The sequence below is a fragment of the Pteropus medius genome, unplaced genomic scaffold (assembly GCF_902729225.1).
Source record: "Pteropus medius unplaced genomic scaffold, Ma_sr-lr_union100, whole genome shotgun sequence".
NCBI lineage: Eukaryota > Metazoa > Chordata > Mammalia > Chiroptera > Pteropodidae > Pteropus > Pteropus medius.
This window is the reverse complement of record NW_024354500.1, coordinates 18,499,703-18,638,929: the sequence shown is the minus strand read 5'-3', so window position 1 is coordinate 18,638,929 and position 139,227 is coordinate 18,499,703. Positions and strand designations below refer to the sequence as shown.

At 36.2% G+C, this 139,227-nt stretch overlaps 1 protein-coding gene and 2 pseudogenes across 2 annotated transcripts; 1 reads left to right on the top strand and 2 right to left on the bottom strand.

The window, feature by feature from the left end:
* Window positions 1–18,155: 18,155 nt before the first annotated feature.
* LOC120595007 (metallothionein-2A-like) lies at window positions 18,156–18,604 on the bottom strand (annotated as a pseudogene).
* Window positions 18,605–23,031: 4,427 nt separating this feature from the next.
* On the top strand, window positions 23,032–125,385 carry CD109 (CD109 molecule). 2 transcript variants are annotated; one of them, XM_039853291.1, is made up of 34 exons: window positions 23,032–23,121; window positions 23,330–23,536; window positions 24,625–24,797; window positions 41,839–41,867; window positions 45,377–45,607; window positions 50,125–50,250; window positions 70,239–70,278; window positions 72,857–72,941; window positions 78,532–78,628; window positions 78,897–79,038; window positions 79,739–79,848; window positions 81,963–82,187; window positions 83,031–83,132; window positions 83,210–83,272; window positions 84,501–84,677; window positions 85,712–85,864; window positions 91,490–91,564; window positions 92,096–92,156; window positions 93,713–93,851; window positions 94,813–94,930; window positions 96,724–96,837; window positions 98,239–98,457; window positions 99,230–99,374; window positions 101,329–101,505; window positions 109,157–109,238; window positions 111,144–111,372; window positions 112,381–112,546; window positions 114,283–114,473; window positions 115,086–115,241; window positions 116,241–116,306; window positions 119,182–119,324; window positions 121,070–121,217; window positions 122,790–122,892; window positions 124,902–125,385. In XM_039853291.1, exons 2-34 carry the CDS (start codon window positions 23,463–23,465, stop codon window positions 125,075–125,077), a joined length of 4,335 nt encoding a protein of 1,444 aa, XP_039709225.1. In that variant the 5' UTR covers window positions 23,032–23,121; window positions 23,330–23,462; the 3' UTR covers window positions 125,078–125,385. The 2 variants fall into 2 exon arrangements, with proteins under 2 accessions (XP_039709225.1, XP_039709226.1); XM_039853292.1 differs by lacking the exon at window positions 23,032–23,121 and having other exon boundaries at window positions 23,229–23,536.
* Window positions 62,997–63,104, bottom strand: LOC120595233 (uncharacterized; annotated as a pseudogene).
* Window positions 125,386–139,227: the final 13,842 nt, after the last annotated feature.

Below are 139,227 nucleotides of genomic sequence, written 5' to 3'. Positions count from 1 at the left end.
GGAGGTGGACAGTGAGCACTTGAATCGTGCATAATTAAGGGGAGGGCTTGGATCGAACTTGGGAAGTGGTTGGTGTGTATTTGACGTTCAGTTTTCAGTTGTAAATTGCCATGAATATTAGTAGCCGTGGTACTATCTATCTGTGATAGCATATTGTCTCTAAAATAGCTTTTGAGAAGGGAAAATAAATAGAAACATTGTCGAGTCCTATGAAATTGACGATTTTGTAGGTCAAAATAACCCAGTCTCGACGGTTTCATGTGATTCAACCTGTAGAATCTTCTGATACATGTGTGTTATGTCTCCACAGGGCTGAAGTTCAAAACAGATTGTCCTGGTATTTGCTGACAGGAAGAGGAACTAGGAAAATGGGCCGGCCTGCCTTGGGGTGCAGGCGGGGATGGATATGGGGCCTCTGTCCTGGACTTAGGCTTTAGTTCCTCAGTTATCGTGGGTAATAAAAATCTGGAGATAAAAGGAAAAATGTGGTAGATGTCCTCGGGGAGTTCATTGTAGCCAGAGAAGACTCATAAGCCAGTAATTGAATTAATCAGATCAGAGGCTTGGTGAAATCTGGGAACAAGTGGAAAGGTCGCCCTTGCACTGCAAGGATGGGAATTGCTGAAGATATCCTCAACCTTCTGATCAGTAAATGCTAGGAAACTTAACAACAATGAATCAAACCTTGTTTCTGAGTTACTGAAATTATCATGTAAATTTTAAATTCTTTAAGGAAAGATTCAAACTTTTTAGATTTGTAGAGCAATGCCACTCAACTTGAATATGCATTAAATCACTTGGCAGTTCCTTTTGAAATGCAGATTAAAATTGATCAGATCTGCTGTGACAGTCAATTTTGTGTGTCATCTTAGAGGGTGTTTTTGGATGAGTTTACCATTTAAATTGGTGAATTCTGGATAAAGCAGGTTGCTCTCCATAACGGGAGTAGACCTATTCAATCAAAGGCCCGAATAGAGCAAAAAGGCGAACTCCCTGAGCAAGGAGGCATCCTTTAGCAGACTACTTTCAGGCTTTATTTGCACCACAGGCTCTCCTGGGTCTCCAAGCTGCTGGCCCACATTTCGACTTGCCAGCCTTCATATTTACATGAGCTAATTCCTTATAATGATTCTTTTTATACACCTATGTTATATTGTTTCTGTTTCTCTGGAAACTCTGACTAGTACATTGGGGATGGGCCTGAGATTCTGTATTACTAAAAAGCTCACAGGCGACCACACTTAGAATAGCTGAGTTATAGAGGACTTGGACCAGGGAATAAAGCTTCCAACAGATTTGAAAGATTTCAAACTAGACTTAGGGAAGAAGACTGCAGAGGTAAAGTGTCATTCTCATTATATAATTACAGGGCAATGTGAAGTCAGTGTAACTCATTACTGATAATTATCACTTGTGACATGAAACTTCATCACATGCCTGAGTTAGTGTCAGGTTTACCCTCCTGTACAGTTATTCGTTTTTTTCCTTTCACATTATCCATACTTTTCTCTTTGGAAGGAAGTCAACATGTGCAGCCTGTATTTAAGGGGTAGGAAGTTATGCTTCACCTGTTTGAGGGGCAGAATTCTTTTGAAAGGGAGATTTGTCTGTTCTCCCCTATTTATTTATTTATTTAATCATGTATTAATATTCTTATGGACTCATGGTTATTTATTTTATACTTTAGGTTATAATTCCACACTATGTTATTTATTTGCTTGCTGAAATTGTTCCATGGTTGGTGATTGGGAGCTCTTTCAGTTGGCTCCTGTGTCTCTTTTATGTGTCCCTATTGTGTTTTTTTTAGTACTACCTTACTTTATGGTATAATAAGATGTTCCAGGTTCATCCTATATATTATCTGCTTCTGCCAGTTTTTCAAGGTAAATAATGTTAGAAACCAAGGTGGGAGATGGGTGTACTTCTTGCTACTGTATTGTCATTGATTCTAAGCCCACAGGAAGTACTTTTTTGTTTTGTTTTATAATCTTCCCAAGAAGATTTTTTAAAAAAAGTGTAAGATGACATCATTTTCTTCCTTATGTCTGCCATTTACTTCCTGACTGTTGATTACCATAGAAGATCGTTGTTGATGTTATTTATGTTTTGGTTGCAATTCCTTCTTTATCCACATTCTAAACCAGTGCTGTTCAATAGAAATATAATGCAAGCCACATAAGTAATTTAAAATTTTCTAGTACCACATCACAAAAACTTAAAAATAACCCCCAAAATAATGATATACATTATTTAACTAAATATATTGAACATTTTATTAATTCAATACCGAATGGATATAAAACTCTTAATGAGATATGTTACATTTTTTTTCGGTACTAAATCTTTGAAAACTGGTATATATTTTACACTTAGAGAACATTTTCATTAGGACCAGCGACATCTCAAGTGCTTGTGGGCTACCATATTGGAAAACACAGTTCTAGACTAACTGAGGGCTTATTTCTCTCCCCAAATCTTGTTTTTGGATGGGAAGTGAACATCATCTGAGCTGAATGCCTAGTTCAAAAGGCTCCAGCTATTTTCTTCCTCTGTAAAATGAATAATAGAAACAACCTCATAGGGTTGTCTTAAGGATTGACTAAGACAATGCATGTAAACCACAGTACATGCTGGAAGTAAGTCTCCACATATGTTAACCATTATAATTTTTATTATTTGTTTTGCAAAATGAGCTTACCCATCTTAGAAACTCCCTTTTGATTTTTACTATACCTTTTTAAAAACATTCTATCTGAAATTATGTAGTTGGCCGTGTAACTGTTTTAGGTCCCTTTTGTGACTGTAGGTTTCCTGGGAATTGGTACTGTCTTATTTTTGCAAGCTGAGCAGTTTCTAACGTTGGCTCTTTCACCGTGTTTATCATGTTTCACAGTGCCTTATCCTTTTGGCCTTGGTGAGATGACTAAGATGAGAATTTCAAGTAGATGAGAATAGATAGGGAATAAAAAATTGAATGGAGGGACAATTATTTGAACCACAAAAATTAAAAATAGTAAAACTGGTAAAGGAATTTTTGGATGAACGATGTGGCCCTATAAAGTAATCCTGTCTTTATCTCAGCTTTTCCTCTAAAATAATGATAATCACAAATTATAATGATTATTGAGATATAATGGTTATTGAGATATTTTATTCAATGTTTTAATTTATTTTTGCCAACATGACAGTTATCTGAGAGTTGATTTCTTCAGGTCAATTTCTAAATTCTTTGCCATTTTATGATTTTGAATCTCTAGGATTTTGTAACTATTTTCTTTAAGAAACATTTCATCTTTGGATACTTTTTCCTCATAGAGTTCTGTGAGTTGAATTCCACTGATCCTTTTTTTTCTCATAATATCTTTGTAACTTACACAGAGTATTAAAATATTTGCTCAGAAATTAGCTTTATGCAAAGGATCTGTACCACACATATCAGCCTAACTAAAACAATGACCTGATGTAATTATATAGGGAGTATTAAAGTATTTTAAAAAGATGTGATTGATAAGAAAATTTTCATTAACTCTAAGGTTTCTCTCTACTGCAGTCTTCTAGCAATACTTTTCCTTTTCAGGCATCACAATTCCTGATTTCGAACTTTGTTACAAAGTTTTCATAATAAAAATAGTGTGGTAATTATTTTGCAATATATATGTGTATCAAATCATCATGTGTACCTTAAATTTACATATGTTATATGTCAGTGATATCTCAATGAAGCTGGAAAAAAGATTTCTCCTTTTCCGTTAAAATACCATCTACATGTACCTCATTGTTATTTCTCTATAATACAGGTCTGATACTATTACCCCTTTAAAAAAATTCTTCACTGTTAGCTTATTGTTTAAGTCTTCATATTTTTCGATTGTGTATAACATCAATAAAAATTTTGTAGCAGAGGAAGCATGAAAAAGGTGAAGGGAAATAGGAGATACAAACTTCTAATTATAAAATAAGTCACAGGGATGTAATATGCAGTGTAGAGAATATAGTCAATAATATTGTAATAACTTTGTATGGTGACAGTTACTAGACATTGTGTTGAACCACTTTTTTAGGTATATAAATGTTGAATAACTATGTTTACATCTGAAACTAATATAATATTGTATATTAACTATATTTTAATAAAAATTTTTTGAATTTGCACCCAACATGTATATTTTCTTTGTATATTAAACACACACACACACACACACACACACACACACACACACACATTGCACTAAACAAACACTCAAAATTTAAGAGAAAAGATAAATACAAATAGATTTTCTGATTTTTCCCTGGATCATGTGCACAGTTTACTGTCATGTTTATGTGATAGCATGCACTCAATTTTTATAGCAGAATTTGAATTTCCTCAGAGCTTTACAGTTTAACAATTGGATAATTCTTGTAACATACCCACAGAGACATGGGTATTATTATAAATATTTTAAAGAGGAGAACTAATAGATGGCGCTCGAATGAAGTGATTTGTCCATGATCAGCAAATGCCACTATTAAAATTCAGATTTATTGCTTTTTCTAGTATTCGAATCCTAGGATGGTGGTTCTTTGTAATTCCCCTTATTTTCTACACTTCTTTGTTACCTTCTTAAAACTTTTGAGTACAATTTCGTTTAGTCTTGGAAGTCATTTCAATGATAAGTATATAATATGTGAAATCACTTGCCAATTACAAATTATATGTCATTTTCTTTGTCAACCTTTTTTTTTTTTTTTCATTTACTTGCTATCGGGTGCTGAAAAAACAGCCACAATAAAAAAAAAAGATATAAGTAATGTTGCCCTGTGAAAAGTCTGGAAGAGACTGATGTGTAAAAGTTAAGTACACTGAAAAATTTAAGAAAATAAGTCATTGTTTTATCTCTTTAACTTCAGGGAGTTTAAGATAAAACAGTTTTTGCTAATGTTGTGAAATATCGGTGGAACAGATAGTAACTCAGATAGGAAAATCACATAAGAGGCACAAGAAACAGAATGACCTTTAGAAATGAAGCTAAAAGTGCATGCAAAGCAACTAAAAATTGAATGACTCAGGCAGATTAGAAGATTAAAGTTCACATCTGTTCTTCTAACTAATATGTGATTCTATGGTGTTGTTAGTCAGCTCTTCCTGATAGTCCTTTTTGGTCAGAATTTTCTCTACATATACTTACATATTTTCTGTCTAATGAAAGCATATACTGGCTTAGAAACCAGTTGTTATTTTTATAACAGACAAGACAATGAAATCAATGGAATCTTGATATTAGGAAGTGTACAGAATCATGATAACCTGCCAATTTATACAGTAATACCTTATTTTTCCAATGCATGTATTATTAAAGTTATACATAAATTCAACCATACTTAAGATGACACCTGAGAGTGTGCTATTTTTTTTCGAAAAGGTATGATTAATCCTTTCGTAGAGGGATAGCTGAATTTTCATTTTTTAGATGTTCTTTTAATAGGGCAAATTTATTCTGGTGTTCTCACCAGTAATTTAAATAAAAAGAAAAATTGAGTAGAAATTGTAGACAGTTCCTATATTTGCTGCCTGCCTCCACCCCAATTTTTCCAGTTATTAACATCATGCATTGCAGTTTAGTCATTCTAATAGGTATGTAGTGGTATATCATTGTTTTTAAAATTTTCAGTTCCCTTATGATATATGATGTTGAGCTTCTAATTCTTTTAAATCTGTAGCAGTTTTAGACATTTCTTCCCTTGCCGTGCCATTTATTTGTTAAAGAAACCAGGCCATTTATTTTGTAGAATTTTCCACATTCTGACAGAATCATGATGTATAAAGTACATGCTTTTTTGATGGAGGTTTAGTATCATCATATTTTAAAGAGAACACACCAAAAAGATCCTATTTGGTGGAAAGACCTTAAGATTCTACTGTAGTTTACATATTAACACTTAAATTTAATATTTTAAGATATTTTGCTTACGTAGAATAGACAGGCATCCCTCACACATTTCGGCTAACAGATTTCTTTTTATATAATTTGTCTGATTTTGTGTTAACTGACAGAACAAAAAAACCCCCTGACCAATGCCGAGTTAAGGTTCTTCAATTCTATTCAATGGTGTCTATTTCTAGGACTTTTAGTGCACACTAAAAAACATTTTGAAAATGTAATTTTCTAAAAATGCTTTAGGTTAAGTATGCATTTTGGAGAAGCCACATTCTAGCTCTCTTCAGGAACAACGAGAACTCAAGAGAAACGTGGTTTAAAAGAGATTCAATATATGCACCCTTATGTTCATTGCAGCATTATTTACAATAGCTAAGATATGGAAGCAACCTAGATGTCCATCAATAGAGGAATCGATGTGATATATGCATTTACACAACGGAGTATTACACAGCAATAAAAAAGAAGGAAAGCTTGCCATTTGTGATGACATGGATGAATCTAGAGGGTGTTGTGCTAAGTGAAATAAGTCAGGCAGAGAAAGACAAATATATGGTTTCACTTATGTGTGGAATCTAAAAATAAAACAAAACAGTTATTGAAAGGAATGGTTACTGGAAAGGAGAGGGCAGGGGATGGATGAGAAGGGGAGGGGAATATAGTTAATATTGTATAAAGTTTACATGGTGACATGATTATGAGATTTAGTGGGGTGATCACATTATAAGTTATAAAAATGTCACATCACTGTATGGTACACCTGAAATAATATAACCAATGTAAGATTGTTCACCAATTATATTTAAATAAAATAAATAAATAAATGAAAAAAATTGGGTTGCTATAATTGTGGCATTAGAAAACATAAAACATTGATTTATTTTAAATGTAAGAATATTAAAGTGCTGCCTCTTCACTGAATGAATTGTAGTTGCTTTGACCATTTTCTCATTAAAAAAAAGTGGATTACTTCATTTAATTATTTTAATAATGTTCTTAACAGAATGTTTGCTATGGGAATACATAGTTACTTTATAGTCAAAATGGTTACATAATAAATTCTTCTTGACATAATTTTAAAAAGTAAAATAAATTCAAGGGTGCTCTAGCTGAGCATTTTACTTTCTGGTTTATAATTGATGTCTTGGTAATAATGTTCTCGTTCGTTGAGGGAACGATTTCTCTTGACAGAAATTTTTATTTTTTAGTGAAGGATCTACTACTCTATGGCCTATTACTCTTTTAATTCTTGTGTTTTAAATGGTAATGTAGAAAGTATTGTTGGTGTCGTTGGTGATCTGTGGATCAAGTACATAAGAGATTTAATATTTAGTTATTAAGTAAACGTTCTGTTTAAAAAAATAGATATTTTATTTGTTTGAAAGGAACAAATTACTTTAAAAAAGTCAAGATTTCATTTAATGAAAACCATAAACTATAATGTACATTGTTATCCCTAAACTTCTTATGTCATATATATTTTGAGGGATTGACAAATTTTTATCAAGATGTCTTATATTTCTATGGAAACTGTCCTTCAGTGTAGGCAAAACCGCTGGTACTGCTCAGACCCATTTCTGCACATAATGGGTCTCTTAAATTCTTTACCCCATTGCAAATGAGGGAATCATTTCACTACTATCTCCTGACCGGGGTTGATGTACATTAGTTAATTTACTAACAATTTAACAATGTGGATCCTGTGTAAGTTCAAAAAGGATATAAAGAGATGGGACCAACGCAGCTTACAGAAATATACTTGGGACTTCAGTGTTATCTAAAGAAACCCTGCGTTTTTATAATTGAATCCTTACGGGAATGAATGAAATTGCTGGAGATAGTTATAGCTATCTCGGAATAAGATCATACTAGCAATTATTTCCTCAAATTTTAAGAATCTTTAAAATTTTCTGATAGTAGAAGGGAAAAGGTAGAGAATAGCTCATTATAAACCCAGTATGTGTAAAAAAACCCAGACAAACCTGGGTCACCTGAAAGTAGATTTTAGAAATGTACTATCATTTCATTTATTTTCTTTAGAAATCAATGGAATGATAGCTGTTATGGTTTCCAGATATGGCTCTAATTGTAGATTTTTAATACAGTATTTTTTTTAAAGTTGTAGTGAGTTTAAAACAATTTAAAACATTTTTTATTATCCATAAAATGGAATTAATACCTGGCTTCAGTTTAATAGCTTTTACGGTTTATTGTGTGATTGTTTTGTGGCAGGCCCTTTATCTCATTTAATCCTCCTGGCTCCCTCCAAGGTATTATCTTCATTTGACAGACAAGCACTTTGAAGCTTGGAGGTGGTAAGCAGTTTGCTCATAGATACAGATGGTAAATGGTAGAGGAAAGAACCTAGGTACTAGCTTCTCAAGTTCAAAAGTTTGTCTGAAGGGTTAAACAATATACAAGAAGGCAAAATGCGTGGAGCACGATAGTGTTCTGTGAATGTTGATTTGCTTCCTTTCCTTTCCACTTAGACCACAGGGAAGAGAGATGCCCACTTCATGTGCATTTTCCTCTCCCCACAATTTTATACCTAAACATATAAGATCACTTTGTTACTGAGCAGTAGTCAACAGTGGGCTTATTTTAAAATATATTTTCAGTCAATGAAAGTAAAACATTTTCTGGCCTAAAACCTAAACAAATAAAAATTTAAAGCAAACAAATATATCAAAAGGTAGCACCCAAATCAGAGATTACCATCATCATGGAGCTTTGGGTTGTTGATGGCTTGTGAGTGCATATAAATTAGAGGTCAAGGTACAAAGGGCCCATGAATGGTCCCTACCATGGATGACTTTGCATGTACAGGATCCCAGATTTAAAACCTGGGCCTGATACTGAGCACTTCTTTAGAGTCTGCCAGGTGATTTGCTGTCCTCCACAGCTGCCACTTCCAGAGATACCTGAAGTTGGGAGATCATTCAAGTCTACCTTGAGAATCCTTGGTGTTGGCCCAGAGTAAACTCTTCATCACAAATGTCTAAAATATACCTGTTCTCCAGGAATACAAGTGAAAGGTATTTTTAGGATGGGTGGCATTTTTACTAAGGTTTAGGTTGGCATTAAATTGAGGTCGTCTTTAATTTTTATTGAGGGAAATTGAAATTCTTTTGTCCACAGTGATGAATTCAAGTCTATTCAGGATCAAGGTGGTAATTCTGAGATCCCTATGGTCTCATGTTCATGTTCTTCCTAGCATTCTATATGGCTGAACCAATCATGTAACTGTGGTATAAGCTGAGGTAATAGATGGTCCATTTCACTGATGTTTAAGCAAGTGACATGGAAACAATTATCTTTGCTAGACTCCTAATTATATAACAAGTATAAGAATTACATTTCTTTATAATTGGAAACATTTTTTCATAAGAATTTTATCAGTAACTCTTTAGCTATTGTCACATTCTAACAGAAATGTTTACTTTCCTCTCCCCGTTTTTTTGACCCAGAAGCATCCACTCTGAGGCACAGAAAAGAATGAGGTTATGCAGTCATGCTCCACCTAATGATCGATCGTATGGTGAAAAAAAGACCTCATATACAATGGTGGTCCCATAAGATTATAATGGAGTTGAAAAATTCCTATTTCCTAGTGATGTCATAGCCTATCATCGGGGTGCAATGCATTCCTCATGGATTCGTGGTGATGCTGATGTAAACAAACCTACTGTACTGCAATCATATAAAAGTACAACACATACAATTATGTACAGTACATAATAGTTGATAATAAACAACTATGTTACTGGTTTATGTATTTACTACAGTATACTTTTAATTTATATTTTAGAGTGTACTTTTTACTTATATAAAACAGTTTGCTGTAAAACAGTACACCATGTTAGGGGCCAGCAGCTTCATATATCTCCTATTTATTATATCCCTTGATTACATCATTTTCTTTTGTGCTTGATTTAATATCATGTTGTTTTGTACAGTAACATCCTATATAGGCTTATAGTTAAGAGCAATAGGATATATCATACGGCCAAGGTATGTGCAAGGCTATACCATCTAGGTTTGTGTAAGTACATTCTGTGATGTTCATACAAGGACAAAATCACCCAACCATGCATTTCTCAGAATATTTCTTTTTTTATTATTAGTTTAGGTATACAGTACATCGGTTAGATATTTATGTAGTTTATGAAATGATCCCCTGATTATCACCCATCTGACTCTACATATACCTATTACATTACTACTGACTATATTCCTATGCTGTACTCCCTATCCCCGTGACCATCTTTCAACCACTAATTTGTTCCTCTTTAACCCTTTATCTTTTTCTCCCACCCCCGCAACCCCCCTACCCTCTGCCAATCACCAGATTGTCCTCTGTATTTGTGAGTCTGCTTTTGTTTGTTCTTTTTGTTCCTTCTATTCCTCATATAAGTGAAATCATATGGTATTTATCTTTCTGTTTGACATATTTCACTCAGCATAATAACCTCTAGGTCCATCCATGTCATTGCAAATGGTAGGATTTCATTTTTTTTATAGTTGAGTAATATTCCATTGTATGTATGAACCATAACTTTTTTATCCAATCATCTATTGATGGGCATTTAGGTTGTTTCCATATTTTGGCTATTGTGAATAGCGCTGTTGTGAACATAGAGGTGCACAGATCTTTATGAATTACTGTTTTGGTCCTCTAGTGGCACACAACTCCATAGGGATCATATGGTCACTCCAGTAACATGTTGCATCAATTGCTGTGACCACTAGGTGGCATGCTGGTGCAGAATGGCAGCACCCTAGGTAACTACAGAGTTCTATGGCTTCTCATGCACAAGCATGATGATCAGAGCATTTACAGCAGGCTTTTCCTGGGTTCAGAATGCAGCTAGATGAATCAAGCATCTGTCTGTCACATTATGGACTTAAAGTTCCAATGGCCATTCCTCTTCATTTCTTTTAGACCTTCAAACACAAAAGACTAAGGGTCCTATCTCAGATAGTAGAGCTGTTTCCTAACTATCTTAATGTTATTCCAGAGCTCCCTAGAGACATCTAGAACTCAGAGGGGTCACAGTTTAAAATTTTGAGTCCGTTCTGATAACTCAATAGCTCTGTAATAAAAATTTAAAAACACCCAAAGTGGTGATGGGAATTGTAAAGGAGGGTTTATCAACTACAGTCTCTGGAGATACTACAGCCCAACAAAATTATGTCCCTTTTCAGTGTTTATGAGAAGTTAAGAGGTTTCAGTCTAAACTGGCTTCCAGTGGTTCATCCTTAGTTAGGAGCCAGCTATTTTCTCTTTCACCATACTCTTTTTCCGTTTTACAGTGATATTGACTTCAATAGTGGCAATGAGTCTCTCAACTATGATAAAACAACTTTTGTTCCTATGTGTCCTGAGATTGGAAGAAGTCTGTTTTTGGCTCAGACTGATGTGCCTTAAATGATCTCTCAGGGAGTGATGTTGCCGTCTGGTTTGGTTACTGTCTCCGATGCTTGAACCTTCCCAGACCCTATATTACCCTCCCTGCGTCTACCCAGCTCTTGTGTCATGGTACTACCCCTGGCTCCAGTGAGTGCTAGCATATCTCTCTGAGGTGTGCTAGCTTGTGTCCTTGTTCAGAATTTAAACTCTGCCTTGTTAGTCCGGTCACCATGTTGCTAATTAGGCTCTCCTATTAGCACCTGAACTTCTTGCCTATACTATTCTTCTGTTTTAAGGCTCTTGATGCTGTCACCATTGGTCAATTCAGCTATACATTTTTTCATGTCTGTTTAGTTGCTTGAAGGAAACTAATTAATAGAAAATTCAAGAGACTCTACAGAAAAACTCTTAGAACTAATAAGAGTTCAGCAGAGTTGCTGAGTACAAGATCAACATACAAAAGTTAATGATATCTTTTATACCATTAATGATATCTTTTATACCATTAGTAACTCATTAGGTAATGCAATAAAAAATACCACTTATAATAACATCAAGGACTGAAATCTGACAAAGGATGTACAGATCTTTGTGGAGAAAAAGTATGAAATGTTATTGTAGAACATAAAAACGTAAATATAGAACTACACCATGCCCATGTATGGGAACATTCAATTTCATAAAGGTATTGATGCTCCCTATACTAATCTATAAGTTAAATGAAATTCAGATAAAAATGCCATCATGCTTTTCCCCATGGAACTGGACAGATTCTAAAGTTCATATGGAAGAATAATAGTCAAAGAACATCCAAAAACAATTCTGAAAAGAAACTAGGAGAGGAAATTTACCTATTAGACATCAAAACCTGATACAAAACTTAAAGCATGCGATGTCTGGCCTAAGGTAGACAAATAAATCAATAGAAGAGAAACTAAAGCTCAGAAGTAGACTGAAGCATTTGTAGCAAATTGATATAAATGCGATATATTAGTTAGAATTTCTTTCTGTGAGTGACAGGAGACTCAGAATAGCAATGGCTCAAACAAGATAGATATTTATTTCTCTCTCACCTATTAGTCCAAAGGACATTAGGGACCCAGACTTCTATTTTCTTATACAATTGTGCATGGGCTAATTTTCTAAACTCAACTAATGGCTCAAGATGGATTCTCCAGCTCCAGCCAACATGTCTGTATTCCAGCATAAGAAAAGAAGTTAAGAATGGGAAAAGGCATGTCTCCTCTCTTTCAGGACATTTTTTGAAGGTTGCATACACTACTTCCGCTAGCAACTTATTGGCCAGAACATGGCCACAACCAGCTGCAAGTAAGGCTGAAAAATGTAGCTAATTCCGGATGCCCATGTTTCCCACTAAAAATTCTGTTATTATAGAAGGAAATGGAGAAAGGATATTGAAGAAGTAGAAGATTCTACTCAGGTGGCAATACAAATTAGTAGAAGAAAGATTTATTTTTTAATGCATGTCTTGAGGCAGCGAATTCATATGGAAAAGTAAAATTAGATGCATTCCTCACACTATACATAAAGAAAAAATTTAAATAAATTAAAACCTAAATGTGAAAAGTAAAACTTTAGGACCACTTGGAGAAAATATAGGAGAATATCTTTATGATTTTGCAGTAGGAAGAGATGATTTTTTTTTTTTAACAGAAGACACATAAAGCACAACTTATTAAGCAAAGGTGTTATAAATTTGTCCTCAAAATAATTAAAACCCTCTGTGTCACAAAGGACAGAATAAACAAAAACAAGAAACTGAGGAAAATATTTGTAACTTATATGTTAAGATAATGTTTTGGAATCCAGAACATATAAAGCTCCCATAAATCTATTAGAAAAAAATTAATCTAGTACAAACTGGACAGAAAATCTCGTGAGGCAATTTATAGAAGATGAAAATAGAATGACAATTAATACATAAAAAATTATTCAACCTTATTAGTAAAAGTATTGAATGGAAGGATGCATTCTAAATTATAATGATGGTTGCTTCTGGACAGACAATATCAAATATCTAGAGAGAGAGAGGAATTGGGTTGGAGGAGAGAACGAAGGGGAGTTTAATAACTTGTTACATGGCTCCCAGTCGTTAAGTTAAAAAAAAATGAAGAAAGGAAAAAACCAAACCACAAAGCCCTCTCCGTTAACAATTTTCTCAACTTCATTTGCACAATCTTAGACAGGGCTCCCTGAGGTCTGCCTATCCATTAGTCCTTGTCTGCACCAGCAGAGAGTAGGAGGTCAATTGGAATGTCACAGCACTTTCCCTCCTTAATGACTGCATTCATCCTGGCCCTTCACAAGGCCATGCTGAGGAGGGTGACCTATCATTCATGCAGAAGCCCTGTGGCTCTTATTCTCTTTGATGCTATATCTCTACGAAGGGAAACACAGGGATTCTATGTTGTTTTTGATAAGGATCCATTCTCATTTCTTAATCTTGCAAAAGGGGAGCATGACCTTTCTCTCGGTAAGCTCTGTTATTCTCTGACTCCTAGGGATAAACAGGATACCTGAGTTAATTTGTTCTCTTTCTTGGCAGGCTGTTCTCCCAGCTAAACCCAGGAATTTTTGATAAAATTGGCCATCAGATAAAATTCTAATGGTCCCTGATCCATGAGTCCTGCCCAGGTAATTTAAAAAAATAAAAGAGAAAAAATTAAAAAGAAAAAAGGAAGTCTGTAATAATAAATTATTTCAGTGATTGAAAGAAGCCTCTGAAATGGAGTCCTCATTAATATCTGACTTTTTATCATATCTAAAATGAAAATGTCATCTTTCTGTGAGAGACCACACACAAGACTCGTCTGGTAGTGGTCGTGTTGAGGTGACAGGCCCTCTGTGAGTTGAAGTGTGTATCTGGTGCTTGTGAAATCATGGAGCTGAGAACAGCAACTGTGTGGCTTTAGGGTGAGCTCATGGTGGGAGAGGAGCAGAAGCCAAAATGAGCTAAATGTGCATGTATGAATACAGGATCAGGATGAGTCTAGGGGAGACTGCATGGCAAAGCAAACAAGCCAGCTTGGATGAGACATCAGAATTAAGTCTAAGGTTGGGAGGAGGCAGGTGACCAAGCAGAGTAAAACTGGGGACCACAAACCAAGGGATATAGGTATAACTATGATTAATTTCTATTTTGTTTATTTCTGCTCCAAGTCCTTTTTATTACTGCACATTGTTTTGGTTTATATTCTAAATACATTAGGTACAGATTTATGTAATTACATGTGTATTGCTTCTATTCTTTTTGTTTTATACAATTCCTTTTTGCAAAGATCTGCAATTTGATAGAAGTTCAAGAAGCAAACACATTTTAGTACATGGAGGTAAATATACTTTTATAATAGCCCCTGAAGCTTGATTGGATGATTCTTATTAAAATACAACAGTGGAAGGGTATGCCATATTCAAAAGACAAAATACTGAAGAATGGGTGGAGAAATTGCTCTTCGTGCCAAAAGGGCTTAGCCATGGTGGAAATGACTGACCTCAAGGATATGTTGTGATTTGTGGGGGCATACAGGATGTGAAAGATCAGCTTTCATGTTCTGGGTAGGCAGAGAAAGGGAAGTGGCAGTGGGGAGCTTTGAGGGAATCATAGGCTCACCCACACAGCTTGCCAAGCTTGCTTGAGGAGACAGTCCCAGGTGGGAAAGGCCTGAAACTCTGACATTGACTTAGGAGTTCTCTCTCACAAGGAGATAGATCTATTGGGAGGGGGCACTTAGGGAAGTCCAAGGCTGCTACAGCCTCATTCTTGTGCACTCAGGGATCCAGATGCTCTCTACCTTTCTTTCCATTCTGCCCTCCTTGGTGGCTTTCATCCTCTGAGTTGCAAGGTCTGATGCCTGTGTTCTGGGCAAGATGAAGTGAAAGAGCCACAGACCTGCTTTCTTGAGGTGTTGCCTTTTTATTCAGGGGGAGAATGCTTTCCCTACAGTGTTATTTTCATGTCTCATTGTGCAGAATAATATCACAAAGTCATGTCTTGTTGGATTGAGCCTGGAAAGGCATATTTTAGCTCTCCAGCTCTTCTGACAAAGGAATATATAGCAGAGGGAGGCAGTAGATAGCTTTTCAGAAGACAGTCTACAGTGTTCATTTCTAAAGCAAGTAGGTGGTTCCACAGGTTCCTCGCAACCAAAAGTGAACAATGAAAATGTAAAGCAAGGAGAAGCTAAGAAGTTAAAATGTGGATAACAGAGCAAAGAAAAAGTATTACGTCAATGTGACAATTAACTTTTGGTGTGTGTATTATATTGACCAGGTTTTAAAACCTTGACACAGGGTCTTAGCTCTGTCTTCTTTAAAAAGTAACATTTTAAATCCAGTATTTAAAAGTTAAACATAGTTTAAAGACTCAAATAATTCTACAAGACAGTAGAAAACAAAAAAGAAACCCAGCAGTCCCCTTCACCTTCAACTGCCTATTTCCACAGGAAGCCATTATAAACTGAGAATTTTCTTTCTTGGTATTTCTAGCTCAAGTTTCATTTTTTCCATCGTCTCTCCATTTCTTCATGGAGGCCTGAACTAGATATCTTTCTTAGACTGTGATAATTTCAGACAAAATTTTGGGACATAATTTTCATCTTCTCTGTGATAATATTTTTCTGGTGAGTATGATTAGCCATTTTTTTCTGTTTTAGTTTTTTTCTTTTAAATTGAATTTTCTTGTATTTTTGTATAACTTGTTTTGGAACAAAAATATTTTCATTATGGAGCATTTCAAATATATACAGAAGTAGAGAGAAGAATACAATGAATCCCTGTGTTCCCAACACCCAGTTTCAACAATCATCAACTCACAGCCACATTATTCTCCCTCTGACCCACCTGCTTGTCCCTTCCTATATTATTATTCTTTGTAGTAAAAGATACACAACATAAAATTTACCATCTTAACCATTTTTAAGTGCACAGTTCTCTGGCATGAAATATATTCTCATTGTTGTGCAACAATTAACCATCATCCATTTCTAGAACTTCTTCATCTTCCCAGACTGAAACTCCCTTCTCATTAAACAATAACTCTATTCAGTAGAATGTATTTTCTACCACTATAAATTTGACTACTCTAGGAACCTCATATAAATGGAATCATACAACATTTGTCCTTTTGTGACTTGCTTATTTTACTTAGCATAATGTCTTCAAGGTTCAAAAATGTTATAGCATGTGTCAGAATTTCCTTCCTTTTTAAGGCTGAATAATATCTTATTGTGTGTATATGCCACACTTTGATTATCCATTCATCTGTCAAGGAACAATTGGGTTGCTTTCATCTTTTGACTATTGCGAATAATTATTCTATGAACACAGGTGTACAAATAACCATTTGAGTCCCTGCTTTCAATTCTTTTGAGTATATACCCAGGAGTAAAATTACTGGATCATATGATAATTCAATGTTTAATTTTTTGAGGAACTGCCATACTGTTTTCCACAGTGGCTGTACCATTAAACACTTCTACTAGCAATGCACAAGTGTTTCAATTCTTCCATACCCTCTCCAACACTTATTTTTTTGTGTGTGTTTTTTTCTTTTGTTCGTTTCTTTGGTTGTTTTGTGTGTGAGTGTGTGTGTGTGTGTGTCTGTGTGTGTAATAGCCATCCTAATGGTTCTAAATTGGTTCCTGTATTATTTTTGAAGCAAATCCTAGACATTTTAACATATTACCCACAAATATTTAGTATGTATTTCTAAAAGATAAAGACCTTTTCCAAAAATGTAACTCCAACTAAACAATTAATAAAAATTCTTTAATATCAAATATTAAGTCACTATTCACAATTTTAACTATTTCAGATGTGTAATAATTCTTTTTTTCAGTTTTGTTTGGATCTGGAGCCATATAATATTCACACATTGCTATTAGTTGTTATTTGTCTCTTTAAATCTATAGTTTCTTTCAATTCTCTTTATTTTTCCTTGAAATTTATTTATTTGAAGAAATTGTATTGTTTAATAAAGTATCCTACAGTCTGGATTTCGCTAACACGTTTGCATGATATTTAGTATGTTCCCCTACATTTCCTTGCAAGTTGGTAGTTGAATCTAGAGGCTTGATCAAATTCAGGTTCAATATCTTGACAAGACCGCTTAGGCGATGCTGTATTCTTCTACTGGGAGACGTATAGTATCTGGCGATCTCCTTTTGTGATACTAGCAGTCATTTATGATCATTGTTTAGATCTGTATGATGATCCCATATGGCAGCTATTAGTCACATGTCATTATTTAAATATAAATTAAAATTAAATAAAATTAAAAATTCAGTTCTTAGTTGCACTAGCTACATGTCATATGCTCAGTAAGTTCATGTTTCTCATGGCTACTGTGTTTGTTAAATATGTCCAGATATAGATTATTTCCATCATCACAGAAAATTCTATGGGATAATACTGATCTAGATCTATTATTTCATTAAGGGTTGTGATATGGGGCTATTCTACTTCTAACATTGATTTTACATTTACTAGCTGGAAAACTTCTATAAATGGCAATTTCCCTATATGTACTATTTGGTTCCCAGCGATATAGTTCATGATGGAAGTCAGGATGGAGCTTAGTTCTCTTCTTTTAAAGAGACTGATTCCATAACTTATAACTCAATAAACCATGCTTACATCAACATAATTATATAACCATTGTTTTTTAAGAATCTAGATAAGTTTATTGTCCTTCAAATATTTCATACAAAAAGGAATACAGCAATCAGATCAGGGTTTATGAAAAAATTAAAAAATGCAGGTTTGAACATGTTGCTCTATTTACATTGAGGAGCAGGCTCCCCCTAACATCAGGCCCAGCAGCTGCACTTGTTCAATGCTCCTTTGCAGATACAGCCCTGGGATCACTGGACACAGCCCACAGGGCAGCAGGAGCAGCAGCTCCTCTTGCAGGAGGTGCATCTGCAGTCTGCATTTGCAGAATCCAGTGCAGGAGCCACCAATGTAGTGGAGCAGGTGTAATTGGGATCCATTTCGAGCAGAGATGAGACAGGAGGTCTAAAGCAAGAGGCAAAGAGGCACTTGTGCTCATGCAATGCGTGGTGTATAATTACTGTTTACTGCAGAACCAATGAATGAATTATGGTTATGCTCTCTTTTTTCCCCCAGCTTTTTCTTTTCCATAGAATTTCTCAATTCCCTTCTCTTTTGTTGCAGTATTTTACATTATTATAGTCTCAGTTTTTCATCCCCAGTTCTACATCACATTTATCTATTCTATTAAGATTCTTTTTTTACCCCTCGAGCCTTATTCCTTGAATTCTTCTTCCTGTTGGAACTTCTCACTTCATTGTTCTTGTGATTATATATATATTTTTCCTGAATCTTATATCTTGTTTTTTTCTTGGCTTATTTCACTGGTTTGTTAAATATGTCCTTCTAAAGTAACTTTCTAAAAGGAGTTTGTGGAAAGTAAAATATCTTAGCCATTCCATTCCTAAAAATGTTTTTATTCAATATTCACTCTTGTTTGATAGTTTCTTTGGACAGAGAATGCTTTTTTCTTTCTTTCTTTCTTTTTTTTAGTGCTATATCTAATTCATCAAGCATTTTATTTTATTTAATTTTTAATTAATCAATTAATTAATTAATTTTAATGGTGACATTGGTTAACAAAATCCAATAAGTTTCAGCTGTACATTTTAACAGTAAGGCATATATGTATTTACACTGTGTGTTCACCTCCCATAGTGGACAGATAATTCTAATTTTAAACTCTGGACTATCATATAGAGAGTTAAGGACAAGCCTCATTTTTCTTATTCCTTGTTAATTTCAATATCGTTCCCTGTCTTCCACGGGACAGGGATTGCCTCCTTTTTCCTCGGGTAAAAAATATTCTCGAGGAATATTCTGGTGTTCTGTGCAGGATTCTATCTAAATAGCTCTCAAACAGATGATGGGTGTAAGTAGACATTCTTTTCGTACATAATACTTCTGAAATGTTACAAAATCTGAACGTGTAAAAATCAAACAACAGATGCTAGAATGTGGTATATGCTTGACATCAGTAACTGATGTTTCTCTCAAAGCCAGCTTCACTGGTCTGAGAATTAGGCAGTACAAATTAGAGTGGTTCCTTTACTACCTCTAGTGATCCACTACTGAAAATTGTTTCCCATTCCCACAACATTGGGCTCTGCTGGGTTAGCAGTCTTAGCTGCCAAGAAAGGAACTCTTTCACTAGAGAATACTGCAATGGTTCAGTTAAACTGGCAGATGAGATTGCTAGCTGGTTACTTGAGCTCCTCCTGCCAAATCAGCAGCCGAAGAAGGGGTTGCTCCACTGGCTGGAGTCATTGAATGATCCTGATTGTGGATGTGTTGCCACTAAACAAAGGGAAGTAAGGAGTATTTCTGCAATGCATAAGATATATCTGGATGTCTCTTACTCCTCTCAGGTCCTGTGATTAAAATCAATAGAAAACAACAATATAATACCAGAAAGACTGCTAATGGCTCAGACTCTTCAGGAATGAAGATTTGGGTCACCCCACCATGTGTAAATTATGACCAGCCTAGGTACATACTGAGGGCAGAGGACTAGGTGGAAGAAGGTGGTTATAAATACCATCTACAGCTATGTGACCAGTAGCAGGAATAGGGAGAGTAATAGCTATTTGCATTTCCTGTTTGTTTTGATATGAATATATTAACCAATATTTTTCCTTCTCCCTCTTATTCTTCTACCTTCTAACCTGTGTTAATAGTAGTTAATCTTAGATCTCAGCATTAAAGTCACCAGATATCAAAAGAAAATGCGATTCAGCTAGAAGAGACACGAACAATGTCCAAAGATGGTTAAAGGGACTTTGTATCCTCTTGGAGAGAGCCTTAGGTTGCTTTTGGTTGTAAGAGGGATTGTTGCATCATGTTAAGTGAAAGCATAATTTTCCTATTGTCTTTTATTGAAGTTAAGTATGGTTTAAAACATGGACTTTGGTAGCTTTGTACTGTGCCAACTTATCTAAGATGGAGCTAAATTTCTCAGAATCACCCTTCTATATGGTTCTGAATTGGAGTCTGAAAGAGACATTTTATGTGAATTTGGAAGTCAGCAGTGAAGCTGCTGTATCTTTTACTCTCTGAGGGTCAGTGCAGGGTTTGAGGCAGGTGGGCTGCTTGCCTGCATTGTTAGTGATCCACTAGCTGACTTGGTGCATGTGCATTGGCAACGGGCCGTGGCTCTTCCAGTTCTGAGAGGTGTCCTTCTTGAGCTTTTCTGAATTCTGAGCCCAGTGCGTATGCAGCTCTGGGTGAAAGATACCGGTTTCTTCTGCAGGTTACCCATGACAACAAAGCTGGAGGTGGTAATAGAGACATGGGTTCAGTTCTTCCTCATGCTTCCTTGCTCTCTTTCACAATTAGCTTTTCTCCCCCCGCTGACTTCGAGTGACTTTATGCTCAACACTAGATGCAGAGGCAACGGCTGCTCCTCCAGCTCCCATAATTGCATAGAATCACTCTCATAATGGTTCTGCTTTTCTCTGAACCACACTCTAAAGACAGGTCAGGAGGGACATGGAAACAGAGTGGGCTTCTTATGCTGAAAGCCATTCAATTTTCATGGGAAGAATATACACATTTTTTTTAGTATCAAAATTCATGAATTTTATTTCCAAGAGTTTCTAAGATGCTCTTTTAAAGATTATTTACTAATACAATACCATTTTTGTTGTTTCCTTCTTAAAGGAAATAATATATATGTATTTATTGTAGAAAACTTGGCAGGTACGAGTAATCACCAGGATACTCATAACATTTTGGTAAATATCCTCCAAGTCTTTCTTCAGTGACTATATCTATAATGTATGTGTACACATAAACATACTTTATTTTGATAAAAATGCAATCACATTTAAAATGTTGTATGAAACAGACTCCCCCCAACAGCATATCATGAATATTTATCTCTAAATAATTTAATCGTCTCCAATTCAAGAACAAATTTTAATCACCTCACAACGTTTTGTTGCATAAATATATTATATTTAACCCAATCTCTTACTGTTACTCTCAGACTATTTTCAGTTTTTCTTAATTAATTAAAAAAACTCTGAAATGAATATTTTTTATTAGTCCTTTTGATACATTTTTTATTGAGCAGCTACTCTCTGCCAGGCATCTAACAGCTTCAACTTTGTGCAAATCCACATGGCTAAATTTCCGCATGGTTAAGCTTTTCAAGTGTATATTGTGAAAAAAAGGGGGGGCATAAACAGGGAGGCTGCATCAATTTAAAATCTGTACAGATTTAATTTTATAAAACAACTAGGTGGTTCTAAGACTTTCTAGAAGTCTTCTTGGAATGCAATATTATTAACAAATCTTTTAGAGTCCCTGTTACATTTGCTAGCCTCTAAAATCAACCTGAATTTATTGATCCATCTTATGAAGTGAAGCTTGAAAAGCATTTTCTCCATGTTCTCAACTTCCCTTTCTCATCAAAGTGCCCTAAAATTGCCTGTCTGTAGATACCCTGTGGCTCGCTGTAAGCTTCAGTAAAACAGAATCTCAGTCCCCATCTCAGACCTGCTGAATCAGTGTCTGCATTTTAATGTGATTCTCATATACATTAGAGTGTGATATACACTGATTTAGACCTTGATACTTGGCTCACACTTGACCCTAGTCCTCCTCTCTGAACAACAGAGGTAAGGAGACCAGACTAGCATAACAGCTGTGTTAGGGACAAGATCCGTACCCTAGGATCTACTTAGATATTTTCACCATTCCCAAACCCTGCCTGCACAGGAAGTGGGCCACTAAAGATAGGCTGCCTGTAGGAGAAACAAGGACATAAGGAACCTCTGCAAGTTGTTCAGCAGGGTGAAAAGGGGTGGAACAGGAAAGGGAGGAAAGTAAGTTCCTGGATTTCAAAAACCACAGTTTGTCTAGGTGCTACTTTCTCCCTTTTTAGCACATAGCTTTGTCACAAGACACTCCTTTGCTAACCTCTTTTCCTTTTGCATTTGCCGGGTATTAAAAAGTCACCATCTAAAACTTTTCTCCATGAATTAGAAAGTTTAAGTTCTCAGGGATTGAATGTGCTTGTTTTTCAACAGTTTCTGGCCGTTCTTTGCTTTTATGGTGTAGTCATGGTGAAACCTGAGTCATCTGAAGATGCTGGCGGTGCCAAAGAGCTGGAGAAGGAGCTGCCGACAGGATAGTGAGAAGCTAGAGATTTGTAAGGTTGGGTGCCAGGGCCACTGTCCTTGGTTAGGACAGGAAAGCTACACCGGTCTCAGTCGTGTTTATAAAAATTGCACCAAACTTTACAGTTCTAATGGACACTTTCTGTAGCAAGTATGTTTCGACATAGCCAGAAGTATAAAGCATCTCCTCATTTGTTTCTCAGAGTTCCAAGTAGCAACACCTAGCTCTTGTATGTGCCAGAATTCTTCTTCTTTCTTTTCAAGATGAGAAATCACATTTTCCTGGCGAGGCAAACAATATACCTCGGTTTTTGTATTAAGGTAATAAAGTTTTCTCCGGTGCCCATTCGTATACATTAAACAACCACCCAGTAAATACACCCTTTTGGCGCGTGTGCGTGCGTGTGTGTGTATGTGTGTGTGTGTGTGTGTGTGTGTTTGCCATTTCTCTAAAATTCTGACTCATAATCTGGCGGACAATGATTAATTTTTTTCCACTTCGCATAGCTGCTATGAATTTCTCCTCACAAGGATGGGCCTGTTTACTCACTCTGGGCATCGTTGGTAAAGCGCTCGGGTAAACAGCCCATAGAGGAACCCGGTAGGCTGAAAAAGTGGCGCCCTGTGTTCTCAGCAGGGAGCAGGGATGGTTGGGCCAGGTTGGGCTAACCGCATTTAGAGACCGCTTTTTGAACCCCCCTGGATTTGCGATGTCTGCCAGAGCAACCAGAAGCGCCATTGTGATGCGGGTGGGAGGGGTGGAGCCACCCAGTCCTGTCTCAATTTAGATCTCTCACTCCGCTTTTTAGGCGCGCCCATTTCAGACTGCTAAACCCCAGAGTCAGGGGGGAAAAAAAATCAGGGAGGAGGTGGAAAGCCACACCCCGTGGTGCTCGCGAATTTCCCCAGGAGCCGACGTTCGCCCAGGCAGACACCGCGGAGATGCGGGGCCCACGGCTCCTAACCGCCGCCCACCTTGTCTGCATGTGGACCGCCGCGCTGGCCGCAACCCCCGGGTAGGAGCGCAGGAGCGCGGGCGCGCAGTGAGGGCGCGCGGGGCCGCGCTGTCCTTCTGGGCCCGGGCTGCGGGAGGCGGCAGCGGCTGTGCAGCAGCGGGTGGGAAACGGCCGCGCGGCGGCAGCCCCCAGCCAGGCGCTGGCCTGGAGGGTTTGCCTGTGTGTCGCTTCAGCTTGGTTCTCCATGAGACAGTTATATTCTCCACCCATGAAGTTGTTTAAGCGACTCTCTGGCCGTAACTACTTTCTAAAGAGAGTCATTTTATTTTTAGTCCGCGTTGCCTCTGTATTTTTCTCAACTATTTGCTCCCAAATAATGTGCCTTCTTCTCTCAAAAACATATACTATTTTTTTTAAAACAAGGTGTCTCAACTTTGGCATGGAAAAATGTGGCTGAGGTGACTGAAGTGTGGGTTCAGGTGCAGATTTTGTAGGCAGGTAACTACCGAGACACCCAAATAATGGTCAGTTCTCCATTCCTAAAGGTTTTTGCTGTTGAGCCCTAACCTGTAGCTCAGGCAGAGGAAAGTGCTGTTTTAGCGACTCTGCTACACCTGAAAGTTTCACCATTGATAGTTTAATTTCTGATGGTATATTGCAATCAATTAGTTAGATGATATTTTCTTGGGCAAATGCCCTGACATAAAGGTTTGAATAAGAAACAGGCAAAATCGTGTGTGTGTGTGTGTGTGTGTGTGTGTGTGTGTGTTTGCCAAGAAAAAAATCACACTGGGATGAGGTCATCTGTAAAGGAGAAGTTTAGAGGCTTGTACATTGCCAATAACTTTTGCTTGCCCCAGCATAAGCCATTTATACTGAGGCTCATCCTGTTCGTCGTTTATAAAATAGAAGGACACAGGCCCTACTCTACTGGTACATGAATTACATTTAAAGTTGATTTATGGGAATTATTTCAATAGCATTTCAGTGCATTTGCTAAATGGAGCAGCGGGGCAATATTAACTGGAACAACTGCAATTGGCACGATATATGGAGTATGTCTCACTATCAACACAATTTGAAGATCACAAAAGAATGGAGGTGTGAAGATAAGAAACTTTGTTTTTCCCTTATTGGAAACTCTTTAGGCCCAGGTTTCTGGTGACAGCCCCAGAGATCATCAGGCCTGGAGGAAATGTGACTATTGGGGTGCAGCTGCTGGAACACAGCCCCTCACAGGTCACTGTGAAGGCTGAAGTAATCAAGTTGGCAGGAAACCTCACGGTCTCTGTCCTGGAAGCAGAAGGAGTCTTTGAAAAAGGTAAGATAGATAGCACAGAGTTTTACCCTTCTGTTGTAGTAACTGGCATATGTTAATAAAACTGTGGTTTTCGGTAGATAAGGTAACAGAGAAACCCCAAATTTGCAATGTCTTATGTAATAATTGAAAACACTTTTACATAAAAATTAGAAGCACTTTTAATTCTTACCCGCATGAAGTCCAAAATGGTGTTCTTGGCTGTTCTTCCAAGTGGTGATTCAGAGACCCAGGATCCTTCTACTTTGTGGCTCCATCATCATCAACATGTAGTTTCCAAGTCAGAAGAAGAGCATGGAATTTCTCATGTGGTTCATATTGCTTCTGTTCCTCCTCTAATGACCACATTTAGCTGCAAAGGAGGCCGGGAATGTAGACCAAGGTATACTAACAAGAGGAAATGGATATAGTTAACAGTCTTACACAAAACCTTATTTATTGGCTATAGGAGATTTTCCTAAATAAGCCTATGGGAAGGAAAAGAAGAGCTGCACAATAATTAAAATTCAGTTTTATAGAATATTTCTTAAGATTTTAAGTAACAGAAAAAAATAATGTAAAAGTGGGAGACATTTGTAAAAGAATCCCCAAATCTTGTTTAAAGTTTGGGTTCTAACCTCTCTCAGCATTAAATTGGATCAACGAATGTCTTCTTTTTCAATACTAAGAGAAGAAATAATTTTTTGGGGGTAAATATTTAAACTTTTTTCCATTAAAATGAACATTTATTGTAATTTTTTCTAGTTGAAAGAGTATTATATACTTAATGTTTACAACCTGATAAACACTAAAAGTAAAGGAAATAAACCCAAATCACCCATAATCCTACTACTCAACTATAAACACTGTTAACTAGAATCATGTTTAGATGTTTAATCAGGGGCCAGAAATTGAAGAATAAATTCCTATAATGTTAAGAGTTATCTTTTAAAAAAATCATTTAAGGGCACATAATGAAAGATGGATGGGATTCCACAGTGGTTCTTTATATAAATGTTTATACTCTACGCATAGAAAAATTAGCACCATCATGAAATGAGATAAAATCAAAGTTGGTTTACAACCATGGTTGTAAAGTCAGGAGGAGGCCTGCAGGGATCTTTCATAGATATAATATCAGGGAAAAAAGAGGCCTTGTTTCACTGCAGAGGAAATCTATGTTAGTGCTTAAGATCTGAGATTGAGGCTTAGCACTCATTTATGTGATTTTGGGCAGGTTACTTAAGAGCTCTGAGCTTCAATTTCCTCATCTGGAACCTGGGGATAATGAAACTTAAATCTCAGTTATCAAGTTAAAATCAGTATTTCTACTCTTTTAGGTACTCAGTAAACAACAGCTGTTAATATTACAAGTAATAATACTGAAAAAAGATTCTGGAAGCATAATTTATTTCCTTTGTACCTGGAGGCAGACCTCTCCTTTCATTATTAAACCATTATTCTGAAAATGAATGAATTCTGGTCTTAAAATAATGGCTAAAGAAAATATTGAAATACGAAATCACAGCAGACAATACTTAAGGTACTTCCACATTCATTATTGTTTATTAAGAAATATCGTTTTGGCTCTACATGTGTGGCCGTTTTACTACAATGCAGAGGTCCAGAATAACATGGACGATTTTGATAAATATCTGGGCCTTGCTTGGACTTTTGCATACTCTTATTCTAGAATTTCCCCTGCAGTGTCTTTTCTGCAATTTCCTTTATTAGTCTCTTTTTTTTTCCCCCTGCAAATAATACCAATAATGGTGATAGATGTTATTGTCGCTTGGTTTTTAATTTTATTATTAGATTTTTCTTTTGGAAGGAGAGTCTGTCACATGCCTCTGGGAAGGCTAAAGTGCTCATGACTGGGTGGGACAACACTATCCTGGGAACAGAATGAATCTTTGAAAAAGAAAATGAGAAAGTGTGCTTCTTTCAGGGGCCGTTTTTGGCTCTGTTGACATAATAGTTTCATTGAGTACACCATTGCTGGAAGCAAGCTCTCTCTTTCAAAGTAGAATGTTACTCTGCGTATTGGAGGCTGTGAATCATTGTTCTCAGAGCAGATGCTTCCTGGAATGCAAGGACTTAAGGATCAAGACATTCTCCTTCCTTGTCTTCACATCCTTTTTTTTTATCTGACGTCTCCAGTTGTAACTATATGTAGATAAAAGAGGACTTCTAAATCATTGGGATCTGGACCTTCTGAGGATTCATTTTTATTCCTAGCCAAATGATTACATTTGAGATCTGATTATTTTGTCACTTTCTTCTGAGGGCCTTCAAGAAAAGGTTGATTTTAATAAAGATTTATCTTCTAGCAGAACTAGGTAAGGAGGGGGACTGGGTCTGAGTGGCCGTTTCTAGCAGTCCTGGTCTTCTTAGAAATTCCTGGGACAGAATGCATTTCTAGCTTAATTTGTGTCAGAAATAGTAATAGCTAAAAGATTTGAAATGTAGAATATACTTTAATAAAGGCAGAAAAGTATAGGTTGTCCACAAGGAAGAGTTCATTTATTTGTTTGACAGACATGGGGAAAATTTTGTTTGCATCTTTATCCTCAAGGCTGGCAGCACTGCTTACATTATAGTTTATTCATTTTCTTAGGTATTCATTCTACATTTATTTGGGACTAATTACATTTTTTTTGAACAACTTTTTAGAAAAAGTGTTTCTCCTAAATTTTGTGGAGTTCTTTAAAAATGTATAAATGCCTCTTTAGTGGCAAGATTCAGACATTTAGGCGTACTTGTCATTATCACTACCACTGTCATCATCACCATCATCACCATCATTATCACCATTATCATCTCTATAGTGACTAGAACTAGGTTCATAATCTCATCCTCCATTGTATATTAGAGTAGAGCATCTCCTGGTGAGTGTCTGATGATCTGGAGGCACGGTTTATTTATGGTGCCAAGCATACTTACATCTTCCCATTGAGGTATTGGGGTGAGACGTATTCTATGAAAGTGTCTATATCCTTTAACAACTTGCTTTTTCTTTTTGCCCTAAAATCTGGACGAGTTAATGGGATGTTTACCTTCTATTTTTTAAGATTTAAAAATTCTTCTTTGTCCTTTATTGTCTTTCTATCCTTCTCACATCTACTAAGGGTGGGAAATCAATATTTCAATTTGAGATATTAGCTGAAAAACTTAAAAAAATCATCCAGTTCAGTTTGGATGGCTTTCTGGTGGAAGAAAAGCTTATGAACACATGTTTCATGGCTTGCAGATTAAAATTAGTCCCATGGTTTTCATGAGAGGAGATTAATGAGTGTAGTATGTGGGCAGATCTTCCAGGGCAAGTTTTCACAGGCAGCTTTGCCAGAAGAGCTCAGTTCGAACTTGTAGTTACATGAGAATTATTTTTAAAGGGTGTGGGTTCTTCATTCACATGCCTTTGCTATTGTGTGTGACATGTATAAATAGGTAGGTGGTACCTGAGGATAAAGGACCATAGTGTAATCATGATGTGCTGGGCTCTGAAGCCAGGCTACCTGAATGCTCCTCAGTGATTGTGTGGCTGTGGGCAGTCATGATCTCACCAGGCTTCAGTTTTATCATCTGAGTGGTGGCTTCTGCCTTATACAATTACACAGTTATTGTGAGGATTAAATGAGGTAACATGTTTAAAGCACTTAACACATATGAATTATTCAAGAAAATGGTAGCTATTGATATTAGAAGAGGATTGCAACAATCATGTCAGAGGCAATTACTAATCACCTATTGGGACAGTCTTGATCTAGGAACTTTATAAAAGGCAAATCAGTAGGAACGGATGGGAAGGAATTTAATATATTAAATATTGGTTTTCCATAGTGCCAGGGCCTTTCTGCACAATATTTAACTTAAAAAACTGTGAAGAAGGCACTACCATTTTAGAGATGAGGCAACCGAGGCTAAGAGAGAACAATTATTTTTCCTGAGTTAACACAGTAAATGAGAAAGCCTGAATTTGAAGTTGGTTCTGTTGGTTCTTTTGGTTCTAAATTGAAAAGTTTTTTACTGCCTGGAAAAGCATGAAATATTTTTTGTTTGCTTTATTTTGGGATATCAATGCAATGTTGTATCAGTCATCTTTCTTTAAAATAATTTTCATGTTTACTGGTGGTAGTTTAGTTCTGTATCTAATGAAATCTAATCTGGACCTAAAGAATCACAAAATGCAATGCTAGCTCTCCTCCAAATTTACTTTAAGCTTCATAGAATTTCGGAGCAGGATGGGACCTCAGAGATAAGACTGAGATGTGGTGTTTGGTGACTTGCACAAGGTGAAATTGCTCCTTGGTGAGAAAGCTAGAAACAGATTGCAGGTCCCCAAATTTGTAGTCAAATGCTATTTTCATTATACACTAGGAAACTTTCCTAACATATGGAGAACTGTGTGTAAGAACAAGGATATATCTGCAAATGTTGATTTTTTGTTTTTGTTTTTTTTTGATACGGAAGAAATAAGGCTAACTAAGGAGTTTAAAAATGCTTACCTGCATTTTTGTGCAAGTTTCTTTTTTTGGCTCAAGGTGTACTTGCTCTTTATGGACTAATGGTTCTACATCGGGGTGGAGGCGGGGCTAGGAGCCTCACAAATCTTTCTAAAACTGAATTTTAGCTGTGTTTCTCAAAGTGCAAGTCGTACTAACTAAAAATGAAGATTCTGTGAAAAAGAAAAAAATGAAAAAGAAAAAAGAAAAGAAAAAGATAAAAATGAAGATTCATGGCCACCCCTTGAGGACATGGAATAGGTCTAGGAATCTAAACTTAATTTAGGCAATCACCACAAGTGATTCTTAGACACTTTAAATTGAGAACAACTGCCCTTCAGTATCTCAAAGACTGTTCTTGACCTAGTACCGGAAAGCCTGAGAGTGAGAGGCATGCCTTTGCAAGTCTGTGATGATTCATGGCAGCTGAGAAAAGGCATAGACTCCCAGACTTCTGTATTTGCCTTTCAAGCAGCCCCTTCCCCTAAGCACTGGTGTTAATGTTGAGCAGTGGAGAAACGTGTATTGGGGTTTGATTACGAATTAGTGATTGAGTGGAGTTGAAAGTGAACATTCTGATTCTTTAAACTCTAAACATTTGTAGCTCCTCTTCTAACATGGAATGAGTCACTGTCCCAGTGACTCAGTGAAGGGTTGCGGTGGAAGTAGAAATTAGGTTCTAAGAATTTGGGCGGGGTTAAAGTTTGATCCTTATGTTGTTAAGAGGGCTTTGCAATGCTGAAACTCGTTTCCTCAGTGACATTCCTCCCATTAATTTATTACTTTTTGATTATTTGCTATATGTGAAACATGAATGAATGGGGAGTGGGTGAGGTATAAGAGGAAGGAAGGCATTAGAAGTTCAGAGGTTTCAAAAGGATAACATAATATTAAAAGTGCAGAATGCGGGAGAGTTTTTATTTCTTGTTTGTATAAAAAATTCAATGTGGTTTGTAAATAGTGCTTCTTATGTGTGACCTGTATCTGGTACTGTTACCTTTTATATCCAGAGCTATACAAATGCCTATTCATAAATGTTCCACCTCTGCTGACATATTTGGCATTTAGTGGGAACAGTTATTTCACATAGTAGAGAAGAGAGAGGTGTGCTAGCGGAGAGAACCAATGGCTGGGAGTGGCAGTTATAAGGAAATAGAGGTTTGTGTGTGTGCTTTCTGAAAAGGTGCTACCCTCTGCTTAGATGTAAGTTTGGGAGAGGCATCCAGGTGGAGATACCCAGCAGATAGTTTTGAAATTGTAGCTAGGGAGAGAGTTTAGGCATTTTTTTTGTAGAGGCAGACAATGTTCGAAGTCTTGGTGGGAATGCATAAGAGGCACAAAAAAAGACAGTGCTTATGGAAAGAACAGACTGATGACAAAAGCTTGGGAGGAGGAAAATAAATCAATGAAATGGACAGAAAGTGAGCAGCCAGAGGAAGGAATAGATTGAATATGGTGAGATATCTCAGAAGCCAAGGGAAGAGAGTTATAGGAAGGTTTTAATAGTACCAAGTGTCCCGGAAAGTTAGAGAAGAGGAGGACAAAGAAAAGGGCATTGGTGATCCTCAGGCATGATTTTAAGTGTTGGGGAGCAAAAGCCAAATTTTAAGTAATAAATGAGTGGTGAGAAAATATATTCAGAAAGTAGAGACCACTCTTTGCAAAAATTTGATGATTGAGAGGAGAGAGGTCAATGGTCTCTCAAAAGGCACAGCAGAGAGGTAAAAGCGGTTGATGCAAAAGTGAGGGGTGGACAATTCTTGGGTAAGAAGTTATGGGATCAGGATCAGGAGCCCAAATGAGTGGATTATCCTTTAAAAAAACGCTTGTATTTTTTTCTTTCATGTAAGAAAAAATTGAAGATAATTAGTAAGCAAAGAACTAATTAAGACATGAACTTGAGATGAAGAATAAAATTAAAATATGGTTTTAGGAAAACTTTGCCATAGTTAATCTACCTGCCTATAAATTGTACAGATTGGTTATCTCTTTATAGAAAGTGGGGATAAATATTAAAAGTGTCCTATTAGAGAGAGAAGCACAGATTGGAGATATGCCCTGGTGATGCCCTAACCTGGGTCCCAGCTGGATTGTGGGTTATTGGAATGCAAATATTGATACTTGTATTGGTATGGGGGAGGGAGCACAGGAGAAGAGAGAAGAGAAAAGGGCTGTTTATGGTGGCAGAGTGGGTGAGGAAAAATAATTTTCCCTCCTACCTTTTTAATTCTTCTGGCTGGACTAATAATCTAATTGACATGAGACAGATTAACATGAGAAAATAATCAAATTTATTACATATGTACGTATAGGGATTCCAAAAGAATATGAGACTTGGGGACAGATCGGGCAGTTAGGCTTATGTACCATCTTGAGCTAAGGAGAAGTGGGGTGGGTGTTGGTGGTTCGGGACTTCAAAGGGGAAGAAGACAATTCACATTGAGATAGAAAAGCAAATGTTTAGTAAAAAAATGTTTGCTGGGCCATCTTTAACAATGGGACAGAGAGGACTTTGATCAAATGGGCCTTGCTAGTTTCCTCCCTACCACACCTAGTTCACATTAAAATATAGATATCTATGTTCATAGCTCCCTTCCTGGAGCAGGTCCTCTATCTAAACTTTTTTTTTTCTATCTAAATTTTTTTTAGGCAGTTGGGAGAAGATTAAAGTTTTTGAGTTCTTTGTTTCTTAAAAACAAGAGCTTAAAATAATCAATATCCCAAAAGGCGTATTTTGGGTGGCAAATTATCCTTTCACTCAGTAGTATGCCTCACTTGAAGCTTGAGGGGATAGGGTAGAAGTATTTTATTATTGCTATGGTTGTTAGTCTGATGAGAAGTGTGAGTGAGAAGTAACTCATTATCTCTTGATCTGGGCTAAGATGACTATCACACCAAAGGTGCAGTGACAAAACTTGAGAAGGAAGTAATTATCATGGGTCCTAGTCTCTCTCTGTCTCTTCTACTCTTCACTTCCTTAGGAAAATTCCATGAATTGACTTTTTCTTGCAAGGGTGAGGGTGAAATTGGTCAAAGAAGGTTAAATGGAGGGAGTTGCATAGGGAGGTAGTGGGCAGGTCTGTGGATCTTTAGTTCTCAAGAAAGGATTCATGAACTAAAATCTGAAAAGCAGAGTGGTAAAGAACTTGGAAATAAATAAGAGAGAAGATATGGAAGAGCGAGTGTGTCTAAATACCAACATACGAGTACACTAAACTACAGAGGAGGAACAGGGAAAGATTAGGAGATTTTGTATGGACTAATATTTTGGAGGAATAGCTAGGATGTCCTGTACAGTTTGGGAGACACAGTGGATCAGATTAGGGGCCCTGGAATTGAACCCTTAGTTTTACCTCTTAACACCTATGTGGCCTTGCAGCAGGTCATTTCATCTCATCTAGTCTCAGTTTCCTCATTTGTATAATGGCAATAATAATAGTACTTACTTCAGAATATTGTTGTGAAGATTAAATGAGACACTGCTTTAGAGCTACACTGTCCAGTATGGTGGCCACTAGCCATATATGGTTTTTGAGCACTTGAAATGTGGTTCGTACAAATTGAGATGGGCTGTGAGCATCACATTGGATTTTGAGTACTCAGTACCAAAAAATGCAGCAAAACTCAATAATTTTTATATTGATACATGTTCAGTGGCAATATTTTGGATATAATGGGTTAAATAAAATATGTTATTAAAATTAATTTCACCCATTTCTTTCTTCTTTTTTTAAGTGTGCTGCCTTAGAACATTTATCATAGTGCCTAGCACACAGTAAACACTCAGGAATGTCAGCTATGTTATACCTAGTATTTCTCAGTATTAGATATGAGTATTGATGCCTCCCTCCTGAGCAGAAAGAAGCCTGTGGCATGAGGCCAGGTCTCTGTTGATGGCTGTTTCATTCTCACTCAAGTGAGCCTTCAACCATATTCTGTATCACTTGAGGAAGGAGGAAATCTCCCTAAAAAGATAACCGTATTATAAGAGTTTTAAAAAGGAAGATGGCAAACATCATGGGTTTGCTGGCCTTATGGTCTTTGTGGCAGTTGGTCAACTTTGCCTTTGTGGCATGAAAGCAGCCATAGACAGCGCTCAACAAATGCGTGTGCTCGTGGACCATCAGAACTTTGTTTTTGGACTCTGAATTTGGACTTCATATAATTTCCATATGTCACAAAATATTGTTCTTTTTATGTTTTCCAGCTATTTAAAAATGCAAAATCATTTTTAGTTCATAAACTATACAAAAACAGGCATGGCCTGTTTTGCTACTCCTCCCATAATAAATGCCCTGTACATTTAGCAGCCCAGAACCTTTGCTTGACTCTTGGTTTTGCATTTATATTGAACCTGACATCTAGTTTCTACTGTACCAGTTTTATTTATTATTTATTTTACTTTTAGTGGGCTTTTGTTTGACCTAATTTACACTCAGCAATCTAAATGGAACAAAATGTTATTTATGAAACTCGTATTTATTGAGATATTTGTAAGCAAAGGGAAGCAGGAGAGAAAAAAAATTAAAGAGATATATAAGGAACCAAAGGAGATTGTTCTGTTTTGTTTTGTTTTGTTTGAAATACTCGTGTAACTGAAGAGTTACTTAGCTTTAAAGTGACATTAAAATGTGGACCAGAAACATTATAAAGTTTTGTCTTCCATTGATTTTGGTGAAAAACCTGTTTTTCACTTTGTCCATCTGCAATGAGAAGATATTGCTGAATAATGAGAAAATATTTAATAGTTTGGTAAAGAAGTCAAAATTTTCAGCAAAAAATATGGTATACCTAAGTTTTTTACTGTATAGTATGTTACTGAATAGCAGAAAGCTGCCAAAAATAATTCTGCAGTAAATACTAAGTTAGGCATATATATCGTGGAAAATCCTTTTTTTTTTTTTTTCATAGAGAATATTTCTGGACCTAGTGGATTTCCAATTATACACCACTCCTTCCCTTCAACGATTCTCTACAGAGCTATTTGGTGAACACAGATGTCAGAAGAGGCAGCATATGGTGTTATAGAGTATGTTTAAAAAGTTAAGGAAAGGTTAGTTTTTGTGTATGCTTATTACACAATTTAAAAATAGCTTTGACTCTATTTGTAAATCAAAAAGCCAGCTCTCATGCCTGCGCCAAGCATGAAGCCTTAAAACAAGGTTCCTTTTGAGTGGCTTAGCGGCATGGGAAGGAGAAAGCATCTGAGAGGGTTTTAAGATTGACTTTCTCTGATTATATACAAAAATGACTTGAGTTTTACAAAGTTCTCTACAACAGGGATAAGAAGGACTTTACATACAGAGTGTATGTTTACTCAGTGATCTAAAAGAGTATCATGCAGTGTTTCATGAGGTGGTGGCTATATTCCATGTCTGAATGGAGCCTTGCCAGAAGAGAGGAAAAAAGTTCACAACTTGTAAATACTATCTCATCCTCAATATAGCAACAGCAGAGAAAGAGATTACCATTCCTCATTTACACTCACCTCCTGCCCCCACCCCAATTTTATGTTTTGGTGGTATAAATCATCGTTAGAATGTTAGGACTTTCAAACGAGACTTAATAAGTGCCTAGGAAATTCCAGGCTTCATTTGTAAATTTAAAGGGATGACAACAAATCAAAAAAATGTAAGTACTTAAAGTTGACCTTTTAATAAGGACACATGAGATCAGTGAGTGGGGCTTTAACTTGGATCTCTCTACACATCCTTGAGTCACTTCCTGAATCCAGCAAGAATTAGGGGTCGGTGGGGCGTCTATACCCTCCACTCTAGCTTTTGGGTGTAACTTCTATTTCTGGCTGTGTCTTTCCTGGGTTTGTGAACGGGCATGGTCACATGTCAAAGCAGTGGCAGCCAGGCATGTAGTCAACCCCCTCTTCCAATTTCTCTCTAATGAGAAAATCCCTTAAAGGAATGACTCTATTAAGAGCTACATTAAAAAAAAAAAGTTCTATGAAATGAGATCTCCTGTACTTCAAATCTGGGCAGCTGATTTTGAATTGCTAAAATGCTCACCCTCCAATTAATCAACCCACTAGATTTATTTGGACTGTAGACTCACAGCTGTTTTTTACTTTCTCCTTGCTTGGTGTCATTTAGATATATATAAATTATAGCCCCTTCGGTCCCCCCTACTTAGTATTTGTAAATTTGCCAGTGATGGGAGGTAGACTGTGTGTTGGGCCACGATAGAAAGGAAGCACATTGTTTCCTCCAGTCATCAGGCCGACAAAACAGTCAGCCTAGATGATTTATCCTAAAGTAATGAAAAATAAGTAACTATCAATAATTGAGGCTGCTGGTTTGTTGGGGCTCAACTATTGCAATTTAATTTTTCGGTTTTGTTCCAATGTGGGACATAGTGGTGGGTGCCCTGCCATAATGCTTAGATACAGCCCTACAGGGATGAAGGACTCATTCCCTCAAGCTCTGGGCGTGTTGCGGAAGACTGCCCTTAGAGCCAGCTCCCTTTGGGGATTGAATCAGCTAAAGAGAGTCATCTTGCCCGAGGGGCACCCCTCATTGGGTGGAGTTCCAACCAACTCAGGACAACTTTCAAGGGGCATCGCTGCTTCTGAGTGCCCCTTGTGGATGCCTCCTGAGTCTGCATTGCAGTTCTTCCTCCTCCCTCCCCTCCACCTTCTCCCCTCTCCTCTCTCTTTCTTCCCCTCTCCTCCCCCTGTCCCAGTCCCTAGTCCTGTCTCCTTCCCTTCCCATCTCCAGGTGCTGATCCCAAGAGCACTCTCTACAAAACCTCTTGCACTTCAATCGCCATCTTAGATTTGGAACCCAACCTTAGACAGATGTGGTTATTATTTTACTTTACTTTGAAGAGGGACTTTTCAGATCTTGAAATTAACTTCAAACATATTAGAACTGTTGTAGTATGAAGAACTGATATAAAACTTGGGAAATTTTCTGGTTTTTATATCCTTTTCAGAAGTTGTTGTATAACATGAATTATTTTAAAACCATCTCTGCTAATGCAGTGCTTATACTATAAGGGTTGGGAGAAACATTATGGAAGAAGAATCCATATGTTCTGGTGATGACTGACATAGAGTTGGGGAGAGAAAGGAGTCTGAGATTTTGAGCTTCTGTGGCTGAGGGAGAAGTGATAGCAACATATACCAAAGGCTCTCCAGGCTGTGGAATTTTCACAATAATCGAAGGTAGGCGAATAAAAACGAAAGTACAACTGCTGTTCTCGTACTGAAAGGCAGTACATAGATAGTAGTGGTTTAGAGGTCAGACCCAAGGGTCAGGCTGCCTGTGTTAGAATCTTGGCTCCATTACTTCTTTTCTGTGTGGCCCTGGACAAGTCATTTACTATCTCTGTGACTCGGATAATACTTAAGAAGATCATGGTGAGGATTATACCAGTTAATATATGTAATTGTTGTAGAACACTCTAAATAGTATTTATTATTATTATTACATTCACAAAATTAAAAAGATTATACACAATATAATTATAAGCAAAAACTTGTCCTTCATCCTCTAGACCAGCACTGTCCAATAGAAGTATTATGTATTAATAACATTTTCTAATAACCACATTAAAAAGGTAAAAAGAAACAAGAAATTAATGATATATTTTATTTAAACCAACAATTCATAAATAATATCAATTCGACATCTAATCACTATAAAATTACTAGTGAGATAGTTTACATTCTTTCTTTTGTTTTAGTCTTTGAAATATGGAGTGTATTTTACATTTGCGGCATATTTCAGTTGTTCAATAGCCACTTCTGGCTAGATGTTACTGTATTGGACTGTGCAGCTTTAGAGGTTTGCTAGTTAATCTTTTTAAAAAGTGTTTCAGTTATCTGTTGCTGTGATTGAACCAACCCTAAAACTTAGTGGCTTAAAAGGACAATGGTTTATAATTTCTCACGAGTCTCATTCACCCACTTTGTACATACAAGTTTGATGATTATTGGCTGAATCATTTATTACCACGCTATTGTGAAAATTTCTAATTCCATGATTCCTTCTACTTTTATTAGTTAGAATTCTGTGGTAAAGAAGAACTTTTTTTCCTCTTTCACTTTGTCATCTAATCATATAGCAGTACAGACTTATAGATTTGATTTTTTAGTAGGTTATAATTCATTGTTTACTTGAATGCTCAAGTTGTCTGACCATTTTATCTATCTATCTATCTATCTATCTATCTATCTATCTATCTATCTATCTATCTATCATCTATCTATGGTTATAATCATGTATATATGACTTTATTTCTTTTTCAGGTTTCTTGTATTACCCCTGCCCCCCACATGCATAGCTTTCCTCATCATCAACGTCATTCACCAGAATGGTACCTTTTTTTTTTAACCAAGGATGAACCTGCACTGACACATCGTAATCACCCAAAGTCAATAATTTACCTTAGGATTCACTCCTGGTGTTGTACATTTTGTGGATCGGAGTAAATGTATAATGATGTATTCATCATTATAATATCATACTGACTATTTTCACTGCCATAAAAATCCTCTGTGCTCGCCTGTTCATCTCACCCTGCCAACCACTGATCTTTTTATTGTCTTCATAGTTTTGCCTTTTCCACAATGTCATGTAGTTGGAATCATACAGTATGTAGGCTTTTCAGATTGGCTTCTTTCACTTAGTAATATGCATTTAAGTTTCCTCCATATCTTTTAATGACTTAGTAGCTCATTTCTTTTTAATGTTGAATAACATTCTATTGTCTGGAGGTACCACAGTTTATTCATCCATTCACCTACTGAAGGACATCTTGGTTGTTTCCAAGTTTTGGCAGTTATCAGTAAAGCTGCTATAAATATCCGTGTGCAGATTTTTGCATGCACATAAGTTTTCAGTTCCATTGATTAAATACCAAGTAGTGCAGTTGCTGGATTGTATGGTAAGAGCATGTTTAGTTTTGTAAGAAACTGACAAACTGTCTTCCACAGTGGCTGTAGCAGTTTGCATTCCCATCAGCGATGAATGAGAGTTCCTGTTGCTCCATATCCCAGTTAGCATTTTGCATCATCAGTGTTTCAGACCTTGGTCGTTCGAATACTTATGAAGTGGTACCTTATTGTTGTTGTAATTTTCATTTCACTGTGATGTGGAGTATCTCTTATAATGTTTATTTGCCATCTGTATATCTTCTGTGGTGAGGTGTCTGTTAAGGTCTTTGGCCTATTTTTTCAGTTTTTTTTATTGTTGAGTTTTAAGAATTTTTTGTATATTTTGAATAATAATCCTTTATCAGATATGTCTTTTGTAAATATTTTCTCCAAGTCAGTGTCTCTTCTTCTTATTCTCTTGATGTTGTCTTTTGTACAGCAGTTTTTTAAAAAAAAATTATTTATTTTTTTTGTTAATTGAAGAAATGATTTAAATTCCCCGCCCTCCACTTCCCTGTCTACCTCCCCCTCTCCCTACCCTCTGGTCAGAGCAGTTTTTAATTGTAACAAAGTCTAGCTTATCAATTATTTCTTTTGTGGGTCGTGTCTTTGGTGTTGTATTTAAAAAGGCTTCACCAAGGTCATCTAGGTTTTCTCCCTATGTTGTCTTGTAGGAATTTTATAGTATTGCATTTTACACTTAAGTCTATGATCCATTTTGAATTAATTTTTGTGAGGAAAGTAATGTCTGTGTCTAGGTTCTTTTTTCTTTTTTTCTTTTTGCATGTGGATGTTCAGTTATTGTAGCACCGTTTGTTGAAGAGACTGTCTTTGCTCCATTGTATTGCCTTTGTTCTTTTATCGAAGATCAATCAATTGACTGTATTTGTGGAAGTCTATTTCTGGGCTCTCTGTTCTCCTCCATTGATCTATTTGTCTGTTTGCTCCCCAATACCACACTCTCTTGATTACTGTGGCTTTGTAGCAAGTCTTTACATCAGGTAGCATCATTCTTCCAACTTTATTTTTTTCCTTCAATGTCGAGTTGGCTATTCTGGGTCTTTTGTCTCTTCATATAAACTTTAGAATCAGTTTGTTGAAATCTATAACTTTCTGGGATTTTGACTGGGATTTCATTGAATCTATAAGTCAAACTGGGAAGAACTGACAGCCTGACAATATTGAGTCTTCCTATCTGGGAACATGGAATATATTCTTTATTTAGTTCTTCTTTGATTTATCAGAGTTTTATAGTTTTTCTCATACAGATTTGTACATATTTTGTTAGACTCGTACTTAAGTATTTCATTTTTTGTTGGCAATGATGTAAATGGAATTGTTTTTAAATTCGAATTCCACTTGTTTATTGTTGGCATATAGTGACCATAATATTTTTAATTGAGGAAACACTTTCTCCACATGTGCTGAGGTATTAGTAAGATAGCAAAGTTTGCTATGGGGAGAATATTCTGATTTCCAACTGTATCCCATATTGAAATGTTTAAATGTTGTAGCCTAAATATTTCATAGGATCTGTCTTTTTGCTTGCACATTACCATGCCTCTTTTGATAAATATTTTTATAAGACAAAATGTGTCAAGTAAATTGTCTCTGTGGTTCTTTTGAATTTTCACTAAGTTTAGTTGCTGGAATATCATAGGGCTTCTTGATTTCACTTCACTTCAGTATAGAATATGTTTATTCCATTAAAAATAAGAAGTGATAAGTAGAAGTTTCTTCCCACAAGATGAAATATTTCCAAAGCACAATTACAAAATTTCAAAGTTAAATCTTGTGCAAATGAAACCCATCTCCTATTAATATTTTGCTAAACGAATAAAGATCCAGTACAAATGCTGAATCAGGGTGCTAGGATAACAATGTAACTTGGTACAATCCTGGAGTTGGCTCACCATATCTAAGAAGCCTCTCATGATCTGGTCCTCATTTCTGCTGCCCTCTCCCTCAATGTGGTCTGGTCTCACCCAGCTCTTTGCTTTGGTAGGCTCATGTTGACTTCCATTTCTTTGCATTTGCTGTTGCTCTGCCTGCATACTCGTCCTCTCCTTCATCGGGCTAATTTCTCCTTATCCTGCAACTCTAGACTCTGGCATCATTTTCTCTAGGCACTTTCCCTGATCCCTCTGATGTGCTCCCTGTCCTACCTCTATTGCAGTTTTTGTTTATTCGTTCCTCCTTCTTAACCTTTTCAAAAACACTTTTGGTCTAATGTCCTATTATTGAAGAATCCCGCTCTTTGCTTTCTATAGTTGACAGTTATTGGGTAGACTGATCTGTGCTAGGTAGGATAAATGATTTTGATGAATTGTGTATCTGCTCTTGAAAACATATTTGTATTTCATTGAGGCACTTTTGGGCAGTCATCTTTAAAGTGGATGTGCACACATCTGGGAGTGCATAAGCCCATTTGTAAGAGTATAAGTAGAAAACATATGACTTTTATTTCTATAATTTTATTGGGCAAAATTAGTAAATTAAAGTTTTCGAATACTTAATATTTTGTTTGCAAAAGTGCATGTGTATATAACTTTGTAAATCTAAGTTGACTTGGAATGTGTATTAAATATTTTATTGATTGAATGCTCCATCACAAAAATTTGAAGACTATTGCTATAGAGGCACACTAACATCCCCAGGGGATCACTTTTCAAACTTCCTGGCTATGTGTCAGGCACTGTTCTACACACTTTACAGGCATCGATCGACATACTTGTTCCTTACAACCACCTTATGAGATGGGTATGATTATTAGCATCCTTATTTTATGAATGAAAAAATTTAACCCGGAGAATCAGGTAACTTGATCAATGGCAGAGTTAGTATGTGGCTGATTCAGGATAGAACTGATGAGGCCACTCGCTTAACCCTTGCTTCTTATTAGGTTATGTGTTATTTATTCCCATGGGATAGCCATATGTGTCCTCCAAGAAGAGAAGTACCATGTGGTACCCTTAATAAATATTTCTTAAATGAGTGAAGAGGGCCCATAGCTATCTCCGAATTCATGTCACTTAAATGGGAACTTTGGATAAGGAGTCTTTTATTTTTAACATGAAACATTTTTTCCTTTGAAATAAATGGATCTGATGAGAAATTGGCACGAGTTAAATGAGCAGTTCTATGTTTAGAAACCTTACATGAAAAAAAAATCTGCATCACTCTACTACTAATGAGTCAGTAATGAGTCCCAGCTCTCTACTGACTGACTAATGCCTTCCTTTTCTTCCTTTATCATGAGGGTATGAGAACATAAGAAATAAACTTCAGATTCCTTCTGTACACTTTCTGAAGTGTCGCCCAAATGAATATAACCTTAAAACAGCAACAAGATCAGCAGCAATAATGATAATAAAGATTATAATGCAAAAGAAAAGCAGAACTTACTAATTTTTTGGGGGGGCGGTTTCACCAACCAATTGATAGCCTTTTAAGTCTGGCCCAGTTTTCCTTAATTCTTTGTTGCGAGGATATGAAATAATCTCTCAGGTGTTCTGGGCATTAATAAAAAGTTTTGATTTGACCAAATAAATTTATGATTCCATAAGTTTATGATTTACTCTACATCTAAGAGTATTAGGAGAATCTTGCAAGTTCTGGATTGTATCATCAGATTCAAATTATGACTGTATTTTTTTCCTCGTTTTCCTTTTAGGCTCTTTCAAGACACTTACTCTTCCATCAGTAAGTATCCATTTAAAAAAGTTTGGCTTCAGAAATATATATTGCATCAGTGAACTAAATAAATTAATATTTTATTGGCTTTTATATCTATTTAATTTCTTGTGAGTTTGGCTCAACACGTAAGAGTCCAAAATTTCTGTGGGTAAATAATCAGTTCTTGTATAATTGGATCTTGTGTAAGATGTGGAAGTCTCTTATGAAAGAACCTCTTTATTACCAATTCTGGGAACTTTTTAAAATAATTTTGGCCCCAAGGAGGCAGAAGACATCTGATCACAGAGATTCAGAAGGTGTACAATTTATCAGTAAGGCATATATATGTATATATATGCCATGTATATATGTATATATGTATATACACATATACATACATATATACATACACATATATGTATATATACATATACATAAATATATACATACATATATATGTGTATGTGTGTGTGTGTGTGTGTGTGTGTATCTCCTTCTGGTATTCTCTCCAGTGTGAGAAGCAGGTTACAACTCATTCCAGGTTTGGTACAGCAGAAAACTTTCATAAAGATTGCTCAAAATCCACCATATTTTTTTAATCTCCTTCTCATATGTTTCTTCTACTGTTAACAATGGGAGGGGCAGGTCAAGGTCTGTACTGACATCTCAGAATCTGTAGTGCCACCCAAGCCATGTGCTGATGCCCCATAGAGACACCCCAGGTTTACTCAATATGCCAAATTCATTTTGCCATCTTTGACTTTCCAGTACTAGGATTAGCAGCTAGGCCTTGAGGATCTCAAATTACCTGAATTTTACATATGAGGAGGCAAGATTTCTGATAGGAGAGTTGAAAAAGCAAATTAGGGTAACCGAAAGGAACAGAAAGATAGTCAATACCATCCCCTGTGGAGGCCGTGTCAGCTTCCTGAAGAAGGGTGGAGTAGGGGACAGAGTAAATGTTTTTGGGCATATTTTGGGTTAATTCTAATTCTCTAACTCTTTGGCCTCCTTGCGGTTAATAAATCTCTTTAATTTTAGGCATCTGCATCATTAATTTGACATAAGTTTTCAATCTACTCTCTATTCTGGAGCTTCTGTGCCACTAAAAATGATCAAACTATATCCAAGTCGTAAAGAGCAATCTCATCAAATACCATATTTTAAATATGAAATATTTATAAACCTTTGCCATATATAAGCATATGATATGCTGGTTCCTGGAATATAGATTTTTCTGCTTATGGTATTAAGGAATCTGTATAAAAGAATCTGAGAACTGAATTATCATTTGAAAAAATAGAATACAAGAATGCAAGTTTCAGGCTAGACTCTCGGCCCCACTAGGGTGCACATCTTCGGCTCACCATGTTGTATCCCAAGCAGTTAGAACAACCTGGAGCTAGAAGTTACTCAATAAGTATTTATTTATTAAAGAAAAGCAAATATTGACACCGGAGGTCATTTGAAGGTGATGTTATGATTGCTTTTCCTAATATTTTATTATGAAAATTTTAAATATACAGAAAACTTGAAAGAATTTCACAGTGAATACTCTTAAAAACACCACTTAGAATCTATTATTCACATTTTACCATACTCGCTCTATCACATATTTATCCATCTCCCTATCTTTCTATCCACTCATTCATCTTATTTTTAAAATGTATTTCTAAATAAATTGTAGACATTAGAATTTTTTTTCTCTAAATATTTCCTGCTGACCATTTTATTGGTGGTTTGTTACATTTCCTTCATATTCTTATCCATACTGTGAACTTTATGGTGGCTTCTCTTACCAAAAATCTTGTGGACAAAACATTTGCAAAAATGTCAGAATGTAGTTTTAGAACCTCAGGTTTATTAATCTGAAAATGAACTAAAAGTCAGGTGTGCTAGTTATCTATTGTCATGTAACCTATTATTCCCAAACTTTGGCATAATATAACAATAAACTTGTATCACTTCTCACAGTTTCTGTGGATTGGGAATTTGGGAACCACATAGTCAGGCAATTCTGATTTAGGGTCTCATGAGGATGCACTCAGGATGTCAACCAGAGCTGCAGTCATCTACTGGCTTCACTAGGGCTAAGATCCCCTGTAAGGTGGTTCATTCACACAGCAGGCAAGTTGGTAGTAGGCGTTGGCAGGAGGCCTCCGTTCCTCCCCATGTCGGCTATTCCACGGGCTTCTTGTGTGTTCTGAGCACATGGCAGCTGGCTCCTGTCAGAGTGAGGAATCTACAAAAAAGAGAACTAGGCCGAAACCATCCTTTCTATGACACAGACTCATTCTATTCTTGAGAAACAAATCACTGAGTGTGGGAAATTAGGTTCTATCTTTTCAAGGGATAGGGTCAGAGAATTTTTGGACATATTTAAAAACTACCACATGTAAGTGAAATAAACCAGACAGAAAAAGTTGAAAACCACATGATATCACTTTTATGTGGGATATAAACCTAAAAGCAACAAACGAACAGGACAAACAAACAGAGACTCATGGACATGGACTACAGACTAGTGGTTACCAAAGAGAAGAGGGAGAGGACGGAAAAGAGAGATATGGGATAAAAGGGATCAAATATGTGGTAACAGAAAGAAATCTAACTATGTGAGGTGAACACACAATGCAATATATATATGCCTTACTGTTAAATTGTACACCTGAAACTTACTAGATTTCATTAACCAATGTCACACACACAAAAAATTAAAATAAAGCTGAAATTGTGAAAACAAAAAACAAAACAAAACAACCAAAAAACCCGCTGCATGAAGTGTCTTAGGAGTAGTATAGTTCATCTTGGGTTTGAATCTCAGCTAGTGACCTGGAACAACTTCCTTAACCCCTCCAAGCCCCAGTTTCCTTGTTTGTAAAATGGTGTTAGTAAGAGCACTCACCTGAAGGATTGTCATGAGGTAAGATGACACAGCGCACGTAAACTGCTGAATATGGCTTCTGGTCTGTTAATGCTGGAAGGTGGGATATCTATTAATAATAGAATAGTAAATAGTAAAAAGAGCAGCTTCATCATCCTTACCAGGATTATGACACCTAATGCACAGGGTGCTGGAAGACAGTGCATTGTAGAACAGAGCTTGAGAGAGTATAGCAAAAAAACAGTTCCTGTGCAGATCCTGTGCCTTTCGCTGATTGGGTCAGATAGGGTGAGGCGTGGAGAAGAACGTTAAAGGATATTAGCTTTTCTGATCCACAATGACTGTTAGTGAGGAAGAATTTGCACTTGGAATATGAAATGGCAAAGTGACTGCCATTGAGAGAGAGAGAGCTTGGTGGGATGTGTATTCTGCATTCCAGAAACCCTGTGATTTAATCGGAGAGCAAACTGCAGGATTTTAAAATAAGGAAAACAAATTGTTTAACTTTGCTGCCTAGCAGGGGCAAATTTTCCAACACTGCAATTACTTTTGATAATACTCTATATTTCCATTTTCTATTGTACTTACAATTAAAAACATTTTTGAGGTAATATAATGAGACCTTGATGTGTGTGATCTCTTTTTTTTCTAGCTACCTCTGAACAGTGCAAATGAGATTTATGAGCTACATATAACTGGACATGCCCAGGATGAGATTTTATTCTCTAATAGTACACGCTTATCATTTGAGACCAAGAGAATGACTGTCTTCATTCAAACAGACAAGACCTTGTACAAGCCAAAGCAAGAAGTGAAGTTTCGTGTTATTACACTCTTTGCAAATTTTAAGCCTTACAAAACCTCTTTAAACATTCTAATTAAGGTAAGTGTCAGACAGAAATGAAACTAGGAGTTTAAGCTATCTCACTGAAGCTCTCTTGTAAATTCTGCTCATATTATCTTAGAATTCACCATGAATATGCCTCCCTCCCAACATGTGAGTTCTTTCTCTAGGAAGGGAGGCAGTAGAGCATTGAGTTAAGGGCTCATGCTCCAAAGTCAGCCTTTTTGGGTTCCAGTCCTGGCTTCTTCATGGATTTATTCATTTGTTAAACATTTATTGAACCTCTGTGTTCCAGACAGTGAGATAAGACAGTGAACAAAATATATTAGGTCTCTGTTCATATTGAGCTTATATTTTAGTGGGTAGTGGAGAGACAGACAATAAACACACATACATGCGCACACATATAAAGGGATAGGGGTGTGTGTGTGTGTGTGTGTGTGTGTGCGTGTGAGAGAGAGAGAGAGAGAGAGAGAGAGAAAAGAGAGAATGGGAGGTAAATTCAGGTTTTTTAGTTTAGTATCTTCCTATTTTTAGTTTGTTGTTATAAATTAAAAAAAAAATCAAGCAAACAAACATGTACATATAACTTCCAGTCAATTTGTGTTTGTAGCAAATACCATATTGGTTAGCATGGTGCTCAATATGTATATTTATTGAATTGAGCTAGGATTGATTAGAGTTTGTGGCTCTGTGAATTTCTGCCTCTACTGTATATTGGAATGTCTATAAAGCAGGCTGACATAGTGAATAGCATTTCTAAATTCATATAACTCTGAGCAGGGCTTTATGGACTCCATTCATACCATCATTTATCATTTGTCCACATATACTGAGAACTTACTATATGCTAGAAACTGGGTAAAATGGAGGATTTTAGAAGTACATGTCTGTATATCTCTGGCTTTTTACATCCAATTTGCATTCTTCTACCTTAGGTGGATACAAGTCAGCACGGAATAAATTTCCCATGTGAGGCATTAACCCAGAACTAACCCTGCTAATACTGGTCAGCTCTGTGCATTTTTATAATTTTACCTCTCTATTCTGCTCTAGTATATGCATTTTTAACCTTTGATGTGTAGAATCTTTGGATTCTTCTTTCCAATTTTGTACTTACCCTGCCGCATTTGGCTTTCCCAGAAGCACTCAGATAGACCTTCCTCTTGCTTAACTCTTGCTGGGGAATCCTGCTGGCTTGGCCAACATTTGGCGGTCCTTGCCAGGGGAGGGGAGTTTAGACTAAAATTCCACCTGGACTGCAAAGTGTTGGGGTGTGGCCATACTCTGCTCTCTGCATCCGGTCAGTGAGGCTGGGGTATGAACTCAAGTCTGGCTGCCTCCTTCCTTGGAACTTTCAGAGGTCAGGTCATAGCATTGATGTGAATGCTCACATCACTGTACTCCTCCATCTGAAACAGTCATTTGGGCCGGTCTTCACCAGACTGTAATGTTTTCTACATCTTTCAGTGTGGAATAGTTGGGTTTCTTGGCAAAACTTCCCAGAAAAAAGCGGGACTTAGTTTTAACAAGAGCCCGACTTGGACAAAGTTGTATTCCCCAACACAGCACCACCTACAGGCTAATGTGGAGAAGTGCATCTGATGGCTATGAAGCTAACTTTTTGGGACCTTTCTTGCCCAGCCAAGAATGACTGTAGTAAGCAACCAACCATACTGACCACCACCACACATTCAGGGATGTCTAGTTTTTTTTTTTTTTTTAAATCATTGGGTATTATTAATTTTGCCTGCTCCATTGCCTGACCTTTTCAGGAAGGAAAGGGGCTTCAGAGGCCTTTCAAGCAGTGGGAAAAACATGCCCAACTCTGCCCTAAATGTGGCCTCCTCAAGCCAGTCTGGCCTAACACAATAGAAATAAGTGCCTCCAACACCGTGGTGGCAGCTGGCATGGCTGGCTACTACCTTGACCTCCGTTCTTGAAGAAGTTATTGCTCCTGGCACAGATGAATGACTTTATGTGGAAATAGGTGTTGGAGTGGGGCCTGACATTCTGGCCTGAGCAGCAGTGGTTAAACCAGAACCTCATCCCTGGCCAGGTGAGGGCATCATTTTGTTTAAGTGATTAGACTTCTCTAATTCCACATGCTGGACAGACACTGTGGGCATAATCCAGGACTCCAGGGAGTGACAGAAATACTCCTTGCAGACAAATTCTCTAGCCAGGGAATTTACTGCTCAAGACAGTCTGGCACAGGCAGCTGGCACTGTGCTGTGCTGAGGCAGCTGACTGAGATCCAGAGCATCTAGAGGTGACTCAAAGGGCATGAGGGGCTGCTTTTCCAGCATCTCCATCATGCAGCTGTTTTGGCTGTGACAGGGGCACTGTTTATATTGTACATGGCTCTCCTGTGTGTGCCCCAGCAGGGGATGACTGTTTGCAAATGCCGAGTTTTCTTGTGATGCCACCATGAATGGTCCGTTAAATTCTGATGGGCTCTGTAAAGACTTCTGGAGTTTCTACATTCTCTCCATCTTCCTGTTGGTGATAGGCTTAGGTCCAAGACTGTCTTGGGAAATTAGAGGGATTATCTCATTCACTCCCAGTTCTCCAGGTTCTCTAGGTGCAAAGTCATCAAAGACTTCAGTTTGGACTTCCTTTGTTTGTAGGGTCATGGCATCACTTGGGAGACATGTGCACCCTCACCAAAATAATACATCAGCGAAGTGCAAACATTCTTTTCCCTACACTTTAAATAACACTGGGAATTATTATTTTTCATCTTTGTCAATTTGACAGAAGAAAAATGATATTTCATTGCTTTCATTTGCATTCTTTTAATTATGAGACAGCATATATTTTATTAGCTATTTGTATTTCTTTCTTTGTTTTTGAGCTTTTAAACCCTGCAGGCTTCCCATGCATCATGCTGTGGCAGGCACAGTAAAGCCAACTGCTGATTACAATGCCTGTCCTGGAAGTTTGCCAAGAATGGTGACCTGCTTATTCCTGACTTGCTTTTGGTCTTTGGTTTTACAATTAGTTTCTGACTACTCCATTCTCAGAGTTGTACTTACCCCTGACTTTCACATTCTCCCCGACTCAGGGAGAGAAATTTTTTCTGGCTTCTCATAACTGGACCAACCCAGTACCTCTAGTCAAAGGATAGAGAATAAAGGAAAATATTTGCTTCTTGCTCTCAGGAGTTCACAGTCTAGTTGGGAACAGACAAACAAAACACCAAACCCCTCTAGATAACCAGTGAGTACTTTATGCAGTAGTATGTATTCAAAAGGGATAAACTCCAGATGTACTAGGGGCTCTCTGGGAAATGGTCATTTCTGCCTGTTGGAAGCATGTATAGAAAGCAAGACATGAGTTTATTTCACCAGTTGGACCAGGAAGGGAGGCATTCCATGCAGCAATTGTAGAGGCCTAGATGCATGGTTTTTGGGGGGCAAATTGCAAACAAATCTGTATGCTTGGGGGAAGATGAGCCTAGAAATGTAGATGTGGTCAGATTATTAACCCTTTTAAACTATGCAAAGGAGTGGGTAGACTTCATTGTGTAAGGAAACCAAAGCTATCATTACCTAGTGTTCTAGTATAATGATCATAACCAATGTTTATTCATTCACTGCTTGTTATATAACAGAAATTATGCCAACCATTTCAGCCACTTTGCCTCGATCTCAGATTTGTGTTTCATATGGATAACACTGTTAGCAGTGGGGAAGATATATTGGAGGGGCAAGACTGGAGGAGGGAGATTATTTGCAATAGTTAGAAAACAGGACATGGTGGCTGGATGTGAGGTTGGAAAGGAGAGAAAATAGAGATATTAAAGAGACAGAGTTGACAGGACTGGGAATGTGAAAGGAATCTGGTGTGACTGCTGGTTGGCTTGGATGAATATTGCACAGAGACATCGTTGTCAGAGAGTATAGGAAGACTGAAGTGTTTTTCATATATCCCTTTGGTTAAACATCTCTATGATACACTTTTGTTAAATTAAAAGACGCCTGGGAATCCTGAATTCCATCACGCATTGGTGCTATGATATTGGACCATGCCAATCGCTTATAACTAAGGGTTTACCTAAGCTCTTTAGGCATCAGTTGTCTCAACTATACTATACTGTTGGATAATCATACCCTGAAAGAGAGTTGTAACGATTGAATGATGTATGAATTGTAATGATAAGACAGAGTGCCTGACACATAGTGGGCCTTTAACACATGGAGCCTGTTATCTCTACTGTGGACTTTTCTTTTAACAGTAACATCCTCATCATCATCAACAACAACCACCACACAGGTTTGGTGATGTATACATTTTACTGTTTCATGTAGAAGGAAATGTGGTGCAGGAATTAAAAGATAGAGCCAAATCAGGATATTCTCAGGGGCATATGAACAAAGAAGATATTTCAATTTGTCTTCTTCGGTGGTACAGAGCTGACATTTTCCAGAAACTATCTCTGTAGCATATTTTGGATGTGCCTAGGAGTGCGTACAAGAGCATTCATATTTAAGTAGAATGCATATGTACATAGGCAGCTTTTATATAGTTGACATGTATGATTTTCATTGTAGGACCCCAAGTCAAATTTGATTCAACAGTGGTTGACAGAACAAAATAATCTTGGAGTTGTTTCCAAAACTTTTCAGTTATCTTCTCATCCAATGCTTGGCGAATGGTCTATTCAAGTTCAAGTGAATGTGAGTATAAATACATTTTTAGAGGGAATGCTGAAATGATTTAAATAGGTCAGGAGGGGAAATATCTCCAAAGTCATTTATTCAATGAACAGAAAAACATTGATCTGAACATCTAGATAATTTAAGTGGTTTATTTTATAATTTACTATGTTTTTCAGTGGGTTAGCCTACATGATAACATATTAGAGTTTTAATCATTGTTGTCTTTTTCTATAATATAATGTTTCAAGGTTAAAATGTTTCACGTTTTAGTATAAAACTGATTAAATAATGTTTATTTTACTTATTTATTGCGTGTATCGAGTATTTTAAAACTAAATAATGGATACATAACTATTATTTGGCAAACTTAATGTCTCAGAATAATGACTCCTGATGAGATTGGGCTAACCTACTTTTATCCTTGCTTTGAAAAACACAAACAGTGACTTTAAATAGCCACATAAATCTTCTGTTCCCTAGTTCTTCTTTCTCTTTAATTTTTCCACTTCCTTCCTTTATTTGCTCCCAACTCATGTGGCTCTGAGATTTCACAGGGCAGGGGCATTAAAACACCCTTATGTTTCTGCCTCAGGTTTTCTTCTGTGCATCACTGTGTGATATTTGAAGATTAATTGAATATTTGTTCATTTTTTCTTTGGAATTTATTAAAGTAAATTCATGAATAAGAGCTCAAAAATAGTTCTGTTAGAACAGAGCTTCTTACTATTGACATTTTAGACAAAAATTCTTCTTCATGGGAGTTGTCCTGTGCATTATAGTATGTTGAGCAGCATCTCTGGCCTCCACCCGCTAGATTCCAGTAGAGCTCTCCCCTCACTCCAACTTGTGACACTCAAAAGTGTCTCCAGACTTTGCTAGATGTCCCTTGGAGGAAAGTACTCTCTTTTTCCTCTATTGAGAACCACGTATTAGAAGGAATAATCATTCATTAGCATAAGATCTGAAGTAAGATAAAAGGACCTAGTTAATAAATAAAAAATTAAAAAAATTTTCTTTTAGTTAGCATTTTTTGGCCACATCTTAAAACCAGAAATAGTCCACCTTAGCTAGCACATGGTTTTTGAGCATCTGCCTAAAGATGAAGAGCATGCTGGGCTCATGGAGAGGTTATGCCACCGAGAGGGTGACAGATAGGAAATGAGAAAGTGTGGAGACATGTACAAGAAGTTGTGGGAACCTAGAGCAGGGGTGATGAACACTGGGGGAAGCAGACAACTGAGCTTGAAGAGAAGGAGGAAAGAGTAGACGTTTGTGTGACTTAGGAGAGAGAAGGATTTGTTCAGAGGCAAGGAAAATGGAAGACAGCCTCACGTGTTTGGGGATTTGGGAGATGTTTGGGAGTGCTGGAGCATGTGGACAATGATGGGGGTTGAAGATTACAAAACATATTGTGAGTTTTAAGGAGTTGGGGTTTTATTCTCAGTTCCCACTTTTTGATTTCACTATAAATTCTCCAGAAATCAGTTGTTTTTCTCTCCGTCTGTCCCTCCGTCTGTTCGTCTGTCTGTCCATCCATCCATCCATCCATCCATCCATCCATCCATCCACCCACCCATCCATCCATCCTCTATAGAATACGTGTTGAGGGCTTGTAGTGCTGTGATGAATACAAGGAAGCTAGACATGTGATCTCTGTCTTCAAAAACCATTGTTTTGATGAGATGAATAATGATAAAGTCAAATGACACAATGGTGGCAGAAAAATGGAAAGCAGTACAATAGCAGAGAGATCGTTTAAGGTGCTGAGTCAGTGAGGTCCATCAGGTGCCTCTGAGGATGGAGTCTCACTGGAACCACCTTAGGGAAAAGAGGGTTTATTGTAAGGATGAGCACCGATGCTTTGGGGCCAGCTGCTCTGTCTCTCTTGTGGTCCACTTCTTTTTCCTCTCACTCTTCTGTCAACCTTTAAGGTGTTCTCTAGTCCAAATCTGGTCTAGTCTCATTAGCTCAACTAAATAACTATGTCCTCGGAGCCCTACAGGCAGGCCTCTTCCTAGGTGGATGGGCTTCCCTTGAGTCAGGGGTCCATTGTTGGTCCATTCACACGTGTGTGTGACCGTGTGTAATTTTTTTCTTTTACAGTGGTTGTTTAAAGTATTTTTTTACATGTTTAACAATCAGTGCTTTAAAAAGTAATGGTGTCCTATAAAGCAGAAATTTAGGTTCTAAAGCCATTAATGTGAAGTTGAAGTCATATTGCAGTGTTCCACCATCTGTAAGTAAAATCTAGTCTGGGAAATCCAAGGCGGCTTGCAGATATCCTGGCATGGTGGTGGGAAGTCAGTGCCACTGTGAGAAAGACAGAGAGACCCACAGTGGCTGGGCTGGCCAGCATTTCCATTTCAAATGGAATATACTCTTTTTTTAAAATGAGGAGCCATAGGTCTTTTTTTTTTTTCTTTTAAGTTTGAGATCTGAATGTGATTTCCGATTGCATCAGATGTTAATGTTTTAAAGCTATAACAAAGTTTAAATTTTCTACTTTTTGCTCTTCATTTATTTAAACTATTCTTTTATCTATTAAATTGTTGTATGTGGATAGGGAAGTTTTGTTTCTTCTCTTAGCATTTGTTTCAATAACCAGCAATAAAATTATATATTAAAGAAATGAAAAAAAATTGACCAGGCAGAGCAGTCTCAGGTGGATGCCAGCCTCCGAGAGATTAATTCGTTCAGTGAGTGGTGAACAGAGTAAGCACCATAGGAGAGAGGAGGATAAAATAGTGGAGAAAGACTTGTGGAAGATGTGAGATTGTAGGTGCAAGGATTTATAGGGTTTCTCATGTAGTGGTTTGTGGGCTTCGCTTGTCATATTGCTTAGGTAGGAAAGAAAAAAAAGGAAATTTATATACTTAAAAAATTAAAAAAACATTGATAAGATCTGGCCTATGCCCACCTCTTCAGCCTTCAGCTTCAGTTAGTTGCCACCCTTACCCTTGAAATCCATGCTTTAGACATATATCCTTTAAGTGTCTTAAACTCACCAGCCTGTCGTCTTATCCCAGAGCCTTCCTGTGCTGTTCCCTGGAATACTATTTTTCTACTCTTATTCAAGTGACTTGATTTTGCCTTTCAGGCATCGTCTAAAATGGCTTACCCCCTATAGACACTCATATAGCACTCTGTAACTTCTCTTGGTTCGTTCATGTCACTTTTAATTGACGGTACCTCATAGATTATAGTTTTGGGGAGCTTGTTCACCCCTGTATCTCTGGAACATAGAATAGTGCTTTGCACATAAAAGTCAATATTTATTAAATGAATGTATGAAAGCTATAGTCATTTTTATTGAACTAAATATAATTTTTCCTCTTCCACGTTCCATAAAGCATTTTTATTCTTTTGAAGACAAGCATGTTTATCGAGTACTTATTATTGATGATGTTTTTTCTCCCAGTTTCGTTGCAGTATAAAAATTGACAAAGTGCAGCGTACTGATTTGATACATAAATAATGTGAAAGGATTCCTCCTAAGAAAAAAAAAAAGAGTCCTTCAAGGGCCACCAGGGGTCAGTATAATCAAAGAAATGTTATGAGAAGCCAAGGCTTTCAGTCTTAGTCTCTGGTTTTCATCTTTCCTCGTCTCTGGCACAGCATTCAAGGACTGTATATTGCTTATCATTAAAATCCTTTTCTTTCAGCAATGAATAATGATTATGATGAAAATATATTTGTTATTTAAATAATCCATTATTATAAACTATATTTTGTTTTCCTAAGGCAGTGACTGTTCTCAGTATAAATATCAAGGAGGGGAAAATACTTTTTTTCAGAAGAATATTTTGAAATCCCATTTTCTAGAGAAAATATGGACGGATCCTAGTATTACTACTGAAAGACATTGTGTAAAACAATGTAGGACTTTCCAGAGCTTTGATTTGTAGTGACTGCGGATAATCTGAGTGGCATTTTTAAATTATTCTTTCCACTGGGTCAGGAAAAGGATCCTGTAGGTAAAACACACTTGGTGGGCTCTTTGGCATTTCTCCAACTGTGACATGTAACTTTACAGAATAAGTGTGAGTGAGTCATTTATTAAACCCTTAATCTTTCTGGATTACTTAAATTGCTTTTGACCTTTAAATAGGCTTTTTCATCTTCGGGTTTTTTAATGATGAGTATTTATTTTAATCTAGTAAAATGTCTAGGTTTTTATTCTTTTTTTTAAATCTCCTTTTATTGTGCAGTATGTGATAGTGAAGCATAATAAATTTCTGTATATTCATACACGTGTATTTTTTTGAGGTTTATTTTTTGTATTTTTAAATTAACTTATTTTTCAATTACAGATGACACATACTATTATATTAGTTTTAGGTGTACAACATAATGATTAGACATTTATATGCTTTACAAAGTAGTCACTCTGATAAGTCTAGCACCCATCTGACGCCATACATAGTTATTACATATTATCGACTATATTCCCTATGCTGTACTTTACGTCCCCATGACTATTTTAGTTAACTCGCAATTTGTACTTCTTAGTTTCTTGCGCTGTTTTCATCCATCTTCCTAAACTTCCACTTCTGGGTATTTATCTGAAGAAATCCAAAACACTAGTTTGAAAAGATACATTCATCCTTACGTTCATTTCAGAATTATTTACAATAACCAAGATATGGAAGCAAGCTAAGTGTCCATCGATAGATGAATGGATAAATAAGATGTGGCACATATATGGAATAATATTCAGTCTTAAGAGTGAAATCTTGCCATTTCCAGCAACATGGATGGACCTAAAGAGTATTATGCTAAATGAAATAAGTCAAAGACAAATACCACATGATTTTCCTTATATGTGAAATCTAAATGACTTATGTATTTTTTACAATTGCAGAGCAATTCTTGACAATTATTATTTTTAAGTCCTCTTAAAGATTAATAAAATTTAGTGAGAACACTGCACTGACTTTTTTGGGGTGTTACTTATGCATATATTTAATTTACATACCTGCATTGAATATGGATAGTTCTTTGCTGCTTTTGGGCATGTATTTTTCTCTAAGAACAATCACCATGGCTTCTACCTCTCCCAGCTACTTCCATGATTTCTTTCTTAACTTCCTAGAGCATCAGCCCTCTCCTTAGAGGCTCGTTTTAGCTGTAACACCTCTCCATAGACGCATATTTTACAAAGCTGTTATAGTCAGGTGTATTATAGGACAAGTGGAGAGACATACTCTGATTTGATAATCATCTTACACTTTAAAACAAGATAACTTGTTTTAAAAGTTAACACTGCTTATATTTTCATGTTTTGCAGTATTTCTCTAGGTGCCTTATCTTTAGGTATCTATCTTTTGACTAGAATCCTTGGCTCTCCCAAATAGTTGCAAATTTTTCCCCTCAATTTTTTTATTGTGGTAAAAATACACATAACATAAAATGAACTATCTTAATTATTTTAAGTGTATAGTTCAGTGGTATTAAATACATTCACACTGTGCAGTCATCACTACCATCCATCTCCAGAACTCTTTTTATCTTGCAAAACTAATAATATGCATTCATTAAACAATAACTGGCCATTTCCCCTACCTCCAGCACCTTGGCAGTCACCGGTCTACTTTCTGTGTAATTTTGACTTCTCTAGATGCCTCACATAAGTGGACTTATAACAATATTTGTCATTTGTGATGTTTTATTTCACTTAACATAATATCAGAATTCATCCATGTTGTAGCATATGTCAAAATGTCTTTCCTTTTTAAGTCTGAATAATATCTCCTTTGTATGTATACACCAGATTTAGTTGCAAATGTTCTTGCGTCTGTGATTATTTATTTATTTATTTTTAAAAAAATTTATTTTTATTTTTTTGGTGACATTGGTTAACGAAATCCAATGTTTCATCTGTACACTTTAACAGCAAGGCATATATATATATTTACACTGTACGTTCACCCCCCATAGTTAGATTTCTTTCTGTCACCACATAGTTGACCGCCTTTACCCTGTCTACCTCCCCGCTCCTGCCACCCCCTACCCTCTGTAAACCACTAGTCTATAGTCCATGTCCATGAGTCTCTGTTTGTTTGTCCTGTTCCTTTGTTCCTTTTAAATTTATATCCCACATATAAGTGATATCATGATTTTCAACTTTTTCTGTCTGGCTTATTTCACTTAGATTATCTCGAGGTCCATCCATGTTGTCGCAAATGGCAGTATTTCATCTCTTCTCATGGCTAAGTAATATTCCATTGTATATATGGATCACAGCTTCTTTATCCAATGCATCTGTGATTTAAAAAATGTATTCCAGGTTATTAGAAGGCAGATAGAGGTTCTATAAAAGGAAGGCTAATGATGGTGGGAACCAGGAGGGATCTAGCCACACCATCCCTCTCCTTATGGGCAGCTCACAGCCCAGAGTTCCAGGCCTGTGGGTGACTCAAGCATTGACTTTTACGTTCCTCTGAGAACCCTGAGGGAGAGCCCCAGTCACCGAGAGTCCTGCTCACTTGATAATTGCAGTCCTGTGCCCTCTTTCCTCAGTGGCAGTAGCAAGCCTGTCTTCCCTTCCAGAATGATTCATGCAACTGAGTTTACCACTTGAGGCTGCTGCTGGTAGAACTTACCAGTGGTCTCAAACACCAGTTTGCTTAGAATCAACTGACTGGGGAGCTTGTTCAAGATGCATAGTCCAGGCCCTGTCCCCAGATCACAAGTCAGTATTGCTGTTACGAGACCTAGGAATCTGCCTTTTAAATAAGCACTTTAGGAGAGTCTATTTGTTTTTTGGATCCCATTTTGAGGAGTGCTGATATGTGCCCATAGCCAGGCATCTTTAGTTTCCATCTGTTCTGCTGAGAAGTGTCAGGTAGTGGAAAAGGTACCGAACCGGGGGCCCGATCTTGAATTTTTTTTTTTTCCCCAACTCCTTAGTGGTGAGACTATGAGCTACTTTACCTCTCCAGGTAAGTAGCTCCACGAAGTCCCCTGACACCCTAGACTTATGGAATCAGATTTTTTGGGACAATCTGTAATTTCACAACTTATCTGGTGATTTGGATGCATAGCCAACTTGGGAAACACTGAACTAGGTAACCTTGTGGTCTCTTCTGGCTGTAACCAGCTGCAGTTTCTCAGTCCTTCTCTGAAGCCAGTCCTGGGGATAGGGGACAAGAAAGAGAAGGTAGAAAATTCAATAGCTCCATGGCTTAAAATCCTTCTTTTGGAGCCCTGTATAATACATGGTGGATGTCACATTATTATGTAATTCAGAAGCTGTCTCATTTGAATTGTTTCTGTGTTTGTAACTGTTGCATCTACTTGAGTTAATTGTTGTGGTAAGGTTAGGTAAGGGTTGCCAGCGTTCAAAGCTTTTTATAGCCTTTCAGAATGCTCCTTATCTTTACAACTTGCTGCCCAGCTGTTGCCTGGGTGGGTTTGCTTCTGCTGTCAGGTTTGTATGGAGCTGTTTGTCCTTTGCAGAAGAGCACATCTTTGTTCAGACAGTTTTCATCCTTGAAGCACTCTACAAGTAGCATCTGGTCAACTCCCCTGGCTTTTGATGACAGCTTAACAGAAAGCATGGAGCAAATTGTGACAGGTCAGAAGTCAGTGGCATGCTCTCTGGAATGTGGATGTGGCCTGCAGAATACTTTTGTTAGTCTCAGCTTAAAAGACTGCTTTTTTTGGGAAAGACCACTAGTTCTTTCATGTGCAGTGAGAAAGGCAAGGAGAAGTCTGAGTGTCAGCTGGTAGAGGTCAGCATTTGTTCTCTGTTCTTCCATGGCCCTCATATACACCTTTGTGACAGCACTTATTGACCAGTGTAGTTACCCTCCCCCCCTTTTTTTAATTGTGGCAAAATGTATATTACCTGTATATACATAACATAATAAGATTTACATACAAATTACCATTTTAACCTTTTTTCAGTGTATAGTTCAGTGGCATCAAGTACATTCACACTGTTGTGCAAGCACCACCACTATGAATTTCCAGATTTGTTTTATTTTTCCAAACTTTGATCAGTGTAGTGTTTAAAAAATGTGACTACCTTATTTATTAGTAAGGGGAAGAAGGAGACACTTTCCTCTATCCTCTTCGGTTCTTCCTCTCGGTCTAATAATCGACATGAGACAGATTAACAGGAGAAAATAGAATTTAATACATACATATGCACAGGAATCCCACATATACGAGAAAGTCAGAGAAAGAAAGTTAAAATGACCTTCTGAGGTGACTCTGAGGTCACCTCAGGACGGTAAGAAGAGCAGATGTTCAGTGATTAGAAGTTTGCCCTGCCCTATAGATAGGTCATAAAAAGTTACTTCTGGTGACAACTCTTATTATGAGCAAGGCCCCTAATTTAAATTTTTTAAGAAAGAGGTAAAAGTTTCTCCTGAGCCTGCAGAGTCTTGATTGCCTTCAGCTCAAAATGATCCACGTGCCAAAGTGGCACACAATGGGGAGGCCTGCTCTGAGCCCTTTCATCAGACTGTGAGTTCCTTGAAGACAGGCGTTCTATTTTATTAATTTTCATATTTATTTTATCTTATGTAGTATCTGACCTCTTTTAGGAACCCGTTCATGCTTGTGGGATGAAAAAAATGAGTGAACAGAGTGAAGGAATTGTTTCTCCCAGACTACTTCTGTTGATTATTATCCATTGTAATGTTCTTTGACTTATAGTTCCACCCTTCTATAGGATACTACAATTTAGTAGAACTATGTGCGCATATTTTTATTTTGAGAATATGTATAGTTGCTGTATTCGCTGTACCTGTGAAGCAGAGGAAAATTGATCTTTTGGATTAATGTTTTGGACTTTCTGAAAACAAAAAAAGATTTCAGTCAAGAACTGAATATCCTAGTCTCTTATGAAATTCAAAATGCACTCACGATTTTTTGTGCCATATTATTCCTGTGACTTTATTGAGTCATTTGATCTGCTATTGTCAGTCCTATTGATGGTGTGCATTTAAATTTCTGGACCCCAAGCTGATTTTTGTAAAGATATCTTTGTCTTGTTTTTTCTTTCCAGAAGCTACTAAAAGAATGCTCATTCTTTAAAGTGTTTCTTACCTACCCCTCTCTTCAGGTGCATTTTTTTGGCCTCAGTCAGAGCTTTGGGATCAGACCTTAGAGTGTCATGATCATCAGTGAAATGGAGGATCTGAGCAAACCATTAGCAGATATCATAGAGTTTTAGTGCTGGGGAGGATCTTAGCGGTTACCCAGATCCATCTCTTTATTTTATGGAGGAAGAATCTGAGAGAAGTGACGTGTCTTTGTAGGCTCACAGAGTGTTATAGTAATGTCAGGGTTAGAAGCTTGATTTTCTGATATTTTCAGTTCTACAATATTAAGTTTTTTAATATGTGCAACAACTGCTATTTTAAGTTGTCCACCTCTGTTACATGATTTGAGGGTTCCACACAGATCATCCCCTCACACACTGGATTGTTTTCAAAGTGTCTCAGATTCTGACCACAATAGCCATGGCTTTAGATGGAGAATTGGAGTCCAGGAGACTCATGTTACAGTATTTGTTTAGCTGGTAGGGAAAACATGCTAATATCCACTAATATGTTATTAAGGATTAGCTTGCTGTTACCTAGTAGACTATATAATCTTGGTGATATGAGCCATAAGAAGGTTAGTTTTTAAAATAACTTTTTACTTTGAAAGAGATTCACGGATAGTATAGAGAGGTCCTGAGTAAGCTTTTTGCAGTGTACCCAGTGGTTATATCTTACATTATTATAGTGCAACATCGAAAGCAGGAATTTGACACTAGTGAGATGTGTGTGTATAGTTCTATATGATGCTTAATTTTCCATGGCATAGAGGGAGTTTTGGAAGATTATAACTCATTGGACTCTGACTGTTGGTGGCAGCACTGGGTGCCAGGGTATGGCGCTGAAATGAGTACCGAGTCCCTTGGTGGAGTGAGAAAAGGAGAAATGAGCAATACATTGAACTATTTTGCCTCAAGGTTAAATTTCCCATTTAATACAAGCTGTAGCTACACTTCTGCTTCTTCCTCTTGCTTGAGATAGGTGGCCAAGAAAAGTGATCCTGTTGCATGTCTTAAAAAAACCTTAATTTTTTCCACTTTCAGTAAGAACAGAAGGGATTAAATAAGTGGTTTGTTTGTTTGTTTGTTTTTAAAGAGAATGTGCTTCTAGTTAATACTTTTCTACTAAGGAAATCAGTTTGTCCCTTGTGCGACAAAATATATATGTACTTCAAATGGTGAAACTTTTTAGAAGTATGAATGTGTGTGTGACATATGATGCCTGGACCACTAATCTCCTAACTGGAGCCTTGTATGGTCTGTGTCTTGGTTATTGGTTAGATCCATTTTTCCCAAATCCTATCACTGTGAGCGAATATCAGGTATAGAACAACTTCATTTCGTCAGCTGTTTAGTTCTAGTCTTTATGAGTACCAGAATATTTGTAATTCTTTCTAATGAGAAAAGAGATTCAAGAAAATGCTATCTCATGTGGAGATTCTGATTCTTCACTCCTCACTCTTGGCAGATAATCTCCTTTTCTATTTCATAAAGAAAAGAGAAGTTATCAGATAGAAATTTCTTTATCTCCCTCTGCCAGATTTGGACTTTTCCTTGTGTCGGCACCCATCTCATGCTTATCATCTTTTACAGAAAAGATATAACTCTTCACATCTAAAATGGAAACCATTACCCCTTCCATGGCCTCTCTCTTCTTTTATTTGCTCAGAAACCTTACAGTATTGTTGATCATCTCTTCTTTCTCCTGAATCTTTAACCTGGATCTCTCTTTCTCTCGATCTTTACACAAAATCTAATATGCCATGTCTCTTACATTAGAGGGAGAGACGAGAGAGAGAGAGAGAGAGAGAGAGAGAGAGAGACAGAGACAGAGACAGAGACAGAGACACACCGAACTTTAACCCTATTCTTCCCTCCAGTAACTTCATTTTCATCATCTCTCCCATTCTAGCTCATCTTAAAACTTTCCAAAGGCTTTCTATTGTCCTCAGGATAAAATTCATATGTTTTACGAGTGCCTGCCTGATCTAATGCCACTTTTCCAGCCTCATCTTCAGATTTCATAATTTCTTCTAAGTTTAATTCACTTTAATTCATTTTATTATTGTTCGTATTTGTATATTAATGTGTGCGATTATTTGATAAGTATCTTTCTTTCTACTAAATCAAAAGCTCCATGACAGGAAACTGTATCCCTATCACCTAGCACAATGCCTGGCATTTATGTGCAATAATTTTCTATTGAAGGAAAAGATGAATGAATGCATTTGTTGTATTTGGTCTGCAGCCCTTTTAATTCTGATTCAGTAGCTTTGAGCCAGGAACTGGGCATCTTTATTTATTGAGCCTACCGCAGTTGACCCTGATGTTCAATCCAGGTTGAGAACCTCCAGAGGAATATTTTGCATCTGCATTTTAAACACAGATGTTTAGGTTCCAAAGAGGAAAGAGTAAAACAGTATAAATTTTAATAAACATTTTCAATCATTCTGCACGTCTGTCCTTTCTCTTTGTAATTCAATATACATCTACTGACAATTTTACTGGATGATATTTCCATTGCGAGTTTTTGTAATTTTGAAGTTCTTTGCTAATCTATGGTAAAAGTAAAAGAGAGAAAAAGATAGGGTATTAAATGATTACTGTTCTGTAAATATTAGGAACATTAGTAGGGATCTGAATAAAGCTAAAATATGGAATTTTCCTTTTGTATGTTAGGTGGAAAGCAACCCCAGGCAGTATACATCTAAAAATGATAAGACATGGGCCCTACTATTAAGGAGCTCACAGTCAGGGACAACATCGTGTAATAAATGCAAAGAGCATAGATTGGGAGTTATAAGACCCAGTGCCTTGTGCTTTAGTTGAGGGACTGTGAACAAGTCATTTTAGTCCTGGATCTCAGTTTCTCCCGCTGTAAAATAAGGGGCTTGGATCAGAGAACTTGTAGAACCTCATCATACCTTTGAAATTCCATGCTTTGACTAGATGGAGGTAGAGGGCACTGTGGGACTTGGATAGGAACTTGTCGGGAGGAGATAGAACAAGGCTGGGAGCTCAGTGACAGACAGAGCTGTAGAGTTGGAAGCAGGCAGTTGCCTGGAGTAGCAAGCAGCCTTGTAGAAAGTAGGAGTTGAAGAGAAAACTGGAAGAGTTTATGGGTCAATATGTGGAAGATATTGGATAGCAGGCTAAAGTTTTAGATTTCATTTTGTACAGTGGCGGGGGGGGACTCTAAAAACTTTTATTTGACTTTGAATTTCAGTGTTATAAATTTCATATAAAACTTGTTAAGACAAAGAAAGCAAAAATGTCCATGAATGAGTCTCTCAAATTATAAAAGATATTAAAATTATACGCTTATTTTTTCCCTCTGTCTACAAAAGTAATGCATGTTCAGTGTGAAAACACCCAGACATTATTCAGCAGAATGTCACACTTATGTTAAACCCCTAAACAAAAAAAAATCATAAATATTTATTGTCCTGTTGATTTTTGCAGAAAATTTTTAGACAATAGTATAACATGATTAAAGTAGTATTTTAGGAAGATCATGGCATGCGGGATGATTGAGGGGAGAGGAAGTGAAGTCGGGGAGACTACCAGGAAGTTAGTATCATTGTTTAAGAAATGCATGATACCTTCTATGTTAGGTTATAATAGTCCAGTTGGAGAGTAATAGGAGGCTCCTTTAGGGGAGCAGCATGAACTAAAGAGGATCTAAAGTGTCAAGAAACACTTTTTTTTTAAATGCCTACAGCACCTGATATTTCTACATGGTCTCCCATCCAAGTACTAACAGGCCCAACCCTGCTTAGCTTCCGAGATCGGGCATGTTCAGGGTGACATGGCTATAGACTCAAGAAACACTTTAAAGTCAGAATCATTAGATTTAGTGACTGACAGGATCATGTTTGGGACACTAGAGAAAGAGGAGTAAAACGTATTATATTAATTAAACAGAGTGGCCATTAGAGTAATGTGGCTCAAATACTATGGTGACCTACATAAGCAAACCAAAATTTAAGCATATAAATGCCTCAGGGTTGTGAAATCAAAACCCTAAGAACAACCAATCACAGACAGCCAACTAAGCTTTAAGTGATAGCCAATCAATAATTGCCTTACTTTGCTTCTGTTTTTTCTCTATAAAAGCATCTCCCTGAGCATTTTGGGGGCATGCTCCTAACCACTTCCGGTTTGGTGCTGCCTGATTTCATTCAAGTTATGCCCAAATAAACTGGCAAAATTTTTAAATATCCTTCAGTTTATCTTTTAACAAAGGTGACCGGGATTTCAAGTGTGGTCTTTGGGAGAATCATTCATTACAGATTCTAAGTATGCCAGAGCTGGAAGTTTGGTTTGGGGGAAAGAGAGGAGCAAGTGGGGTTTAGATTAATTTGTTGGAAAACACTACATTCAGGATCTAAGAAAAGGAGTCATCCAAAGCAATAGAGAAAGAACGGTCAGACTTGGAAAAGAGAGAAACAAGAGAGTGCAGACACAGAGTGGAAGGGAAGGAATTCAGAGAGCTTGGCCAAGCATCAGGTGCTTTGGAGGCCTCCTGGAGAGCAAGGCCTGAGAGAGGCGATGGACGATTAGCAGAGGCAAGTGGCCATCACTTACTGAGCGCCCATTTGTGCCAGTGGAATGGTAGAGGTGGAATCCAGATGACAGGGGCAATAAAGAATATAGATAGATCATTTAAAACTTTTGTTCCTAAGAAGGAGAGAATTAATATAGTATCTAGTGGGGACAGCATCAAAAATACCATATGATTTCATTCATATTATGGATTAAGTAAACTTTTGTGGATCACCCTAGAACTCTAAACCATAACTGTGTCATTGGGAAAATGTCTTATGAGGCAGAAACGTGGATACCCTCTATATCTCCAGCCTTTCTTAACGTGAACAGACGGCCAGTTTGGTGTGCTCAGTTAGTTATCTGTGTGTAATTGTGAGATGGAACATGTATTACTCGACAAATGTAATAAAACGCCACATTATTCTTTTGCCATTTAGATCTGTTCTTAGGGACGAATTCTCCCCTATTCCTTGGATGAAATATAAGGCAAATACCACCATTTTTTTCTGTTTTTTTTTTTTTCCTCTAGTAATAAAGATCCTGTCATTTTTGGTTACATGTGCACATACAAAACAATCTACATTCAGTAATTAATATGTCTAGTCCAATAAAATTAAGTGTCCCCATATCTCATCCTGGCTTTTCTCTGGTCTGGCTGCCTGTTCTCCACTCACTAGGCTGCATTGGACTCCCTAGCAGGGAATAGAGGAGAGGGGTAAAAAATTTTTACTTGTATAAGAATCAGTCATACGAATTTGCCAACATTTGTCCTACGAAAATGGAAATTTAATATGGGTCAGTGGAATACTCTTGTCATCTGGCATCAAAGCTTTCAAGGACTATAGGCATTTAAAACCAACATCTTTCCTTTTTAGAACTCATTTGTGGGTTTTTTGGAGCACTCCTAACATTGATGAAAAGTCTCTTATCCAAAGTGTCTTTGATGCTTTTGAATCTGTCTCCTCTAGCTGGCAGATCATAGCTCTGTCTTCAGCTCCTGGGCATCCACAGTTCACCTCCAGCTTCCACCTCCTGAGGTGGCCTTGCCCCCTCAAGAGGCTGGTTTTGATCATGAGAGAAGGTAGTCCCATGCTGGCTCTCTCTATTTTGCATATCTAATTGAGGGAAAATGCTCATGTATTCTTTGCTCCTTGAAACTCAGCAGGCGCAGACCACCCGACTCAGCATCCTCTCTTGGCTCAGCTGTCCATGCAGCTGATCAGTAGCAGTATTTGCCCTTTAGGTTGTTCAGGCATTTCCAATGCCTGCCAAATGACAACTTCAGGACACTCCTGGGAACACATATCCGACTCTCTCGATTGTCCTATTGAACGAAGCCCTTTTCCTAGGCTTGAAGTGAGAAGCAAGCAACGTCCACCTGATCCCCAGGGTGGGGTGTGTAGGACTCCTAGCTCATCAGAAGCTGTGTACTAAAATTCCTTTCTAGTTTATTTTCATCTTGATTTTTGGTTGAGAGTTGAAAACTCAGTTTTTGGAAACCTTTGCAAGTCCTGCAGCTAGTCTTGCACCTCACTTTGGAATATGGATGTATTTGGCATCTGTTGTCTTGGGACACAAGCCAAAACTGAGTCTGAAGTAGTTCCATTTTAACATCCTGTTATGTGTAGATATAAAAATTCAGTCCCTTTCTTAATCTTTAAATAAAAATTAAATCCGGACATTGGAGATCAATGCTAAGGCAGACTTTTGGGAAATTAAAATGATCCTAAATGTGCAAACAAAATATAATCCATCCTGCACTTTAGCTCTGTTTCTGGCATTAAAAAAATTTTACTGTAGAAGCAAGAGTTGATAGCAGCTGATCTGAATTTTAAAAGAATATCTATTTTAATGGTCATGTAGTATGCCATGTTTCTTTAAGTTTGTTAAAAATAGAAACCCTCTCAAGAGTTGGATGGCTTCACTCTTGGAGAAGGGCGATTCTGTAACTGGAATATATGGAGATATGGTGTTGTAATTCACATGTCCACAATTTGCACTCTAGTCAGCATATTTTTTAGGAGGGTAGTAAAAATAATGTTTTCTCTTTCTCCCTTCATTTGATTGGTTTCCATACATACACCTTCGCACTCAACTTTGATTTAAGAATAAGAGAGTAAAGAAATTACAGAGATTACTGAAAATATCTCATGGTTCTTTTTTCATTTCTGCTTTAGAAGTTCTTCAGAAAATCTGACTGAAACAGGCTCACATCTGATACAAATAGAAAATGAATATATGTGCTGAAGAGCAGGTTTTTTAAGGGTGTGCTTTCCCCATGGAATGGTGACCATATTGGGGAAAGAAGAGCTAAGACGACATTGATGAGTTATTTATTCTCTTTCCTGGAAAGGTGTTTGCTTGGAAGACATGCTGCCCAAGTATTTTTGCCTTCAGGCCAGCCTCTCTCTCCAGTTGCTGGCAGAGTGAATAAACACAAACTATATTCGATGAGCTAGAATAAACATAAAAACTCATTTTGAAGCAGATCGTTTCTTTGAAATTGAAGGAAAATTGTTCAGTAAATGAAATTTGTACTTGCTATAAAAGGCCTCAGTTTGATTTTGTGGCATGTTTGCAGTTAAGTCTGGTCAAATTTAATATAGTTCAGCTGGAATTAACACAGAATAATTTGGAAATAAATTTTATTTAGATCTGAGTCAGCAAATCCTCGCTTATAGGCCAAATCCAGCCCAACACCTGTTTTTGTAAATAAAGTTTTATTGGAACACAGTCTCATTTGTTTATGTGTTATCTCTGTCTGCTTTTGCACTCCAACATCAGAGTCGAATAGTTTCGACAGGGATCATGTGGCTTGTGTGGGGAGGAAGAAACTTTCCTTTGTCCTTCTAGGTTCTTCCAGTTGGTCTAATAATCAAATTGACATGAAACAGAGTAACAAGAGAAAATAACCAAATTTGATTGCATGCATATGAGAACCCAACATGCATGAGAGAATCAGAACAGAGACAGAAAGTTAAAATGAAATGTCTGAGGCATTATGAGATAAGGATTAAGAAAGGTGCCTTGGGGCTTCAGAGGGTCGTTGCAGGACAATAAGAAGAGCAAATGCTCAGTATTTAGTAGTTTGCCCCGCTCTCTATATGGGTCATAAAAAGTTATTTCTGGTAATAACTCGTATTATGTGCAAGGCCCTAATTTAAATTCTTTAAGGGAGAGGTAAAAATTTCTTGTGAGCCTGCAGGGGCTTGGTTGTCTTCAGCTCAAAATAATTTACATGCCAAAGTGGCACATTTTGGGGAGGCCTGTTCTAAACCCTTGCACTTGTAAAGCCTAAACTATTTACTATCTGGCCTTTTATAGAAAAAGATTGCAGATCCCTGTTCTAGACTTATGGAAGTACTCAGTGTTTTTGTCTTTATATGTAGCACAAATTGCTGTTAATTCTATGAATTATTGTTAATTTCAAATATTTCAGTATCTTCTAGCATTCTTGATTATATACTTGGTAAAAATATTTTATAGAAATAACTAAACTCATTGTGAAAATTGGTACGGTCCGATTGCCTATTGGATGATATCTTGAAAATTACAAAATCCATTTTTGTTTTTCAAACTCCTTGGATAGTAAAGTAATTTATTTCTTGAATTGCATTTCACTACTTATGAACCTCATCTGGTCCAAAGCGCACTGTCAGCACTCAGTTGCAAAATGATTTTTTGATTTATCGGAAGAATTTAAAATGACCGAAAAGAAGCACGTTCCTTCTGCTTTTTCTTGTTTTCCATAATGGCTGGCTTCTTCCACTCCTTGGCGCTCACATTACCTTCAAATGCAGGGCAGAGAGGGTTTTTCTATGCATCATTTGACAGATGGCTGTGCCTCTTTGACAGAATAGTCTTATTCTGCTTGTGAGAAGGTTATTTTAAGTTCTTGTAGGATATATTGTATGATAACTGAGGCTAATGTGATGAACCCTGTAAGAACCAGCCTGGGGACAGGAATTACTTTGCTCATTCTTTATACATACATTCATTCAACAAACATGGAAGGGATGCTGATTTAGGTGCCGTGCCTTCAGTGGTTTCATATTCTCTTACGGGAGATGGACACAAAACAAAACAGAAAATTAAAATATATTGTGTTAAGTAAGATGATTGAATTTTACTCAGGATTTTATGGGTGAGAAAGGCCATCTAACATAACGTGGGGAGAGGCGATCAAGAAAGGGTGCCTAGTCGAGGCTAAATCCAGGTAAAGTATTCCAGGATGTTTTGTAGGACATTTAGGCAGAGATGTCTAGAAGGTGGATTTGAATTGGAATCTCCATACTGAGGTGCAGGCTAGAGATAACTATTTAGGAATTTTTAGTATAGGGTTGGCAGTTTAAACCATGAGTTGATGAGCTCATTAAAGGTCTGGAGAGCGGGAAGAGCACTGGGTTCAGGATGAGAAGGGCCAACATTTCAGGATCAGAAAGAGAGGACCACTGAAGAAACAAGGAATAAATCAGAAAGACACTTAAGGAGTACCAAGAGGACATAAGACTTGAAAATATTTATAGGCTGAATGAAAGGGAAGGAGACAGTAAACAGAGAGATGAAAAATCCAGGAGTTATCGGGGATGACTGGCAATGTAGGAGGCAGGGAGGGAGAATTCATTTCAAATATAATCTAATGTAACTACTTATGTGTTAAATAAATAATTGCCTAAAACTTGGTTTCAAGGCTGTTTAAAGTAGGTCCAAACAAATTAGTTGATTTTCTACATTTGTCAAAGCTAATAATTTTCATATAATCTAACACATTTTATTGAACACTTTTTTTTTGGTATCAGGCACTCTGTTAAGTTGGTACTGCAAAGGGTAAACTATGAGGGATTAAAATGGCCCATCATGGACCTAGACATCAAAGAACTTGCATCAAGATAAGCTATGTATCTAACTATTATGATACAGACTAAAAAGTGACAAAGAAGGAAGAACTAACATGCGTGGAGGCAGAGAGATTACTTTTAGATTGGAGATTTGAGGAAGCAGTAATATTTGAGCTAAGTCTTGGCAGATGAGTAGAGATGAAAGTATGTGTAAGTCAAGCATAGGGGAGAATCAGATCAAAGCACAGTGCATGAAACTCCAGGACACTGTCAGTCTTGTATCGCTCTTGACTATGTCTGTCTCCATCTCTAGACTGACCCTCCGATGCTGAAGACTGACTGTAATTTATCTTTACAGAACTTCATACAGTGTTTTACATTTGGTGCTTAATATTTGCCATATCAATTTAACTTGACAGGCATCATTGTCAAGTTACTTATTCAAAGCCTTAACGGAGTGGGCTGTAGTCGTAAAGCAAAAAGTAATTTAAAGACTAGACATGTTTACCACTAAAATGGGTAGATTACCTTCTTGATTTGAGTTTTGAGCATAACATGTAATATATAATATTCTTATTTATGACATAAAAATTTAAGATAGAGGTACAAATGTGGAGATTCTTAAAGACTTTGATTGACACAGTTTCTTTGGGATCTACTTTAAATGACAGCATTGAAGCCAAATTTTAGAGAACTATTTTGTTAGTGTATAAGTAGTTTCATTTATTTTATACTTTAAAATTAACTATATCCTTTAGTATTAAAAAAAATAATGATGTACAGATGATTTAGGTTAACCAAGGGTAATTTTTTAAAAAGCTAATATTATGTAGCTGCATCTGTGTATTTTCTTTGAGAAATTTAGGGAATCAGAATTAGAATACAGATTTTATTAGAGGAATTACTTAGCTCTTTTGAAGCGGTTCTACTTAATGTGTTACCTTTGATTTAGAATGGACAGATAGAAATATGAGGAGTTAGGGAAAAAAGATATAATTACTCATTTTTTTTGTTGATTTGCAAAAGGAAATAATTAACAATATCTGTTAAAATAGGGTAGAATGTATTGATTTAGTGGTTACACTAGAAAATAATTCCAGGAATTGGGAAAGTAGAGGATGTTGGTCCATTTACAAATATTTGAATTATATGTAACTTCATTTTCTCCTTTGGTTTATTTTTGATGATGATCTTCAAAATAAATTTGAAGTCCTTTCCTGTTAGTTTGAAATGTGTTAGCCTTGTCTCATAAATTCCTGAATTATCTAATTTAATCTAGTTCTCATTTCACAAATGATGGAAGTCAGATGAAGCCGTTTGTTTATATGACCTATAGTGATTTACAGAATCAGGTCATCTTTTGTGTTAGAGAATTGGCAAGGAAAACTCATGAAATTTCAGACATCATGTTGTGGAAGACTAAATATCAACTACAAATGAAAATAAACATTTGTTCATTAAATCATTATAAATGTATTAATTTTTTTTTCTAAATTTTTTTTGTGAGGTAAGTAAGCAAGCAAAATAATTCATAAAGTTTTCTTGTCTTTTTTTCTTCCTCCAAATAGGACCAGACATATCATCACTTATTTCAGGTTTCGGAATATGGTAAGAGTTCTTCAATTTATTTTGAAGGAAAACATGTTTATTACTCTCCACAGCGATAAGAGAAATTTCTAAGAGATGTCTTATTTAAAATAAAAATCACAGTGGAGGTAAAATCTTGACATTTCTTATAGGTCTAATCATTTTTTCTTTGTAAAAGTGCAAGTACAATAAAGGTCACTGTAAAGAATAAAGGAGAAAAAAAAGATCACCTTTAGACCCATTATGCTAGTCTTTTTCTTATGCACAATTATTTCGTTTTTTTCTACTTTATTGTGATCATAACATACATATTTAAAATTTTGTATTTTTTAAAAACATAACATCAGTTATTTCCCATAGTTTTCATGTGATAGGTACCAGTAAAGACCGTCTCCCTTGGGTACATCCTCTTTCTGCAGGTGCCACATTTATAATATCACAGTTAGGAACACATAGATAAAAATAGTGTGACCCAACTATTTTGTTTGTAGAGGGAAAGGAAGAAAAGATGAGTGTGAAAGCATAGGATCTACTACTAGTTATAAACTGAAGAGTTATTTTGAAGTCATACACAAACTTTTTCATGTGATTTGTGTCACCTTTTGAGATCGTGTCTCATTCAGGCTTTAGAAATTCTGGAAAGTAGTTTGCTTACATCTTTGTGTCTCATGCCCCACATATATCATACCACATTGTCACATCTAAGTCCCATGATAAACTAGAACAGAGATCGGCAAAGTTTCCCCTATGAAATAAGGCCAGATAGTAATATTTTAGACTCTCTGGGCCATATGTCTGTATCATAACTACTCAACTTTGCCTTGTAGCTTGAAGCAACCATAGGCAATATGTAGTTGAATGTGGCTGTGATGCAATAACATTTTACTTATGGACATGGAAATCTGAATTTCATATAATTTTTATGTGTCGTAAAATATTCTTTTGATTTTTTCCAACCAATTAAGAATGCAAAAGCCATTCTTAGCTCATGCTGGTCATTGTTTACTGATCCCTGAACTGGAACTCTGTTGTCCATTTTGGGGGGTCACTCAGCATGTGTGGCTGTTGAGCACTTGAAATGTGGCTAGCTCAAATGGAGATGCGCTCTAAGTGTGTAAAACACCAGATTTTGAAGAAAAGTGCAAAAATAAGAAAAAATTCGCTCATTAATAATAGTTTTTATATTAATTACATGTTGCAGTGATAATATTTTGGATACGTGGGGTTAAGTAAAATGTTACAAAAATTAATTTCGCCTGCTTCTTTTTACTTTTGAAATGCGACTACTAGAAATCTAAAATTATACCATGTGGCTCACATTTTATTTATTATGGACAGCCTTGATCTAGAAGAATAAATCAGAAGTGGCCAAGATTTTTAAGGCTTTCTTCATAGCGGTAGTGCTGTTTGCTGGTATACTGTTGAATAGGATATAGTGGAGCCACTGAATTGATTGCCAACCTATGATGTTTGAGGACAGGACATTTGAATTTCTTTACTCTAAGGAAATTCTATATCTGAGTGGCCCCTAACTGCTATGTTGGTGGAGGGCCTTGGAGGAAGGTCACAGATGAAATGTGGCCTTTTTTGACTGTCCAACCCTAGACTGGTCTAGAGTCCAGGAGTGTCTTGGCACACCAAAGGTCTTTAGTCTGGTTTGAAGCTAGAGGTCTGCTCTGTATTGTTGACCCATCGGCCTTCTCGATACTTCTCTTGTGTTAATTGAATGGTTAGATGCCTTTTTATGAAGTGGATCTTTTCTTTGGTCAATGAAGTTAGGAAAAAAAAAGTAATTCTGTAGAGTGAAAGGAAACAAAAATTTTATACTCTGGTGGAGTGCTTTACATCATATAGTATTAATATTGATAAAATGTTTTATACCTTAATTATATAAAGGTAACCAAAGTAGAGTTTTCTAATTTTGGAATTACCTACCTTTTGGTACCTGCCACACAAGAAAAAACATCATTATTTTGTGTTCATATCTTAGTTATTAACTAGAAATCCTACTACGCAACTTTTTCCTTATAGCAATTCATTACATTAGACTGTCACCAGATTTGCCATTGATTGTCTCAAATGACAAGGATTTTTTATGACTGCATATATGTCACCATGCAGAAAAAGGAGAGTCATGAGGCCCCTGGGGGGATGGGCTTTTAGTAACCAACTTGGAGAGAGGCCCTAGGGTAGGGGTGGCTATAGAAGCAGCTGTTTACGATGTGTTATGGAAATAGTCTAACAATTAATATGTCCATACTAATGGGTGACAGCTGAAAAAAGCCTGGTTTTCTAGTACTCAGGAGCCTTTTGCTTCTAGGGTTCTGGATACAGTTTAGGTTCTACCAAACCGACGTAGGTATCCACAGCGACTAGCCCCCGCTGTCGCTGTCCAGTCACCAACCTCATAGGGCTTTCTAATTTTGGGTGAAAAGAAAGTGCTTTTTATCTGTATGTTATCATGTATTTGGATCATAATGAATCTAAGTTCAAATAGTACTAATGATCAACCCCTTTAGAACAATTCTGTTTGTTATTTTGTTAAGCTGAAAATGGTAGTAAATTCTTTAAAATATTTCCCTTTGGTTTTCCTTTCCAGTATTGCCAAAATTTGAAGTTGCTCTGCAGACACCATTGTATTGTTCTTTAAAGTCTAAGAATTTGAACGGTACTATCACAGCAAAGTAAGTATAATTTTTCTTTTATGCCTATAAACTGTTATAAAACTGTATGACAAAGAACTTATTATATACCCCAGAATATTAGCACAATGCTCTGCTTATTAAAATGCCCCCATGGGCAGCAAACAGAGATCTATAATAAATAATTAAGCATGGAACATGTGTGCACAGGTTTTTGAACCCATCTCTCTGCTTTCAAACTGATCCAGTTCTAAAGTTTCTCACAGATTAGTGTCTTTCCAAGACTAATCAAGGGGATTTACATTACAGATTATGCCAGATTAATTTTTTTTTTTTTAATCTTTTGTTCTTCCTTGTTCAACTGGCATGGATTGAGGCGATTTATCTCTTCTTAAATCCTAATTTTTTCTCTGTTGGTAATGGAAGCTGAATCTTGGGGCAGGGATTTGGTTGTCTTATTGCAATTAGCAGATGAGTAAATAATTAACATTCATTATCCGTTTTAGCATATGTTCATAGAGACTTCAAACCCACCCTGCGTAACAGATGTATTGTGGCTCTTATGATATTGATCCACTGGCTTGAACAGCATAGCATCTGGTTTTGCTGAGGCATCCTCAGAGTTCCAGACTAGCGCGTTTCAGAAGTATACGCTGAGATTAGCAGTTCTCAGAGTGCAGGGTAGGGTTGCCTTCAAGTAATTCCAGGACTGATCTCTTGTAGCTTTTATTTCTGACGTGTCAATCAATATTTGTGCTTTTGCTTCTGAAATTTATTTAGTTTCAGAATTTATTTGTAATAGCTGACAAAAACTGGACCTCATCTCACTGCTGTCTCACTCGTCAACATGTTCCTACCCTAGTGAAGGTTGGTGGCAGTGGCAAGCGATGGGCTGCGAATCTTCTGGCAGAAACAGTCCAGAGACTAAAACATTCTGAGGACTCCTGCTTTAATTTCTGTTTGGCAAAAAATCATGTGAACCCACGTGACACAAAGGCAAAAACATGTCTGCGATTTGTATACCCAGTTAGCTTTCTGTGTGTGTTCAAATAAGGGGCAGCTGTGGGTAATGTAGATGGATTTGTGGTTTAGAAGACACACAAATGCCTGCATTTTACATAATTATCTTGTCCTTGATCTTAGCTGAAGGTTAAGCATTCTGTGTGAGTTTTATTTGAATTCTTTGACTAATGCTTATAAACTTAGTGAGTGCAAATTCAATCTTTGAATGGATTAAGCACTAGTGTTTGCATGGATTAAGCTGAGTGTGGATATCTTCTTTGCTTCTGTTTCTAGTATTCAGGGCTGTGCTAGGGATTTAATAGAATCAGTTAAAAGAGTGGTTCTTAAAATCTGGTACCTCTTTAGAAAAAATTACATACAATTATAGGGAGTGTGGATCCCCTGAAGCCACACCATTGACACTCTCCTTCCCCAAGCCCATATTACTTGTTAGACTATTTTCATAACACTTTGTAAGAACCCTTGTAGTTTCATTCCGATTCTTATTTGTCGAGCCTCTTTGAAATACTAAAGGCTGAGAGTGACATGACAGTTGTGATGGTTCTCTGGCATTTCATTAGCGTTCACTAAATTGTATCTTCATCGTTTTCCTTTGTATGTGTGTCAGTCAAGGTTCCATCAGAGAAGCAGAACCAGTAGGAGATTTACAGGAAGAGATTAGTTGCAAGGAATTGGTTTACATGGTTGTGGGGGCTGATTAGGCTCATTCAAATTTCCTAGAGCAGGCGATCAGGGAGGGCAAGCTGGGACTCTCAAGCATTGGCTCAAGTTGTTGTCCACAAGCAGAATTTCTTTCTCTTTGGGGAATTCTCAGCTCAGCTTTTAAGACCTTTCAACTAAGTGAATCAGGCCCACCCAGATTATTTAGGATCATTTCCTTTGCTTAAAGTCAACTTATCATGGACTTTAATCACAACTGTAAAATATCTTTACTTAACACCTAGATTGGTATTTGATTGAGTGACTGGGAATGTTAGCCTAGAGAAGCTGACACACAAAAAAGCCATCTCAGTCTGTTTGCTTTGTCTTTTGTGGGTAATGGACAGTCTTTTTGCCATTTAAAGTTCTCAGATCTGGCTAGTTCTGATAATAGTCCATTCTGAGTCTCTTTTCAAGCTTTAGTTGCCAAGGCATGATGTCTGTGATTGTGGTAAAGGGAGGTAGGGTCTTTTGTAAGTCTGTAAAAATTGGCATAGTTCTAGTCTATAAATTTTGTATCCCAGAAAAGATGGAAATGTTGATGAGGATGATGATCTTGTGTGTGTCATAATGAAAGCAACATCTCATCTCCCTTCAGAGGCTAATCCCTCCATTTGGGCCTTGGATACTTACTGCCTTTTGTCAGGGGGACCCCAATCTCACTTCCTCTCTCGCTTGTGTCTTGATTTCTTCCATTTTGTTCTTCAGTGTCATCTTTACTATGTGTTTAAACATTTCTGTCATTAAAATAAATAAATCCTCTTTTGACCTTCATGTCTCCTTCCAGCCACTGCCCTGTCTCTCACTCTTCACAGCCCAGAGTTGCATTTTCCGCTTCTTTACATTCCATTCATTCTCCAGCCTCCTACAACCTTCCTTTTACCCTTACCATGCCATTGAAACTGCTTTCATGTTTTCTTTTTTCCCTTTGCAGCATTCAACATTGTTGTCCTCTTCCATTTCCTTTCTGTTTGTTTTGTTTTGTTTTGTTTTTTCCCTTTGGCTACTCCTTTGAAGACTCTCTGCAGGCATCCCTCTCGTGCCCATCTTTTAAAAGTTCTTGTTCCTTGGAGCTCCATCTTTGACTCTCTTCTTTCCTTACCCATTTGAATTTTCTTCTCCATGGGCAGGGCTTCTGCTACTGTTTGTAAGTTGATGACAACTAAATTCATATTTCTAGTCCATACTTCTGTCTTGAGAGTCAGATTCTCATGTGTTGCTTCTCAATAGATATCTCCTGCTAGATTGTTAATCTTCTTCGTTGCTGGGAATTACCCAAAGAAGAAGATTAACAATCTCTTTTTAGTTTTTAAATCTTTAACTGAGATGATTAAAAATCCGTATTTATTACCTTTGATGTGAACATCTGCTCATTATTCTCACCTTGTTAAAATAAATAATAGATTATTTCACACTAACCAGAGTGAGTTCTAGAGATTTATAAATAACATAGCATACATCTAGTTAACTTTCTTAACTCCTGCAGATAGTAGAAATTTCAAAATATTATTTAATTTAAGCTTTATTAAAATATATTTGTTACTTGAAGAATTAGACATTTGTATCTGGGAAATGACATGGAAAAAAAAAGTAGGGAGAAACATGAATTATACTAATAGCTATTGTGGGTTCAATTTTTTAAGTGTCATTTCATAGACCTTTTGTGCTGTGGCTGTTTAAAAAAAAATCCTTGTTTTGTTAATGATTCTATCCCAGAATATCTTTGATTTTGCTTTTTTAAATGTCAAACTACTGTTTTCTGAAAAACTAGTTTATCCCAAATGCTTCCAGATTCTATTTAGCACAATTACTGTCAGTATCTTTGTTTCACAATTATTATAATGAACTTAGGGCTTGGGAAGCTAAATCTGCTTCACATTTAAATCAAAATTAAAAATATTTGTGTCTAGAATACTTTAAACTATGTCTGGATTTTCAAGCTCCCTGTACTATCATGTGACATAACTCATTTGAAATACAGTGTTCTGGTATTCTAGTTATGCATTTATTTAAACTTTAACAAGATACAGCATTGTTAGGTTTGGAGGACTCTCTTTTGAATAAATGAATTTGATACTGAAGTTGCTAACCAGAGTTTCCACTAACTATTGTTTTTGTTTGGAAAGGTAATGCATTTGAAGATGGATTTGTTTTATGCTTCTTAATTTGGAATACACTATATTTTACCATTGACTTTTTTATAACTTTAATTTTTTATTATTAAAAATTATTGGGGTGATATTGATCAACAAAATCCAATGCTTCAAGTGTACAATTTAACAGTATGTTGTGCGATAACATAAATGGATCTTGAGATAATCATGCTAAGAGGAATAAGTCAGATGGAAAAAGTTGAAAACCACATGATATTGAAGAAAGGCCCGGTCGATACCCCCTGTAGTAAACGCCTCACAGCATCCCTGGCTTCACTTTTCCTTGCCCTATAGCTTAACAATAGATTGTCCCCAGAGGCTTGACCCAGAGCTTGGAACATCCACTGCCGTAGAAAGTTGCCCTGAAACTTATGATTAATGTCCTTATGTTTACTGATCACAATCCTTCTGGTCTAGCATTCCTTTCAGGCTACTTCCACCTTTGTTCCTGGGTTGCTAATGCCACTGGAGGACCACGTTGCCAGAGGAACGGCTCCGAGAAGCACAACAAATCCCTCCCGACTCTGCCCCTGGAACCTTCAAGTAGCTCCTGGAATAATGCTCAGATTTTCCCTTAAATACAATAAGCCAGACTAGGAAAGGAAGGCAGTTTTGAAGGTGTTAACTTGCTGCCTTCTCAGATCACTGGTGCTCTGACAATAAATGTTTATTCTAAATAAGCCCAACTCCTGTCTCAGTCTATTGACTGAGTGGCACATGAAGCACGAGGCCCGAACTCAGTTGCCCTCTGGCTACAATATCACTCATGTGTGGGTTATAAATCTAAAAGCAACAAACAAATGTGACAGACAAACAGAGACTCAGGACATGGACAGTGGACTACCATTGACTTTTGAATTGAGTTAATCCAGACATAGGGCTGTTTCTTTGTTTAACTAATGGATTCAGGAAGCAGGAGCTACTGTTAAATTTATAGAGTGCAAAGCAAAATTGACTTCCACGTTTGGCTGAGCACTTCACAATAGAGAAGGAAGGAAACCAGGAAACACACTTAAAAAAGGCTCTCTGACAGTAAAATGATTTACCAAAGATTGCCTCTCCTTCACATGAAGAGACTTTCTCATCATGAGAGGGGACAAAATTAATAGATAAAATGCAAAGCAGCAGAGATGAGATTTGACTCAAGAAGCTAATTTTGGTACTGTGGATTAAAAACTATTGTACTTTATTTAAAATTCTCTTTCCGCAAAACAACTTTTGAGGGCCACGAGCCTATTTGATGCCCTAGCATATTTGGTCTAATAAGCACTCCTAATTAATATCAAAACATGTAGCAGTGGGCCATGGTGATTGCAATTTCAACTATCATTTTAAAATGGTCAAAATCTGCAAAGTCTGGGCATGCAGTTAATGGGCCAGGCCAGGCTTCTGGAATAAAAGATTTTCATAATCTTTTAAAAATCTTTGGACAAGCGACTGTCAATTCCACCTATCAGATTATCTCTGGGGTGTCTAAGCTGGTTAGGGGCTGGGTAAATTGTGTACCAAGAACTGTTCTGAGGTTTGGGGGTTAAAAGTCTTCCCATTTTGGAGACATAATTTTAAGGATAATCTTCCGTTAAGGACATTTCTAACTGTGTTTAGTTTTAAAAATTTATAGTAAGTGTATGTTTTTAATATACTTCTTTTAGTTGAATCCCCAGTGTATGCTATTGAAAGTAATATTTTCATTGTGTTAGTTTGATATCAAGTTGAAAATGTAAAAAAAAAACAAAAACTCATTTATTATTTTTCAGGTATACATATGGGAAGCCAGTGAAAGGAGATGTAACACTTACATTTTTACCTTTATCTTTTTGGGGCGTGAAGAAAAATATTACAAAAAAATTTAAGGTAACTTTTACAGATATCTTATAACTTGTAATGGGGAAAACCACAAAATTGCACTTTCCCAGAGTAATATTTGTACTAAGTTAACAAAAAATTGAGTGCAAGAAAATCAACAGCTTTTTTGTCATTGGACAAGTGAGAATCTAACCATTTATCATGACTAAAAGAGAACCAGAGCCATCATATTGTTTGATGTGATTGAGTTTGAGTTTATTTCTAAAATTTGAATTGCTAAAGTGAAGAATAAAATTGAAATTTTTTAACAAAACAGATAAATGGATCTGCAAACTTCTCTTTTAATGATGAAGAGATGAAAAAGGTAATGGATTTTTCAGATCGTCTTTCTGAACACATGTCTCTGTCTTCCCCTGGGCCGGTAGAAATTTTAGCCACAGTGACAGAATCACTTACAGGTTTGTAGACTTTGAAGTGAAGGTAAAGCTATTTATGTGGTGCTGCTCTATCATCTTTCTTATTATTACTAGCACGTTTATTTGGGAATGTCATTGCTTTTCTAGAGATGCTAAGTAATGTTGAAATTGTCATGACTGTTTTAATTAATCTAGCTTGCAGAATGTTTTCATAATGGAGGGGAAACTTATTTTCTATGAAAATCTGTACTTCAACCACATGTGATAGATATTTGTAATTTTTTCCATTTCTATTCTTTCTTTTCAGCCTGAAAACTACATGGAAAAGCTTACCTTTTCAGCTGACTAACCATCTACCTTTTTTTAAATCGCTTAGCATCTTCTGAAATTATACCTGCTCCAAACAGTTTTCTCTTTTAATAATAAAATAAAGGTTAATTACTTGGATCTTTCTGTTGCTATTTCAACAGCTTTCACCAATCTCTGAAAAGAGCAAAAGACTATACTATCAGCGGCCTTAATCTGTGGGTGCATGTGTCGTTGATAGGGGTGGCAGTGATGGTGCTTAGAAGGGATCCATTGAGGACATAATAGTTACAGAAGCCAATGTGGGAATGAGGCTTCTGTGCCCTGATATCTTAACCTTTTGGGGAGTTATTAGCTCGGATGGAGAAATATATTGTATAGAAGCTATTGGTGAACTATAACTTTTGTTTTCTAAACAATGCAATTTCCAAAACAGGTATCTCAAGAAATGCAAGCGCCAATGTATTTTTCAAGCAACATGATTACATCATTGACCTTTTTGATTATGCTACTGCCTTGAAACCATCTCTTAACTTCACAGCCTCTGTAAGTTATCATGTTTTTTAATGATCTAAAAACATTAAATTCAATTTAATAAAACAATGGGAAATAATATTTTTAGCGCTTTAAAAAAAATTTAAGCCAAAAAATAGATAGATGCTTTTCTTATTTAGATGTATGAGGTATATAGAGTTGTTTCCAAATGAACTTTATCTAATTTTTCTAAAAAAGTAGTTTACAACAAAAATGTTTTCCTCAAAACTTATTTAATAAGCAGTTTAAGTTAGAGCTAGATTACTACATTGAAGCTTTTATAAAGTAATTGAAGGACTTAGATGCTAGTAAAAAAAATTTCTCAATTTTTTTGATGTTTATAATGACTAATTTTAGTTCTAGCAAAGATGTAGCATTAAAAAGTTATTGACAAAGCTGTTCACTTTTTTTTTTTTGAGAGAATATTAAACTAACACTTATTAACGGAATGAATTTTTACAATGTGCAAGGCATGGTGATAGATTGGGCTTAGGAGCTGAGAAAGACCAGTCCCTACCCTGGATTCACAGTTTTTGTGATGGTAACAAGAAAATATAAACATAGCTATAATTCAAGGCAGGATAAGATCAGTGTCATGAAGAAATTTCTATAGGGTTTTAAAATAGGGATTGGCAACCTTTTTCTGCAAAGGACTACATAGTAAATATTTTTAGTATTGTGTGCCACATGGTTTCTGTCACAACTGCCAGACTCTGTGTTGTAGCATGAAAGCAGCCACGCTACTTTGTAACCAAGTGAGGGTGGCTGTGTTCCAATAAAACTTTATTTACAAAAAGACTAGATTTGGCCTTCTTGCCTGCCATAGTTTGTTGACTCCTGATTTAAAAAAAGAAGATGTCACTTGTTGAATGAATCAAGAGAAATTTTAGATAGTTCCTGATTTCAATGATCTTATAACTTGGAGAGTTAAAGAAAGGTAAATAAATAAAACCAAAAACCAAAAACCTGAAAACACAAGCTTTATGTTTGGTTGCAAATGGTAACTTCCAAATGAGTAGAGGGAAACAATGAGAGTTCTGGAAGGAAGAACTGGCTTTGAGATAGGAATGAGGGTCATTAGAGGGATGCTTTATGGAAGGGGAATATTTAAGCTACTTGTGAAAAGACCAGTGGGCTTTTAAATGTTTGGGTATGGGTTTGGGAGGTGGGGAGCAAGATGAGCTGAGACACAGGTGAGAGTGCTGGTTGTCAAGTTCAGAGTACATTCAGGCAACAGTGACTTAACCACTGCAATTGCAGCATGAGCTTGTTTCTGGGAGTTAGTTATCAGAGAGAAAAGAGGAAGTGATGCTTTGGGGAGTTGTAGAAGATCCTAAATGGCTCACATATGGTTTTGAACTTTATGCTCCAGGCAATGAAGAGCCGAGGAGCCTTGTAAACGTGAGAGAGGTATGGTGAAAGCAGTATTCCAGGGAGACTGATCAGGGCCATGTGCAAAAGATGGCAGCAGCCCAGGTGTGAGGTGGCGAGAAGTTTCATGGCCATGGATGATGGAGTGGAGAGGATGTAGGAGAGTAGCATAGGACTTGGTGTACATTAGCTTTGGGAGGTGGGAAGAGGAAGGGAAAATTCAAAGACGTTAAGTCTGGAAGAATTGTTTTATTTTATTAGCAAAAATAAGAAAAGCAAGATGGTTGCTCACTTTTAGGTGTACTGAATTTGAGATAACAGGAAAACAAGTAGAAAGTTCCTACAGGGGACTGGAGGTATTGAATATGGTTAGAGGTATGAATAGCTGAGGGCTGAGAATTTTGAGGAAGAGAGAACAGATAATTGATAATTTGGCCTTGACAAATCCTCACATTTAGGGAGAGGGAAAAGGAAGCAAGAAGGACACTAAGAGGATGCAGAATGAGGCATATGAAGTAAAAGGAGGTTGTTGTGGAGCCTCGCAAGGTAAGAGAAACTGTAATATCAAGAAGCAGGTGGTCAGAGGTGTTGGATGCCTCTGAGAGAGACACCAATGAATCCGGAAGTTATAGTGCTACTAACAATTTTTGAGAGTTCAGTTTTATGAGAATAGTACAGATGGAAACTGGATCCAATTGAACTTAAATCTTTTGCTTCTTTTATTCCCTGTTTTTAAAATGTGTTTTGACAATTAGGTGAAGGTAACCCGTTCTGATGGCAATCAACTGACTCTTGAAGAAAGAAGGAATAATGTAGTCATAACGGTGATACAGAGAAACTCTACAGAGTATGAAAGCAGATGGAAGAGTGGAAATCAAGAAATAGAATCTGTCCAGATCATAAATTGTACTGTCCCACAAAATGGAATCTGTAAGATTGAATTCCCAATCTTGGATGATTCCAGTATGCTACAATTAAAGGTACCATCTGTTTCTCATCATTACGTTACTGCAACAACATCATTAAAATTGTGATCTTGTGGTAGTACTCAACTTGTGGGAAGTCCGAGTTCACAGGAAGTGGATGCATGTTTTTATTTAAAAAAATGGAGAAAATGTTAAAGTTAATTTAATGACAAGTGGCTGAGGTTAGACTGAATGTTTCTTTATAAATTCATTTTGGAGAGCACAGTAAAATATAGCAATCTGAAGATATGATGGAGAAGCTCCCCGAACTCCTAGTTTAGGTTTATTTTCAATCATTCGTAATTGTGTTTTGGCAGGAGCGGAAATGAAAGAGGAACATTTTTTTTTACACTTATACTCCTTTGCTGAACTCCTTCTCAGGGTGGCTCATGTAAGATCCCCCAACCATTCCTGTTACCTTTCTTTTGGTGACATGGCCTTGCCACAGGCGTGGCCTCTTGGAGTTTTACTCTGACTATTGGTGGATCAAGTGGGCTGATATGATTTCTTGCTTGTAAATGAGCTCTGTGTTGTGGAGAGAAGGAAACGAATCTTTTTTTATTTCGTTCTCTCTTGTCACAGATGTAATATATCTTTGTTTCTGAAATAAGTTAGGACTATGCTTTTCTTCCTCTTAGATCATGATGATGAAGACCCTCTTCTATGTTTTAAAGCTGTCACTTTCTTTATAATATAAGCTATAAAATGATGAAGATCCAATGTCTGGAGAATGTATTTTTCCTGCATGAAAAGAAGTAAAAAGTGCATTTGCTTTTTAGTAATTGCTCAGCAGGTAGCATCTTTTCTCAAAGTGTTGCTAAAAATGAAAATTTATAGCTCTTTTTTCTTTTGTTATAGGCCTCTTTTCTTAATAGTGTGAATAGCGTGGCAGTTCATGATGTATTTAAGTCTCCTAGTAAAACATACATCCAGCTAAAAACAAAAGATGGAAATATAAAGGTAATGCTTACAATCATTTGATAATTATACTCTTTTTCCATTAATAAATGTATATTAATTAAGATGTTTTTTTCTAGGTGGGATCACCTTTTGAGTTGGTGGTTAGTGGCAACAAGCAATTGAAGGAGTTAAGCTACATGGTAATCTGTTTTAGAATCTTAATTTATGATCTATTACAGAATCATCTTAAATGGTGTCTACCTTATGTCTAGACTAAACTTACTAACTTTTAAAATTCAGCCTCATGCCTTTTGAGCTTGTCCTTTTTATACCACAAATAACCTGTTTCCTTTTTTTGCTTATATTTGCATTTCCAATTTAAGATGGATAATTAAGTCTTGCATTAAGTTAAAATTTAAATTTTAAAGTTTAAATTTGTATTGGATAAGCCATGTACCTTTATTGTAGAAAATTGTAAAATATAAGAAAAACAGAAAATAAAATAAAAATTGCTACCCGCAGCCTCGTAGTTTTGGTAATTCAACTCTCCAGTGGTGCTCTGTATTCCTTCCACTCAAAAACAGATTTTTTAAATTTAAAAACGTTTATTCATTTATTTGAAAAAAATTTAAATTATACTTGGCAAACAATATTACATTAGTTTCAGGTGTATAACATAGTTGTTAGACATTTATGTACTTTATGAAGTGATCACCATGCTAAGTCTAGTGCCCATCTGGCACCATACATAGTTATTACAATATTATTGACTATATGTCTTATGCTGTACTTTATATCCCCGTGACTAATTTTATAACCGGCAGTTTGTACTTCATTATCTCTTTTACCCTTTTCACCCATCCTCTCCACTCCCCTCCCACTTGGCAACCATCAGTTTGTTCTCTGTATCTATGAGTTTGTTTCTATTTTGTTTTGTTAGTTCATTTATTTTGCTTTTTAGATTCCACATCTAAATGAAATTGTATAGTATCTGTCATTTCCTGTCTGACTTATTTCACTTAGCATAATACCCTCTAGGTCTATCAAAGCTGTCATAAGTGACAAGATTTCATTCTTTTTATGGCTGCGTAATATTCCATTGTATATATGTGCCACCTCTTCTTTATTCATTTGTCTATTGATGGATGCATAGGTTGTTTCCATATCTTGACTATTGTAAATAATGCTGCAAAAAATAGATTCTCAACTATAAAGCTACTGTTGCCTCAATCAGTGTTACTTTATCTTGTCCTTTTCTGTTTCCCAGCTGTACTGTGTTGGTCAAGAAGGTTTTCTGGCATTCAAAATGACTTTGAAGTTGATTTAAGTTGAATTCATGTGTATAGTTAAAATTATGATAAATGTAGCTGCAGTTGAAATTCTCACTAGTGTTAGCATAAAATAAAACTCGTCTGCTATTCTTTTCAGGTAGTATCCAGGGGACAGTTGGTTGCCGTAGGCAAGCAAAGTTCAACAACCTTCTCTTTAACACCAGAAAATTCTTGGGCTCCAAAAGCCTGTATAATTGTGTATTATATTGAAGATGATGGAGAAATTATAAATGATGTTCTAAAAATTCCTGTTCAGCTTGTTTTTAAAAATAAGGTAAGATTAAAGTAATGATGTTTAAAAGAAAACTCTAAATTAGTGAATTCTGAGAAATGTAAGATTTCTTTTGAAAAGTATCATGAAACCAAATTGGCTGAAAATTTATATTCATTTCTAGAACTATCGTTAAACCTCTTTATATTTAGTTACTATGTACACATGTGTCACTACGTGTGTATTTTTGAATATGGGATTATTGGGCACTGTGAGTTATATTGTAAGCTATGATTCTTGGCTTTAAGATTTCAACTCAAATCCAGAAAGCTATTTCAGGATTTCTCAAATGGTGGAGTCAGTAGTGCTCTGGCATGGAATTCTAGCGGTAACATAGAATTTGTGTGGTGTTGATATTTGTGTATAAGAGTGAAAGGAAGGGTGCTGTAGGAAGTGAGGCCATCTGCGGTGCTAGTGGAAGCAGAGCCCGACTTTGATTTATCCATTTCATCAGCCTGGAAACTAACCCAGGACAAATTTACAATAAGCTTGGCTACCTTGGATGTGGAGATCTGTGTGGAGTCTGCTCTCCAAACATGCCAGTGATTTTTATAGCCTAAGGTGTATAGCTTGCATAGGAAACCCCCTTGGAGTCCACTCTGAAAAGCAACCTGATTGTGAAAGTGCCAAGTGGAATGGAATCATCTCATGCATATTAAAATGAGCCACCATTGTCACTAAAAGCTGCTGCCTTCCCCAAGTTTGCCAGACACTGCTGTTTTCCCTTCAGCACTGGCTAGGAGCTGAGGTGTGAGGGAAGAGAAAAGATAAAGTGAAGGATAATACAGATTCTTGCTACGGTAAGAAGTTCTATCACTTGCAAACAGTGTGGGATTAAAGGTTTATTTTTTAACTTTTTTTTTTCTTTAATTCCTTTCCTTAGAGAAGGCTTATGTATGGTTTTAGAACGATCCCTGAGCCACAAGGCAAATGTAGAATTTTTGCTAGATTTTGAGTCATTGATCTTTCATTGGTGAGACATGTAAATAATGCTTTAACAAGTGAAATAAATTGATCTTATTTTCTCCCTTTCTTAGATAAACCTGTTTTGGAGTAAAGCTAGTGCTGCACCATCCGAGAAAGTCTCACTCAGGATCTCTGTGACACAGCCTGACTCAATAGTTGGGATTGCAGCTGTTGACAAAAGTGTGAATCTGATGAATGCCTCAAATGATATTACAATGGAAAATGTGAGTTTAGCTATTTTTCATTACAAAAACACGTTAAAAGAGAAAAATGAAACTGTGCATTACTTCATGGATCTAAAGGAAATTTCATTAGTTCCTCTTCAAGTATAAGTCAATAATCAGTAAAGATTCCAAATATAAAAGGATCTGCGTTCTAGTCATTAATGTTGCAAAGAGGCTTATGGGGTCAAGTGTCTTTGCTGTTTTACTTGAGAAATGCCACTTGGGGTTTTCACTCATTTTTATACTGTATTTTAATGTAAGACTCTTGTAGAAGTACTAGGAAATTGACTTGCTCAATTCTGGATGACATTGGAGAAAAGAGCTTTCTATAGTTTTGAAGTACTTTCTTTTTTTGGCTATACATAATGTTAATAATTATAGATACCATTGAATCAGGAATTTACAGTATATTGAGGGAGTGAAATTATGTTAATCTACAGAAAATTTACAAACCAAGAAGTATATGAACATCTAGAGTTACACTCATCCTCTATTCATTAGCAATTTTATTTTTAAGTTCTTGGTATATCCATTGTCAGTTGAAATCTAGATTGTATAACCTATGTACATTAATTAAGAAAAGTGATTAACAACATGTTAGGAAGAAAGATATATATGTTTAGGCTAATTTGGTCATCTTGTTGTATATTTAATCTTCTTGAGAGAAATTATGCTTTTTTTTAGCCTATACAGCTAATTTTTCTCAGTCTCCCTCTCCTTTTTTTCAAAACTCTTTTAAAACCAATTGGTATTTTTTTTCTCTTGACTTTTCTTAAATTTATGTTATTAAGTCTATAAAGTCTATAGCGTCTTGCATTTGATTTAACGGAATATAGTATTATCTGTCATTTTATAGCTTTCTAAATATCTTCATACGTTAGTTCATTTTTTCCTTCCCTATGTCTACACACACACACACACACGAGCGCACACACCTAGTGCTCATGCTCTGTGTCTCTCTCTGTCTACCTCTGTTTCTCTATCTCTCTAGATAGTTACATTAAATTTTGTCAGACATTAAGATTGCTACCCCAGCTTTCTTTTGGTTCAGACTCGCCTGGCATATTTTTCTATCTTTTTATTTTCAACCTTTTGTCAGTTTTTGTTTTAAGTATATTTTGCAGATAGCATATTATTGTATTTTGCTTTTGTTTTTTAATCTAATTTGATAGTCAATACTTTTTAATAAGCTCACTTAATCCATTTATAAATATGATAATTCTTGTTCTAATTAGGATTTATTTCTGCTTTTTTATTTTATATTTTTAAATTTAGACTACTCGTTTTATTTCTTTTTATTCTTCTTTCCATGGACTAGATCAAATTTTGTTTTGCTGGTTTTGGAGGTTAAACATTTATTTTTGTTCCTATGGGAGACGCCCTTAACTCGTGAACCATACTCATATTTATTTATTCTTATTGATTTCTGAAGGTTATCAATATTTGCATCTTCATCTAAAAAGACAAGCATTTTAATGTGCTCTCATATTCTTGCACATCCTTTTTGTTTCTCCCCTTTTTCCTACCACCTTTTCCAATCTTGGTCAGATCATGTTGCTATTGTACAGAATTTTAGTTTAGTGTTATTATTGATTGCCCTTTCAATCTATGTTTTCCCTTCATTTTTTAGTTTTGGAAATTCACACCCATTATTTCTTCATATATTTCCACTTCCCCATTTAAATTTTTCTTTTTCTGGGACTCTGGTTATTTAGACATTGGCACTTCTCCTTCCTTTCTCCATATCTCTTAGCTTTTTATGTTTTCTATCTCTTTGTCTTTTCTGTATTTCTTTGGGAGAGTTTCTCAATTGACTCTTCTCAATGATCATTCATCAGTTATATCTATTCTACTTTGATCTCTTATATTGGATTTTTTAATGTCAGCGACTATACTTTTATTGTCTATTATTTTCCTTTGGTTCTTTTGTTCTCGCGTTATATTGATAATATTTTTTCTTATCTCTGTATGTATATTTACTATGTTTATTTTAAAGTCTTGAGCTGACTTTTCCAGTATTCTGCTTTACATGCTATATGTCTAGTTGGATGTCTTTTATGGTAGTTATATCTTTGGATGTTTGGTTGATTTGGCAGCTACTCTGATAACGTCTGTTGGGGAAGACTGAACACTCCATTTCAAACTGTGTAAGTCTTGTGAATTTAAAGCGAGGGAGGGAGCTGCAGGGACTAGATTTCTACTCTTGATCCTCCCTGTGTGCTGCCAGCTTCTATTCCGTGTTTCACTTTTAAGTTCTTAGGGAAAAGCAGCACCAGGAAGAGGCAGGCAGTCTCTTGAGGTTATAATCTAATACCCCTGAGGGTTTGGAGGAGAAGAGGAGGAAGACGACTGAATGTTGAGGGCCAGTCCACATATTTTCCTCACTTTCTCACACCAGAAGGGCAGAGGTACTGACCTGGGATTATTGTCCTGACACATGTACAGCCAGTTTGGGCTGCTGCTGCCATTGCTCATTTTGGCTGTGAAATTGCAAGGAATGATCTTCCTGAGGCTATCCACTGAAGAGAAGCAAGAGCAGAACTTAAAAACCTTTCCTTCAGCCTGTTATCTGACTGCTTCCTCTAGCAGCTTTCTGCCATTTGCTTCTTCCTGACACAATGATTCAAGATGTCCCTCACCATTCCCAGAGTCGTCTTGTCCCACATCTCCTTGCTTTTGTTGTTTCTCCAGAGTTGGCTCTGGAGGACGGAGTCAGTAGCCTGCGATAATAGACCATTTTGGCTTCTTTCATTTTTTAAAAAATTTATATGGGCTGCTGAAAGAGTCTAGATTGCCTTGGAATAATTTAAGTGTACTACATCTTGTAGGAATATTTTTCAGACACCAGCCTTTCCCTCATTAGCCTGTGCTGCAGCTTTGGTGGTGCCTTTTTATTGAGTCCGTGAGAGAAGGAGGATATCTAATGAGATGGATACTTCTTCCTAGGTGATTCCATCGATTCATGCCTGAGTGTCAGCACAAGGTGGTGATCTTGCATGTATTTATGTTCTGTGGCAGAGTTTGATTCATGGAACTGAAATCTTTTCATAATGTCTGGCTCTGGCTCCATTGTCTGTAGTTGGGCTAATAACTACATTTGCCAGCTTGGAGATATTATGAAAATTTTCCATTTTCTCATTCTGTTCTGGTTTTTTTTTTTGGTGCCTGTTCTAGTACCATGTTTGCTTATCATGGATGTGACAATGATTATTGTTAGCATAGCAGAAACAGTAGATGTGGGTGTTTAATTTTAAACTTGTTTTTTTATAAAGTTGTACTAAGAATCTTTCATGATTTTTATCCTGCCTTTGTGTTAACTTGGTTAGTGATAATGTAAATAAGGGAGTTGTATCAAAATAGTTACCAAAAAGAGTAAAATATCTTAACTTTTTTATCGTAGTAAAATATATATAACATAAAAGTACAATTTTTATTTGAGATTTTTCTTGTTTCTTGAGATAGGCTTATATTACTATAAATTTCCTTCTTAGAGCTTCTTTGGCTAGGTCCCATAGATTTTGGGTCATTGTGATTTCATTTTCGTTTGTCTCAAGTTATCTTTTGATTTCTTCCTTGATCTTTTTGTTAACCCAGTTAGTAGCATGTTATTTAGTCTCCATGTGTTTGTGTGTTTTTCAATTTTCTTCTTGTAATTGACTTCTGGTTTCTTACCATTGTGATCAGAGAAGATGCTTGGTATTATTTCAGTCTTCTTAAATATAGCAAGACTTGTTTTGTGGCCTAACATGTGGTCAATTCTGGAAAATGTGCACTTGAAAAGAATATATATTCTTTTGCTTTGGGGTGAAATATCCTAAAAATATCAGTTAAGTCCATCTGGTCTAATGTGTCATTGAAGGCCATGGTTTCCTTACTGATTTTGTCTGGATGATCTATCCACTGATGTTAATGGAGTGTTAAAATTTTGTACTATGACTGTATTACTGTTGATCTCTTCTTTTATGTGCATCGATATCTGTTTTTATATATTTAGGTGCTCCTACGTGGGGTGCATAAATGTTTACAAGTGTGAAGTCCTCTTGTTGGATTGACCCTTTTATCATTATGAAGGTCCTTCTTTGTCTTTTATTATAGCCTATGTATTTTGTCTGACATAAATATTGCTACCCCAGCTTTTTTTCATTTCCATTTGCATGAAATATATTTTCCCATCACTTTATTTTCAATCTCTGTATGTCTTTTGATCTGAAGTGGGTTTCTTGTAGGCAGTATATGTATGGGTCTTATTTTTTTAATTCATTTGGCCACCCTGTGTCTTTTAATTGGAGCATTTAGTTCATATCTATTTAAAGTAATTATTGATAGGTATGTAGTTATTGCTATTTTGTTAATTGTTTTCTGATGGCTTTTGTAGTTCTTTTCTGTTCCTTTCTTATTCTCTTGCTTTCTTCTTTTGTATATTGATGATTTCCTCCAGTGTTGTGTTTGAATTTCTTTTTATTTTTTGTATATCTCTTATAGATTTTCAAAAAGTACAGTTTTTAAAAGTACAATTCAGTGGTGTTAATTATGCAATCATCACCACTATCTATATCCAGAACTTTTTCATCATGTCAAACAGAGACTCTGTAATTATTAAGCAATAATTCCCCATCTGTCCCTTGCCCCAGCCCTTAGTAACCTTTAATTACTTCTGTCTTTATGAATTTGCCTATTCTAGCTATTTCATATAAGTGGAATCATATACTATTTGTCCTTTTGTGTCTGTCTTATTTCACTTAGCATAATGTTATCAAAGTTCGTGCATGTTGTAACTTATATCAGAACTTTATTTCTTTTTGTAGCTGAATAATGTTCCATTGTATGTACATACCGCATTTTGTTCATCCGTTTTTCTGTTGATGAACACTTAGGTTGTCTCTACCTTTTAGCTATTGTGACTAAAGCTGCTATGACCATCCATACAAGTGCCTCTTTGAGTCCTTGTTTTCAGTTATTTTGGGTATGTACATAGGAATGGAATTGCTGGATCATATTCTAATTCTGTGTTTAATTTTTTAAGAAACTGCCAATTTTACTCACTTAGCTTTTTTTGCTCACTCTTGCTAGCAATGAGTACTGCTTTTAAAAAATAGCATTGCAAATGTGATACCATTATTGAAAAAACTATTTCATTGATGTTATAATTTTCATTGCTTTAATTATTAATGAAGTTGAATATTTTTCTGCTTATGAATAATTTGCATTCCCTCTTTTGTGAATTGTCTCCGTGTTATTCAAAAAAATTTATTTAACTGACATTTTGCAGAACTTATTTTAACAATCGAATTTAGCTTGTTTATTTCTGCCAAAAGTATGTGTCATTTTTTTAAATGCTTATCGCTATGCATTGGTCTTGTCAACTATGACATTTAAGTTCCTCTCGGGCAAAACTCAAGCCCCCACTTCTTAAGAACTCTGGATTACTGAACAAAGTAAAAATAAGTTTAAATAAGAAATGTAATTTGAATTGCGAACAAGGCATTCACGTATTCATTATTTCTCATTGTGTCAAATTTGATGAGTATGTGGGATGTGTCTCATCTAAACATATAAGAAATGTTGCAGAAGGCAGAACAGGTTGATATGAATCTATCCATTCCATATATTTTATCTTCTCCTTAGGTGGTCCAGGAGTTGGAACTTTATAACACAGGATATTATTTAGGCATGTTTCTGAATTCTTTTGCAGTCTTTCAGGTATGTTTAGTTTACTATATCATTTGAAAAGATATTAACATATTTTATTATTGCAAATACTTTTAGAATTAATGATCTGAATTATGAAACATTAACCTTTTATTAAATGTGTTGCTGAAGTGCAGTTATATAAGTGTAATTTGAAATGGAAAGATAATCATCCTTCCAGTTTGTAAAGCAAATGGAAAAACTCACTATTAGAGAAATTAATGGAATTGTCATTCAACAAATATTTTCTTACCTTTGTATAACTTTTCCTGACATTGAAATGGCTTTTTATGCATATGAGTGTGTGCATGTGTGTGTGCATGCATGTGTGTGTGTACGAGAGAGAAAGACAGAGACAGAGAGACAGAGAGAATGTATGCTCATGTATGTACCTACACTCTCAAAAATGAGCAAGGGAAAAGAAGAAAAAGGAAGTACTTTAACATTCTGCATAAAAACAAATGAACAAGAATGAGTTAGGAGTGTGGGAGACTGCTGTGACAATTTTGAGAGCATTTAAACTTTTAAAATTATTCTTTCTAGGAGTGTGGCCTCTGGGTATTGACGGATGCAAACCTTGTGAAAGATTACATTGATGGTGTTTGTAAGTCAAATGTGCAATGTGCATTTAAAATATTTAAGTCTTTCATCTCAGATATTTAAAGTTACTTATGTAGGTATGAATACTTTCTGGTTGAACATGGGTATTGTGATTTTTATTTCCTATTCTCTTATCCTAAAATGTTTGGAGTTTAATGTACGTGTAACATATCTAGAACATGGCTTGGAATGTTCATCTGGGCTTCTGTCTGGATCTTTGAAATGAATGCTTTCTATTTGCTCTCTGTCATTCTTTGAGGTGGTTAGAATTTTGGACACACTGGAAGATCCTGTGGAGATTCCAGCTCAGTCTAGTGAAGCAAACCAACACACAGAAGAGTGTGCTGGGGGCTGTTATGGGGAAAGTGTGCCATGAGCACACACAAAGTTTATGCAGCCAAGAAGCAGAGCAGAATCACCTCTTGAGACTATCCTTCCCCTTTGCTTGGTTTCAGGCCCTTATCAGTGTCTCCTTGACCATTGCTACAGCCTCTTAACATCAGTTTTGCCTCCCTCCATTTTCCTCCAGCTCTAAACGATTGTTCACACTGAGGCCAGGGTTATCGTATAAACACGTGTTAGATCATGTTTCTACTTTATTTAAAAATCTTCAACAGGTCATCATTGCTTAAAGGATTCTGTCCAAACCCTTCAGCATGGGATATATGATATTTTAAAATGTGGACCCAGCCATTCTTTTTTCCCATTGTATGCCACTTTTTGTTTTTAACCTAATACTCATTGTCATATTTCAGACATGCCTTTGTACTTAGCTTACTTTTATTTTTTTCCTGCATGGGATACTCTTTATCTGGAGACTTAAGGAAAATGAAATTCAAAAAACAATGCATAATGCATTTTCACCCCTAGCCATACTCTTTTCATCATTCAGATTCTGAGGAGAGTCAATCTTTCTCTGCATAATAGACATTTTACATATGTCTACTATCCTCTTATCACGTTTGCTACAGTTTTCTATTTATCTGCCTCCTCCACAGACTACAAATGGAGCTCATCGCATTTATCTCTGTTTCTTCGGTATTTGCTACAGTATAATTTTTTTACATTTTATTTTGAAAAAATTTTAGAAATATAGAAAAGTTGCAGAAATAGAGATTGGTGATCCACAGTTTGTATGGCAATATAACTTTTATATTAGAATAAAAATAGTACACTGGGTGATTGTAGCATCTTATGCCTGGTGTGAATGGTAATCAGCGTTCAAGAGCTAAAAAGAGGAGAAGAGCAAAAGTGGAGACGGCTTTAAAAATGTGAAAAATATGATTTAACTTATTTTTTTTTTAGCACTTTTACTGTAAGTAGCTTTTCAGGTATTGGCTATAGGGCAAGGATACTTTTTTTTTAGTTCTGGCTTGACCGTAACTGGCCATGCCACTTGATTTCTCTGGGTCTCAGATTTCTCATCTGTAAAATGAGAAGATTGGACAAGATGAACTCTAAAGTCCCTTTCAGCTGAGGGTTGCTGTGATTCTGTGGAATAATATTACAATCATTCTTTACAGTGACTTTTTCCTAACAGTTGTCAATATTTATTTTTAGACGAAAGTGTAGCATTTGTTGAGGACGCCCTGGAGGAAAATGAAGGATACTTGGTAGATTTCTATGACTTTTCGGTTAGCAATCCACGTATCAGAAAGAATTTTCCAGAGACTTGGATTTGGCTAGACACCAACATGGGGTAAAAATGTATAAAGTTTTTTATCCATATATATTTATGTGTGTGTGTTTGTGTGTATGTGTGTGTGTGCGTGTGTGTGTATGTACACACACGCACGTGCACATTTAGTATTTAGTGTTAAATAAATTTTGCCCTCTTTCTAGTGAAATTACAAAATAGTGCGATTAAGAACTAAACAGACCAAGAGGTTTTTGTTTTAAAATGTTTATTATATCTAAATATAGTATTTAATAAAGCCACTTGCAGTTGTGGCAATGAGAGTGTCTTTAAGAGAAGATAGGCCTTTTTCTAATGAAGGGTGACTTTAACTCCTTTGAAGTCTCTTGGTTCTCACTGGAGAAAAATATTGCTGGGAGTACATTTGTTGCCTTGGGGTGGGAAGTGCTCATGGTTACTCCCTCTACCTTGTGGCTCCTCATAAAACATTCCCATGCGCCACAGGGAGAAGCAGTGTGGGTGGGGGAAAGAATTCGCCTTAGTTGACAAATCCTGTGTTACCTGATGACTGAGCAGGTAAATCATGAAATCTACATATATTTTATAGTCAGCCGTTTATGGAAACTTGAAATAAGACACAAGTCAAACCTAAAAAGACAAGAACAGCATTGACTGGGATACAGAGGGAAACTTTTATGCAAATTGAGAGATATAATTGGAGTTATTTGAAAAAATACATTTACTATCTATACAAAATTTATGAAAATAATGTTCATTTTGAATACATAAACACTGTAGAAAGCTTTTGCTGGGATATGGATTAGTATGCGGTGTTATAACTTTATGACCTATTCCTTGAGAATATAGGATCTACTGTTTTATGCTTAAATCTTAAAAAAAAAAATTAGATATGTAAATGATTTGAAAAATTAATAGTCTTCCAAAAATGGTTAGGTTATGTTGACTTACTTCGAAATGTGTCAGTTATTGGTTTTGTGATTTTTTATGTTTATCTTGACTTTAGTTCCAGGATTTACCAAGAATTTGAAGTTACTGTGCCTGATTCTATCACATCTTGGGTAGCTACTGCTTTTGTGATCTCTGAAGATTTAGGTTTTGGTTTAACAACTGCTCCAGTGGAGGTAGTGTATTAAAGTGCTGCTTATAAATTTCATAGTGCCACAAAGTGGAGAAAGTGTCAACTCCTCAGTGGATTAAAAAACAAAAATGACTGCTTATAATATTGATTATGGTTTAGAGATTACTTGGTTTTTCTTTTTTCTTTTTTTTCATCTGTTTTATATTTTAGAGTATGAGCTGTATTAAGCCACTAAATGTGGTAGGTCCATATTAAGATCTGAATAGAAAGTTTCTTATTGACCAAAGCCAGCCACTTGCAAAGGCCAGAAGAGAAAATTTCAGTGTGTCTCTTTTTCAAGGATGAGAAGAACGTCTCAAGATGTCCCCTAGCAGACATTTCTTTGCATCTCTTTGGTCAAATTGTATCACTTGTCACTTCCTAAACCAGAAACTGGCAAGAGGAATATAATATTAGTCATTAGTGTTAGGCCAGTAGCTCTCACCTCTGTCATACCTGAAGCCTCCTTTTTATAACAGATTTTTTTTGTTTTGTCCCTTTACCATCCAAATGAAATTCATACAATATTTAACATACCTATACACTTAATTTAAAAGTCAGTATGATGCCCTAAGTGAAATATTAGAGAGAAATAAAAGGAAAGTAATGTATAATAAAATAATGTATATTTCAAGATATAAGTGACCAGGCATAGCTGCACTAGAAGGCATAATAACATTTAAATATTTATGCCATACATAGAATCACCCTGTGTGTAACAGCTGCAAATGCAGGTTGATGTGCACGTATTATTTTAGCAACTCAAAAACCTTCAGGGGTCCTGCCTGTGGTGATGTAAATTTCTGAAACTGTGAACAACTTTTGAGAAAGTTACAAACAAAACAAGTGCAATCTTTTTTTTGATTTACAAGATAGTCATATCATGAAAGATTCAGTGTGTATTGAAAAATGCTTTGGGTTTATATATAAGTTAGAATTAGGTTTTAAGCTGAGGTCATTATAAGCAGGTACTTTATGTGAATGTCTGAAGGGACATTCAAGAATCATGAGGGACATGGGACAATTCTTCATTATTTGGGACTGTCCTGAGCATTGCATACCTTCACCCACTAACTGTCAATGCACCTTTTTATCATTATGACAATCTAAGACACTTCTACAAACATCCAAATAAACCTCTAGAGGGAATAACTGTCACCAGTAAGAACCATTGGCCTAAATTTATCCTTAGAGATAGGGGAGGGGTTCAGCTTCCCCTGGAGAACTTGGCCAACAGTGTCAGAGTTGAGTCACCAATGAGGAGGTAAACGCGTGTATCTAAGTTATAAGGTAGTAAGCAGAACACCACACATCAGTCTAGAATGGGCTGTTTGATTTGGCTTTTAAAGCAGATTGGTAGAGTGAACATAGCATTGTACAAGGGGAACTTAGTTTCGTGTTAGACACATTGGGATCTAGTTCTGGCTCCTCCACTTACTAGCGATATGATATTCTACTGGTTGTAGAGGTCTCTGAGTTTCAGAGTTCATTTCCGTAAAATAGGAGCATAACGCTTGCCTCATAGGGTTGTTATGGTTAAATGAAATAATTTGTGTTAAGTACCTGTTTCCTAGTAAGCACTTAAAATGTCGTGATTACTATGTTAACGAACATAAATCAAATCAATTTACTATCATTTATTTGGTATAAGTCGCTATTTGCTTTTTGTTGATATGCAAATGGATATTTCTCTGTGAAGTTACAAGCATCATGGGTTTTGTGAGATTTGCTTTTAATTACGTAAAATGCGAAGCATTTTGACTTGAATAATATATGTACTCATTGTATTCTTTCCAGCTACAAGCCTTCCAGCCATTTTTCATTTTTTTGAATCTTCCCTACTCTGTAATCAGAGGTGAAGAATTTGCTTTGGAAGTAACCATATTCAATTATTTGAAAGAGGCCACCGAGGTAATATATTAAAGATTTTTTTCATCACTTATGCTTCAGGAAAAAGTGGAGAACATGTAGGGTTTGGGTTCTGTAGTGTTTGGGTTCTGGATATCTAAGCTTTTTATACATTTTTGGAGGGTTAAAAACATACTTTCTCAGTGATTTCTTCTGCCTATTAATGTCTAAGGATATTCTTTGCACGTCTAAGCATTCTCTCCTCTCTGTTCCAGCATGGTTCTCTACCTTAGCCATGTAACTTCAGTATTGTCTCTGAGGCAAGGTTTTCTCTTTCTTGGTTCCCTATAGTTTTTTTTTCTAGTCTTACCCACATCTAGAATGTATTGCTACTTCTCACTGCCATTCTGTGCCCACTGCAGTTGGCAAGAATTTATTCCATTCAAGACCTAGCTTGAAACTAAGATACTTTTCCTTACTCGTTCTGTTATGTTTGTTGTCCCATGGTTATATAGTGCATTCTCTCTTTAGGCTTTGTTTTTTGAATCATGTGCTGTGTCTCCTTAGTCAGTTCCCTAGAAGGCAGGATGAGGCTTACCGTTTGTGTTGTGTCCACAGTAGAGTTAACCAAATGACTAACTAGAGATATGTAATTAACCTTAATATTAGGGTACTACATGAAAATGCCATAGTCTCTTTAAGCATCATGTCGATAGAGTAAATTGTTTCTGATTTAAAAATTTTATTTTTTAATCTAGTCAGCATGCTTCAGTGTAAGGAGCAAAAGCTCTGGGATCAGAGGCCCTTATTCAGTGTCCTGCTCTACCACTCAACAGCAATTAACTTAATCGTAGTTTCCTGTAAAATGGCAATAATAATTACTATCTCTACAGAAAATATTTTGAGGAACAGGTGAGAAAATGGGAAACCAATTCATAAGATGTAAGGCCTAGAGAAATGCTATTCTTGATGAGACTGGCAACTTTGAGATACTTTACAAAAGTTTCCAACCGGTGTATGCTTCAGGACTGATGTCTGAGTCACACTTAATGAATGTGAAAACATTTGATCCTGTTTGTCTCAGGTTTTTCTAATGGGGTCAGTGCCCCAGGATGAAACCGTTAAATTAGGCTGGTGGCAATACCATTACATGAAATAACCTTTCTGGGTACCTCCTTACCACTCGACAGCTTCAGATGAGAGAATTAAATGTTTGTGGGAGTTTAATGTTAGAAATGGAGCTGAAGAATGCCCTTTCCCCACGTATCTTGAGGTAGACGGGGAAAGCATAGGAAAGAAACGAAGTTTTCCCTGATACCCTCTCATTCTCTCCTTGGCTGACTCTTTGTCTCATCTTCCTCTAGTCTTGGGCCTCACAGATAAATAGCACTTAACATGGTGATAAAGCAGCACTTTACTGAGGAGCATTTATTATACAACACCTTTGATAATTTTTTCTTCCAGGTTAAGGTAATCATTGAGAAAAGTGACAAATTTGAAATTCTAATGGCTTCGAATGAAATAAATGCAACAGGACACCAGCAGACCATTCTAGTTCCCAGTGAGGATGGGGCAACTGTTCTCTTTCCAGTCAAGCCAACACATCTGGGGGAAATTCCCATCACAGTCACGGCTATTTCACCTGCTGCTTCTGATGCTATCACCCAGAGGATTTTAGTGAAGGTAAATACTTGAAGTCTCAAAGAAGTGAAATGGAAATACGTAATTGAAAAGGAAACAGAAGATGGTTCTTCTTGGTTAGGTTCGTTGGTGAGACCTGGTGGTCATCTCCTCCACCCTCCTGGGAATGCCGAAGTGTTTTCTCATCTGTGTGTAAAAAGTATATCACATTTTGGAAGTAATTTCCAGTTTCCTCTTTAAATTTATAGTACAACTATAAAGCAAGTCTTTTTTATGATCAGTTACATTTACAAATTGTGTTACATTGGGATCCTATTAAATCATGCCAAGTTGATATATAGATTTTGAATTCTAGAATTCCTCAATACAGGTAGAAGAGATTTCGCAGAGGTTTTTTTTTTCAGAGAAGACATTATGTATGCACAAAAAGACAACTCAGCATAGTGGATAAGCACTTGTATTCTGGGGTGAGGCAGCCCTGGGTTCGAATTCCAGCTCTGTCAAGTATGAGTTTTGGACAGGGTAATCTCTTGGATAATAATAAGACCTACCTCAGAGAGTTTTTCTCATCACCTTTTCATTTGCTTTTTTGTCATTTCCATTTCCATTCCATGAAATCTTTTTGTCTAATTTAACTAGAAAGTCAACACTTATTAACAAATTCGAAGAAAGAGTCAAGAAATTGTAGGTACTTACCTAACCATACACATACTGCAGCCCCAATAGTCCAGATGTTTATCTTATTATCTACATACAGTTCTCTGTAAACAGATGAGTGAAGACCATACTAACTGTGTTGCTTTTGTTTCAACAGGCTGAAGGAATAGAAAAATTATATTCACAATCCATCTTGTTGGATTTGACTGACAACAAGCTACAAACGACCCTGAAAACTTTGAGTTTCTCCTTTCCTCCTAATACAGTGAGTGGTAGTGAAAGAGTTCAGATCACTGCAATTGGTAAGAATAGAGTATAGCATCATCACTACTGGTTTATTCGTCGATGAAATATTATTTTTTCATCTATTTATAGATGTACCATATTTCCTTATTTAGTAATAATGATAAGTAATAATGATAAATATTTCCTTATTTAGTAATAACGTTTTTAGTTGATACCCGTTCTTCTCAGTGTTCAATGTGCATATGAATCACCTGGGCATCTGGTTTAAAGGCAAATTCTGGTTTAGGAGATCTGGGGTGGGGCCTGGAATTCTGCATTTCTGACAAGCTCCCAGGTGATACTGATGCTTCTTTGAGTAGTGAGGCCCCACTTCACTGTGACTGCAGAGGGAAGTTATTTCCAGGAGCAGAGCTTCAGGCTTCTGTGGCTCTCAAGCCCCGATAAATAGCAAAACCTTCTTTGGTGCTTTGTAAGAACACAAATATTGGGGCTCCACTCTCAACCTACTCAATCAGAATCTGTTGGGCTAAGGCTAAGGTATATATATTTTGAAACGCTTCCTCAAGTGCTTCTGATAACCAAATGTTGAGTTCTCTGTGCAGGACACAAGTCACATTTACAGTAGGAAGCTACACTCTGACATTTGGCACCCTTTTTGAGCTCTCCTTCTGGTACCCTAAAAGTACTTTTGAATCAGCTATTCAACAGAGCTCCCACACAGTTTGTTTATATAGTTGTACTTTACAAAACACTGAAATTCTATTGGCTTCAAATAAATAAATGCAAATAAATGTTTAAATTAGTGACATCTAAATAGTTTTATTTTCAAGGTGTTAGGACCTAACGCACTTTTTCAGAGGTTCTTTTGAATCTCATCTGCAGGTATAATGCTTTTTATTATAACGCCAAACAACCAATTCCTCCATAGAGGACTTTCTTTGGAGCCTTAGATTTATCTTTTAAACAGAATTAAATAAGCTCTCTATTAGGGGAATAAATTCTGCCCAAGCATCTCCCACAGTGTTGGGATGCTGGGAGATGCAGCACACACACTGGAAGGTGCAGTGCACGTACACATACATCTGCATGTGTGCACACATGTGCACACAAAGGGACGAAGCCTTGAATTTTAAATGTATACTACCACTCCTTACATTGGAATGAATCTGTCTAGCCTTTATTTATTTCTCTGTGTTAACATCTAAAGTTTAAGACATCATATGGTAGCATGGCAGCAGCCTCCTCGTATGAAAGAGGTCTTCCTCTCTTTTTGGATTCATTTAAAATTTTTTTTAGGATCAGATTTTCATTAGGTGTTTGCACTTGGAATGGTATAAGTTTCTAAACAGCACAGAAGAATATTCTTCATATAGCTCAACCACATTGGGATCAGAATTAGAACTCAGCCTCTGTATTTCTGAATTTTTATTTTTTTTCCTGAGTCCTGGTGTCTCAGAGAAGTCTTTTAAGCATGTGCTTGTTTAATTTTTTATTTCTAACTTTGAAGAATATTCCTAATCCTTTTTGATCCTGAGAGTCATTGAAATACTTGTATTTGTTAGTTCTACTTTATTGTTGCTAAATAAAGAACGTTGAAAAATACCATAATTTCTGCCCTTTTAAAAAAATTATTTCTCAAGTATCTGTAATGTATTTGTAAGAAATCAGAATGAAGTTCTATTTATATGAAAAATATTACTAATAAAATATTTCTTTCCCATATAAGAATGATGGCTTTCTAATGCTTAATTCCTGACATTTTTGTTCAAGAATTAATTTTTAAATTTATTTTTTGCATAGTGTATGCTTATGTCTTTAGCTGAGCTAAAAGTGTCCTAATTTGTCACATAATCTATAAGTTCAGTACCACTATATTATCATTTATTTGAGCACCCGTCCTAAAAACTTGATATAAAGTTTCTACTCTGTTCTGAGCAGTGGGTGCCTTCTGCACTCACAGGTGCAGATATTGGGTAGTTGATGAATGTATTGAATATCTTGTGCTTTTAGGAGATATTCTTGGTTCTTCCATCAATGGCTTAGCCTCATTGATTCGGATGCCTTATGGCTGTGGTGAACAGAACATGATAAATTTTGCTCCAAATATTTATGTTTTGGATTACCTGACTAAAAAGAAACAACTGACAGAGAATTTAAAAGAAAAAGCGCTTGCATTTATGAGACAAGGTAAGCATTTTAGAAACCTACTTCCGTTTGTAAAAAAATTTTTATTTTTAGGTGGAATTCACTCTAGACCATGTTTCAAAATAGACGCATTTTTGTCTTTGCTAAGTGATTGTGATTGTGGGACAGGATGGTGTTGGAATGTGCTAATGGGAAGCTGTTACTGTTCTTCCTTCAGCTAATTGTTTGCTAATTGCTGCTTGTTTGTTAAGGAGTCTGTTTCTGGAGGGGTTTATATTTTAATAAGGGACTCGAAATTTAAAGCTACTTAAAAATCTAAGGGAGTGAGTGTTTGTCTGTTCGTTACACGTTTATGGAGCATCTCTTAGTGCCGTAGGGCCAGGGCAGCTCTAGTGCTGAGCAAACAGGAAGTCGAAGCCTGTCCTCTTGAGAAATTCTCAGTCCAGTGGAGAAGACTGTCTCCTAAACACAGGTGGTGTTGCATGGTGGGGACCTCTGCAGTGCATTTAAAATGTCGAACAGATGGTTAGGGGAGAAATATTTGTGTGGGGAGGCCCTTCTTGACCCTCAGAAATGCCATGCATGCCAGTGATGACTCAACCCTGACTCCTTGCGAGGCTGATACTGTTCGTATCACCATCGCTTTGTGTCTACAGCTTGCTATAATGCCAACGTTTAACATGAGCTGAGCGCTTACCATGTAGCAAGCAGTGTTCTAATTTAATGCTCACAATCAGTATTAGTATTCCTCCTCTTTTTACAGTTGAGGAAAACTGAGGCACAGAAAAGTTAACTAACTTGCCCAGGGTCACCTAGCAAGTGAGTGGCAGAGCTGGAATTTGAACTCCAGGCGCTCCCTGTGGTAGAGTGTATGCCATGTTAAAAACAAATGATATCTTTGCATATTGCCATAATGCTTATATTTAAGGAGGTGAGTAAAAATATTTGAAATCGTCATACTTTAACTCTGCACCTTTTGAAAACAAGATTCCGATTTGTATTTGAAGTTTAATTTCACTGGGTTAAAGTAGGTAGTCTGTAGGAACCAGATAGTACTTTATAATTCGATATACAGTCTTTGGGATATTTTAATAAAATATAAAAAGTAAAATATTATAGAAAATGCCACATAATTTCATATATTTCATGCTTTATGAATGTAATGCTGGCTAATCAAATATTAATGCCTTAAAAAAGACAGAATAAGATTTTTAAAAAATTTATTTTTCAATTCCATTAGACATACAATATTATATTAGTTTCAGGTGTACAACATAGTGATTAGACATTTATACACCTTATGATGTGATCACCCCGGTAAGTCTAGTCCACATCAAGACAGAGTAAGTTTTATAGTTTGAACCATTTAAGGAACAATCACTCATCCCTTAAAAATAATTAGAATTTGTGACCTAGACACTGCTCTGAGTCAGCAGATATTCCAAAAAATGAAGATTTCAAATCCACAGAATCTTTTCTACCGAAAGAAGCGTTGTTCCCTCAGCCAGTCCAGGCCAGGTAGGTGCCCAGACTGCAGTTTTTCAAAGCAGCCCTCCGGTGGCGCCATTTCTTTGATTGCTGGGGAAACTTCCTCACATTTGCTGGTCGTTAGAAGGCGCAGAGGGGCCAGTGGAGAGAAAAAGCATTGTTCTCTAAATGCCGCATAGTCTTCCAAGTTTTCAGAATGAAAACCACTTCTGCTGTGAAGTAGGTGAGCCCCACCTCGCGAGAAGTAGGCCTGGTGGTTCCAGCACCTGTTGTGGAGGCCAGACTTGGGCTCTTAATCCTGCCTCTTGCTTTGGGCTAGATTCCTGGCGCCAGGAGCCTCATTTCCCCCTCTTGTAATAAAGATTACCCTGGTTTTGAAGATTCAATGAGTTATTTTAGCACTTTATTTAACAAACAGTAAATGCCCAGTAACTGTAAGATGTAGTATAGTCAGGTAGTTACATCTAACTAGGGAGTTAGAGTCTAAAGTCAGCAAGTAAATCCTGGCCATTCTACTTTTAAAAACAAATGTGAAAGTCTTCTGCTCTCTCCATCCCACAACTAGTTGTTGCATTCAAACGCCATCATTGCTCACCTGGACTACTCCGGTGGCAGCCTAAATAGACTCTTGGCTTCTGTGTTCACAGTCTCCACATAATGTAAAAGGAATCTTTTGATAATATCAAAATCCTCTTACTTCCTTTCTTAAACTTCTCCAGTGGGTTCCTGGCCTCAGCCTACATGGCCCTGTCCGCACTGGCCTGGCTTCTATCTTTCACCTCACTTGACGCTGCCCTCTCTTGGTACCCTGCCTGGCAACATCTGGAGCACTTCCAGCTCCACGGTGCTTCCTTTAAACTTGTTCTTCCTTCTTCTAAGAGGCTTTTCCCCCAGACCTTTCTGTGGTGGCCTTCTTCTCATTCAGGTGGTGTTTTCCTCAGAGCGGCCTTCCCTGACCATTTAGTAACTCTCATTCATATACTCCATTTTATTTTGTTCATCACACTTAACTTTATTTAAAATTATCGTGTTTTTCTGTTATCTGTCTCCTGTACTAGAAGGTAAGCTCCCCGACAATGGGGACCATGTTTAATCTCTTCTCCATTGTATCCTTGTGTGGACACCTCAATCAGTACAGAATGGGTGAATGCATTATTATGAATATTAACTTCTTTGGGCCTTAGGTTCATCATCCTAATGTGGAGATGGGCCCTAGATCTATCAGGTGCTTCCACCATGGGGTGATTATTTATAAACACTAAGGGGTCTACCAGGCCCCGGCATGTTCTTATCAGCTAGGAAATGTGACCAATGGTTTCGTTGTGTCGCCTGAACTGGTGAAGTGGCTGTTGGAAGTCAGTACAATGGAGATCCCCCAGATACATTTTTTCACATGCTGAACTGAATTATATTTCAAAGTAGTCAACCAAAACTTCTTGGTATAATGATTTTCATTATGAAATCAGTGTCTCATTTCAGAGACTCTGTTTTTTCTTTTGCCATTATATTTGCCAAAGTCTTTTAAATATACTGTAGTTGTTTTTATTTTTTAAGAAATTAAAGTGCCTTTGGCACAAGTCATGATTATATTATTTAAATGTCATTTACAAACAGCGCATTGTTTTACTTAAATCATGCTTGGCCCAGGAATCTTGTAACCTAATCCGTTGTTTTTTTGGTCAAAATAACAGCTACATCATTGAACGAAGTATCTTTTGTGGTCAAAAGAAAAATAGAACTGTAAAAAGAAAGCTGTTTTTGATAAGGACTGGAACTCCTGAATCTGTTAATTGGAGACTTAAAGCACTTGTTTTCCTCAGATATTTAAATCATAGTGCCTGAAGCTCAGTTTTTCAAGTGCGACTCAGACAAGACTTAGTTGGAAACGCGTTACATTTTCTCTATTGAAATAAAAACAGGAAAAGAGTAAGTTTCAGAATTCCGATGCTACATTTGGTCATCACAAGAATGGCCAGAGGCCATACTGAAGAAGCTACAAAAGAACCTGGAGGAGGTGTTCACTTTCCCTGTCATGTCATAGACAGTAAGGAAGTTGACAATGATTACCTGTCTTTTTAGTACAGAGAATATTTTTATCAGCTTTTTACCAGAGAAAGTGATTGATGTAGTCGCAAGGAGCTGTTTTTACTCTTTTATTTGTATGCAGTTTCAACACGAAGTAATCTAAGTCAAATTGTGGTTAGAACGTTACTTTTCTATGCGTTTCTATGAATAGTACTTTCATCTTTATTATGACAAATTGTAAATATTTTACATTTGTGGCTGTTTCAAAGAAACTGATGGCCCAGTAAGTATGCATTTTTTCTGGCCCTTTATAAATGATTGTTCATGTGGTATTATCTCAGCAGCCTCTGGACTTCTATATTTCAAAGTGTCTGTTAATTATGATTATACTGTTACTTTGTAACTCAAGAGCTCTTCATAAAACTATGAATCTAAAGGCAATAGCCTTATTTCTTCATAAACTTTTGGAGAACACCGTGTTTTTTTGTCTTTCTCACCTATCATGATGAAAAGTCTCCAACTTAGGTGACTACACTGGAGCACTGAATTGTATTAAAAATAAACATTACAGCTGAGTCAGCAGTGTCCTTTTCTGCTTATGGAATGGGTGATTTGGAGGACAAGCAGCCTAGGGTTTTTAAACGATGTATAGATTATTTAAGATGAGGGAGGGAACCTCACAGGAGATTCCCACCAGGAGAGTCATGTAAATTCCTCTCTCTAGGTTCTGATTCATTCCTTTGTTTTCCCATGGGAGCAGAAGGTGGTTGGATCCTCAGTTTTATCTAAAGCAGCTCAAGAAATGCACTCCCAACTGGAGATTGTCCGTGAGTCCTCCCCCTCCACTGGGCTGGCTGCCCCTAGTGGAAGAATGGCGCTAGTTGTTGATATTAATGGGGCTGTTGGAGGTCAGCCACCTGAGGGGTAATTTCCATAAGCACTGATCTCATCTCCATGAGCTCATTTCTCTGACCGGTTTTACAATAACTCATACTTGGAACCGCAGTTGTTTGGGAGCTTGGAGGCATGTGGTCTTCTCCTTGACATTGGTACTTCTTCCCACAGAAGCACCTCCTGTAGCGATGGAGAGCCCTGAACCTATTCTTTTTTCTTTTTCTTTTTCTTTTCCTCTTCTTTCTCCTCTCCTTCTCTTTTCTCCTCTCTCTTCCCTTCACCTCTCCTCCTCTCCTGTCACACTGAGTTCAGAGTTAAACTCTGGTGTCTGATGGACTTAGTTCTGAACTAGAAATCAAGGAAGAATGTCTTGGACACTTGATAATTTCCTTTGTGAATATTAAAAAATTATTCTGCTTCTCTGTGATCCTTGATTGGCTCTGAAAAAGGAAGAGATTATATATCGTTTTATTTCAAGGTCACATGAAAACTAAAACATGTTAAAGTAAGGTGGTAAGAATAATGCCTGTCATTTAATTTTTTTCATTCTTATTTGATTTTTTGAATATGTAGAACATTAATATCTTTCCAAAAGTCAAACTTTTTCTAAAAGATATATGCAAAGTGTGTCTGTGCCTCTTGTATCCCTTCTCTCTATCCCTTGTTGTTTACTTAATTCATTAGTTTCTAGTTTCTTCCTTTCTCTGTCTCTTCAGAAATTAATGTACACAGATGTTTTCTTATTTCTCTTTCTCTTAATACAAAAAAGTAGTATACTTTATATTGCTGTTTTAGACTTAACATATATACTTTCCACTTAATATATATCCAGTGAATTACTCCACATCAGTTCGGAGAGAGAGTCCTCACTCTTTTTTGACAGCTGCATAGTATTGCATCGTGTGTGTGTACTAAAGTTTATTCAACCAGTGTCCAATCCGGGGGCATTTAGGTAATTTCCAATATTTTCACAGTTACAAATAATGCTGTAATAAAACATCTCCTGCATGTATATTTTTGTGGTGTTGGAGGTGTGTCTTCAAGATAGATTCTTAGAAATGGGATTATTGGGTCAAAAGGCATAGACTTTTTCCAGAAGTTATACCATTCTGAATTCCCTCCAGCAATGGATGAGTACTGGTCTCCTTAGCTTTTGAATCTTTGCTAATGTGATGACTGAGAAATGGTATCTCAGTGTAGTTTTAATTTTCATTTTGCATATTAATAAGTTGAACATTTTTCATATATTAAAGTCCATCTTTGTTTTTTATGAAATGTCTGTTTTTGTATTTTATTCATTTTTTTCTAAAAGATTTTTAATCTTTTCCTCTCAATTAAAAAAATTCTTTGTATATGTACATGTATAGATATATACTAATATGTAAATAATATACATAAAATTTATATATTAATATTAAGGATATTAGCCATTATTTCTCTTAAATGTTACAAATATTTTCTTCTGAGTCATCTGTCTTTTAACTGTGCTAATAGTGTATTTTGCTATGGAAAATTTAACACAATTTTTTCTAATCAAATTGTCAATTTTTAAAAAAGGAATTGAATAGTTGGAAAGTCTTTCCCTATATGCATGTTATGAAATGATACCTATTGCTTATTGAGAGCTTGCCATGTAAAAGGTTCTGAGGACTTTGCATAGGTTAATCATTGGAAGAGCTCTTTGAATTGAAAGGAAACAGCAGTTTTGGAGACAAATAGACTTTGGCTAATGCTTAGTTTCAGTACCTACCAGCTGTATGACCTTGCACTTGGTATATTCTGAGTTTTATCATCTCTAAAAAGGAAATAATAATGGCATCTACATTGTAGGGTTGTGAGAATTACAGGGTTAATGCCTGAAGGGACTTTGAACAGTTCCTGGCACCTAGTCAGTGTTGGATAAAGGTTGGGTATTTAATTACCATAATATTTTAGTGTTAAGCATAAAGATTATAACCTAACAGCCTGTTCTTCAAGTTAAGCAAAATTCTATCATCATTTAAGTGTTATTTTTATTTCTTTTACCATAGGTCTTAAAGATCACCATGAAACAATGTCTTTTTTTTTATACCTTTTGTCTTACTGTCGCTTATACTCAGATCTGGGGTTTCTTGTGGGAAGGCACATGAAGAAGAGTTTGGGACATGGCAAGAGCAGATTAACTAATTTTAAAATACTAATGCTCATGTTTTGTTAGTCAAATATGAATAATTATAGCTATTCATGCTTCTAAAATGTGGAATTCATAAAGTAAATATTTTTTATTACCAGAATTTACTAGGGATTGAATTTAACATAGTGCAAATGTTTATGGTTGCTAGGCTCTACATGGCCATGCTGCAATGCCTGTAGCAGAATTCTGTAATTTTTAGGAAGAATTCTTGGTTATCAGAGAATCATTGATAATGCCTGGAGTCAGAAATGTTTTTGGCTCTTGCTTGTGCTTGATTTTTAATGATAAATTATTACTATTTTAATTTCATTTTTAACAAGTCAGTCTGTCGTGGGTTGTTTGGTGAATCTTTAGTGTTTGGCCTATGATTTTTCATTCACTGGACTTTGAGACTTGCACGCACGGCATTGCAAATATGAAACATATGCCTCTTATTTGCAACCATTTATTTAAATTTGAAACATATGTTTTTATCAAAGCAAACGCATGAAACTTAACCTCCTCCCTAGTTTACTTCTATATTGTGACTTGATTACTGCCACCAAGTTTTTTCTTTTCTTTTAGTGAGAACTTGGAATTGATGTGGTGGGCAGACCAGTTGGTCTTTGGGTTTACCTCAGCTCGCCATGAACAAGAAATTTTAGAGCCATTGTCTTAGATTATTTGTCAATCCCCCCACCTAAAAATAGAAAGGATTTTTACTTTGTGTTTTAGCCTTAAACTTTAACTATGATACTATAGGTTTTTTTTTTTTAAGTAGCAAACAATTTTAGATGACTAAGCATGGAAACCACTGTGAAAACTACAGAGTTAAAACTCTATCTTTGACTGGCTTGCTTTTGAATGACTAGAATTGTTGTCAATAATATAGTATTCTTCTGAATTTCCTTTAAGCTGGGGATATTACAGTTATTTTTTAAGCATTCTGCTTGAAAATTTCTGGTACTTTAAATATCCCACAGCACTTAACATAGAAAATATTCGATATTAGTGTTGATTTGCTGTTTTCATCTTTCTCATTCTCTGTGCACATTTCTTCAATATGAAGTCATGATCAGAAACTTTAATTCACTGCAAGTTGACTATCCTGATGATTTATTTTGGTGTCTTCAGGTTACCAGAGAGAACTTCTCTATCAGAGGGAAGATGGCTCTTTCAGTGCTTTTGGGAATCATGACCCTTCTGGGAGCACATGGTAAGTGTCTTTGCTAATGAAACAAATCCTTGTCATGGAATGGAACTTCACTAGGTCACCATGGCCATGCAGTTGACACGTGTTACATACATAGGCTCAGAGGCTGCTTTAAAAGACATTTGACTTTTTAAATATGATTTTAGAACATTAACAAACCAAGTGTTTTTGTTTAGAAAAGAGAGGTCATAAATCCTTTTTTTTTTTTTTGTGAGGAAAGCAGCAATAAAAATATCTCATGATGATGGTGCAGCTGATGAGAAAAATCAGTTAGAAATACTGGGTGATTGTGATGCAGTTCTTTGTTTAATATAACTTGATTAACATGAATTTTGTGTTAATGCAGTCAACGTAGTTATTTTAAGGTTGTTTTTTTCTCTCTCTCTGTGTGTGTGTATGTGTGAAAAACATTATGAAATTAAGTAATGAATATCCAGAATTTCCTCCAGAATGGAATCTCTGAATGATTGATTTTAGATGATTACACTTTCTCTCTGAACTATCTTCAGTTCTGTATTACACTCAGAAAAAGATTGACTAGCTGTATTAGTTGGGTTAGACAAGGCATGCTTTGGTAACAAACAACCCTTTAAATCTCAGGAGCTATTTATAATAAAGGTTTCTTTCTTACTCGTGCTGCATTTCCATTTTGGGCCAGCAGGGGGCTCTGCAGACTTTGCTTCAGCGGCAGCCACCTCACAATCTTACTAGAAAGTTCCAGGCTTGCCAGTGCGGAGGGAGAGAAGGCTGGAGTATCCAGCACTGGCAATTGGACACTTAAGCCTGGATGTAGCATTTCTTTTCACTTTATCATGATCAGAGCTAGTCGCATGGCCATGCTTAACTTCAGGGAGCCAATGAAGTGAATTCTTCTGCATACTCAAAGTAAAAGAGAACTAGATATTACTGAATATTAGTAATGTTTACCCCGCCAAATCTTTTATAGGATGAAACAGATCTGCTTCAAATTTTCTTTTGGAATGATTCAGGATATAGATCCATAAATAGAAAGGTTTCAGTGTTTTATTGCTTGACATTCTTTTCACCTCAATATTTGGTGTTCTATAGCAGGGATCGGCACACTTTTTCTGTAAAGGGCAGATAGAAATATGTTAGGCATTACAGGCCACATAGTTGCTTATTCTTCCCTCTCCTCTCAGCCCTCCCTCCCTCCTTTCTTCCCTCCCTCCCTCCATTCCTCCCTCCCTTCAGTCTATTCTCTGTTTCTCTCTTTCTCTCCTTCCCTCCCTCCCTGCCTTCCTTTCCTTCCTTCCTTCCGTTCCTTCCTTTTTCTTTCATTTCTTCCTTTAAAAATCATTCTTAGATGGAGAGTGGAGAGGGGAGAGGTACATATAAAAGACTCTGGGCTGTATTCGGCCCAAGGGCCAGGTCTGGCTCAACGGATTTGGCCCACAATCTATAATTCGCTGACTCCTGTCCTACAGGAGAGAAAACATCCATTTCCTCTACTAAAAGTGTGATGGGATTGTGAACTATATACATTTCATCAGACTGAATAAAGTATGTAATGAGATCTTCCTTGGCAAATACCTAGAACAGTCCAAAGGTGAATAACCTTGGACAATTTATTTAACTCTCTTGGGGTGTCACATTCTCAATTTATAAAATAATGAGGCTGGATTAGATGATTTCTAAATTCCTTTCCAAATCTGATATTTTGAGTTGACCTAAAATGTCTTGGCCATACTCAAATGGAAACCAAGTCTACCAGCTGGGCAGAGTTGCTTGTGTTGTCTCTCTTGTCTTTGTTTATTCTTCAGTGATTTTCTTTTTGGTGAATCTTCTGATGGAAAAAAAGTGTTATCGTTGGTGTTTTTCTTGCTCAGCATTACTTGGAGGACTTTTGTAAAGTGTATTTTATGTAATTTTCCCCCCTTCTCTACCAAGGTTGTCAGCTTTTGTTTTAAGATGTTTCCTCGAAGCTGATCCTTACATAGATATTGATCAGAATGTGTTACACAGAACATATACTTGGCTTAAAGGACATCAGAAATCCAATGGTGAATTTTGGGAGCCAGGAAGAGTGATCCATAGTGAGCTTCAAGGTGGAAATAAAAGTCCAGTAACACTTACAGCTTATATTGTGACTTCTCTTCTGAAATATAAAAATTATCAGGTATTTAATCTTTAACTTAACAAATGAGGGTGAGAAATTACAAGGGAAGTAGGTCTTGATGGGTCAGATATGTGTTTGGAAACTTAAAGAGATTGCAATTTTATATCATATTTGAAGTCTGAATTTGGGCATCCTTTTGCTTTGCATGTGTGGCCACATTCCAAATGCTGAGAATAAAAATATTGATCCCCTCTTTCAGAGTAATGAAGAGAATTCTAAAAATGCATTCTAATATGAATATTGTACTTGTTGTTGGTAAGATGAGTCAACATATACTTTATCATTGGAAAGATTAATTTCTTAGGAGACAGAAAATTCTTCAGAATTTGGGAATGCATTCTAGCAAATTTAGGTGATGAAGGATTTTTTTTTATTTCTAAAATGTCAATTACAATGTCTACTAATTTAGTACAATGTACATACACACTTGAAAAAAGTGTGTTAAATGGGCATGGAAGTCTGGATAAGAATGAGTGTGCATGGAAAGTTATGCTAATGAGCTTAATTTTGCTCCAGAGCTGTTTCAGTGATTGATGCCTTTACTGCTTAATGCTAACTGCATCTCACATGATCAAAAACAGCTGTTCTCTATATTAAGCCCCTAGCATTTTCCTATCCCAGTACTAGGCATGTAGAAGATAAACTTTCCCCTGAACTTACAGCTTCAATACCTGAGATCAAATAGGAGAAATATCTTTCTCAAGCTGTGTTTTATACTGTCATCTGAGTTAACAATATTCAAGGTGAGAAACACTGGCAAAAGTTCTACTTCTTATTTCTTATTCCCTTTATAAGTAAAAAGGACTAGTGCCTTTTTACTTATAAAACTGCAAAGCAGTGTTATTTTCAAAATGCATGTCAGATCTATAAATGTCAACGATCACTGTTGAGTCCCACTGCCTAGGCAAAGTCAGGTGCTCAATAGACACTGATATTTTTTAAGTGAATGTTTGAAAATACTTTCGGGGTTATTTTGAATGGTAAAGTATATATATTTTTTCCTTCAAGCCTAATATTGATGTGCAAGAGTCTATCAACTTTTTGGAGTCTGAATTCAACAGAGGAATTTCAGACAATTATACTCTAGCTCTTATAACTTATGCGCTGTCGTTCGTGGGGAGCCCTAAAGCCAAGGAAGCTTTGAATATGCTGACTCGGAGAGCGGAACAAGAAGGTAATGCATGGGATCCTTCTGACATTGTGAGACTGTTAAGTGTTATGAACTATATAAATTGTGTGAGAAAGTTTTATAAGCCAGATATGAAATTGATTATGTTTACATTTTCTGAATGGGATGAAAATTGAGTGCAGATGCAATCAGATGGAACTGACACGGCCAGGCTGGTCCCATCCTTGCCAAGAGTTTTCTAGAGAATTTCGAGGCCTGGGTGTTTCCTTCTTTTAGATATGTTCTGCTGGATGTCAGTTACCCTTTAAATTCTTCAATACCATTTCTGGTTTGGTGGCCAACAGTGGCCATTAAGACATTGGGTTGTGAGAGACTTGGGTTTAGATTCTGGTCCTGCTACTTCCCTTTATGAGTTTCAGTTTCCTGAACTGTAAAATTAGAATAACACCAATTTTAGGGTTTCTCTGAGGATTAAATGAGATAATGCACAGCACCTGCCACATGGCAGATGTTCAAAAATGTGAACTAAAATGCTAATTAATAGAAATGCACATGCCAAAAAATGCTGTTAGTGAATTATATGTATGATTTATTTGTTGAATGAGGACTGCTTAGGGGCTAAAGCAAGACAGAAAGCACAGGTGTTATTACTTCCCAAATGGCCTCTATAGTCAGGGATTCAGATGTGTGTGTATATGTGAGAAAGAGAGGGAGAGAAAAGGAGAGGGAGAGAGGGAGGGAGGGAGAGAGATAGAGAGAGAGAGAAAGAGAGAGAGAGAGAGAGAGAGAGAGAGAGAGAGAGATATGAATATGGGTGTGGGCAGAAATAATTTTAGATAATGTCCACTGATTCAAAGCTCTGCTAATTCAAGAAGGGATAACTGTAGAAAGTGCTTAGAGATGTCTGAGACTGTAAAAGTATTGTATTATTATTATTAGCAGTAATTTAGATTGAATTTATATTATCTATTGCAGCACTGGGAACTAGGAGGTTATTTCATAGCGGCTGAAGTAGTCTTTGACATTTTCTTCTTCTCTACTTGGCTAAGTGTAGTTATTTCACATTCCACCTAAGTATAATAATCATCTAACTAATAATATCTGAAAGAGGGGGGAGGTACCAAGCAGGATGCTTCTCTAGGGATTAGTAGGAATATCTCCAGGAAGACTGTTGAGTTGGCCAGGGTTTCTCATTTTTTCTCAGGGGTTGGATTTTGAACTTATAACACCAACTTTCAGATAATAAAAAAGGAGAAGTTTCCCAAAACGTTAGAGCAGTTAATGGGTGATTAACCCAGAACAGGGATCTTTCCAGTGTGTCCTAAAATATTTTTGGGATGGCCTGGTCAGAAAAGTTCCGTGCATTATCTTCTGGAATATAGTGTTTTTTTTCTCTTTTCTTCTTTTATTATAGCTGTTTAGTCTTGAGCCAAACATATGGAATTTCTCTTGGGAAAATATTTTCATCACAACATCTTTAAATGTAAGCAATAAGAGAAGGATGAAAATTTATAAGATTTATTAGTTTAAAAAGTGACATATAAGTATGCATATATATGTGCATATATGTGTATGTGTAAATACACATGTATTTGCTTGGCATAAATATACCCATATATAGAAATATATATATATATATATATATATATATATATATATATATATATATATATTTTTTTTTATGCTAGTCAAGTAGAACTTGGAACAGTGTAAGAATATTTTATGGTATAAAGTGTACTTTTTCTGTAATTGGTTAGATTGTTATTACTTTTCTCTTGTAGGAGACATGCAATTCTGGGTGTCATCTGTGTCCAAGCTTTCTGAATCATGGCAGCCAAGCTCCCTGGATATTGAAGTTGCAGCCTATGCACTGCTCTCACATTTTCTGCAATATAAGATTTCCGAGGGAATCCCAATTATGAGGTGGCTAAGTAAGCAGAGAAATAGCCAGGGAGGTTTTGGATCTACCCAGGTGAGTGATGATAGTTTTTTATCTATCTATCTACCTATCTACCTATCTATCTATCTATCTATCTATCTATCATCTATCTATCATCTATCTATCATCATCATCTATCATCTATCATCATCTATCTATTATCTATCTGTCTGTCTGTCTATCTATCTATCATCTATCTAATCTATCTCTCTATATGACTACCTATCTATCTCTATATATTCTTAGGAACTACTATGTGGTTGCTTTTTTATCATGACTTCATAAAATTACTGGGCAGTTTAAAAGTTTAGTAACTTAAGTAAAAGTTTTAAGTTACTAATTTTAATTATTTATCATAGATATAAATGTCCTATTTGATATTTACATGGAATAAATTAGTCTCAGTTTATGTTAGCGTTTTTCATCTGTAGTAGCTGATTTAGAAGATGCTCAGTCCCATCCAGCAGATATTTTCTGAGATTCTCATGTACTGTGGGTCCAGGAGATTCAAAGATGAGTAAAGGAGAGCTCCAGTCTCAAGGAAGATAGATGAATGTATAGCGGGCATCCTAAACATTACTAAATTTAGTCGTTGGAGACCTTGACATACACTTACATGCACAAACATTTTTCTTTCCTCAACAGGACACAGTTGTGGCCTTGAAGGCCCTCTCTGAATTTGCAGCCCTAATGAACACAGAAAGGACAAATATCCAAGTGGCCGTGACGGGGCCCAGTTCACCGAGTCCTGTAAAGTTTCTGATTGACACAGAGAACCGCTTTCTCCTCCAGACAGCAGAGGTGTGGGATGGGGTAGTTATCTAAAATTCTGGGTAGATGAATCTTTATGCTGGAAAACTGATTTATTTATTTCTGTTTTATTGACTCCAAAAAGACTGGCTCCCAGTGCCCTGTAGAGAGACTGGGAGGAGGGCCTCTTTTGGTTAGATTTGCTGAGCCAGAGAAGGGAGAAGGAGTGGAAAGTTTGGAATAGAAGAAAACATAGCACTGTTCTATTGGGAAAAGAATGAACCCCTGTTGAGTTCCTATTCTTTTCAGGCACTGTGCCAGATTTCTTCACATGTGCTATTGCATTTACTTCTCAAACCAACATTAAGAAGCGAGTACTTTTATCCCTGTTGTACTCATGTTAAAACTAAGACTGAGAAAGGTTAAGTAACTTGCTCAAGATCATGTTACTAGTAACAGTAGAGCTCAGATTTGAACCCATGATTTCAAAGACCATGTTCATTTCAGCTGCACCATATGTCTTCATAGGAGAATCTATAGAACCAATAGTAGAATTCTTACTTTGCAATAGAGTCAAGGCCTATGCTAGACCCTAATTTTATTCCCCTGGGTAACCTTGTGGGACTTGAAGGTAATGGATGAAAGTGATAACTTCAGGGCTGGAAACTGAAGAAGAGAGGTGACTGCAAAGGAAAAAGAAGGAAAAAAACTTAGTCATATCAGCGATGATGTGTCACTGTGTTCTCAGGAAGGCCAGAGGATTAGGCACTGATTAAGGGAGGTTAATGGAGGGAGATGACTTGTTTTTTCTCTTTCATGCTTTAACGTCTACAGAAGGGCAGACCTGTCTGTAGCAATGATGTGCACTCCCAAAGGGTGGAGTGTGGAGAGTAACCACTTCCCATAGCTTTTGATATGTGAGGCCATGTAAAGTTCTTAGAGCTTTCCACAGATTACTTACACTCCTCATAACACTGACCTCTTGTGCTACTTGGAAGGACTGAGGTACGGAAAATTAACTTTATTCACTTTTTTCCCACCTTTATTCAGCTTACTGTGTTAGAGCCAACTGAAGTTAACATTTCCGCAAACGGTTTTGGATTTGCTATTTGTCAGGTATGTAATAATGTTTAGTTTTGCTTAGTTATATATGATTTGTATAATAATTCTTTGGTTTGGGGCACTGCTAAATCTTTAACTTTATAATGTATAAAATTCTTAATGATTTGTTTCTATGACTTAGGCAAGATATATCTCCCTTTTAAGTAAAAAGTACTAGAAATGTTATTAGCTAGAGAGTAGACAGCAACTATATAATTGATAATCTTTTAGAAAAATATTTCTTGACTATTATATGCTTTTCAAAGTAAGGATTAAAATCCTCCATTATTATTCATGTGAATTGTCGAGAACTCACACCTTGTTTTATGAAAATACAGCTCAGGATTGTAATGCCATGATTTGATAAACAAAAATGCATTTTACTTGCAACTTAATATTCATCTAACATTATAAAGGTCACAGTGGTATTACAAGTAATTGACCTAAAGATAGGAAATGTATCCCTTTAATGTAAAATCTTATATAATGATAAGTAAAACAATTAAAGCATGATATGTTCTGGTGCAAGAAGAAAATCCAAAGAAATCTACCTATATCCTGCAATAGGGGCTAGAATAAAATGGAAGTAGAATGAAAAATACTGAAAGAAATAATTATTATACTAAATAATACATGAAAATCATAGGGACTGAAGATCATAGGGACTGCAAATCATCTTATTGGAAACCCAACATAATATATGATAGGATCAAAAATGATTATGTGCCTGATTAGAAAAACAAACCAGACAAACCCTGAAAGACTTACTGAGATTTTGGGAAAAAAAGGCTCTTACAGAGAAAAGGTACTTTTTCAAAAACCAGTACGACTGTTCTAGGCAAGAGAACTAGCACACTTGCTAAGTAGGACAAAGTGTCAGGTTTAATTTGGAGACTTCCAAGTAATTCTAAGATTATTTTGTGTGATACTCGAAATACAGTAAATGTTTTTTAAAAAACTAAGGAACAACAATGACAGTTAGAAGGAATGCTGTTCAATGAAAAAGGAAAAGAGTGAATAACCTGTACTGGTTTTTACTGACAAAGCCCATGTGAAAATTCTCATTCCTAAATGCATCTTTCAATGTCAACAGTAAATCCAAAAGTAAATACACAAAGATATTTTAGATATGATTGGAAGATTAAATCAACTTAAATCACCAAATTGGTTGGAATTTATTTTTGATAAACCAAATGTAAGTAAAATACTCAAGCCAAATGATTTTTACTTGAGGTTTGATGGCAGCAGTCAATATGGTACCTACTAGTCAGAATGTTCACCAGTCCTATGTCTGTGTCAATATGCAGAAAACAAGAGGTAGGGACCAATAGTCACTTCTCATGATGGAGAAAAACGTTGCAAAAAAATTAGTCACCTAGAAATAGGTATTGAGATTTCCTTTAGTTGATATTTTTGTGAGTGCCCTGGAAAAGAAAGAGCACAGAAGACTCTCAGGTTTGCAGTAAATGTTAACCTCTTTTGGGTAATAAAATGCTAAGCTGTTAGAAATAAACTGCAAGGTCTCTTGATATTTTCTGAGTTGAGCTTTACCATAGGCCAAACATAAAGCCTAATTCTCAGGTATAATTTTGGATATTAATTCTGACCCTGGGGACAAATCTAGTAGCCCTTGTTTGTTTCCTGAAGACAGTGGTTCTTAAAGGACAATTGTATGCCATTGGAAAAGGGATGATGAAAATAATAGAGACCATCTCTCCAGTTTTATGAAACCATTCTTCAACCGCTCCAAGAATACTCTATAATGTTAACTGTAGTTTAAGAAACAGTTGGAGAATATCCAAAATGAGATAACCAGAATGATCAAGGGGATTAAGGATTATGCACCTCAGGTATGACAGAATGAAAAGTTGGAACTCTTAGGTTTGAAAGATGAAGGCTTAGAGAGAAGACTTTTTTAAAGTATATAAATCCATGGTGGGTAGTAAAGGTTTAGTGTCCTCCTCCACCCTCTGTGTGTGTGTGTGTGTGTGTGTGTGTGTGTGTGTGTGAGAGAGAGAGAGAGAGAGAGAGAGAGAGAGAGAGAGAGAGAGAAACAGAGAGAGAGAGAGAGAGAGAGAGATATTACATAGCAATAGGAAGGCTTATAAACCTTGGCATCAAAAAAGTGGAAGAGGTAAAAAAATTTAGGTTCTAGTTCGACTTGGCATGAGGCAGGCCTAGAAGATTGTGAGTACATTCTCAAACTTCTGATCTTAGAATCCCTTTGAGAAAAACACTGGTCTTCGCACTCTGCCAGTGTCCCCATGGCACCTTTCATATTAGTGGTGGGCACAGAGTCTGTACGTGCTAAAAAAGAACCAGTTGACTTGAAAACCATCATTTATTTTATTATCTTTGAAAAACATTGTATGATTACAAAGAATCCTCAGCAGTTGAACAGGTTTGTATTCAACCAAGGCTTCTGGATGTTTTAGTTTTGATTTATCTTAGAGTTTCTAAGGTTCCAGTTTGTGAAAAATGACTTCAGTTGGGCAGTAGAGTTTAGAAATTAGTGGATACTCTCAAGAAAGTTGGCAATAGTTTCACTTTTTCCCTATAGGGAATGTTTTGCATTCTTTGAAAAAAACAATACCCATGAATATCATCCATTATAGTCTATGACACTTGTTTTGGAATGCTACCTAACACTTTTCTCAATTTTTTAAATCATTGCTTATAAAAACTTTCATAAGAGTGTTTTTTAATAGTGATGCTTTGTTAGTGAGTAAAACTAATTTTTTTCTAGGTTGAAGATTGTAAATCTAGTTGAGTTTATCCCAAAAAGAGTCATTACCTAACATTTAGAATACATAATGCTGTCAATTTGTTGTTAATAATAATATAATATATTGCTAATTTATTATTTATGCTACTTTGTTATTTATTACAGCTTAATGTTATTTATAATGTGAAAGATTCAGGGTCTTCTAGAAGACGAAGAGCTATCCAAAATCAAGAAGCCTTTGATTTAGATGTTGATGTAAAAGAAAATGAAGATGATATTAATCACTTGAATTTGAATGTGTGCACAAGGTTGGTATCTGTTTAAGTTCCCCCTCCTTCTCTTTCTCCTTTTTTTAAAAAGGTGATTTGAAGATTTAATTATTTATACATATAGTTGTCTAACTATATCATCCTTCTCTTTCTCCTTTTTTTAAAAAGGTGATTTGAAGATTTAATTATTTATACATATAGTTGTCTAACTATATCAATATATAAGGAGTTACATTTAACAAAGATTTTAGTTATGCATTACAATTTTGAGTACAAACTAGAAATACTGCTAATTATATTTAAGCATTTCTCTATGTGTCCAAAATTATTTACAAGTTTTTTTTTTGGTATTTGTAACAGATTTGAATAGAAAAATATAATAAAACTCAGGTCTAATTGATGGAAACTTGAAATTAGCCTATCATGTTTAATACTCTAAAATTGGTTACTTCTTGTTGTTAGTCATTTTTCTGTTAAATAATTATTCCAGGTTCATATTTAATCGTGTTACATTTTTCAACTCAAAACTTCTTGAGAACATGCAAGTTCAGTGAAAGGAATAGTTGTTTTTTTTTTTTTTTGACACAGTGAAAATATTACAGTTTAAAAGGTCCTCACCTTGGGTAATAAAGCACTTATAGCTTCCGAGGGTACTTAGTAGGTAATTTGTAAATCTGGGCTGTATCCAAAGCATCTGAGGATCTCATTAAGTCATAAGGCAAAGAGTTTCCACTTCCATCTCAACCCTATTAACTTCCCAGACGCAGAGTTCATGAAGCTGCCTTCCTCAGCTTTCTAGGTCATTGCAATGCACACATAACTATTAAGAGCAACTCTTCTAGCAAGTTCTTGAGTCAAGAGACTTTACAGTTGGGATTGCTGAGCCAGCTGCAGTCCGCAGTTGTGCTGTGTGGCTTTTCAGTCAGTCACTGGTGCGCTGCTCTAAAAAGCAAGATTTTTCTACCAGCCCTGCTTGTGTTTGCCATCTGAAAGGACAACAGGAGCTAACTTAAAAATTCTATTTGACAGACTTCTTTCCTAACCAAGTGGGGCTCTTTCTGGTCCAAACAAAAAGCTCTTGCCAGCTTTGCATTTCAGAAAAATATTTATTTTACAGGAGACAAAATGTTGTTGGTGCCGGGGTCTGTTGATGCTCACATTGTGTGCAACAGGGTGAGAAAACGATGCAGTGTGACAAAACTTTCCGAGGCTTGTAATCCAAAGAAAACACAAAATGTGCACTAGTATGTGAGAGAACAAAGGGAAAGACTCTCTCCCTATTGGTCTTCTTTTTCTAAAATCAGATGAAGGCTTGCTAAAGACTTGGGCACGGTCTACTGCTAAGCAATAAAGTGACGCCTCTTTTACAGTTCCTGGCTTTCAGCTGGAAAGTTTAGTGTTGTCAACTTTGGAGAAAATGAAAAATGCAGTTCAGTTTGGAATCACCACTAGAAAACGGGGTTGCCTGATGAAAGGGCATCTAGGTTGTACTTGTTAACAACCTACAGGCACAAGCCTGTTACAAAACAGGTATTTCAGACAGTTTGTCAGATGAACACATGGTTGTATCATTATTCTTTATGTGGTTGAATGTTATAAGAATTTCACACCTGGAAGGAAAGAATTACCTGTTTTATAATTTTCTATAGTGATTTTTTTATTTCAACAAAACAGTAACTATTTGGAATAACACTTGGCAGTTTTAATTTTTATATGAAGGTAGTTTGCCAGTAGCTTTAGGTTTTTCCTAAAGGGTTTCTTCCATCTTTTCCTTTTTTCTCCAGGTTCTTGGGTCCAGCTAGAAGTGGCATGGCCCTTATGGAAGTTAACCTGCTCAGTGGTTTTACTGTGCCTTTAGAAGCAATTCCTCTGAGTGAGACAGTGAAAAAAGTGGAACAAGATCACGGAAAACTCAACCTATATTTAGATTCCGTAAGTAGTAAAACCTAAGTTTTTGTATAGGTAACCATTGACATAGCTACCATTTGTTGTGTTCAGAGTCTTATGCAAATTTTCTTTAGGTTGTTATTTCAGCTTTTTGTGTCCCTGAATGACTTTAACACGGCACCCATATATCTGTTCCCATGAAAAAGACATCATTATAAAATTAGTTTAAAGAGGATTACTATTAATGATGAGCCCAGTTAAAGTCTTGAGAACTAAATCATTTATTTCATGTCAGATTTAAAATATATAGAAACCGCCATATTATAATTTCAAAAATTCAGTCCAGATCTCTCAATTTGAGAACCCTTCCACCTCAGGGAATTGCTAAACATATTTGTTTAAATGCTGGTGATGAAAGCTTTAAGTACATGTTTTAAAATGTTTTCATGAAGGTTTTAATAAATCCCAAAAGGGTTAATATATTTTTATTGAAGTTAGGTGCTTAACTCCTAGAGGAATATTCTCAGAGTTTTGGGCTTTACACATAATTATTATATAATTTTTATACATACTTCCCATTGCTGTATGAAAATTACTGATCCAAGAATAAAGTACATAATTATATAAGAATAATGTAAGTGAAGAATTCAAGACTCTACCTGTTATGTCTCAAAACTGCTAGTATGTAAGTTTATTCTTCTGACATCTATATGAAATTCATAGGTTGAATTGAAATTGAGTTCTAAGTGTTCTTAGGATTTCATGTTACATAGGGGGAATATATATGTTTCTTATTCTACTTTTGCCAAGTATGAATCAGAAATATATTGCTTTAGCAATATATATACTTTTAAAAAGCTAGTTCCTGAATGTTCTCATTGTTTTGAGATGTCAAAAATCACTCTGGTTAAAACTAATTCAGAGTTTCTGGTTCATTTTGCTGTTTGGGAATTTTCATATATTAAATACTGCTTGAAAGCCACAGGCCTGATTTGGAACTTGAAAAACAAATTTATGGTTTTTATTTAATAATGGAATTGGTTTTGGAGTTTGTCCTGTACCTGCTATGTTCTTGTTAATGGTTACCTAAATTTGAGTGTCCGTTATGTTTTGACAGATTCGATTTTTCATTTACTGTTAATTGATACATAATGAAATGTTTGAAGAAATTTATCAATTTCAGATACCTTAACCAGTATTGTTTGCCAAATTGGCATAAGCTGCCCCTCTTAGAGGCAAGGAGGTCATATTAGTCAGTTGTTGGTTTTAGGGCGCACCCCCCACCCTGGGGTTACCTCACTTACTGGGAGAGGCGGCTCTTGTGAACTGAGGGCAATTCTCTGGAGCATGTATCCTTAGGCTTGCTGCTTGCTTAACCATTCAGTGTCTATCCCTTTCAGTAAAATGGAAATAAGAACAATACCTATCCTGTAAGGATAGTTTTATGAGTTGAGATAATTTATATAAAGTGCTTACCACAGTACTAGGCACATAGAGGTGCTCCCTGAAACTTAGTTTCTATATCTGTTTCCTAACACGATAAGAAAAAGAAATGTCTTTTACTTTATAATGAACACATAGTCTGCCACCCCTTAAAAATCTTTTGTATTTTTCAAGGTAAATGGAACCCAATTTTGTGTTAATATTCCTGCTGTGAGAAACTTCAAAGTTTCAAATGCACAAGATGCTTCTGTGTCAATAGTGGATTACTATGAACCAAGTAAGTGTTCTTATTATTTTAGGAGTTAAGCCAGGCATTCACTCACTTACTCATTCATTCATTCATTCATTCATTCATTTAAAGTAGCCACCTACTGGATAGGTTTTGTGTTGTGGGGGTGTTGTTGGAGGAAGTGTAGGAGGTGAGGGAGCAGGAGGTGAGCTTTCCATTTAAATGAAGACAACTGATAATTTACAAAGGTCTCATGATAGCATTTATCACATAGTATTAAAAAATGATGCTTTTGCTCATAATGTTTTAGGTTTTTAACTCACAATTACAAAGTTTACAAAGAAAATTGTTGTAGTGAGTCCAGTTATATTTAGTTTCTAAGGTTTTGCTCCTATTCCAAGCACCTATTCTATCTGGTTTTTGTCTTAAAATGAGAGTTCTTCAGGAGAGAGCATGAACAGCATTCGTAGTGGAAAAGCCTCAGCTGGGTTTAGTGTTTCTTCATGGAAGGAGTCTGTTGTTAAAATTGATACATTATAATTTTTTTTTTAGTATGTCAAGAAAAATATAGTTTGTTTGGAAAATAACTTGAACTTCTTTGATTCTACTGATGCATCTTACCTTATAAAATGTCAGAAACTTAGGATGTGAAAGTAGAGATCTGGTTTAGAGATCACCTAAATTAATTAGGATGCATCTACGTTTAGTGATCTCTGGGCTGTGATTTCTGGGCATGAGAATTATCCTGAGTAACACCCCCAGTGGCTCAGAATCATCAGAATGCTTGAGAATCATGAACATTTTTATGTGTTAGGTAGTTGTAGACACTTACACTTTAAAATTGTTGACATTGTTAGTAATTTTTGTTAGAGTATTCATGGAAGACTAGGGTGTAGCACCAGTTCTCTCTCTGTCTAAATCAACAAGCCAGTTCTTCTGTTCTTTTGTCTCCTGTTGGAACTGGGGACGAGCATTCGCCTAGGTTCTTGTGGGACATTTTGGGGAAATACTGACATCATACTTGTTTTCTGGTGGAAGGATGATGGAATGTGCTGTTGAGACTCAAGGACAGTGCTTAGTTATCCAACTTTGTTATTTAATCTAGTCACAGAATTCTCCAGCTGATCTTTCTTAGGTAAATGGAGAACATCTTAAATGTTTAAGAAAAAAAGATTCAGTCTAATTAATTTATTTTGTGTGTGTGGAAAACAACTTATTTATGAAGGGCACATTTTAAAATGAACATTTGGGAACAATCAAGTTAATCAAAACCTACAACCCATTTTTAAAAATCCTGGAGTTAGAAAACATATTTATAACATTAAAAAATTGATGAAAAAATCAAGAAGAAATTTAAATATAGAATATTTTTAACTTGTAAAAATTAAAATAATTTGTTTTATAGTGAGTTTATTGTAGTATTATAAATGCTTTGAATAGTTTTTTCGGATTAGCTTGTACTATAAAATTTACCAAAGTTGAATAGTTTTTAGAGACTATGTGCTCAATGTCTTAAAGCATTGAAACAAGGCATTACACAGACAGTTTTCTTTATGTTTTTGTATTTTTCGATAAAGCCTATGGTAAATATCTCTTTTATTTTTTAAAATTAATTTATTCTCCAATTACAGTTTACATATAATGTAAGGATCTCTTTTCAGTAGTTCTAATGATCAGAACTTACTTGAATGTGTAGAAAAATGTCGCCCTGAAATAAACTGTCGAGGAGTTGAAACAATCCTTGATTTAAAAGCTTTCTTGCTGCATAAGAGAGTCAAGTTGTGCTTGCCATTGCAGCATACAGTCTGTTTTCTTTCTTTTAATGCTGGCCAATGACTGGTGGTAGATAGATTGAACTAAAAGCATTGTTTCTCTCTTGGATTTGGTGAGCCGTTTGGGCCCTTCTGGAGCATCTTAGTTGTTTCTTGTAAAGAAAAATAAAATTATATGAAGATTGGAAAACTCAGAAAAGTCTATTGAAATGCTTTTAAGTTTTGGCAAAGTAAACGTTTCTAAACAAGGGAGATGTGTAACTGATGTCTGCTTTTTTTTAACAGGGAGACAAGCGGTGAGAAGTTACAACTCCAAAGCAAAGCTGTCCTCTTGTGACCTCTGTGGAGACGTCCATGGTTGCGGTCATTGCAATAATGGAGCTTCGATCTCTCTTCCTCACTCCTCAGTCATTTTCATTTTCTGTTTCATGCTTCTGTTCTCTGTACAACATTGGCCATGATTTATTTTTTAAAGACTCCAAGTAATATATTTCCAGAAGTCACATGTGATTATCTTGTTTTCGTAATCAAATATTGCTTCTGATTATTTTGAAAAACAATTTTTTTTTCTTTTTATGGGGGTGTGGGGTTGGGGGAATGGTGTACAATAGGTCCTAGTATGTATAGTTGTATAGATTTCTTTACCTAAATTCCGTGTGGAACAAAATTCAGAATTATTGCAGTTGTATATCTTTATGTTTCCCCCTTTAAAATATTTTTAAGATTTTTGTAGGAAGCGTTTTCTCCAGAATAAATGTGTTATTTTAGATTGGTTATTTTTTTCATTTTATAGAACATATGAGCCTAGATTCTTAAGCATTATTATACATCAGTGTTTCCTTTAGTTTTGATAACCTAAAAATAAAAGGCCCAAATGAGGGGCAACAGCATTTATTTGAGATTAAAAAGAATAGCTATTCTTCAGGAGGGAAGAATAAGAGAGGGATTGTGCTTTGCTGGCTGGGTCAGAGATTGAGGAGTGTACAGAAAACTGTCTGAAGGGGTCTTGGGTGTGCAGCTCTCCCTCTCACTTCCTCAGCCCCACACACTGGCTCTTTTTTAGGGGGCAGAGGTGGAGCGTTGCAATATGTGTCTTATGTGACTTAGACTAGAAGATCCTAGACCAGAAGGCACAAGTTTTGTTAGAAATGGGGAGACAATAAGCCAGGGCTACAACAAAATCTTATATAAGATACAGCAGCCTGACCTCTCTGTGGTTTGGGAAAAAGGCTGAGGTTTGATGAGGGCCTGAGAGTCTTGACGTGACCACTGACCTAAAGTATTACAGAGCATTGCCTGGGATCTTGAGGAAGTTCTTCTAGGCTCCGGTGTCTGAGCATCAGCCTGCCTGCCATCTGGTGACATCTAATGCTTTCTGTGAATCTCTAAGCAGTTTCCTGAATTTTGAGCACCTGGATCATTGGTTACCTGTATTCTAAAGGATAATATTAATTTATCTCGGTGAAAATTTTGAAGAAAAATTCCTTTTCTCTTTTTCTTGCTTTTCCATTTTTCTCTTCTCCCCTTTTCTTACTTCCCTTTCCTTCTTCCTTTCTACTTTCCCTTCTAAATATATTGAAATATATTTGATATAGCAAAAAAATTAAATTTTTTTTTTTAGTAAATCTAAGAAATGGTTTAATTTTGCTTCTAACTCCATGGCGTATCTCTCAAGTGGACATGGGAAAAATAATTGCCGTGGGCTCCAAAGAGTTTGCATTACAATATATTCAACTGTTTTAAAATAAATCTATCAAAAATGAAGTATGCAAATACAGCTTTAAAGTGAGTTTTAAAAAGAATTTTATTTTTAGTGAATTTTAAGAAATTGTAGTGGAGTGGATATTCGTGTACTGCTTATGGATATTTTGGATACCAAGGTAGAAATTACCAGCATTCAGTATTTTAAAGCTTGAAACCTCTATGTGGACCAAAGATTCTCACAGAGTGGTCTATGGAGAGAGAACAGTTAAATATCAAACAAATAATTTTCCTGTATTGTTTTTAAGTGGGGAAAAGTTTTTAATTCTATTATACCTTTGAACCACTCTGCTCTAAAATACGTACTTGTTATGTTTGGGACTTCCCATCTGGTGTTTTCAGCCTTTATACTCCAGGACTTCTTGAGGAATGAAAGTATCTTCCAATGAAGCTGGTGTTGGTAAAGATACCGCCCCGCCCCGCCCTACCCGGGGACTTTATGCTGACCATCAGTACCTTATATTCTTCAGTAAATAATTTATGCTGAACTTCTAGTGTAGTATATTAGGAAAGACTAGAATGGAAAGGCCGTTGGAAGACAGCTTGTATCTTTTTTAGACCATAGGTCCTCATTTAAGAACTGGGACTCTAATACGAATGTGAAATGCTTCATATTTTCAGGGTAAAAAGTCATCTTGGAACTCATTTCTTTATTATGAAAGTATTAGAAATGAAGAGCTAGGTAGTGGGCGAGGAAAGGTCAGTTAGCTCTGCGTTGTGGTGCGTGGGGCCATGGATGGGTGAGGCCCTGTCCTCTTCCTCCTTCATCTCTCTCATAGAGAACTTGCTCTGCTACAGATAGTGGGTTTGAGTGAGAAGTGATTAAAAAGCCACAGGCATAAGTAAAAAAGGAGGACATGGAGTAATAATTAATAGTATAATTTTTCTTCATCTCTTATAAGTAATACTATTAAAAATTCATTTTACCTTTAAGTTTGCTTATGCTGAAACTCTTCCATTTAGAATGCCATCAGTTTCATTAATTGATAGAAACTAAAGTCTCCCCTCCTTTTCCACTGACTGGGGACCTTATTAAAGCATCAGCATCCAGTTTTGACTGGACAATGGTTCCAGAGACTGAATGTCGGGAATAACTAGTAGCCAAACAATTCAAGGACAGAACAATACTTTCATATTTGGTTTCACCATCTTACTAACTTCAGTTATAATTCTAAAAAAGAAATTAAAGCCCATTAAAATATTCCGGGTCAATGAAAGGTTTCCTTCTATTGTATTGTCCTATCACACTTTATGTTTTTCAAAATGTTCTAATAATAATCTTTGGTTTAGTATTTTGATTATATTATAGTCTGAGGAGCACTGTGCTAATGTAAAATCCAGATATATATCTATTACCTAATAGTTTGTTACTTATATATGCAATTCCATATCCTACATGCAGGAATTTTCAGACCTGTAGATGGCATAATTCTCCCTGCTCCAATTCTTTTGGGCTTGGGTAGAGTTATTTCTTTAAAAGTTATATTTAGCCCTAATTTCTGTTCATGTTAAATGAAGTTATAAATATTCTGGCAATATAATTGCCATTTATATTTTGATATAATTCAATTAGTCAACAGTTCTGGCTCCTATATTGATAAAAATTGGAGCTGAGTTTTCATCATTTTTAAAAGAAGCCATTTTATTAACCTGTTGGCATATAACCTGGAGTTATTTATAACAGGCTTAGTTTTTATAATTTGCTTTATTGAAGTTTAATACTGATTTCTATAAAAATATATTGTAAATACCTCTTTGACAAGGTTTCTTAACATAAGAGTAGTACATATATTGAGTTTGCCAAGTGGCTACCATAGGTCCAGATACCATTTATATTCTTTAGTGCATCATTTTCTTACACATTGTAAATCTGATACACTTTTAGTAAGCGGACTCGTTCTTGGATAAGCCTCAGAACCTTTTATTCTCTCGGTAGAGGCATCTGTTAAACAGAAGAGTATAGTCCTTATTTTTTCTTTGTTTTCAAATTCCAGGAAAGCGTAGCACTTTTAAGAATTTAAAAATTTCCTATCATCTATCCAAATGATATTCATGTTGCTCGTAAATATCTTAAGTTATACTGGGAGTCATTTGAGGTGCAATTTTATCACTACTTTGAATAGAAGACTGTTATCCTATTTTGGGAAAGTAAGCATTAAATATACATTTTTGATTAAGTGTATATCAGTAGGAGTAGGCTTTTTTCAAAATTATTTCTAGCCGATGAGTTGTGTTTGTATGTACCTCATCAAAAGGCAGTGCCACATTGCAACATTCCGTACAATGTCATTTTCCTTTTAGTTATCGTAACACAGGAAAATAGATATTCTAAGTGATTTTTGAGTTTCTTACTTCAAAGGAGGCTTACGTATTGGTATGTGTGTGTCTTTATAATAGGATGATATTGATTTATGTGTAGCTACTTATTTAAGAATAATTCTATCTCATCGTCACGAGGCCACAATTTACTACTCTTCTGCTGTAATCAGTGGTAGAGGGCAGTTCCATGTTCCATTTGTAGATCTTTAAGATTTTATCTTTGATAGCTTCAATAAAATACAGTTCTATTCTGGTCTTTCAAGACTATATGTTTTGGATTTTTAATAAGATGCAGTTGATGTGGTAGAGTCCATTTCTTTTATACACAAGAAGCTTTATAAAATTTTATTCATAAATCCCCTATTTTGAGAAGCTATTTGCCTATGAGACAAATATTATTGAAATGAAACATTATTTTCCCAGAAAATAAAGCTTTATATATTGATCAAGGTAATTCTGAAAGTTTAAATTTTAAATGTTAGAATGTTGTTATTGTTAATTATACTCTATTATGTATTCAATAGGAATCATAGCTTATCAATAAAAATTAAATTCCCATCTATTTATTATCAGTGTTTCTTTTATTTTAGCTTAAGTCATATCTATAGCACATCTCCTTTACCTAACCTTATTTATTTATTTATTTTGAATTTTATGAGTTTGAGCCAAACCGATGACATATGCTGGGGCATAAGATCTCAAATGCTTTGGAGTAACAGTTTTGCAGCTTCTTTTATGCATTTGAAATTAAGGAGAGAATGTAAGGAAGATTATGTGGACATGGGAGAAAGCAAGCCAGGGATCGAATGGATTACAGGATAGTTAACAAGAATGTATGCTCTCTTAAGGGTGGTTATGGCAAAGGCGTTTTGCCCTAGATATACAGAAACAATGCACAGGGCTTGTTAAAGGCAAAGACAAACCTTTTACTAAAAAGTTACACACCTGGGGCGTGACTAACCACCATGACCTGCCCAAGTTAGGGATTTCTGATCAGAATACCCTGTGAGGTTACTTTCTATAGAACCCTTTTTTTCATCCATAGTTGCCTCTTTCGGTCATAAATCAATCCGAAGGATGTGTTGATGACCAACCTTTTGGTCAGATAGTGTGGTGTCGTAGCGCCAGGAAGGCTCATTCCTAGGAAGTCTTAGTACTGATGCTGTCTTACTGACCACTGGGGATGGAGCAATACTGTAACCATGGGATCTGAGTTGAGGCCAAATTTTCCCCAAATAGGGAGGGGAGGTAAATGGAAGACAGTCAGGTCTTATGGCCTTCATTGTGAAAAAACACTCTGGATCATTTCTATCCTGCAAACTATCATGATCTGAGTTTTGCCTTCTGACTCATTTTTCTGTATTTGGCATCTAATATATTTACATAAGCCATAAAAAGAATATTAACAGTTATCTTTTACATGTTCCATAATTATAAACAATTAGACTATATAGAAAAACCCCCAAAACAAGTATAACTATTATTGTGATTAATATCATTAACAGACAGGTAAGGACAAACAAAATGAATTCTGAGTTCAATATCAATCTATAGATATTCAGGCCTTGTCGATGTCTTGAGATAGCTATCTAATTCTGGTGTCCGTGGCTTCTTGTCCTTGAGGAGTCTTTAATGTCCATAGACAAATGTAGATGTCCATTCACAGTTAGAGTCCTGATAAGGTCCTTTCCAATGAGGTTGGAGAGTCTTTTATTTTATGTTCTTTTACAATAAACAAAATCTCCAGGCGGCAGTCTCTTTAAAGGCAAATGATCTTTAAAGTCTTTGTCGCTCGGAGCTGTCAGTGAAAGAAAGTGGTTACCAACTTAGCATTTTCTTGAGGTGACTTTAACAAATGTCAGCAATAGTGTAAGATGTCTTTTAATAATGTCAGCTCATAAGTTCCTTCATCTAAGTCCAGCTCAAATGCACTGTGATGCACGAAGGAAAGCAAAAACCAAAAAACGGAGAACTAAGAAGCAGGAAAGAACCAAGCAATTGTCTTGGGTTTCCCATCACCCCGACCATTTGTTTAATTCACAGCCATTGTTTACCCTAGAAGTTTTCCTACATATATTGAGATTTTAATCCTTACAACCTCAGTGTTTAATAACAACTGAGAAGTAATTAGCATTTTTTAGATTGGAAATTTTATAACTCATAGAAACATTTTTTTCATAGACATAATCAATTATTAACAAAGACTTATTTTTGTAAAACCCAGGTAAAATAAAGGTATATATTTTACTTAAACTAACAAACTTAAGTAGCTTTTATATACTAAAGATTAATCTTAGATCACGTGAACTTGAAAAGTATTCGATTTAGTTTCTATATTCATGAGAATTTTAGAATACCCAATTCTTACAAGCATTTGCCTTTAAATTAATTTTAACGGCACCATCCAGAGGTAGAAAAATATCTCACATTTACAACATATGCATATAAAATACACATATAGACAGACAGACTTTTTAGCTCTGAGAAAAACTCACTAATTTATAAAAGAACAATTGGATTCAAATCTTGCCCTGCAGGGATTTACAACTTATATCTGTCCTTGACAAGTCAAGTTCCTAACGACTGTCCCCTTTTAAAATGACAGCCATTTTTAATACCTCAAAGAATTGGGTTGACACCTAAACAACAACATAGGTTGATCTATTTATCTAAATCCTCTTTTTGAAGCTTTGAGAGACCAGTTTTGCCTAATTTTATAGCCAGGTGTTTATAATTCTGTGTGGAAAAGATTCATTTAGAAGTATCAAAGGATACTTATTTTGGCTATCTTAGTGTCGATGGGAGGCTGACTGTCATGGGACTTGTCTTCAGAGGCATGATTTCCCATGTTAATTTTGAGATCTGTAAAATCTGAAAAAATTTCTAGGAAAAACCAGCCCTTATGTGCACATCTCCAAAGAGCCAAATGCAGTGGATATTCCTATAGGACTGGTTTACGCCCTAGAGGAAAATTTTCCTCAGGCAATCCCACAAAGATTCTTAGTCACCTAAGAATACCTGAGCATATTGATGTTAGGATGAAAGATGAAGGGATGTGGGGATGCTCAGCTGGTGAATGAAACAATGTGGACTCTAATGCTTTTTTCAAATACCTGAAAGGATGGCACCTGCAAGCTCACATAGCAGAATCATTACAAGTGGGTAGATTTCGGCACAATATTAGGAGGAGTTGAATAAAACACCCCTATTTCAGAAGGTGGTGACTACGTGGTCCCTAGAGTTGTTTAGCAGGAGCTGGTTAACAGATATTAAAGAACGAGAGAAGTTACTGAGGCATGCAGATGTAAACTGGCAAGTAAAAGCTCATGGTTTGGAAGTTTTTATTTTTCTTTTATTTTAAAGAAGCACACTGGAAAGGATATCTTCTCTGTCTTTGGGAAATTCAAACTAGGTTCATGTCATTTTTCTCATTAGCTTCTGAGTTCTGTGCTCACTTCTAATATCGCCCTCTTCCCTTAATCTTTTTTCTACTTCACTTATCAGAAGCAATAAGAAGCATATTCCTGAAAGAGAGTTAATGCTTCAGTTTTTAATTTTTAGTATCAATATAGAGTTTAGCATGTACTAGATACTCAACATGGTAGATTCCAAAAAATTACTTTTTTTTTTTTTTGGAATAAAGGGAGTACTTTTTTTTCTCCCTCTATTTCCCTCCAGAACATCAGTTAATTTATTTAGATACTAAATATTCTGGTCACCAGTTCCAATGTGTGAAGGGGGTTCTTCACCACCAAGAAATTCTTGGACACCAGCTGGGTGTCCTATAATTCAATTTAATTCTAACACTGTCTACTCAGAGATTCACACAAGTTAAGGGTTCAGTCCTACAAGATTGCGCTCCACACCCCTAACCCCTTCAGATGCCAGTCACAATATGGGGGAATTGTATGGAGCTTTCCTGCCCTGTTCAGGTGAGCTACTTTCCCTGCATCTTCATGTGTTTACGAACCTAGAAGCTCTCTGAATCCTGGGCTTTTGGGATTTTATGGAGGCTGCATCACAAAAGCATGATTGATGAAGTCATTGGTCACTGGGGATTGAACTCAGTCTCCAGCCCCTCTTCTCTCCCTGGAGGTTGGAAGTGGGACTAAAAGTTCTAACCCTCTAATCATGTGGTTGGCTTCGCTGGCAATCAGCTCCAATCCTTAGGTGCTATCCAAAAGTCACTTCATTAACATAACAAAAGACAACTTTATTACTCTTATGGCTTAGGAAATTCGAAGGGTTTTGGGATCTCTGAGCCAGAAACCATGGATGAAGTCCAAATAGATATGAGAAATATATTTTGGCCATCTGACTGACCAAATATACTTTTTTCTTATAAAAGACAATATTGCAAGAATTAATTACAAGGAACAATATAATATCACGCTTATGCTTTCTCAGAGCACTTAACACTACTTTTAACACTGTAGATATTTAGAAATGTTTAACTGAATAATAGAATTCAAAGTAACTGCAATTAATAACTTCTCCACATGAATAAATGAAAAAAAAAAAGAAAAACAGGACTAGAGATAGAGGAATTAAAGGGAAAAAAGCATAGAAAGAAAGAAAATACAGGAGATACAGAAATATGGAATAGTTCCAAGCATAACCATTATATGGCTTATTAAATTTCATTTGTAGTGATTTGAAGAATTTTACCCGATTCCCAAACACTATATTTAAGTCATGTGTTTTAAGTATATCTAATTACTTGCTGCTCTTGTCCAAGTCTGCAGCAGTAAGAAGGTTTCAATTCTTAGTTTTAACTAACCTTAGTAATAAATCTTATAGTTGCGAATTACCGAATATGCTTTTGGAATATTAAATTATTTATAAAATAAATATCATGAAAGAATAGTAATATGACTCCTTACTAGGATAAATTTTAAAATCTTGAGGCTTTCACATATTAAAAACTCAGTGGTCCTTTCAGCTATGATTATCTCTTCTGCCTTCATAACCAAACTTTTTGATATAATTTTTTATATTTATTATTTATACTTCCTCATTTCTCATCTATTCTTCAAAACGCTGAAGACTAGACTAACTAAAGTGATTAGCTCTTTTTTTTCCTCTGCATGTAAAGGACAGTTTTCTTCCTTCTTGTCATCTTAGTAGCATTTCACACTGTTGACCGCTCTCCCTCCTGAATCTTCTTTGTCCTTTGCCTCCCATGTCTATACGCTCTCTTGATTTTTCTCCCATCTGTCAGATATATTGTCTCAGTCTCCTTTGAATTTTCATTTCTCTTTGTACATATTTAAAACGCAGACTTGAGGTATTATGGAGATATTAATAGATTAGATGCAGAAAGTGAGTAAAAGAGGAATCGAAAAATCTGGTCTTTGCAACTAGGTGATAGGGGAAAGGCATTGATTGAGACGAAGAAAGATTGGAGAAAAAATATTGTGTGTGTGTATGTGTTTAGCAAGGATTTCATTTTGGGTCATTTAACCTTATTTCATTCCCAGTAAAGAGGAACAACATGTAGTTATGATCCCAATTAACTTGCCAATACAAAGAATAACAACAATATATTACCTAATTATTCCTATACATTGCTTTATTCTTACTTTTTTTTTCAATCTAGAGAGATTTGGAAAAATCCAAAGGAATTCATATAGAAAATCATTAGTGTGGACCATAGGATTTGATTTTAAAAACTTTTTATTTTGAAATAATTATAAACTCACAAGAAGTTGTAAAATAGTACACAGAGGTCCTATATGCCTTTCACTCAGCTTCCCCAATGGTGACATCTTAAATACTTTAGTGCACTATCAAAGCAAGGGTGTTGATTAGCACAATACAATTAACTAGATTATAATCTTACTTCGTTTTCATGATCATTTTATGTGCATTCATTTTCTCATACGTCTTTGTGTATAATTCCAGGACATTTCTCACTGTATAGTGCTGTTGTCTGAATGTGTTTCCCCAAAATTCCTATGTTGAAACCTAACATCTAAGGTGATGGTATTAGGAAGTGGGGCCTTTAGGAGGTGATTAGATCATGAGGGCAGAGCCCTTATGGATAGGATTAGTGCCGTTATCAAAAAGGCTCAGGATGGCTCCTTTACTCTATTCCATCATGTGAAGTTAAAGAGAAAAATGCCATCAATGAACCAGCAAGTAGGTCCTTACCAGACCTCTCTGCTCTTGGTCAAGACCTTGTTCTTGGACCTCCCAGCTTCCAGAACTGTGAAAAATAAATGTGTATTGTTAATAAACTACCCAATCTGTGGTATTTTGTTAGAGCAGCCTGAATGGAGTGAGACCCACAGAGTCAAATAGCCACAATTACAACCAAAATACAGATCTGTTTCATCATCGCAAAGGCACTTCCTCGTGCTGCCTTATAGTCACAGCCTTCCTTTCGTTCCTCAGTCCCTGTCAACCACTTATCCATTCTCCATCTCTCTACTTGTCATCTTGAGAATGTTATATAAATGGAATCGTGCAGTATGTGTGACCTTTTGAGGTTTTTTTCCCTTTCAGCATAATGCCTTAAGATCATTCAAGTTGTTGTGTGTGTCAATGTACATCCCCTTTTATTGTTGAGTAGTGTTTCAAGATTTGATTTTGAGAGTCCACTGGAGTCTCAGGTACAGAATGTACATCACTTTGCCAACCTGATATAAAGTATTCAAATGAAATAACTGAAGTCGATATAATGGATAATAATAAGTGTGACAAAGGAAGAAGAATAACAAAGAAGAAAATTCTAAGCCTTTCTCAGGAGAAAAAAATGAGCTTGGGACAATGCCTACATGCTAACAATACCCAAGGTGTATTTCACAGAATGCCAATAGGTCTAATATGGAAAAAGTGTTTAATGGCAAAGTTTAGGAAATCATCAAAAGTGTCACTGCTGGAGGATTTATCTTTAATATGGTAATGTACATTTTGAATTTTAAGAGAAGGATATGATAGTCTGTGCTTTCCAAACCTTTAGACCAGCACATTAATGTCCTTTTCTCAGAATTTCTTTCTAGGATTTTTACAGGGAAAATATTTTGGATAAAGCTGTTGTAAGTTAATAAACAATATTAATTTCTAAAATGATCACACAGTCAAATGTATTTGTTAAGTTGACTTTAAGGTTTATAATAGGCATAAAATACAATGGATTTGCTCTGGGTGGACATATAACAACCAAATATTCCTAATGACAAAAAAAGTCAAACTCATAGAACCAGAGAGTAGAATGGGGATTTCCAGGGGTTGGGGATGGGAAAAACAGAGTGAAGTCAGTCAAAAGATGCAAACTTTCAATTATAAGGTAAATAAATTCTGGGGATCTAAGATACATCTTAGTGACTATAGTTAAAACTATTGTATACTTAAAATTTGCTAAAATTGTAATCTTAAGTGCTCACACCATACCAAGAAAAAAACAGAAAACTATATGAGGTGTTAGATATGTTAACTTTATTGTGGTAATAATTTCACAATGTATACACATATCAAATCATCACATTGCACACCTCATATATGTATGCAATTTTTATTTGTCAATACGTCAATAAAGCTGGGGGAAAATTACATAAAATATGCTGCCACTAGGGGGCAGAAGAGGACCAGAGCAAAGAAAATTTCCTGTAAATTTATTGCCTAATTCTAAAATTCCTGTTGTGTACTAAAAATACAATTAGATCTGAGAGCTTTTTCTCCAATCTGTGCAAACAAATAATAGGGCCATTAAACTATTCTGCTTACTCCTATACTATATACTCTTTAGTACGCATTCTTATCTTTGGCATGTAATTTATGCATATTAATTTTTATTTTTAGAGCAAAAAATATACCCAGAATGGGAGTTTCTTTTTGATTCTATAAAAGTAAATCCTGATTTTCAAGTCCCAGGAGATCATTAGCCCTTGTACAGTTTAGAAAGAAATCCTATTGCTATATCCTACTATCATTCTTCTAGCCAATTTTGGTTAGGGAATGAGTTATGGCAAGTAAAGTTTGACCTAGAATTTGTGGAATTTTAATCTCCTCTTGGAATTAAAGACTCTCCATAAATCCTCTAACATATATATTACTATCTTTCCCCCTCATACTTTTGCTTAGTGCTTGAAGTACTTTCTTTCCTCTAATGCTGCTTCTTTTATAATTACGGCTGGAGAAGAACAAATAAAACTGAAAAGGTAGCAAAATGTACTTGTTAGTGGTTTGGCTGCCTGGCAAGCTTCTCAGAGGCTGTTCTCACTGTACAGCACCAGCCTCCCACATGTTCTTTTTTATTATAAACTAGCTTATCCAGATAAAAATGTTTTATGAGAATCCAGGAAACTCCTCTCATTTGGGAGGACTGTCTAGAAATCCCCTAATGAGAAAGCGCATTATTGTGATCTTTACTATTAAGAAGGGACCTCCCTTCCTTGGAGCCCACCGCTCTTTTCTTCCGTTCCCTAAGGCGATACTTGTTTGTGATACAATTTTGCTGGTGAGGAAGGTCCTAGGATGGGGGTTTCATCTCCCTGATGGGGACAGAAATTCTTGGGGGCCATAATCTGGAGAAATTGTGGGTCCTTAGACAGGAAATGGGAAATAAGGAGATGAAGGAGGCAATTCTTGTCTTTCTCTGTCCTCTTGAGTCTGAATTTTGGGGTATTTAGACATGCTTGAGAATTCTCCCAGATAAGAGAGGTTTCAGATGGATGCTGCCATGTAGGAAGGCGGGGAGAGAGGGAAGAGGCTGAAAATGGATTATTTAATTACCCACTTATTCTCTTCCTGTGACCTCTTAGATGTTAATGATTTCTAAGTGTTGGCCATTTTCAGTTGCACTGAAGGGAATTGAAGGGAAAGTTAAAATTGAAGGGAAAGTTAAAATTGTTAAAATTGTTAGGTCCCTGCAAAATGCTACAAAGGTCTATCCCTTAAGCTCTTCCTTTGACAAAGTTCTTTCGAATTTGTCAATTACTAGAATGAGAAGATTAAGTAAATGATTTGTCCATATTTATTATCAACTCAGAGTTTACTCTCTAATCCAACTGTTTTCAAGTGGAGAAACCAAAAACTTGTTCTGGGAGCTTACATGACTTTCTTAAAATCGCAGAGTTAAAGTTGGGGTTGGGGTTAAAACTCAGGTTTTTTGTGTCCAAATGGTTTTGACACTGCCCCAAACAGGGATGTTTTCATTTTCTTGGCCAGGTTATCTTGGCTTTCTCTCTGCATTGAGATAGAAGATTCAGGATACTGAGAGATTGAGGTCAGTCATAAAAGGTTTCTACTAGTTTTTTTTTTCCACCCAAGACAGTGCTAAACAATAGTGGATGTTAATTGTATGGTCTTCAGTCCTGTGTTGAAAGTGAAATTCTCTCAGGGACTCTGGACCCTGAGCTGTGAGACTCATTGGTTATAAAGAGACATACACAGAACGGGTTTCCTGTACTCCACAGCCAATTCCTGAGGGTGTGACAGATGAATGCCTCAGAGAAGTGTGTGTATATGTGTGTGTGCATGTGTGTGTACGTGCACATGTGTGTCTCCTTTTATTGCCTCTATGGGAAAGAAATGGCGGGTCAGGAGACATTGAATCATTACCTTCTTCTTTTATCCAGTACGCTAAAGGGCAAAGTCTTTTTTATTAATTAGACATGAAATATGCAAACCATCTCAATTCTAAACAAAGGGGCATTGTCCCATTTTCTCCTTCTCAGTGCAGTTAATCTCCTGGGAAAAGAACACCAAGATGTTGATTACAATTACTTAATGATCACAGATTGCTGACCTCAAGTGTTCCTGTGTAAAAGGAAAACCATCATACGGCATTGCCTGTGGCTCTTCCATACCATCTATCCAGTCCTCTTTCCAGTTTGGCAGCTCTCTGTAACCAGCATGTGTCATTTGTGGCAGCAGCTAACATTGATTGTTTGCCTACTACGTGCCCAGCATTTCTAAATTCTTTATATGTTTTATGCTGGGCAATCCTTCCAAATGCCTTATAAGATTGGTGCAATATTACGGATGAAGATACCAACAAAATGAGGTGTAAGTATATATCACATAGTAGTTAATGAAGAGCCTGGACTCAAACCCTAGCAGTCTGGTTTTAGAAGGTATGCTCCTAACTACTATACCACCCTTTCACCTGTTAGCATTCACATGACTTCCATGGAATCCTACGGACCTAGGTTAAATTTTGCAGATTTTATTCACAATTCCTTAGGTTCTGATATGATCACAAACATGGAAGTTTTTCTTGTTTGGGGAGAGCAATGCAGAGTAAAAACTGGAATGTGATGATAAAATCACCCTGGTACCAACTCAAGAATACTGTAACCCGGGATGTTATTTCCTATATTTGACTCCTTAATATAATTTGCAAATGATACAGCTACTATTTATTGAAATATTATTTAGTACTTAGCTAAATGTAAATCAGGTGTTTTACATGTATTACCTGTATTACCTGTTAATCCACCCAATAAACAAATGAGGTAAGTACTAGTATTATCCCCAGTTTAAAGATGAGCTTAAGGTTATGGAGTGATTCCCCAATGTTACGTAG

What these genes read in the sequence shown, in the direction of transcription:
- CD109 (XM_039853291.1), top strand. Translation starts at nt 23,463, where the DNA reads ATGCGGGGCCCACGGCTCCTAACCGCCGCCCACCTTGTCTGCATGTGG. An exon ending in AGTGACAGAATCACTTACAG is followed by an intron (nt 79,039 to 79,738) that starts GTTTGTAGACTT and finishes TTTCCAAAACAG; the next exon opens with GTATCTCAAGAAATGCAAGC. An exon ending in CCCAGAGGATTTTAGTGAAG is followed by an intron (nt 98,458 to 99,229) that starts GTAAATACTTGA and finishes TTGTTTCAACAG; the next exon opens with GCTGAAGGAATAGAAAAATT.